The 133,796-nt window shown below is 40.0% G+C and overlaps 1 protein-coding gene across 4 annotated transcripts; it reads left to right on the forward strand.

Moving 5' to 3' along the window:
* The first annotated feature begins 21,128 nt into the window (after positions 1-21,128).
* Positions 21,129-121,611, forward strand: slc6a1l (solute carrier family 6 member 1, like). Of its 4 annotated transcripts, XR_012402141.1 has the most exons (17): positions 21,134-21,862; positions 41,889-42,114; positions 51,858-51,989; positions 56,641-56,741; positions 58,296-58,405; positions 63,143-63,275; positions 67,668-67,802; positions 81,571-81,674; positions 93,251-93,335; positions 93,610-93,709; positions 94,328-94,462; positions 97,742-97,854; positions 98,193-98,324; positions 112,443-112,545; positions 112,639-112,739; positions 112,832-112,999; positions 121,126-121,611. XR_012402141.1 is itself a non-coding variant. In XM_068220787.2 (16 exons), the coding sequence occupies exons 2-16, from the start codon at positions 41,928-41,930 to the stop codon at positions 121,216-121,218; spliced, it is 1,836 nt and encodes a 611-aa protein (XP_068076888.1). In that variant the 5' UTR covers positions 21,134-21,862; positions 41,889-41,927; the 3' UTR covers positions 121,219-121,611. The 4 variants fall into 4 exon arrangements, 3 of the variants coding, with proteins under 3 accessions (XP_021330952.1, XP_068076888.1, XP_073803331.1); XM_068220787.2 differs by lacking the exons at positions 93,251-93,335; positions 93,610-93,709; positions 94,328-94,462 and adding exons at positions 56,281-56,379; positions 81,774-81,898; XM_073947230.1 differs by lacking the exon at positions 94,328-94,462.
* The last annotated feature ends 12,185 nt before the right edge of the window (positions 121,612-133,796 follow it).

Genomic DNA, 133,796 nt, shown 5'->3' on the forward strand with positions numbered 1-133,796 from the left:
AGTAACTGTACATTCGTTTTGCCAAAGCAGTGCGCGTCTCACAAACAAGACAGTGCAAAAAGGGCAGTAGTGCAAACAAATATGAAAATAACATATAATAAAAAAAATGATTAATAAAAATAAAAATAGAATAAAAAATAAAAATAGAATAATAAAAATAAAAATAGATTTTTGATAACATTAAACAGGATAAAGGTAATAATAGTAGCCTATTATCAAAAGTAAGTCCACATAAAGAGTTCCAGTATTTGTGTGTTGGAGACAGGAGCGGGTATTGTTGGGTGAACACACAGCAGCACACACACTCCCCCAGTAAGATGGGTTCTGTTCGACAGGGACTCAAAGTTGTTTTGTATGTGTTGGATTATCGGGTAGAATTTCTCCCGGATCTCGGAGTATTTAGTGCACTCAGGATATGCAGCTCCGTCTCAATCAGCTGCTGAGGGCACAGCCGCTTCTCCACCGGCAGCCATGTTTTTTTTTTTGTGCCGGCCCGTCTTTACGGCTAGCTGATGCCCGCTGCCCGCTTCTAACATGTTAGAAAATACTGCAAATCAAGCTGTCGGTATCTCCCCGCGGTTGAAATTGTTCGTTGTTCGGAAAAAAAAGAAGAATAAATATCAGCGCGCAGTAGTTGCTTTCTAGATTATTTAGGCCTATATTCAGCTGTTTTAATCTTGCAATTCTGATAATTAGAGATAATGTCTGTTTTTATCAACTTGTCTGTCATTTGCTACTTATTTTATTAATTTGTTGATGTTAATATACTACATAGTCTTGTATATGCATATCTAAAATCCTTTGGCATTCAAATTTGCTTTGAACTTGAAAGAGAGAAAGAATCGGATTTTACATTGCATATGCTTTTTTTGAAATAACATTTATTTAACAAATATTTTAGCACATCGAAAGTAATTAAATTACCTGTCTTTTGATTAAAACCTTTATGCAAAAAGATCAGAAAAAAGGCAATAGGCGACACATGACATGCATCGCTCTCATGCCACGTTTTGAGGATAAATTCGCTTTTAGGTGCTGCTTTGAATAAAATAAAATTATTAAAAAGCACATTAAAGACTACTTATAAAATAAAACATTCATAAAGTAGTATCTTATAAAAAAACACCAATTGACGGGCTCTGCTTTCGGTTTTAAAAGAATCAAGCAGCTTTAAAAATATAATTTGCTGAAGAGAAATGACAGGGAAAAAAAGATTGAACATATCGGGACTGTCAAAAGAACATTCCTCTTTAATATATTCTTTCGACTCCGACACATCAGCTAAGATTATGAATGACGGAGTGTCTCTCCTGCTTCAGTGGCGTGTCCAGCTGGTTATAAACGAGGAGGCGGAGAGAATGCGCTGCTTAGTTTCGGCTCAATATATTTAAATAAAAACTAACAACGAGTTGCTTATAACGCTCAAAAAGTTAAACTCAAATGCACAACCCTTGTTGGTTGCACCTGCGGGATGCACAATGAACCTAACGCGCCATAATTTTAATTCTATATTCGTGAAGAATGAGCCAACCGCATATGCTTAGTCCTGTTGGTCGGGACTCTGCTTTATAACTTATTAGTTTATTACAATAATCACACTTAGCTTTGCCATTTTTCTTCACCACATAGCCACTCAACACATCTTGCGGTCCATCTTTAATGTTTAGATTATTGAAGGTGCTATTGACGTTTTGAGAAAAAAATTAATAGTACTGAAACTAAATTATTAAAAATAAGCTTGCGGGACTTCATTTATGTCCTGCGGCAACATTATTTTTATTACACTTTAAGTGATCTGCTTGAGGTAGGTCACGTTTATCAATGGTAAGTTTTAGCCTAAGTTTACATCAATAACATAATGTGCATTGTCCTTTACCATACAAAAAAAAAAAAACATTATTAAACACCAGTTGCCTGTAGCCTATAAAAAGGCCGCAAATATTTTTAAATGCATTAAAAGGCAAGCACATATCTTAGCCGTTTGTTCACACTCTGCCTGTATTAACATAAATGCTGTATTTTAATATAGCCAATTTTGATTAATTAGCTTTAACTGACAGCCTTTTCTTCTTTTTCCGCGGTTATGCGACATTATATTTCACATGCATATGCAAGGTGACTGAATATGAAATTAAAATACAAAACATACTGAGCCATTAAGTAAAAAAAACAAAACAAAACAACAGTTATACTTTAAAGCAGAACATTGACGTTTTGAAACAAAAAAACGGAACTGAAACTAAATTATTAAAAATAAACCTGCCAGACTTAATTTATGTAATATTTTCATTATTCATTTATTTTCATTATTCGTTTATTATTATGTAGGCTACTTTAATTGAAACATAAAATGAGATCGTAAATATAATCAACAACGAAAATGTAAATAAAAACGTAAATTAAAAATATAAATGAACATGTCTACACTGTTAACCCTTACTGTAGATTATGCAGTAAATAACTGTAAAATTGCCAGTGTTTAGCTGTAATGAAAATAAACAGTATTTTACTGTAAAAGGAGCAGGATTTGTATGAAATTCTGTAGTGCAAAGAATAAATTACAGTAATTTACTCCATGTACCATTACAGATATTTACTGTGATAATAAATGGTAAATTACTGTTCAACCATTACTGCCCCATCTACTCTGATGCTTTATGTTGCTATTTTATATTTATTTTATCTCTGTGTTTTCTTTGGTTCCTTTTATGTTTTTAACATTGAGTATCAGGAGTCAACCAATGCCACAGAGCTTATTAAAAGGTAAGTGTAAGATATGGACGAAATGCATTTAAAGGCAAAAATATTCACACAGAGCAAAGAAATTGTCACAATAATTTTTATAACTTTGTTTACTTTTTCTATAATTAATCTAATTTAATTGTCTAGTTTGACCTATAGTTAAGATTTTAAATTGCACTTTCAACTGAATATTAGTATTTTGCTAAATAACTAGTAAAAATGTGTTATAAAAAAAAAATATATATATATATATATATATATATCTTAAACAACACGCACATACATTTTTTGCAGAGACTCAATGAATTTGTCTGGAAAACTGGCAAGTAAAAGTGCCATTAACAGTATAAAGGCTTTCCTTAATAAATATATAAATCATGATTTTTGTTGTGTTTTTTATTATTTTTACTACAGATTTGGAACGACATGAGAATCAGATTATTTATTTATTTATTTTTTTCTATGGATGAAGTTTATATTATAGTGTATTTTTATTGTTTTTATTAAACGATATGTGCATAACTGTGATAAATGTAGGCAGTTGCTTTGAAAATATGCTATGTACCAGGGGTGTCAAACTCCTGGAAGGCCACAGCCTAGTAGAATTTAGTTCCAGCCCTGCTTCAACACACTACCTTTAGATTTAGTTTGATCAGGTGTGTTTAATTAGTATAACTGCACTGTTACTCTGTAGATTGTGCAGTAAATAACTGTAAAAAACAATGATTTAGGCATCACCACACACTCCCACAGGCCGTCCGTCTTAGTCTAAACACAAAGGTGTTAGAAAGAGTTTTCAGAAAATGCTGGCCCTTTAAGAGAGCCAGGTGTTTGATTTGTTTACTGCTGAGTGTGCTCTATTCTCTGTCCATCAATTCAGATGTTGAGTCTGATATGTTTTAGGCTTTAAATAAGAATCTTAAATGAGTAAGTAAAATGTGTTCAAATGTTTTTGAGGGTTTATAAAATAAGGCTGTGTACTTGAAAGCTACATTGTTAGCTAGTTAGCCTCTCCTCATATAACTTTTTACATTACTTTTGTTTAAGTATATGTATTTATTGGATATTGCATACTGCCATAATATACAGATGCTAAAAGTTGTATGTATCTTTCTGGCAACTAAGCCAAAATTAAATTCCATCATCTCTGTAAGGTAACATTTGCACATCATCACAGGGAATCACAAAAACATGATACACATAGCCATCCACACACAAAAGCTCCCCTGTCCGGTCCCAGGTTGTGAGTTTGTTGCTAAGTATTTTTCAGAGCTGTGTTTCCACCTATGAATTTATATTTGAAACAATAAAAAAGTTTGTTGTGATGAGATAATTATAACAATAAAAGATTGGATCCTTTGGTTTTTCGGTGTTGCCAACTTTATTTGTTTTCTATAATTATTTTTAACTTTTTTGAGATTTGACAGAGCTTTTAATTATTTAAAACTTTAAAATTTAAAATAATTATTTTGTTTTTTGCTGTTCAGTTTTTTTTTTTTTGTTTTTTTTTGCATGGTAAGCATTGAGGAGAGAGTAACACATTTCACTGCAGCACTTTGTGTGTGTGTGTTTGTGTGTTTATTGGATATGTGATTGTGATAAATGTTAGCAGTTGCTTTAAAAGTATGCTATATACCAGGCGTGCTTAATCCTGTTCCTGGAGATCTACCTTCCTGCAGATTTCAGTTGCTATCCATATCAAACACACCTAAACCAATTAATTAGGACTTGAACACCACGTGATAATTACAGGCAGGTGTGTTTGATATGGGTAGCAACTGAAATCTGCAGGAACGTAGATCTCCAGGAACAGGATTAAGCACCCCTGCTATATACCATGGGGGTCAAACTCCAAGTTACTAGAGAACTGCAGGGCAGCAGAGTTTAGTTCCCACCCTTCTTTAACATTACCTGTAGATTTCTAACGAGCCTTAATTAGTTTTATCAGGTGTGTTTAATTAGAGTTACAGCTTAAAGTCCCGGTCACACTGCACTTTTCTCCCTTTAGACTTCCATTCATACGCATGTGAATGCTGCAGACCTGGTATGCATGCTCATGCAACAAATTTTACAGTTTGCAGCATTGGAAAGTTCAAGCTTGGAGAACTCTGAACTGCGAAATCACATCATGTGATTGCTTGAGACTAATCAAAGATTAAACCATGACCTCTCTGAACAAAAATTATGGACCAGTTGCTTGCTTTTTCAATCTCTAAATATTTTGTTTAATCCCACTCCTTTTCGCAGAGCCATATGACAGAATTTTGCATGCTTAAACGTTAGTTTGACTGCAGCCTTGCTGTGCAGACCTGTGGCTCTCAGTAATATGCAAGATGATATTTATATCTGCTGATTTCTTAGTTTTGTTATACATTTTCTGTTTTATATTTGTTTGCTGCCAAAACAATAAAATAAATTTGTCAATTTACAACTTAATTTATTTAAAGAATTAATAACAGGTAAGAATACTAATTAATTTTAGTAACACCTTGACATACTATTGTGTATGCAGTATAATGCTGTGAGTTGTAACACTACAGTACAGTAATTAACTGTACACAGTTTCCAGTTAGTTACCACTACTGCTCTATTACAGTGATTAACTGGCAACACTGTTGCCAGCTACTCACTGCAATGGTTCAGTTACAGTAGACAACTGGCAACACTGTTGCCAGCCACTCACTGTAATGGTTCAGTTTCAGTAATTAACTGGCAACACTGTTGCCAGTTACTTACTGTAACCAAACTTTTACAGTGAGTAGCTGGCAACAGTGTTGCCAGTGTTCTTCTGTAAAAAAGCCTGGTAAGGTCTAACAGTGTAGTCTTAGTTCTATAAAAATAGCCAACACTACATCTCTCTATATTTAGACTAAAAGACTGCTTTATTTATTTATTTATTTATTTATTTATTTAAGACTAATTATTTGTACTGAATGTTTGTGCTTTCATTTTAGTTGTCTTTCATTTCTTCAATTCTATTTTCCAAAACGAATCCTCTTTGCACTTAATAAGTTTACAATAAACCAGGTAAAAAAAAATTAAATGTAAGTTGAGGTGATCGCAAGTTCACAACTGTGAGGTGATGTGCTCTACCGGCAGGATAATCTATATTATTTTGCTGTTTTTCATATGCGCACGTTTAAGATTTGAGATTATAACATTGCCATGATAGTCAAAGAAATCAAAACATTATTTTCATCCCAACGCAATTTAGTCGGGCACTGAAGGCTAATAACTTAATTCTTATATTTGCTTTTTGACTTCTCACCATGTATCTTTTCTACAGCATAGTATAGTGTAAGAGCATGTCTATTACCAGAAAAACTAAATTAAAATTATATTTTAATTGAACACATCACATCACATACAGTAAGCTACGCCTACAGAACAGTCTGTTTAGCATTGTGAAAAGGCAAAGCTGAATATCTGTGATTAAAGTGCCACCCAGCGGTCAAATGCTGCTGGCGCATCAAGTACCGCCGTCGCCGCGGCATGAATGTCGGCACAAGGAACACATTGAAGTAGTAACATCTGTATGTATAGCATGTGTGTGTATGTGGGTATGTGTTTGTGTATGTATGTGTGCATGCATGCCTCACTCTCTATGTGTGGCCACCACACTGGCCATCACAAAAGGCTAGCCGTGATCTTTACTGCGCAACAGTCATGGCATCGCAATGACGACATGAACTGCCCGCGAGCAGTGCATTAACATGCTGGAGCATGTAACGCAGAGCCCCTGCCCATCATCCGAGGACAGAAAACCCCCGGATCCAGAAACGCACAGTCGGAGCGCCGTTATGAAAAAGGCGTGCTGCACGACTGTGTTGCTCTCTTTGTAAAGTTGCAACTTTATACGCACCGCTCTGGAGGACCGGACCCAAAGAACGCCAGGCAAGGGAGAAAACCCAGCTCGACCGTCTGCCACTGCGTGTACACACTCTGGACCGGGAGAATGCTCTCGTTCGCTCGGCATCGCTGGATCACAGCAGGAGGAACCCTCATAGACTCGATCAGAAAGTCTCTGAAGCGAAAAGTATGGCGTCTGCTCGCTCCACGTGTGCTTATATGCTGGGATAATTGGCAATGAAGCACACCTGCGCAAGCTTACGCTGCCAATTCATTGGCATTAATTGGCCCGTTCAATACTCTTTCAGACAAGCGGCTTCTGAACCGAAACCTCCCATTCGTGGATTTTTCTAAAATCAAATCCACTTATAGCATTGGAGTTCCCCACCCCAAGGGGAACCAAGATCAACCAACCAAATATTTACAGGGATGGTTTGTGCATGACGTATACAAGCAAACTTATTTTTGGGAATAGTAGCATAAGGATGTGGTATACGTAGTGGTAGTATGTTAAATATTCCTCCAGTGTGAACCACTGTGCTAACTTCATAAATTCATTGTGTGGTCAATATCTACCAAGCAAGTTCAGTGTTGGGTATAATTAGCCTCTATTGATTTGAGTGCAACAACAACGAGTGATGAAAACCAACTCTGACAACTCCAATTGATTGCCTGTCGCTTAATGATTGCAGTCAATAACAAACCTAAGCCTGTAACCTCTGATATGCTGTTGACTTTGTGGATTTGTAAAAGCTTAAATCTGGATTTTAGCCTTTTCATTCCAAAAATAAAAAACTAATAGGTGAATTAGGTACATAATAAAACACATCCTCTGATGCTTCCATTTGCCGTAAGTTGTACTATTGACAATGAAATTGTCCAGCACAGTACATAAGTCAAAATAGTTGATGTATATATTATATTGACAAGTTTTTTATTTATATTTAATAATACTTTCTATAATTAGAACTTATGTTTAAAGGCGAATAGTTTTTTTTTACATCCTCCTACTTTCTTTTTACAGAAAAATGTATATTAACCATCCTGTTACCCTACAATTTTGCTAACACCTTTTTTTCCTCTGGGGAAATTGTACAAATCAGTATGAAAACTCACTTTTTCACCTAAAATTGGAATCGTATATATATGTTGTTGTTTTATTAGTTTTGTACTTTATTGTTATGTATTTTTTAATTATTACTCGTGAAAATGATCATTTCTTTTAGCAAGGTCTGGAACACAATTTTGTATGTGGTCAATTTGACACCAAGAAAAACAAACATGGTTTGCTGGGCATGTATTGTCTAAAGGGACAGCTGCCACGGAATGGAACCAGACATTCATCCACAGTGATGTTGGGGCCTGGATTACTAAGAAATGGCAATTGCTAGACCCACTTGTCCCATACATCCAGGGCTGGACTGGGGCAAAAAATCAGCCCTGGTATTTGTAGGCCCACTACATTCAATCAAAATGCTATCTATCTGTGCATGTCCAATATGTTTATCAACTCCTATTTTATAAAACACAAAAGCCATATAAATTAAATAATTAAATAAATACAGACATTAATCTCAATTTAATATATGTATACTGTCCATAAAGATTTCTGTTAAGTTCTAAAAAATACACTATCATTCATTTATTTTCGTTCGCCTTAGTCCCTTATTTATCAGGGGTTGCCAAAGCAGAATGAACTGCCGACTATTCCAGCATGTTTTATGCGGCAGATGCCCTTCCAGCCACAACCCTGTATCGGAAATCACCCAGACACACTCATTCACACACACACACACACACACTCATACACTACAGCCAAATTAGCTTATTCAATACACTATTCACTCAGCCTATATTAAACAATGAACATAAGAAAAACTGCCTGCTGACGCATGAGTAATTCTTCAAAGGGAACAGTGTACTTTATAATCTCATTTATCTCATCCTGCTTGCTGTTTCTCCATCTTAACAAGGAAAACATAATATAAAGAAATTTGTTTCATTTTGATATTATGATTAACAGACACCAAACAGCTTTGTGTAGCTACACATTTATAAGACCGTCATCTTCAATCTGCATTCTTATAACAAAACAGGGTTTAAATATAACTGCCTCCTTTCATTTTCATTGAAAAGAACGAACTTTACCCCGTCTCTTTTGCAGAATATCAGTTTTAATAATCAATAATGGCCATTATAAAATTATAACGTGCAATAAATTTATACAATAAAGGTAAGCAATCAGTTAATGTGCAGAATTAGTGTACGTGGTTACATAAATTATGTATAAGCATATTTTTTCACTCAGCCAAAACAGAGTTACCTGTGATTCAAAAGACAGAAGAGTCGTTAGATAGAGACAACAAGATGAATTCAATATCACGTTTAACAACTATAGTGAGATGAGATTCAGCAGAGAGTTGATGACCTGTTCGACATGCACTATACTCTCACCTATGGTTTATGCTCAAAGCACCCGCACTGAACTACTGGCTGCAGCTCTAGACAGAGTGTGTGTGGTCACGTGATTTGCGTTTTTAGCCGTGTGCTAGAATGAACAGAGAAATTTCCAGAACCGCTAAATAAAACACCGGTGTGTTTCCCGCAATTTCTTTGCGTCTCCTTTCCGTTTCTTCTCTGACTCTCGACTCGAATTTTGACAAATACACACAGACAATGCACGCTCACACAGAGCCCAAAATACTAGGAGTTTGTGATTGGGCCAGCCAGATGTCAATAAGGAAAATAACCAATGGGCTGCAGAGTGTCACATGGGCCAGCCCGGTCTGTCTATCTGGAAAAAAAAGCATCTGGGCTGGGCTGAAAATATTGACCTTCCTGTTTCAGCATTCCAAAGGCTTGCTTTTGCATCTCCTTTGGACTTGTACACTCCTGCCAAAATGAGCAACACAATGTAGGCTTGCAAATCAGTCACATAAAAGTGTTCCCAGCTGTCCCCATAGACCAGGGGAGTCCGGGCCGTATGCGGCCCACAAAAAAACATTTGATCAGGTCCCATCAGTTAATTCAAAATCCCCCCTCAGAAAAGAAGAAAATAATAAATCTCTGTTAGTGACGGTAAATATATATATATATATATATATATATATATATACATATATATATATATATATATATATATATATATATATATATATATATATTGTAGCGAGGCAGAGGGAAAACACAAACACCGTAGATAATGTTACAAACAATGCCCCGGAGGGTGCCTTTATTTACAAGTGATACTGAGGTGAATGAGTGCTCTTCTTAAGGGTGCGTGCTCAAGTGCTCCGGGGAGATGGTGAAGGCTGGTGAGAAGTAGAGTGTTGGATCGGTCACGAGCTGGATTCGGCTGTGGGAGAGACAGAGAGAGACAAGCGTTAGCGCAGGGAGTCATGTCAAATGAAGCTCAGTCACTTCCTGTGTGGGGCTGGCTTATATCTCTCCCTGGCTGATGAGGTCCAGCTGTGAGCGATCCGAGGTTGATGAGAAATCCAGCTGGTGTGGATTTGTGCCCAGGGCGACGTGGTATTACTTGACTCGCTACATTCCCCCCCCCTTAGCGTCGTCCTGGTCCTGGGTGTCCTGCGAAGAAAGAGCAGTGTATTGAGAGGGGGGGTAGAATGTTTTGACAGACCTGCCCATCCTGACCAGAGCCGTGAGAGTCCGTCTGCGTTTCCGTGGGAGGCCCCGGCTCGATGTTGGACGTCAAAGTTGAAATCCTGGAGCGACAGGAACCATCTGGTGACCCGAGCGTTGCTGTTCTTCGCTGTAGCCATCCACTGTAGCGGGGCGTGGTCGGTCACCAGAGTGAATTTCCTGCCAAGGAGATAGTACCTTAGCTCCAGGATTGCCCACTTGATCGCCAGGGCCTCCTTCTCCACCGTTGCGTAGCGGGTCTCTGCGGGGGTCAGCTTCCGACTCACGTACATGATGGGGTGTTCTTCATCGCCGTGGACCTGGGAGAGGACCGCGCCCAGGCCCGAGTCGGAAGCATCCGTCTGTAGAATGAAGGGGCAGCCGAAGTCAGGTGCGTGCAGTACCGGTGAGGACGTGAGGGACTTCTTTAGGGCTCGGAACGCATCGTCGGCTTCCTTGGTCCATCTTATCCTTTCCGGCTGCCCCTTTCTGGTCAGGTCTGTCAGAGGGCTGGCTATGGATGAGAAGTTAGGTATAAAACATCTATAGTAGCCCGCTAACCCCAGAAATGCACGTACCTGGGTCTTTGTGGTGGGTTGTGGAGTTTCTTGTAGTGCCTTGACCTTGTTTTGCTGTGGCTGTATGAGACCTCGTCCAATGTGGAAGCCGAGGTATCTGGCTTCGGCTAGACCCAGGTGGCATTTCTTGGGATTAGCTGTGAGCCCAGCCCGTCGAAGATCTAAGAGCACCCTCCGTAACCGGGATAGGTGTTCTTCCCATGACTCAGAGTGGACGATGAGGTCGTCCAGGTAGGCTGCTGCATATGGCTGGTGGGGCCTCAGCAGGATGTCCATCATTCTTTGGAATGTGGCTGGGGCCCCGTGGAGCCCGAAGGGAAGAACCCGGTATTGCCAGTGCCCACCGGGTGTGGAGAAGGCGGTTTTCTCCTTGGCGTCTTCACTGAGTGGTAACTGCCAGTAGCCTTTGGTGAGGTCGATGGTGGAGATAAATCGGGCTCCACCCAGCCTATCCAGCAGCTCGTCCACCCGAGGCATGGGGTATCCGTCGAACTTGGAGATCTCGTTGAGTTTCCTAAAGTCGTTGCAGAAACGGAGGGTGCCATCGGGTTTGGGGACCATAACTATTGGGATGGACCACGGGCTACGGGATGGTTCGATGATGCCTAACCTTCTCATCTTCTGGATCTCTTCGTCGATAGCCAGCCTGCGAGCCTCTGGAACTCGATAAGGCCTTTGCCGGACGATGGTGCCAGGAGGAGTGATAATGTTGTGTTGGATGATGGAGGTTCGGCCCGGTTTCTCCGAGAACACATCCTTGAACTGACCAACCAAGGCTTGCAGCTCCGCCTTCTGGTTTGGTGAGAGTTGCTCACCAATGTGGACAACGGGAAGAGTTTCTTCAGCGAAGGCAACGAGATGACCTGGAGCTGCAACCCACTTCTTCATAAGATTAATGTGGTAAAGTTGTTCTTCCCGTCTTCGTCCCGGCTGACGGACTCGATAATTTACCGGCCCTACCCTTTCTACCACGGTGTATGGTCCCTTCCAGGATGCGAGGAACTTCGACGTTGTGGTAGGTATGAGTATCATCACCTTGTCCCCTGGGTGGAACTCTCTGGGTTGGGCGGGCCGGTTATACAATCTCTGCTGGGCGCGCTGGGCTTCGGTCAGGTGTTGTTTGACGATGGGCATGATTTTGTCGATGCGTTCTCTCATGTCCCGTACGTGTTCAATCACCGACCGCTGGGGGGCTGGTTCCTGTTCCCAGGCTTGACGAGCCACATCCAATAGGCCTCGGGGTTGGCGGCCAAACAGCAGTTCGAAGGGGGTAAATCCTGTGGAGGCCTGGGGGACTTCCCTGATACCGAATAACACGTACGGGATCATGAGGTCCCAGTCGCGCCCGTCCTCTGCCACCACCCGTCGGAGCATCTGCTTCAGAGTCTTGTTAAAGCGCTCGACAAGGCCGTCCGTCTGTGGATGATATACAGAGGTTTTTAGCTGTTTTACCTTGAGTAGGTGACAGAGGTCTGCCATCAACCGGGACATGAAGGGGGTGCCCTGGTCGGTCAGTATCTCCGTTGGGATTCCCACTCGACTGCATAGCAGAAACAGCTCCTTCGCGATGGCCGATGACGTGGCTTTCCTCAGGGGAATCGCTTCAGGGTATCTGGTGGCATAATCGAGGATAACAAGGATGTGCTCATGTCCCCGGGCCGACTTCGGCAAAGGCCCTACCAAGTCCATACCAATTCGGGTGAAGGGCACATCGATGATGGGTAGTGGTATTAGAGGGCTGGGGGGTGGTCGTTGGGGAGACGTTCTCTGGCAGATGTCACATGCCTGGCAATACCTCTTTACTTCCCCGTCTAGCCCCGGCCAATGGAAACGATCGCGGATCCTTTTCACCGTGTTGGCCGCTCCCAGATGTCCAGCCATCGGGTGGGTATGTGCCAGTTCTAAGACCGTCTCCCTCTTGGTCCTCGGAACGACCAGTAGTGTCTTCTTTTCCCCCCGCCTCTCTGCGACACAGTACAGCAGACCATTTTCCACAATAAAATGTGGGAGGGGGTGAGGGCTGGGAAGTCGCTCATTACCTTCGATGATTCGTACTTGCGGCCAGCAGTGTTTGAGCGTCTCATCTTCCCTTTGTGCTCTACCAAAATCGCCTCCTGCGGTTATCTGTTGAAACAGATCAAAGTATAGATTAGCAGATATAGATGACTCACCCCCTCTGTCGCTCTCGGTGGTCATCAGCGCTGGTTTGCGGTCCCGATGAGCCCGTGGCTTGTTCCTCTTCTTTGAACGAGCCGATGGAGCGTGGTGGTGAGTTAGGAGTTCGTCGAACCCCGGCCAGTCTCTGCCCAGTAGGAGGGACACAGGAAGATCTGGAACTACCCCGACTTCGATTCGCCAGCTACCTGGTTTCGCCGCGATGGTCACTCTTCGGGTGGGTACGTGGCGGGTATCACCATGCACACACGTGATCGGAATTCGCCCTTTGCTTTCATGATGGTATTTTAAAGTTTTCGGGTGAACCAGAGTGATGGCGCTTCCTGTGTCTAAGGTGGCCGTTTGTGTTTTTCCCTCTAGCTGGACTTTATGGGTGGGAGCTTCGGGAGGGATATTGCGGTGAACCGCGCACCCTGCTGTCCAGGCCGGGGTCGAGTGCGTCGTCGGCTCGGTGGGCATCGGCTCGTCCATCGGGCTGGGGACCGCTGGTCTGCCGCCTGGTCGCGCTGTGCCCTCCACCGGTCGCCAAGGTGCACTTACCCTCCGGGGTGGCAGAGCCGCTCTCTCCCCATTATCTCTGGCGATGTGAGCTTCAGCCAGCTCGATCGCTTCCACCAGGGTGGCCAGTGACTCAGGATTTCGCATGCTGGTGAGTGTTCGCAAACGTCGGGGTAACGCACGCATCATCTTCTCGATGATCACCTTCTCAGCGACCTGGACCGCCGATGGATCTCCTCCCAATAACCATAGCCTCCCCAGGCGAGAAAGTTGAGCTGCTTGAGTTCTCACTGGTTGTTTCTCGTCATAAGACCATTGGGAAAACTGTTGTGCTGCGCTGATTGTGGATAGCCCCATTCTGGCTAATATCTCCTTTTTTAACGCTTTGTAATCTTCATTTTTAGGTGTCTCTAGTGAAAAATATGCTCGTTGCGCTTCTCCTGTGAGAAACGGAGCCAACATTCTCGCCCAGTTTTCTTTTGGCCATCCTTCTCTCTCGGCAATGACTTCAAATGTATGTAAATATGCATCAATATCATCCAGGTCGCTGAGTTTAGTGAGGTGATGATGCGCACTCACTTCGGGAGTCGAATGGTGTCTGGCCACCTGGCGGAGCTGTTGCTCCAGTCGATCCTGTCTGGCTGTAAGTTGCTCAGAGATGGAATTCTGTTTGCTGGAGATCTCCGCTAGGTGGAGCAGTACCTCTTCCACCGACATGGCGACGGGATGTTGACAGCCGAGTAAGAGGAAGCGTGGGAGAGAGAGAGAGCGGATGCCTGTCTGTAACAAACACAGAGAAAAATTCAGCGGTTATTTTCTACTTAATGGTGAGTGTTTCTTCTGAATTTTTCCCTCTGCAATGCCCGCATTCTCCACCAGTTGTAGCGAGGCAGAGGGAAAACACAAACACCGTAGATAATGTTACAAACAATGCCCCGGAGGGTGCCTTTATTTACAAGTGATACTGAGGTGAATGAGTGCTCTTCTTAAGGGTGCGTGCTCAAGTGCTCCGGGGAGATGGTGAAGGCTGGTGAGAAGTAGAGTGTTGGATCGGTCACGAGCTGGATTCAGCTGTGGGAGAGACAGAGAGAGACAAGCGTTAGCGCAGGGAGTCATGTCAAATGAAGCTCAGTCACTTCCTGTGTGGGGCTGGCTTATATCTCTCCCTGGCTGATGAGGTCCAGCTGTGAGCGATCCGAGGTTGATGAGAAATCCAGCTGGTGTGGATTTGTGCCCAGGGCGACGTGGTATTACTTGACTCGCTACAATATATATATATATATATATATATATATATATATATATATATATATATATATAATAAAATAGAAATATGCTATTATAGATACTGTATAATAATACAAAATATTTACGTCCCTACGTCAGAGTAACTGGTCGTCAATATGCACATAAAGTTTACACCTTTGCGGTTCTGATCACTGAAGATCATGGTGTAGAGAGTCAACGGATCATTCCAGAACCAAACAAGCCATAGACCATGTTATCCTTAAAAGATTGGTTGGTGCCTATATGTCTGAGCTTTGATTTCATTTTCAAAGCAATCCACAGGCACCCAGCAAAAGACAATCCACAGGATAACTAGCCAGTCAACATCACAGTTGCGTGTTAATTAACTTTACACCTTAAAACAATAAGAGGCTCTACAATCAAAAACCCACCAAACCGGTTTTTGAGAAGTACCTTTTGTTTCGCGTGCCCTTTGGCGTCTGCAAGGAATACACATTCTCAGGCAGACACAGAAGCGATCAGAAACGCTTCCAAAGATTAATGGACATTTAAGTAAAACAGTTTATTTGAGTAATGTACGTTTGCTTTATGTTTCTGTAGGTTTTTGTGTGTACATGTTCCATGTGTTTAACAAAACTGTTATGGATAGTTATTGAGTAATAGCCCTCAGTGACAAATGAAATCTACAGAATGTTTGTGAAATACTTCATGTTTGGTATCGATTGAAAGCTAGGAACATTTCAAATGCATTGGTTTATATAAAGAAACCATACTATGAAAAGTGTCGATGTTATAAGACTTTATTTTAACCACTATGCTATCAAAGCAGCACCCACACCAGGTGTCAACCCGGCCTCCTAGAGGGCAGAATTGGGGTGTGACTCCACCCCGCACCTTATCTGATTGGACAAGCATTGTGTAGACCCAGCCTCTACCAAAGCCTATAAAACTTTGAACAAAAGAATTTCATTGTCGTCTTTTGCCGGTCATCTTTGCCAGTCGTCACCGCCGTCGCTGCCCGGACGTCGCTCTTCTCGTGCTGTGGCCGTTACATCGCCTCGCCGGAAGCCTCGTTACATCACGGAGCAGACCGCGACCTTCACTTGCTGCCGGCTCGACCCCCGATCTGCTTGTGCAACCGCTTCAACAACAAGCCATCGGGTCAACACATCCAAACTCTGAAACTCATCATAACTACAGGAACCCAGGAAGGACTTCGAACGCCGCCTTGTCCAACATCCGTATCCCTAGCAACCGACTAAGAAACCCCTCTTCACCGACAAGGGAATTCCATCACGTCACTGAAGTTGCTACGCTGACCAATCAGCTTCGCCGGGATTTCCCTTTGGACCAGTCAAGGAAACCAAAATTACATCAGAACGCAAGTAGCACAAACAAGGTTTCTACCCATTACTGAATCTGGTGTGAATTATGTTTAAGTAGTAAAGAATAGCAAAATTCTCTGCTTTTATGGTTTCTCTCAGGTTGCAATGCTAAGAACTTAGCAAAGGCTAGAAGTTAAATCCACTCAGTCATAACTCTCCTCAAACTGCTTGTGCGTGTGTGTATGTATGTGCATTTGTTTGTTTTACGTAGATTAGTACTTTGTGTTATAGAGTAGCAATAAACTTTTGTTTCGTTTTAAGATCCGTGTTGGTGTGTTGTGTGCTTTATAAGTTAATGCCTCAGCTTCAGATACTGCTACCTTGCTTATTAAATAATTAGATACTGTTTTTATATTGTTATTGTTGGCCACGTAATAATATAATACAGGATTGCTTTACCCTAAACGTTCTATTTGCTGGACAAATACTTAAGTTAAGTGTAAGCTTTAAATAATTCTATGTGAATCATGTTCGAATCTTTGATTCGAATCCCCAAAGTTTAAACATGATTTAAACCAAAGAGCTGATTCTTACAATGGCAACAGGCAAGAACAGAAAACTCGATGCAGAATGTCGTGCTTTTTAAGAAAAATGGACCAACAATTATGGTTTTGTTGAAGTCAAAGGCAAGCTGGTATGCTCAGTCTGTGGGGATGCGCTTGTAGTGATGAAAAAAGACAATCTCGAGGGTCATTACAACTCAAAGCATGCTAAACTCAATGAGCTGCAAGGACAAATGCACTTGGATAAAGTAAACACTCTTCGACCAAGTTTGGGTGCCCAAAATGGAAGCTTTCACAAAACCACAGTCTGATAGAGAAAATGTAGCATACAAGTTTTGCAGTAAGTGAGCTAATAGCTAAAAAACTCAGACCTCATTCAGAAGGAGAGTTTGAGAAAGAGTGCCTTGTTGCCACTGCGGAGCTGATCGTGACAGATAAAGTAATTTTTTTTTTCTTTTTGGTCAAAAAAGAAATGAGTAGTCTCAGTCTTGATCCAAGTGCTTTAGTTGTTTGCCACTGTATTATTCATCAAGAAAGTCTGTGTGCACATTCCCTGACGCTGCACAGTGTAATAACAACTAGCATGATAAATTTAAGCAAAAGCAGAGGGATAAATAGCCATCAGTTTAAAGAGTCCCTGGATGATGTCTGTGTATGGAGATTTGGTTTACCATTGTGAGGTGCAATGGTTGAGTTGTTTAGATATGCTGAAGTGGTTTTACAATTTGAGAGAAGTAAAACAATTCATGGAGATTAAGGTAAGACCTGTGGTGGAACTCTGTAATGACAAGCGGCATTTGTCATGTGATTTGGCATTTATGGTAGATATAACCAAGCAACTGTCAGAGCTGAATGTCAATCTCCAAGGTCCAAACCAGCTTCTCAGCTCTCTTTTTTTCAAATGTGAAATCATTTGAGGCGAAATCAAATTTGTGGATATTGCAACTGGAAAAGGGAAACACTTTGCATTTTCCTACTCTACAAGAACACAAGCCTGCTAACACAGTGGAGTATGCCAGTGAGTGTGCAAAACTGCTTTATGCATTTGATGAGGGATTTCAAGACATGCAAACAAAATTAACAGAATATATTTGCTACGCCATTTAATGTGGAACTATCTGAAATACCTGACAACCTACAACACAAAATAATTGAGCTGCGAAGCAATGATGAGCTCAAAGCAAAGTACAACAACCTCCCCTGCTTGAGTTCTACAAACTGTATGTACTTTCTGAGGAGACATGCACTGAAGTTTTCCGCTCTGTTTGGGAACCTATTGCTGTGAGGATTTTTTTTTAATACTGACTCTTGCAAAGATTCATTTCTGCTCAAGACTGACTAACCAAAACTTGGAAAACCAGCTGAGAGTAGCATCATCTTCAGTGACATCTGGTATTAGACGCCTTGCCAAAGAGAAGCAGTTCCAACCATCGCATAGGAGAGCTTAGTGATGTATACAGTATGTTAAATAATTTAGTATGGCCCCTAAACGATGTTACAAAAATGTAAATGGCCCTTGATAAAAAAAAAAAAAAAAAACGTTCCCAAGCATCCTGTCATTCATTAGCATTTTGTTGCAGTGATGGGGAACTGAGCAGCTGTCCAGACGCTGAGTTGTGCTCCATTCTGTGTTTAGTCTTTGTTCTGTTGTGTTTCCTCCCCATACTTTAATTATTTTGTTAGTTTATCTTAATAAATCCCCTAGACTGATCAATTTGTGTTTTCCCCTAGTTGATGTTATGACCATGGTTGTAACAGACCTTAATATCACCCAAAACAAATATGTGCAATTTTTTCATTTTTCTTATATTTTATACAGCTAAAAGACCCTGGGGTCAAACTGACCCCAAGGAACACCTATGTGAAAAAATGTGTACAGGGCATTAGAAAATGGTAACACTTTATATTAACTACACACCATGAACTATTTATTAAGCATTTGCAAATAGTGAATTTATTATCTGTTAAGCATTAACCCTACATTAATAAACATTAATAAGCAGTTTATAACTGCAGCTACAAATTTATAATGTGCTTAAAAATGCATGGTAATGATTCATTTTTCATTACTAAATTAAGGATTGCATTCTATATAAAACAGTTATTTAAGAATAGTTGGATGTTTTTAAAGATCCTTCAGAACGAGTTAGAAAATGATTAATAAACTATACAAATTAACATTTATTATTCTTATTATTCAGGCATTTACTAATAATTAAGTTGTATGTTAATAAATGCTTTATTAACTCAACTCCATCCAGTTTTGTGACCTAATCTAAAATGAGGACTATTTGTGCTTTATAAATCCCTTATACTGTAAATGACTATTAAAGGCTCAGTTTAATACAGGAAAAAAAGAACAAACTACATTATTCCTATTAGTTTGAAAATCCACAAATGAAACTGGATCAAATAAAAATGAATTTTTGCAATCTTATATAAAATTCATTCATTCATTCATTTTCTTGCCGGCTTAATCCCTTTATTAATCCGAGGTTGCCACAGCGGAATGAGCCGCCAACTTATCCAGCAAGTTTTTACTCAACGTATGCCCATCCAGCCGCAACGCATCTCTGGGAAACATCCACACACACATTCACACACACTCATACACTACGGACAGTTTAGCCTACCCAATTCACCTGTACCCTATGTCTTAGGACTGTGGGGGAGCCCGGAGCACCCGGAGGAAACCCACGTAAAGGCAGGGAGAACATGCAAACTCCACACAGAAACACCAACTGAGCCGAGGTTCGAACCAGCAACCCAGCAACCTTCTTGCTGCGAGGTGACAGCACTACCAACTGCGCCACTGCCTCGCCCCTTATATAAAATTACTGTGCAGTTTGCACATTGCATTCTATTATATTGTTAAATTATAATATTGTTGTTTTATCCAATTTTATGTTATATTTTGACACTCCTGTTATTCAGCAATGTTTATACTTTACAGTAATTTTACCTTTTGGATAATATTGCAAAGATTATTGTTCATTTGATCCTAAGCATAATATAATAAAGCAATTAAATATATATATATATATATATATATATATATATATATATATATATATATATATATATATATATATATATATATAATAACCATCACTATATGCCTGAATAATAAGGTATGTAATTGTTAATTTCAACAGTTTATTAATCATTTACAAACTCATGCAGAAGGATCTTGAGTCAAGATTACAGCATTTGTAGCTACCTACTAACGTTTTATTTATGTAGAGTTAATGCTTAACAAACAATGAATTCACTAGATGCTAATGCCTAATAAATGATTTATAGTGTGTAGTTATTAAAAAGTGTTACCGTAAAATATTATTAATACAGTACTAATAAAGGCAATTTGACCTCTTTTTTCTAAAGTGAAAGTTGTCCACATTAATTTTGGCACTTAATGGGGGATATTCAAGTCTACTGGAACAAGCTAATAATTAAGTCTAAAATGCCATTAATACACTACTAGTAAAGGCAATTTGAACCCCTATTCTAAAGTGAAAGTGATATCCACATTAATTATGGTACTTATTGAAACATATTTCATTAGGCATTTCTGTGTGGAGTCTGCATGTTCTCCCCGTGTTGGCGTAGGTTTCCCCTTCAGGCCAAAGACATGCGTATAGGTGAGTTGGATAAACTAAAATGTCCATAGCTTATGAATGTGTGTGTATGTGTGTGTGTGTGTGTAAATGTGAGAATGTATGGGTATTTCCCAGTGCTGGGCTGTGGCAGGAAGGGCATCCGCCGTGTAAAACATTACAAAATAGTTGGCAGTTCATTCTGCAATGGCAATCCCTGATAATCAGGGACTAAGCCGACGAAGGAAAATGAATTATTATAATCTTTTGGTAAAACCAGGATTTGCAATCGAAGTAATAGATGCAATAGTTCCTCTGTCCAGCTATCTGGCTGCAAACACACTCAAAAAAGTCAAAAGACAAAATGAACAGTTAACTAGCAAAAATAAAGGTACAACAGCTGTCACTGGGATACTATTTCATATTTGTACATAACACATGCCCTTTCATCCGGTTTCTCTCACACACATATGCATCAAAATGCACATGTTTCATGCAAAAACACACCTTTTAAACATGATAAAAACTTTCTACAACTGAAAGTTACTGCGTAACTTGCGTTATTTAAACATCAAAAAGGACACAGCAAAGAAATATCACTTATTAAATTTAAACTACTTTTTTATTTTATGCAACAGCCTTAAATTTAAAAGAAAAACATAAGAGCGATCTTAAGCAAAATACTCCAAGCCTATAAGATGTTTTATGCAATATCTTAAACTGACAGATATGTTGTTTCTTTCCCTTATTTCTTTTTTATTATTATTTTTTATTTTTTATTTTTGCCACATGTACTTATGCGTGGTGGGAAAACTAGTATAATGACATCGGCACAAAACTCCACCTCTGCTTTCACTCCGCCCCAAAGCCCAAGCTGGTAGGTATTCAGTGGGCTGAAAAAGGCCAGCCGCTGGCCCAGAGAAAGCCCCGCTTTGGCCCAATCAGGTCCTGGAAGCGACTATGCCCTGTCAACAAATTTCATTTCTGTTGGAGAGCACATGATATTTGCCCCCCATTAAAGATAGAACTGGATTTCTGATTGACATGCCCTTTAATGTTACTATTTTCTAAATAAGCAAGCATTTCAAATATAGGATTTGAAACATAATTAATGAACAAGTAAATGTTTGAGTCATAAATGAGAATCCTTAACTGATAAAGTCATGCCACAGGGGTAATATTTGGGAGATGACCTGCTGCCTGCAACGTATGCACTGTGTCAGCTTCATTTTTAAATACAATCCACCTCATTTAATGGTAAAATAGAGAACTCGTCTAGGGGGATATTACCCACGAAAAAGTGGAGCACAAGAATTGACTCCTGTATTGTGGCCTCGGGCTCTCAGAGTGGTAAAGTAATCATCCTATCACAAAACAGTTCGAAGTTTATTATCTGCAGCTCAATACCAGCGACAGGAATAACAGAGGACCCCTCCGGATACATAGACAGAGTGAGAGGAAAAGTAATATGTTTTGCCTAAACTGGGATATCTGGTCAGTCTCTTTTGGCTCTGTCGTGAATCAAGGCACTGGAAAGTTGGAAAAATCCTGCAGTTAAGATTTGTTAAGTCACTTGTGGAGACGCATGAGTTCACCTCTAGTTCCTGGCATCTTGACCGTCTGTTTGCTGAATAAATATCTCAGAGGTAAAGGTTTTTGTTTGTTTGTTTTTTCTGTAAATGTACAGCAGCTACTATACAAATTCAATGATGGGGAGCTCTATTGTCTTTTGATGTAAACCTTATTTTTTTGTTTCTTGTAACTACATTTATCTTCTGAGTAATTTTAATTTATTTAATCTACTTACACTTAAGGTTAGGTTTATGGTTAGTTACATGTAATTATGCAGTATTTTTCATTATTACTATAGAAAGTACATCAGAACATAATTAACTGGCATCTTAAAGTGCTACTCTACCTGCAAGTCTGTTTTTTATTTATTTATTTTTTTCTAAAATGCTATAGTAAAATTTACTTACACTGAATTGTTTACTGTGAATTAGTATGGTTTATGACACTACAAATTTAAAATGACTGCTGTCAATAAAATCAATTAGGTATCTGAGGGTGTTTTTTATGCATTGGCATGCAGGTTGGAGATGAAAGGCAATTGAATTACTGAGGCAGTAAAGTTGATGACATTCATCACCTTAGTACAACAAAGATCTGAGTTATCATCTTCATCTTTCAGAAAAGAATGACTTATTGATTGCCTTTGTCTTGCTTTGAAGAAAGCAAGTGATTTAAAGTGAAATGACATGGGTGAGTAGAACAAGGGCATTTTACAGAGATGCAAAGAAACTAAATTAAATTGATACCAAAATGTGGTTTGCTAATATATGGAACTGTAAGTATTAACACAATTAAATCTATGCTATGGGTGAATTAAATAAACAAAATTAGCCATAGTAAATGTGAGAGTGTATGGGTGTTTCCCAGTACTTGGTTGCAGCTGGAAGTGCATCCACTGTGTAAAACAAATGCTGGATATGTTGTTCTCTCATTTAGACCTGCAACACATTTCAAAAAGGTTGGCACAAGAGAAATTTGGGGCTAGTAATCAGGTGAACTGGGTAAATGATGTGATTTGAAACAGGTAATGTCAACAGGGGATGGTGATGAGGATTTGGTACCAAAAGCAGCAGCTAAGAAAAGTCTAGTTCTTTAGGAGCAAAGATGGACCAAGGAAACGCCAGTTAACCAACAAAAATGTGAAAGAATTATAAAAATAATAAGGAACACAATAAATAGTGTTTGTTGTATTGTCTAAAATACAATGAAATTCAAGTCAAAATATATTTAGAAATCATCACTTTTTTTATTATTTGTTTTCCATACTGTCCCAACTTTTTTCTGATTTGAAGTTGAATGTATAATATAGTGTATATAAAAAAATCGTGTATGTATATATATATATATATATATATATATATATATATATATATATATATATATATATATATATATATATATATAGTGCTGTGGTGAGCAACAATTACTTTTTTAATCATAAATATTAATATAAATTTAATAAATCATAAATATAAATTTATATGATTATGATAATCATATATTGATATGATAATTATGATAATATGATTGATGATTATTCATTGTTATTGTCACGATTGCCCCCGGGTTACACACACACACACACACACAGAAACTAGGAATATAAAGACACTTCATTCACAGAAACTCTTTGTTAAATCTTGTAAACTGTGAGTGAGCATTTCTAAGCATTTTCATGTCTTACCTTTTCTTGTTTTGACCTTTGCTTTGTTTTACTTTTTACAGTATTTTGTCGCCTGAATATTCGCTGTACTCTGACTTCTCGTTTGGATTATCTGCATGCTCCTGTCTGTTCTTATTTTGACCTTTTGCCTGCATGATGACTCTGTTAATAATCTGCATTTGGATCCTCAACTCTGTTGTCCTTGACCGCTGTATTACAGAAGACTTAGCTACACATGGATCCAGCAAGCGAGATGTTTGAAAACAGCCCTTTTTCTGAAAACAGAAAAAGTCTCCCTTAGACCATCTGAATTGTATGTGTACATGGTCCTGCTTTTATACATATTTTCTTTTTCCTATCTCTGTGCACCTGTGACCATCTAGGGAAGTCTTTACTGAAAGGACAAGTATATGTTTAGGTGCTCATATTTTTTTTCTGGACCTTGTCTACATCATAGATATTTACATTGGATGTCGCCTACCCTGCTGTTGTCTATTGGAAGGAATGCATTAATAGAGCTGCCATTTTAGTACAAGGTGTGCTGCTTTTAAATAAATGCGGCACTATGGTGCAGTGGAGGACTGTGGCCAGAGATATACACACATATATCTATAATTGGGAGTTTTGCCGGTGGACAGAGCGCAAATATTTATTTTTAATTGCAAAAATATAATTACAATCTTACATAACTTTTCTACATAACTGGATAAGTGACTGCACGGACATTGCTGACAAAGAGTGTGTGTTTGTGTGCATAGAAATGTATCATCCTCCCTCCCTGTTTAATTTGATCTAATGCATGTCCTCAAAAAACACCCCCTCTCCTGCTTCAACTTCAAATTCTAATGGAGGGAATGATTCGTTTGTGAATAAATCTTCGTTATGAACGACTCATTCACTTGGCTGACAATAATACATTTATTGATGCTTTTATTCGTTCAAAACCAGAATAAGCCCAGTATTTAACGTGAGTTGATGCTACTTTCCTTATTGTGAATGGAGTAAGTGACTGTATTATTACGAATAACATTACTTGTTGAGAACGCTCTGGTTACTAAAGTAACCCTCATTCCCCGAGGAGAGGAACGGAATTGCTATCAGTGTATTTATTAATTAATCCACGAATAAGGATTTCGTTTCAGAAAGCCAATCGTCTGAATGAGTATATAACGGGCCAATGAAATGCCAAATGATTTGGCAGCGCAAGCTTGTACTCCTGGAGCTTATTGCCAATTAGCTCCGCATATAAGCACAGGGAAAGCTGAAGAGACTAACACTTACAGCTAAGGAACAGTCATTATGGCGATGCTATATAGCATTTCCAAGGGTTACTTTGGTAACCAGAGCGTTCCCCTTCGGATGGGGAACTTCAACGCTATCAGTGGATTTATTTATTAATCCACGAATGGGGAAATGTCTGGAAAACGCCATAATGACTGCACCTTACCTTCGCCTTCGATGAGAGGATAGCCAGGTAGTAGCGTTAGCGTAAGCGCTCCTGCATCAAAGAGAGGTGCAGTCTTCCAACGTGATCCCTGGCCCTTATCCCACTTCGAAAGAAGTTTTACGGATTTAGATATATTTTTTGGCAGTCGCAAGCGTCTAGATAATTCTAGAAAAATACGACATTACGTTGGGAAAGCATGCAGTCCCGATAGAGAGGACGCTGCGGAGGCCACCTGCTACCCAATGGGGAGATATGATGGAAAAAATATATAGACTAGCCCTGAGAAGGGGGAGTACGCATATAATAAGATGGTTAGCGGAGAGGGAAGACACGAGTCCGCCCATGAGGGGGGACTGCACCGTGGCTGAATAAGCATATGGAATCGCCTTGTGGGGATCACGCATAGTGGGCACCTATACCCAAAACGTGGGCTGACCAGCGGGCAGACCTACAACGTAGTGGGCCAGCAAGTGACTCCTCCGCTGAGTCAGTGCTGGGGGCCTCGGAGGAATCTGTAGGGCTCACCTAACGGGGAACTTTACTGACAGATAAAAAAGTGCACGTATCTCCATGTTGGGGAGAATGGCGCAGCAAGTGTGTTTCAACACCTTAACCGAGTTTTTTCCTCAATCACCAAGGGTTACCTAATACCCTTGAAGAAACCGGCTCCACTCGCAGATTGTAAAACCTTGCAAATGTATTAGGTGTCGCCCAGCCCACAGCTCTACAGATGTCTGTTAGAGAGGCACCGCGTGTACGCGCCCAAGAGGATGCGATGCTCCGTAGTGGAGTGCGCACGCACTCTCGGGGGACACGGCTCGCCCTGGCTCAAATAAGCGAGGGAGATGGCATCCACTATCCAGTGGGCCAACCTCTGTTTCGATACGGCACTTCCCTGCTGCTGACCGCCATAACAGACGAAGAGCTGCTCAGATGATCTAAAGCTCTGAGTGCGGTCCAGATAAATTCGCGAACTGGAAAAAGTAAGAAAAGGGCTGGGTCTGCCTCCTCTGGGGACAGCGCTTGCAGGCTCACTACCTGGTCTTAAAATGGTGTGGTAGGAACCTTGGGCACATATCCCGGATGGGGTCTCAGGAACATGAGAGTAAGCCAGCCCAAATTACAGGCACGAGTCACTGACCGAAAAATGCCTCCAGGTCCCCGACCCAGTGCATCGGTGTCGAGAGAGCCCTCGGTCAGGGAAAAGAACAACTGGCAATGAGCGATCTCGGGGGAAGCAAACAGATCGATCTGGTGGAGTCTCCATTCTCCAGGACGTAAAGGCTGCCGTGAGTGCGCATCGGCTGCATGGTTGAGCTTGCCTGAAATGTGAACGGCGCGCAGCAATTTCAGCCGCGGATGACGCCAGAGGAGCAGACGGCGGCGAGCTGAGGCATGCGGCTCGAGCAAATACCCTCCATGCGGTTGATATACACCACCGCCGCCGTGCTGTCCGTCCTGACCAGCACGTGCTGCTGCTCCAGCACCGGAAAAAAATGGTGGAGACCGAGGAACACTGCCAACAGCTCCAGGCGATTGATATGCCAATGCAACTGGGTTTCTTTCCACAGGGCTGCAGCTGCATGACCGCAGCACACAGCCCCCCAGCCCATGCTGGAAGCATTTGTTGAGACCACAACATGACTGGACGTCTGTCCTAGAGGAACTCCGGCCTGTAGGAACGAGGGTCATTTCAAAGGCTGAGGACATGTCGACACATCGCAGTAACAGTGACTCGAAGTGCGCGCGTGTGCCATGCGCGTATGGGGACTCGATCGTGAAGCAAGTGCTGGAGTGGTCTCATATGAAGTAATCAGAGCGGCATGACAGCGACTGCGGATGCCATATGCCCCAGGAGCCTCTGAAAGTATTTCAGTGGGGCCACTATTTTGCTGTCGAGCTCTCTCAGACAGTTCAGCATCAGCTGAGCACGCTCTCCGGAGAGGCGCGCTGTCATGGTGACCGAGTCCAGCTCCAGCCCAAGAAAAGAGATCCTCTGCACGGGGGCAAGTTTGCTCTTTTCCCGGTTGACCTGAAACCCCAATAGGTGGAAGTGCCGGAGCACCTTGTCTCTGTGCATAATCAATTGCTCCGAGAGTGGGCTAAATCAGCCAGTCATCACGATAATTGAGTATGTGGATGCCCGTGAGCCGAAGGGGTGCTAAGGCACCCATTGCGAGCTTGGTGAGGACCCGCGGAGACAGAGAGAGCTCAAAGGGGAGGACTTTGTTTTGCCAAGCTCGACCTTAAAACGCAAATCGCAGAAACTGACAATGGCGAGAAAGAATGGATATATGGGAATATGCGTCCTTCAGGTCTATTGCTGCAAACCAATCCAGAGGACGAACGCACCGGAGGATGCGATTCAGCGTGAGCATTCTGAACGGCAGCTTATGCAGACAGCGGTTTCAAACGTGCAGATCTAGGATTAGCCGTGACCCACCGCTCTTTTTGGCAAAAAATCCACTCTCCATCTCGGCTGGAAGGACCGGCTCGATTGCATCCTTCGCCAGGAGGACAGCAATTGTCTTGTTTTTCGGTTTTCCTCTCAATGAATCAAACTCAGTCTGGAGGTTATGAATATCAGAAGAGTATACTTTATTGTTGACAACAAAGGAGATTTTTCAGGAGACCCCCAGTAGCATCTCTGCCTGAAAATTCTCTCACTGATGTTCTGGCCTGCTTATATACTCTTTTGCAGCTGTTTTTCACATTGTTCTACATTTTTCACACAAAATCCCACCTAGTTTTAACCCCTGACCCCAAATCCCACCTAGTTTTAACCCCTGACCCAAACCTGGTAACCATATATCTTATCCAACTATACTTATCTTTTTCCACATGTGTTGCTACCCCTTAGTTGTTTTCTCAGGCCATCTCTCCTTTCTAACTCAGATCCCACCTAGATTTAACCCCTTGACCCAAACCTTTTAACCCCTGACCCAAATCTGGTAACCATATATCTTAACCATTTCTTGTGACACCTTAATTGGTGTCAATTACCCTAATAATATGTAAGTCTACAAGCAGATTATACACATACAATTTAAATATATAGATTAACTTCACACTTTAAAGAGTATAAAATCCACTTCACAATCTCCTCTCGCAAGACAGGGGGGACAGGGGGCTGACCCTGGTGAATACATACCCGTGAACTTGGGGGGCCGTTTCGCGAACTGAATCGCATAGCCGAGTCTGATTGTGCCCAGGCAGGCAGAGCTCTCGCTAATGGACTCATCGCTACAATCGCTCACCTATCAGCAGTGGGGCCGTGCGGAGTGGGTGTGCTGATCCGGAAAGCGTGAGGGTCCCGCGGAAGAGCTAGAGGCAAGACATTTGCTCTCACTCCGCACCCAAACTCAGGAGGGGAGGCTCGAGAGGTGGGAGAAAGGAGACCATCCTCCCAGCGCTCATGAACCACTGGTGAAATGCACCGGACCTGCGAGCTAGAAGCATAGCGTCCCAGACTGGCAGTTTTCTGGCTGTCACATCCCTCTTCTCCAAATGACCTGTCCCAGGGACGCTTTGCGGTCCGTTTACCGGACTTAGCGGCGCTTTGGGCAGGGGCGCTGCCTGCTCTACACGCTCACTTCGCCAGGGGCGTGTGAGGGGGCTTATGGTCCCGCTGATAGGTGACATTACCTATCGCATCAGACTGCTCTCTCACCGCCTTGAATTCCTGGGTGAATTCACAGACGGTGTCGCCGAACAGGCCAGCTTGGGATATGGGGGAGTCAAGAAAGCGGACTTTGTCGACTTTGCGCATATCAGCCAAGTTCAGCCAGAGGTGGCGCTCCTGGAACACGTCCTCCCTAACACACACGCAGCGGACTTAGTGGTCAGAAGAGCATAGTCGGATGCGGTGCGAAGCTCACAAGCCTGGGTTGGACCCACCCTCGTGCAGCTCGGCCAGCACATGCGCTTGGTAGCGCTGGTAGGTGGCCATCGCGTGCAAGGCGGAAGCAGCCTGGCCCGCAACCTTGTAAGTTTTAGCTTTGTGGAAGGCAAATAACTTACAGGCTTTGGACGGGAGGCGAGGCGGACCCCGCCAAGAAGAGGCACCACGCGGACAAAGATTGACCGCAATCGCGCACTTGACCTGACCTGAGAATTAACATGCTGGACCCCCAGACATGCAACGCAGTGCCCGTGCCCATCATCCGGGGACAGGAAACCACCGCATCCAGAAATGCACGGTCGAAGCGCCATCCTGAAAAACACGTGCTGCACGACTAAGTTGCTCTTTTTGTGAAGTTGCAACTTTATACACACCGGGTCTGGAGGACCAGACCCAAAGAACGCCAGGCAAGGAAGAAACCCAGCACGACCGTCTGCCGCTGCGTGTACACACTCTGGACCGGGAGAATGCTCTCGTTCGCTCGAAAACGCTGGATCACAGCAGGAGGAATCCTCATCAACTCTCTCAGAAGGCTGTAATAGTCTCTGAAACGAAAAGGATGGCGTTTCCTTGCTTTCCCTGTGCGTATATGCGGAGCTAATTGGCAATAAGCTCCAGGTGCACAAGCTTACGCTGCCAATTCATTTGGCATTTCATTGACCCGTTATATACTCTTTCAGACGATTGGATTTCTGAAACGAAATCCCCATTCGTGGATTAATAAATAAATCCACTGATAGCATTGAAGTTCCCCATCCGAAGGGGAACAAAATTTGTAACATACAAAAATGTAAAAAACAAAATCATACCAATGAAATGTTATGCCTTTGTTTTTTTTACTTGTTACTATACCCGTACACAGCGTTAAAGTCCAGCCTCCTCATGTTGCCACACTGTCTTGTCTCGTCCGGTTGAATGACTTTTGTCCAGGGAGCACTGTACAAATGTGGTGGTGCTATTGACGCATGGTCAGGGTCCGTATGTGATAGTGTATATATCTATGTGTCTACATAAGCAACTGTTTTCACACCAGAGATGTCACTTTATAGATGCAACTTCTTCTAAGTGTTTACATACATTGTCATGATGGTACATTAACTCTATAATATTTCACTCACTCTCCTGAATTCCTTTCACATATATAGCATCATATGAGATTTTATCATATTTAATCAGTGATTTACATATTCAGTTATTGCACAGCATAGCTTCTTGTACTGTAGCAGCCTCCACCACCTCGGTGGGCTCATTTTACACACACAAACATACCGCAGCATCTATAGTTTACATGCTTGCATTTTTGCTGGACAATATTAGAGAATACAAACAGATGCCCACTTTTAGAGAATAAAAATCTTCTTCATATCCCTCCTCTTAAGACTTTAAGTTTTAATGTTGCTGTCTTTTACCCATAGTATAATTTCATAACCCAGTTCCCTTAATTACCTCTATCTAGTGTCTGATATGAGCCACATAGTAGGTATCAATTGACTAGATATTGCCACCATTCTGTGGCAGAAAAAAACCCAAACCTCTACTCTCAATTTTGACCTGAGAATAGGAAAAGATTTACCCTCTGTTTTTCTTAATATTTCAAAGACAATAGTGTTTTCAAGCTGCTAGTTGCTGGTTTTCACTCTTATGTAGAATATACTGAAGTGATAATATATATATTCAATGTCATCGCAATGAAATCAATATGTGAAAGAAAGAAATATTCAAATGTAATAAGCATGAAATGTTGAACTTGATCTTTGCTCACCCTTGTTTCTCCCGGATGTTTCTCCTTCTCCTCTTCTTTTGAGCTATCAGCATCTTCATTATACTTTGAAAAGATGTTGTGTGATTGAGAGTCTAAGTTCTGAAATTCTAAGCTGTGGTATTCATCCTTGTTTGACTTGTGGAACGTTCTGTATATGGTACTCATATTGTCAATTCAATTCACATTTATTTGTATAGCGCTTTTACAATGTAGATTGTGTCAAAGCAGCTTCACATAGAAGATCATAGTAAATGGAAACAGTGTCAGTCCAGTTTTCAGTGTTTAAGTTCAATTCAGTTTGGCTCAATTCAGTCAAATTCAGTCAATTCAGCCAGTGGCAACAGCAGCAATTGGTGAAAGTGAACAATTAAAAAATCTCAAGAGAAACCAGGCTCAGATGGGCTTGACCATTTCTTCTATGGCCAAAGGTCTTGTGCAGAGCTGCAATCTAGGCGCTGGAGAAGCTGGACATCAGTGAGACTCATCACAGCGTCACAGAAATTAGTCTCAGACCCTCAGACATTATCAGAAAGGCTATTCCAGAGTTTAAGAGCCATAAATGACAAGGCTCGACCCCCTTTACTCGAATTTGCTGTTCGAGGTAAATCACAGTTAGAATCTCTCTTTTTTTCTCCTGCCACACTTTGTAATCCATTGTTTAGAGCTTTGGAATTGTTTTGCTCCGCTGTGTCCGGTCAGCTTTCTCTTGCTGGAGTTTTTTCCTTTGGCTCTCTTGTGCAGTGGTTTACATGGTATCCAGTCAATGGCATCCACTTTGACAGCTTTTGGATTTGTCCTAACTTCCAGATATGGTCCTTTCCTCCCAAGCTCACTCCACTTTCTCCAGAGCATCCTCAGATACGCTCGATCACCTGGACCTAGCATCTCTGCTTTCTCACATGGCTCCTTTTCTGGTTTCCTGCACAGATGTTGAGTTTCACATGTCTATTAAATGTTTCTTCATAAAATACCAAAATTCTTAGATGTGATGCATTAGACATCTTTGCAAATCGTTCCAAGAGATTATATGCAAGGTCATACTGTATGTGAGGTTGTATGTGAGGTTTATATGTGAGGGTCGAACCAATAACACTTCCTGCGGTGATAGATGCCTGTTTCTGTCAGTTTCCATGCCATAACTTATCAAAGTACTTGTTAAGACACACTGTAAAATGCAAAATGTTAAGGTAGCTCAAACCATTTGAGAAAACCAATTGCAACAAACCATTTAAGTTCAAAACTAATCCTAATGAGTACTGTGAACTTAATCAGTTTGAGTAAATGAAGAAATTTGAGCACAATAAAACCCAATAAATGAAGAGAACTCAAACCAACTGAGTACTATAAAACCCAAAAAATGAAGAGAACTTCATTCAAACCAAATAATTTAAGGCAACTCAAACCGTTTGAGAAAACTGATTGCTACAAACCATTTAAGTAAAAAAAAAAAAAAAAAAAAAAAAAAAACATCTATATGTTGTACTGTGAACTTACTCCATTTAAGTTGAAGTGACAAGGCATTTAATGAACTCATTTCCTTCATCACTGAGTTCAAAACTATTTTCAAATAAGTAGAATTAACTTTCAGATCATTAGATAAAGTTGACTGTTGGGTTTTACAGTGCAGTCATCCTTTTTTTTTTTCCACTGTTTGGAGCAATGGTCATTTACTCAGGTCTTTGAGCTTTCTGTGGGGCTGCATAAAATTCAATCAACCACATATTTTGACAGTGTCCATCTTCTTCTAACTAATTTTAACCTTTTATGCAGTCTGGTGTATACTGCATTTGCTATCCATCAGCCTATGTAGGTACACACAAGTTTCTACCCTCCTCTGGTAATTGCCCAAAATAAGCTCAACAGAAACTAAACACATTAAAGTATTCAAAGAAACATATTTCAGCATACAGTATGAATCTTAGCTGGAAAATCTCCTCTCATTAATTGCTCTTATATCATAAACTAAACATAATAATTTTGGTCTGTCTTGATAACCCTCACATTTTAATTATTACCTTTAAATTCAATTAAATATTATTAGTTACTTATACATTTTTAACTAAATTAAAACTGAATTGAGATAGAAACGATTAGGACAGATTACAGTATCTAGATGTTTCTATAAATTTTTCTTTTTATTACACAAACTTTTCATGAGTGCTGTTATTCCTATTTCAGCATCTACTGTTTTTTTCTGGGCAGAACTGCATCTAGTTTAAGTTACCCCAATTTATAAGATTTTATCTGCATCTAAGTCCTGTAATGATAATCCTTCATTTGGAATTTGACACCTCTTTCTTTACTAATTCACTTTCTGAAATATTTTTTTTAAATCCCCATGTTGTATTGTTTGTGTCATTTTCTTTTGGTTAATAATTATTTCCTAGGGCATTCGCCTCAAACTCGCACGTACAATTTAGAATTTTGCACTTTTTATAAGCTGACTAAAAACTTACTGTATGTTTTGTAGGTTCCTTTCTGCTCTGTTTTGACGGATTTATTTTCAGTCCTCAATATTTTATTTTAATTATTTCTTCTCATGTGGTTATACTGTATGTGACAAATTTTTTGACAAAAGTTTTTTTAAACACTTTTATGGTAATTTTTATTGTAGTACATTTAGAACTGTTACTTTGTGACCTATTATGTACTGAGAGTTCATTTCAAATTTTGTGTTTTTATCCTTTCTATGAGTTTAAATAATTTTTAGTAGATTTGAATCACAATTATATTTTTAATCACAGATCTTGAATTGGGTCATTCAAAATAAGATTATGCTAAGATATTGCCTTTACTTAATTTTTTACTTAAATACTTCATTGGTTCTGCACCTGTTAGAAGCCCACAATCATCCTTATCTTTAAACCAAATTAGATGACTCTTTAAGAAGTCATCCTTGGGAGTGATTGTGTATTGTGTATTAGTAGAAAATTGTACTGAATGCTCAAATTCAAATTTGGGCCAAATTGTACCTCTATGGGTGGGGTCTCAAACAAAAAAAAAGAATCTTAACTTATTACACCAGTTAAAGAAAGTTTCGTTTTCTTGTACAGGGTGTAGCAAATTTCATAGGAATTATTGTAATTTCTGCACCTGTATCAAACAAAAAGTTAGTGTTAGTCATTGTAATGGATTACAGGGGAAAGGTAGCTACTCACAGTTCTAATAATTAGCTTTTTTCCTGTTTTTGTTGTGCTTTTAGAAGTCTGGGCAAGCTGTCCTAAAGCTGCTATAGACACTGGTGGTTGTAGGTTGTAGGCAGGCTGAGAAGGAGCATAATAGTAGTAGTACTCTCACTTCTGCTTTAAATAGTCCATATTGCGAGTTTTTGAAAATGAACTTCCATGTAGTGTGTAACACAGCTCTAAGTGAAGTTAAATATCCAGCTAAGGCTTAAATCTGACAGTGGACAGTTTTTAAAACTATTGATTCATAGAATGAATCGTTTTCATAACGAGTCCCTGAATTTAGAAAGAGTTTTGAAACAGGGTTTCCCTATCCATGAGAGCGAAAGTGAAACTAGATTATGAGATGCATTATCTCTCATTCTCATGCTGTAGATGCTGTTTAACTGTTTTCTTGCAAGTGAAATGATCAGTTTTTTCCACGTACACTTACTTTACGTCATGTAAATAGCAAATGTGTCATGGCGTGACGCAACTGGCTCTTAAAGGGAATGGGAGATGAGACTCTGGTTTATTGTCATAACACACCTATAACTCATTAAGAAAATAAACTCAACCCAAAGGTCTCAAAACAACTCTTGCGGCAAGCTAAAACTAGCAAACAAGTGTTGCGTCGCGCCTTGCACCAGATTGCTCCGGTGTATGATAGGGCCCTTAATCTTTTCTGGGAATACAGAGAACAAACACAAACTACTAGCACTTCAACACTACTAGCACAAAAATGCTAAACTTCCCTCCCTGACAACAGAGGATAACAGATCCCTCACAAAATAAAACTGCAGTTTTTTAAGAATACTGCAGTTTTTAAAGCAATACTGCAATTTTTTTATTTTTTTTATTTTGAAAAGTGCATGATTTTTTTGGGATGTGAAAAAAACTGCATTTAAGTATATTGCAGTGTTACTGCAGTTCAATTAAAGTGCTACAATACAACCAACTGCAGTACATCTACTGCAGTACAACTGAAGTACTACTACAGTACAAATGCAGAACAACTACAAGACTTCCAGTAGAGTGAACGCTGCCGCTGCTTTCTGAGTATCTTATGTTGTTTTATTTATTTTAACTGTCTTAAGTCAATTTCAGTATATTCTTTTAAAATTTTATATTTTAAGATTTCACCTGCGAGCTCTGCAATATTGGCTGTGGGGTGGACCTGTAATCATAATCTTTGACAACCTGTGACAACTATGTGGATTAACAGTGTGTGGCTTGTGCTTGTCTGAACTGTCTTAAGTGTCTATCAACCATCGACATTGCTGCTTCAGTGTACTGCAGCTGAACTTCTGAAATTCCCACCATATCCACACAATCCACCATTTAATCTTCGATTCACCCTTTCATACATGTTAATAATGTCACCTGGTCCACGTATTTCCACCTTCGAAATATAAACTGTTTACATCCTTCCCTCAAACCTCATTCAGCTGCCATTCTTGTTTATAGTTTAGTCACTGTAACGTTTCAAAGAGAGTCAGAAAAGATCCAATTGCAAGTGTACAAGTTTATTGTGATTATTGTGGTTAATGGCCGTATGAAAAACGGGCTTTAATTTGGAAACATGAAACACGGGATGTATTCTCCTGTACGCTGGAGGAAGTTTGAGGCAGACTGCCACCGGACTAATGATCTTGATGACAGTGAATGGGCCAATAAATTTAGGTGCAAGTTTATTACATACAGAACGCAAGGGAATATTCTTAGTTGAAAGCCACACTTTTTGACCGACGACGTAAACGGGAGGCTTCGACCGGTGGCGATCGGCTTTAGCCTTGGTGCGCGCACCCACTTGGAGGAGGGTCTGTCTGGCTCTGCTCTAAGTGCGTCGGCACCTCTGGACAAAGGCGTGGGCAGAGGGGGCCGCGATTTCGGATTCCAGACTGGGAAAAGCTGGTGGCTGGTATCCTAAGCTACACTGAAACGGAGAGAGGCCCGTAGCCGACACTGGTAATGAATTGTGTGCGTACTCCACCCATGGGAGCTGCTGACTCCAAGAGGAGGGATTTGGGAAACCAAACAACGTAACATACGCTCGAGATCTTGATTGGCCCTCTCTGTTTGTCCGTTACTCTGAGGATGGAAACCAGAAGAAAGACTTACAGTCGTTTCCAATAAATGACAGAATTCTCTCCAAAATTTAGAGACAAACTGGGGTCCCCTGTCAGAAACCACGTCCGTCAAGAGGCCATGAATGCGAAAGATGTGATTAATGACAGCATCCGCTGTCTCTCTGGCTGAGGGTAATTTAGGCAGAGGAATGAAATGAGTAGCCTTCGAGAACCGGTCCACAACAGTCAAAACAGCCGTATTGCCACCAGATGGCGGGAGACCGGTGACGAAATCTAGCGAAATGTGCGACCAGGGTCTCGAAGGCACTGACAGCGGCTGAAGGAGTCCAGCAGGGGGGCGATTAGAAGTCTTAGAAACAGCACAAACAGAACAGGCCAAAACAAACTCGCGTATGTCCCGTGCCATAGCTGGCCACCAAAATCGCTGTTTAACCAAAAATAATGTACGACTCACCCCAGGATGACAAGCCACTTTGGAGGAATGTCCCCACCGAATGACGTTAGACCGAATCTCCTCCGGCACAAACAAACGACTGGGTGGGCATCCAACCGGGGGCGTTACCCCATCCAGGGCTGTGCGGACCCTGCTCTCGATCTCCCATGTTACTGCAGAAATACAAATCCTCTGGGGAACGATGGGCTCAAGAGACGTATTGCGCTCGGAAGAATCAAAAAGACGGGATAAAGCGTCGGGTTTGATGTATTTAGAACCCGGTCGATATGAGATAGTAAAGTCAAAACGTCCGAAAAATAATGCCCACCGAGCCTGCCTGGAGTTAAGTCGTTTGGCGGACCTGATGTATTCGAGGTTCTTATGATCGGTCCAAACGATAAAGGGAACCCCTGAACCCTCCAACCAATGACGCCACTCCTCCAAAGCAAGTTTGACAGCCAACAACTCCCTATTACCAATGTCGTAATTTCATTCAGCGGGAGATAATCGGTGAGAGAAAAACGCGCACGGATGAATTCTGTCATCCGAGGCTGTGCGCTAGGACAGGATCGCGCCCACGCCCACCTCTGACGCGTCAACCTCCACCACGAACTGCCAGGAGGGATCAGGTGTCACCAGAATAGGAGCTGAAACAAAGCGGCTCTTTAGTTTAGTGAATGCAACCTGTGCTGCACTCGACCACCTGAAGGGCGTCTTGGCGGAGGTTAAGGACGTCAGAGGGGCGGCGAGCTGGCTGAAATTGCGAATAAAACGGCGGTAAAAATTAGCGAAGCCCAGAAATCTCTGCAGGGCCTTACGAGACTCGGGGATTGGCCAATTCACTACAGCCTGAACTTTCTCTGGATCCATGCGCACCCCCTCGACTGACAAAATGTGTCCTAGAAAGGGAACAGACTGTGCATGGAACACGCATTTCTCCGCCTTGACAAAAAGCCCATTCTCTAGCAGCCGCTGAAGCACTCGCCTGACGTGCTGCACATGTTCCTGGAGAGAACGAGAAAAAATCAGAATGTCATCCAGGTAGACATAAATAAACTGATCTATCATGTCTCGCAACACGTCATTTACGAGTGCTTGGAAAACCGCAGGAGCATTAGAAAGCCCAAAAGGAAGAACACAATATTCAAAATGCCCCCTGGGGGTCAAAAACGCGGTTTTCCACTCATGACCCTGCTTCATGCGAACCAAATGATATGCGTTGCGGAGATCTAATTTCGTGAAAAACGAAGCCCCTTGCAGACGCTCGAACGCTCAAGACATCAGCGGCAAAGGATACGTATTCTTCACCGTGATGCTGTTCAGCCCTCGATAGTCTATACAAGGTCTATGAGACCCATCCTTCTTTTTTTTTACGAAAAAGAACCCCGCCCCCGCCGGAGAAGAAGAGGGCCGTATGATCTTGGCCACTAGAGAATCAGAAATATATTTCTCCATGGCCTTCTTCTCAGGAATGGAAAGAGAGTATAACTTGCCTTTAGGCGGAGAAGTACCTGGCAATAAGTCTATTGCACAGTCATAGGGACGATGAGGAGGCAGAGAAGCAGCTCGAGACTTACTGAACACTCTCTTCAGGTCGAGGTACTCACTGGGCACGTTTGACAGGTCCATGCGCTCCTCCTGAAACACAGAACAAGAAACAGCAGAACGAGCAGACGAAAGACAAGACTCATGACATTTCTCACTCCACAAAAATATGGAATTAAGACCGCAATTAATGTGAGGTTTATGAACAATTAACCATGGATGTCCTAAAACCACCGGTGAGTTGGAACAGTCTGTTAAAAAAAATGAAATGTGTTCAACATGATTTCCAGACGTGATAAGTTTTATGGGTTTGGTGGAGTGAGTGATAGTGGGAAGGGAAAGCCCACTGAGGGCGCGTACTGCAATGGGTTGTGAGAGTGCAATAACCGGAAGTTTAGAACTGAAAGCGAAACTGGAGTCAATGAAATTTCCCTCCGCCCCGGAATCGATGAGGGCATGGGTGTCATGACTTCCGGAACCCCATGATACAGTGACGGGCAATAAAGTGGCAGCCGTAGAGGATTTGTCCAAATTAATTTCACCCATCAGTAACCCCTTACCTACTGATGGGTGTCGTCTTTTACGGGACAGGAAGCCACCCGATGACCCGCCCCTCCGCAGTAGAGGCAGAGTCCCTCCGTTCTCCATCGGCGCTTTTCTTGCACGGACAAGCGGGATCTCCCCAGCTGCATGGGTTCCGGGTCAGCGCTTACCGCTTCCGGTGCCGCAGTTAATGCCGGAAAGTCAGGAACGGAATCCGAAAATCTGCTCTGCTGCAGGCGAGTCTCACGCCGAAGCAGTCTGGTGTCCACATTGATGGCCAAATCCACCAGCTCGTCCAGAGTCTTAGAAAGATCTAAGGAATAGATCGCATCTTGCAGACGATCAGACAATCCGTGCAGAAACATGTCCCATTGTGCCTCCGCGTTCCGGCCGCATTCAGCGGCTAGTGTTCGGAACTCAATCGAGTACTCCACTACGCTCCGATTCCCCTGGCGGAGTTCAGCGAGGACTAGGGCAGCCTCTCTCCCTGAAGCGGCTCGATCAAAGACCTTCTTAAGTTCTTTTGAGAACAGGTCAAACGTAGAGCAGCATGGTAGCTTTTGTTCCCAAGCTGTTGTTCCCCACTGAGCCGCCTTTCCCGAAAGGAGGGTGATGACAAATGCCACCTTAGATTGTTCGGAGGAAAATAATGACGGCTGCAGCGAGATGTAAAGGGAACACTTAGACAGGAAGGATCGGCACAAGAGAGGCTCTCCAGAGTAGCTGGTCGAAGGTGGAAGACGCGGCTCAACAGAGCGACCAGGAACCGCAGGCGCTGGTGACACTTCCAGGGTCGGTGCAGTCTCGGGGGCAGGTGCAGTATCAGCCTGTGCAGCACGAGTAACCAGTTGTTGGACCTGGGATGTGAGCAATGAAACTTTGCCAACCAGGGCCTGGATCGCCTGAGCCGTGGTGGCCAGGGCCTCATCCTGACGATCGATCCGAGCGTTGCTGTGGGAGACGAACTCGGAGATCTGGGAAACACTCACTGGATCCATGTAAAGGTCAGTTCGTTCTGTAACGTTTCAAAGAGAGTCAGAGAAGATCCAATTGCAAGTGTACAAGTTTATTGTGATGACAAAGACAAATAGTGCCAGGCTAGAAGGACGCAGAACGCAGGGCAGGAAACAAACGGGGAAACCAGATCCAGATAACTCCGCAGGGCCTGAGCACAGACACACAAACATGAGTGATAATAACGAACTGACACAGACACACAAAAGCGTCGCCCAGATATAGGCACCATGATGAGCCTCAGCTGGCGAACTAATCAGACCAACTGAATGTCGTCATAACACGTGAGCCTAACAAATCCACATGGATAACCAAAACAAAACAAACCCACGTGATCAAACATACACTCCGGAGAAGCGCACAAACCTGCAACCGTGACAGTCACATCCCATTTAGACTACTGTAATTCCCTTCTGTTTAGCCTCCGTAATATAACTCTTCATAAATTACAATGGGTACAAAATGCTGCAGCCCGTATCACAAAACTCCCCTCTATCTGTCACATCACACCCATTCTACAACAGCTTCACTGGCTTCCCATGTCTTTCAGAATTAATTATAAAATACTTCTCACTTTTAAAGCCATCCACAATCTTGCTCCTCCATACCGTACTGATCTTATTCATATCGCCACACCTTCTCGAACACTCAGGTCTTCTTCTTCCATTGTTTATCTATCTGCACACTACTGATTATTAATAGCAACCTGCACATATATTCATATATTGTAAATCTGTTCATAGCTTATCCAACCTGTATATAATGTTCATAGTACATCCATCTGTAAATATCACCATAGTTTTCTATAACTGCACTTATTCCTGTATCCTGCACTTGCTGCTATTGCACTGCTGGTTAGACCTAAACTGCATTTTGTTGCATTGTACTTGTACATGTGTAATGACAATAAAGTTGAATCTAATCTAATCTAATTCCCCTCACTTTTCTTGTTCCTCCTGTCCGCCTTGTCACGATGGAAAGCAGATCCTTCAGCCACTCTGCTCCTCAGCTTTGGAATTCACTTTCTCAGGATCTCACTAATTTAGACTCTCTTTCACAATTTAAATCCAAATTCAAAACACATCTGTTTAGAAAAGCTTATTCTCTTTAACCTGACTGCAATTTTAAAATTTATATTGTATTCTATTGACTTTTATTGTGTTTTTATTTGAACTGATTGTTCTAGCTGTGCTGTACAGCGACATTGAGTGTCAAGAACGGCACCTTTAAATAAAATTAACCAATATTATTATTATTATTATTATTATCATTATTATTATTATTATTATTATTATTATTATTATTATTATTAACTACTGAAATTCAACTGGATTACTACTACAGTACAGCTGCAGTACAACTACTGCAATGGTACTGAAGTACTACAGCCACTGTGTTGCTACGGCAATACAGCTGAAGTACTACTCCAACTGCCATACCGCTCTTGCAATACAACTGAAGTATTTCTGCAATACAACTACAATTTTTCCTGCTCAGTGGACAATGGTTTCCAAATGAGGTTTTAGCACTTCAGTTCCCACAATATATTGTATGGCACTTTTCATAAGTGTAATTAACTACAGAAATACATCTACAATACGGCAATACATAATAAAATTAAAGTGCACTTTTATTACTTATATACCTAAGTACAATACATTATATAACATATCACTAAATTGCCCCTCTCAGTTTTTTAATGTTACTTCTGTGTACTGCAGATGTTGATGCTTTTGAACTTTATTGCATTGTAGTTGAACTGTGTTTATACCTCATTATACTGCAGTTTTGCAGTTGCATTAAATTGTGTTACCCTAAGCTCTTAAATTAAATTTTTAATTAGAAAATTACTTGTATCCAAAAAACATCCCTGAAAAAAGGGCTAAATATTTGTTAAAGACGTTGAAGAACAAACCCCTTTGGAACACAAGTGAAGTACAGTTCTTACCACACCGTCGGCATATTAGACTACAGCAGCACAAGCAGGGATGGGCTGAATTTATGATATATGTATTTCAAATATGTATTTTAAATACAAAATAGAATTTTGTAATTTGTACATAATGGGTTAAATATAGTAATATATTATACTGCATAGTGTACAATTCAGCATCAGCATCGTTGCTTAAGAAGTTAGTTGGAATAATTTCCCAAAAAGCTTAGTGTTTGGGTTCTCTGGTTTCATTAATCTTTGCCCAGTTATCTGTCTTGGTCTTGCTTCCTGAGGTGGGTTCCAGCATTCTCCCACAACTTTCCAGTCTATATTCTTATGTCTAGTTGCAACTACTGTCAATAAATGATTAACTATCATTCTGCTTCTGGGTCTTGCATTGGATTGTCCTCAATGTCTTCTTTGAGGAAATGTTTTTGTTTGTGACTGCAATATGAGTACATCTAGTATCTGTATTTGCAATGACATATAACCAACTGAAAAAAGTATATATTTTTCCAAAAAATAAAAAAATCCTCAAATATACACAACATGATGTAATTAAGTCTTAATTCAATGATAAAAATTAATGTTTATCCCTTTCCTAGAAGTCCCACAGGCGACCTAAACTTCCTAAACCCTCAGACATGAAGCAGGCTATCCCGTTTGAGGATCTGGATCACAACAGCATTCCTGTAGAAGAGAAGGAGAATAAAATACCAGATAGAGGAAGCTGGAAAGGAAAATTTGACTTCCTTCTGTCCTGCGTTGGATATGCTATTGGTCTTGGAAATGTGTGGAGGTTCCCATATCTGTGTGGAAAGAATGGTGGAGGTAAGAGAAGACAGGTGAATTTGTTAGACTGATAGTTGGATCAAACAATTTCTATACAACAGTTGAAGTCAGAATTATTTGCCCCCGTTTAATTTTTAGATGTATATATATATTTTTAAAATATTTCCCAAATGATGTTTAACAGAGTGAGGAACTTTTCACATTATGTCTGAAAATATTTTTTTTCTTTTGGAGAAAGTCTTATTTGTTTTATAATAAGAGGCTATAATAAGAGCAGTTTTTAGTTAAAAAAAAAAAAAAAAAAGCTTTAAGGACAAAATTATAAGCCCCTTTGAGTTATTTTTGTTTCAATAGTCTACAGAACAAACCATCCTTATAGAATGACTTGCCTAATTACCCTAAGTTGCCTAGTTAATCTAATTAAACTAGTTAAGCCTTTAAATGTCATTTTAGCTGTTTAGAAGTGTCTTGAAAAATATCTAGTAAAATATTATGTACTGTCATCATAAAAAAGATAAGAGTAATCATTTGTTAGAAATGAGTTATTAAAACTATCATGTGTAGAAATGTCTTTTCTCCGTTGAACAGAAATTGGGAGAAAAAATAAACAGAGGGGCTATTAATTTAGGGGGTCTGAAAATTCTCACTTCAACTCTATATATATATATATATATATATATATATATATATATATATATATATATATATATATATATATATATATATTTATATATATATATATATATATATATATATATATATATATATATATATATATATATAAATTGATTAATGAGGTGTTTTTAAAAAGGCCATATCGCCCAGACATAAGAAGTATGGTCAGAATTATTAATCCCTCTTAATTAGCCCCCCTGTATATCTTTTCTTAATTTATGTTTAACGAAGAAAATATTTTTTCAACATATTTCTAAACATAATAGTTTTAATAACTAATTTCTAATAATTAATTTCTTTTATATTTGCATAATATTTACAAAATATTACAGTGCGTAATATTTTACTACATATTTTCAAGACACTAGTATTCACTTTTTTAAAGGGCAATTTTAAAGGGCAATTTATTAGGCAAGTCAGGTTAATTATGCAAGTCATTATATAACAGTGGTTTGTTCTGTAGGCAATTGAAAAAATCTATAGCTTATGGGGGCTAATAATATTTACCCTAAAATGTTTTTATTTAGGCAACCCAGTGGTGCAGTAGGTAGTGCTGTCGCCTCACAGCAAGATGGTCACTGGTTTGAGCCTTGGCTGGATGAGTTGGTGTTTCTGTGTGGAGTTTGCATGTTCTCCCTGCATTCACATGGGTTTTCTCCGCAAGCTCCGGTTTCCTCCACAGTCCGAAGACATGCAGTACAGGTGAATTGGGTTGGCTAAATTGTCCACAGTGTATGAGTGTGTGTGGATGTTTCCCAGAGATTGGGGCTGGAAGGGCATCCGCTGCGTAAAATAAAGTGCTAGATAAGTTGGCGGTTTATTCCATTGTGGTGACCCCGGATTAATAAAGGGACTAAGCCGAAAAGAAAATGAATGAATATATGTTTTTATTGATTGATTGATTGATTGATTGATTGATTGATTGATTGATTGATTTGATTTATTTATTTATCAAAAACTGCTTTTATTCTAGCTGAAATAAAACAAAAAAGACTTTTTCCAAAAGAAAAAATATTATTGTAAACAATGTGAAAAAAAAATCCTTACTCTGTTAAATATCGTTTTATGATGAAATATTGAATGGGAAAAATAATTTAAAGGGGGGCTAAAAATTCTGACTTTAACTGTATATATATATATATATATATATATATATATATATATATATATATATATATATATATATATATATATATATATATATGGCGAGGCAGTGGCACAGTAGGTAGTGCTAGAAGGTCGCTGGTTCGAACCTCGGCTCAGTTGGTATTTCTGTGTGGAGTTTGCATGTTCTCCCTGCCTTCGCGTGGGTTTCCTCCACAGTCCAAGGATGTGGTACAGGTGAATTGGGTAATCTAAATTGTCCGTAGTGTATGTGTGTGTGTGTGTGTGTGTGTGTGTGTGTGTGTGTGTGTGTGTGTGTGTGATTGTGTGTGTGGATGATTCCCAGAGATGGGTTGTGGCTGGAAGGGCAATTGCTGTGTAAAAACTTGCTGGATAAGTTAGTGGTTCATTCCGCTGTGGCAACCCCGGATTATTAAAAGGGACTAAGCCGACAAGAAAATGAATATATATAAACTACACACAGAAATACCAACTGGCCCACCAAGGTTTCGAACCAGTGACGTTCTTTGACAGTGATTACCACTTAGCCACTGTACCACTCACTAGCATTTATTTATTAAGAACTATTACCTATGCTGGGAACAAACATGTATAATTCAAAAATGGCCAGTATGTCAGGTGAAGAAGAGCTGAAATCAGAGATTTGATCAAAAAAAGTTTATTGAAGATTTGCAGTTTCATCAAGCAGAAACCATCTTTGACACAATAGGTTTGTAGGCCTCTCTGCTTACAATCTCAAATGATCAACACGGAAATATCAACAAAAAATAATATAGTATTTAGACACTTTGTGATCTAATGCTAATAAACATTATCGGCATTACATTTCTGAACAGAAGTAGCCTCAGAGATTATGTCATAGGGGCTCACTTCACAAATTCAGGAGTTACCAAAAGAACACATATTTATTAACAAAAAACATTCACAACAGGCACTGGACCATCAACTTCAGGAATGGCAAGGAGATTAAAATAAATGACAAAACAATACCAGACAAAGAACTAAACCAATAGAGTGGGTATAAATACAAAGGACAAGATTGAACAGATTACAAAAAGGGATGAGACAACAGGTGGAACTAAAGAACATTAACACACAACAAAACAGAACAAAGTAGTCACATGACAAAAACACATGCACATGGAACACAGCATAAGGGACATTTCATGACACAGAACACAGACACACCAGGGGGTATTCCAGAAAGATGGGTTAATTTACCATCTGCTAAACCCTGAACTCTCGATTGATTAATCGAAAATCTGCTTACTGTGAAAATGTCGATTCCAAAACAGCTGATAATGGTTAGTTATATCAACCTCCTGAATATAACCGCGAGTTAATGTGCATGCATGGGGCATAATTGGAGACATTTTAAGTGGACAAATTCACGAATCACCATAAAAATTCCACGGTGAGAAAAAAGTTCAATAAGAACAGTCATTCTAACCGCGAAGGTATTTTGGCGGTCACTCTCGTATTTCTGTGGAGCGCTAAACACCAAACAGCAATGTATGTACAGCAAGCTGACAGGGAAGATGACAAGGCCACTCGCTGTATTGAAATCCCTGTCATGGAAAATGAAGTGGATGTTCTTGGCTGGTAGAAGATGAACAAACAATCCTACCCAAAATTTGCAAAATTAGCCAGATAAGAACTATGCATCTCGGCCTGTAGCAACAGCAGTGAATGGGTGTTTGGCGCTGATGGACGTACCATCCTGAGTGCAGGACTGCGCTAAAGAAATTCACAGTGGATTCAATAATGTTCCCTCACAACAACACAGCTTAATCTTGGTGAGTAAAGAGTTTTTAAAATGATAAATAATTGTTAATTAAACCATAAAATCGTAAAGTAGACAGAGTATACAAGTTAATTTTGGCATAGGCTATTCTTTTAATATTCAGCTTCACCGTTGCCAAATTGTGAAGAAAAGTGGCTAAACAAATCTCGCAGAGCGTTTATCTTAATTTCGTTATTGCCAAAAGCCCATCGTAATTTACAATTTATTTTAATTTGATTTGTCAAGAAAGACTTGGTGTGTTGGCCAATTTAAAGGCTGAGTGTATGTACTTAGGCCTATTTAGAGTGCTGAGACGTTACGATGTTACAGAGGACTTATTTTATTTCTTTGTTCCAACTTCCAAGTGCCCTATAGCCTATGTTACTAATAAATAATGTTAAAACACATATAAATGATCTTGAAAAAAGGCAAAAGAACTGTGTGCCTGTGCACATTCGAATAATGTCGGGCTATAAACGGGTTCGGGCTTTATAGAGCTGTCAATCAAAATGTACCTGTCGGACTCGGGCCGAATTCTGTCAGGCTCGGGCCCTATCGGGCCTGATTTTGATGGCCCAATTACAGCTCTAGTACCAATCTCTGTTTAAAGAGCTGCTCAGAGGATCTAAAAGCTCTGAGTACAGTCTGTATAATGCGCAAAGCGCAAACAGGACACATAAAGGGACTAGGTCTGCCTCCTCCATGGGCAGCTCTTGCAGTTTCACTATGTAGTCTAAAAAGAGTGCTGTTAGAACCTAGGGCACCTAGGTGGGCGGGGGTCTCAGGAAAAAAAGGAGAGTGGGCAGGCTCAAAACACTGGCACATTTCGCTGACCAGATATGCCTCCAGATACCCACCCTTTTGACTGATGCCAACGCAACCAGCAGAGCTGTCTAACTGGTCAGAAATGTTAAAGATACTGAGTCAAATGATCGAGCAGATTTCTCCTCAGAGAGATCTCCAAGTCAGTATGAAAGGGGAACAGGATAGAATTAATATACACTTCTCGCGCCTCTAGTAATTAGATGATGAGGCAATGCTTCCCCAGTGTATCCTCAGAGTGGGGATTATCATAACGCCATCCTCTCAGTGCAAAGGGGACAGCCTTAGCTTCAGTAAACTGAAGGAGGATAACATCACACTGATCTGGCATGTTCGGGGTCCTTCTAGATAAAGTATACCACTGTCAGTATAGCCTGAGTGATGGTGTTAAACACCTAATCGGTAGATCAACTAAGTCCTCCGCGCTCTATCTATGGACCATACAAGAGGCATAGATCTGGGTAAGGATACCAAACGATGTCTGTCCCAAAGAAGGTTCTTCCAGGGGATGTGCCAGGGAGGGGTGATCACTAGGAGAGTTGATACTCAGGTCCAACTGAACCAGAGAGGGGCAATAAACAGACCTATTTCTTGTCCTCCCTGACTTTGCACAGTATTTGTGCAAGTAGGCTCACTGAAGAAATGTGGGCCAGCTGTGTAGCCAGTGCATTAAACGCACCCTTGGTGAGAAGCAGTGGATGTGGATGGTTCGGCAGGGGGAGCGGTCTTATATCCCCACCAATAGATAACTCTGCCTATCGCATCCGACTGCACCGCTGTGAATTCCTGGGTGAATTCACCAATGGTGTCGTCGTAGGTGGCCATAGCTTGCAGGGTGGAAGAAGCCTGGCCCGTGGACATGTAGGCTCTGCTCCAAAGGAGGCAGACAATCCACATGCCTTGGACAGGAAACAAGGCTGACTACACCAGGAAGAGGCACCACGCAGGCCCGCAATGGCACTCTCAATCTGGGGAATCGACTCATGCCTGGCTGTTCCATTTTCAAGGATGATGAGGGCGGAGGTGCATGCAGATCAGGCAGAGAAAGGTGCTCTCCAAGACTGCATGAGCCTACTGTGCACTTCGGGAAGAAAGGGATGGAGGCTTAGAAGGTCTTGCTTTCTTTACATCCTTTACATACACCCATCTAGTCGGTTCGGCCTCGGGGCTGTCGTATAAACCATCTTCAGGCCCACAACTGAAGCAACCCAGGAAAGTTCAGTTATCGTGTCTGCTTCTAGATTCAATGTCGCGCTCACTACCCCTGAGGGAGGGAGCCGGTTCGAATCCTCATCAGACAATGACAACCTGTCCTCCAATACAGCAATGGACATCTGAGCCTCAGTGTCATCAGGTGAGAGGGCGGCCATCCGAGGACGGAGCATTTCTCTCACTCGAAGCTTAGATGGAGCGTGTGGATGAGCGAGAGGCAGTGGATTTACTCCCACTGTAGTCCTCAGATCTACACGAGTGCCCAACGCGGAGCAGAAGACAACTGGGGTGGGTGGCCCTTTTGCAAGATTCCACCGCAGTGATGGCATGCACTGCCTGCAAGCACCTCATCAACATGCTGGACCTCCGGACATGAAATGCAGTGCTTGTGCCCATCATCCAGGGAGAGGAAACATCTAGAACATCTAGAAACGCACTTTCAGCGACGTCTTGAAAAAGATGTGCTACATGACTGTGTTGCTCTTTTAGGAAATTCGCAGCAATACAGACTATACATACATACATACATTTACATACATACATTTTAGCGTGAAAATAGTGTGCAAATAATGTTCTATAAACAGAAACCATCCGACCAGTTGACCATTTGTTAGACCACAGACACAGCTGTGCTGTAAAACTGACAATTTGCATTACTTTGGAGACAGTCAGGGCTCAGGAAACCAAGACATTTTAAGGTCTGTCACACAGGGGCGTTGCTATAGAGTCAAAAGGGATAAGGGGTTTAGCCCCAAAGAAATTTCTAAATTCAATACCTCATAAAATATTGATATTCAATAGCTACTATTTTTGATATAATAACAATTGTATCAAAATAGTACAAATAATAAAAATAAAGATTTATATGCTAGAAATATATTTACTACAAATTTCTTTAGAGAGCGATTTTATTTAGTTTTCCTCAAAATAGGTTAATGAGGGCATTGTAGTTTGTATTAATATGTTTGTAGTTTGTTTGTATTTGCACTGTATTTAAATGCATGTAATGCCTGTTTCATTCATACTTGAGCAGAAATTGCCTCACAAAAGTAGCAGAACATTCCAGGAAATCCCTAATATAGACTACGAAATCCATCCATTGCTGTAGTTAAACGAAAATAAGCTCTGAATAAACATAAAAAGGCTTTCACTGATAATTTACAAGACTGCTTCAATAACTGTTTTCATCTGTGAAAACATCATGTGAAAAATGTTTCATCATATAACATCTGATAATATTTTTTCTTCTGAAGAAAGTCTCATTTGTTTTATTTCGTATAGAATAAAAGCAATTTTAATTTTTTTTTTAAAAAACATTTAAGGGTCACAATTATTACCCTGTTTAAGCTATATTTTTTCTGATAGTCTACAAAACAAACCATCATTATACAATGACTTGCTTAATTACCTTAACCTGCCTTTAAAACCTTTAAATGTCACTTTAAGCTGTATAGAAGTGTCTTTAAAAAATTCTAGTTAAGTATTACTTACTGTCATTAGGCAAAGATAAAATAAATCAGTTATTAGAGATGAGTTATTAAAACTATTATGTTTAGAAATGTGATAAAAAAATAAACAGGGGGGCTGTTAATTCAGGGTCGCTAATAATTCTGACTTTAACTGTATGTGTTCTTTCAGCCATCTTGGGTGTTTTCATAAGAAAGTCGATTTATAATCTGTTGCATGTTACAGTAGAATATAGCTATAAAATAATATGCTAGATACATGAACTCACTGATTTAACTATTACAGAAACAGATGGCTATATCATATCTAGATAAAGATGTCTAGATATCTATATCATATCTAGAAAGCAAGTACAATTTAAATTTTTCTGACTAATTCACATGTTCTTACATTAATACGATGCACATTTTATTGATTACCTACAGTTATTTTATTTCACCAAAACTACACACATTTTATACAGTGAAAACAAATATTAAGCTTCATCAGTAGTTAGAACTATTCAGTTTCGCGAAACAGTTGTATTATTACCTCATCAGCATCAGCTCCTCAAAATAATGAATGAAGAGCAGTGACGGAATTTTTTTTAAACCATGTGACAACAGAGCCACTCCCACCTGCCAGTAGAAACAGGTGACTGTTTAATTACCTGACACATATGCTGCATTAAGTGGACCGCATGATGTATGTGCTAATTTTAAGGACTTCGATAACAAAAAAAAATGTTATACAACCTATTTTTATTTAAGTGCAACATATTCCAAAAGATCAGGGGCTTTTGACAATACATCAGGGGCTTAAGCCCCCAAAGCCCCACCCCCGCCCCCCTCGCAATGCCACTGCTGTCTCACCCTAAAAACCAAAGAATATAACTTTTTTAGTTATATATAGATTATAACAATTTATATTCCCACATTACTTAGCATACCCCAAAAGTTACCTCAGTTTTTGGAACTAAAAGCTGAGGTTATCCATTTACTTACTCTTAGGGCCTACTCACACTATGCCATCCGTACCGTGCCCCCCGCCCGTTTCCCGGATCGTTTGAGAAGTGTGAGTGCGCTGAATCGGGCTCAAGCATGGTTCACTTGGCCGGCCCTGGCCCGGTTGGAAGAGGTGTGCCTGAGCGCGGTTCACTTGGGCTTTGGCACGGTACGCTTGTGTGTGAGTGCAAAATGCGTCAAAGCCCGAAATTGAAAGCACATTTGAGTGACTTGACTTTTAGGGGCTGTTTCATATAGATTCATTAATCATTCTTACTGTTCAGTGAACGCAAACTGCCGTAGTTTATTAAAACGCAAACTCCTCACTGCATGAGAGCTGCGCACCTTCAGCAAACCTCCTCATTCCTGCAGGATGAGAGCTTTATGATTGTTTATGAGCGCCAAAAGTGGCGGATCTGTTCGGCGAAATATCTGACCGTGTCACCGTATCCCTAAGGACTGTTTGGCGAAATATTTTACTGCATGTCACTGCATAACAAACGACTGAAATTATATAACTAGAGAAATCTCCACTGTGCTGCTGAGTGAGAGAGCGCTTCTCACTGAACAGCGCAGCAGCGTTGACGTAAGCGTGCCAAGGCCCGTTTGTGGTGTGAGTGCGGATCGTTGGGGGAGACGGGAGGGGGGAAAAGCGTGCTTTGGCCCGGTTCGAGGCAACTGTACCTAGTGTGAGTACGGCCTTAAACTTATGGGTATGTCACATAACCTGCTTTCTGGAATACCCCCAGCGATGTAACAGATTCACTGAAGTTTTTTTTCACTGAAGTCTCTCCTCTATTGACTTCCAATAACCATTCACAAGAATATATTTGTTTTGTTTAGTTTAGCTTACACAAATCAGTTCTTCTGTAAGCAGTTTTAGAATATAAAACCATCTCAAAGCTTGTTTAGATTTTAATGTAGAGGGTTAACATGATTTTACCAAGTAAACTAAAAAGGGACCTAAAAGATTTACTTGATAAACATCTTGTAACGATTTACATGAGTAAAATAAGTAACAAAAATATACATTTTATTTCCCAATGATGGGTTCCGTCTGAAGGGGCATTCGCTGAGTAAAAATGTGCTGGATAAATTGGCGGTTCATTCCGCTATGGCAACCCCAGATTAATAAAGGGACTAATCTAAAATGAAAATGAATGAATAAAAGTTCCTTTTTTCTAATCTTATATCAAGTACAACTAACTTTTCAGTTTCATGTAAAATATATGTAATATTTAATTTATTGCTCCTAAATAATTTAAGTAAAATTAATCAGTTATCTTTAATTTAAAGTTTTAATCTTTTATCAATTTTTATCAACATTTGTACACTCAAAAATTTGATTATTGGTGTAACCTAAATTAGGATACACTTTTTAATCATTTAAATTGTGGTATTTTCTGGTATTTTTAAATATTATTTAGGCAATACATTTTTTTTTTTGCCTTCTACTGGCTATTACTAAAAAAAGGAAGGAGATTGTTCAAAAACACAAGAGAAATCATAAAAATGAGCAGGCTCCATGAAATTATGTTATGATTTGTAGTATTTTTAAAGTTTTATTCAGTAGAAACTATTATTTCTTCTGCGAATGGTTTCTGATTTTCTCAACAGGGTTAGCAAAATCATATCCACCCAATGCATATATTTACATTTATACATAAACTACAGTTTATGTCTGAAATTTAAATGTGACTTTCTTTGTGTTTTAGGAGCTTTTTTGATCCCATACTTCACTACTCTGGTGTTTGCTGGGATCCCACTGTTTCTGTTGGAGACAGCATTAGGACAATACACATCTGTGGGAGGACTGGGAGTATGGAAATTAATACCCATGATGAAAGGTGAGAAACATACAAATACATAAAGTTATTTTAGACATCTATTATTATTGCTTCACTGTAAGTTTTACATCCCCATCAAAAGCAAACTGAAATACTGTACATAACATTAAACCAATAGCTTCAGTTTGATGTTTTAGCAAATGACTGATTAATCAAGAGATTTTTTAAAAAATCTTTAAATAAAACTTTTAGGATTGTTTGGTAGGCTATAAATATTTTTTTGGATAAAACTGGCATTTAAATTTTAACGATTGATTGATTGATTGATTGATTGATTGATTGATTGATTGATTGATTGATTCATTGATTCATTGATTCATTAATTCATACATTTTCTTTTCGGCTTAGTCCCTTTATTAATCTGGGGTCGCCATAGCGGAATGAACCACCAACTTATTCAGCCTATGTTTTCCTAAGCGGATGCCCAGCTGCAACCCATCACTGGGAAACCTCCATACACACTTATTCACTACAGACAATTTAGCTTACCCAATTCACCTATAGTGCATGTCTATGGACATCTGGTGGAAACCGGAGCATCCGGAGGAAACCCTAACAACACTGGGAGAACATGCAAACTCCACACAGAAACGTCAATTGACCAACCCAGGGCTTGTGCCAATGACCTTATTGCAGTGAGATGATTGTGCTACCCACTGCACCACTTTGCTGCCTCAACATTTCAGCGGAGCATTCTTTATTCTTATTTTAATAAGTTTGGCTGCCGGTTATTTTGCAAATAAATAAAAAATAAATATATAAATATAAAGATCTGTATGCATTTCCTCATTTTGTAAATGTACAATGACTTTTCTGGAAAGGTCCTAAAGGTTGGACAGGTGCACAACCATAATCTCCTTCAAAATCATCCATACACAGTACTGTGTATCATCATCCATGGACCTGTATGCTCTACAAGCAAACTGAAAGGGGTCTATTAAGGGTCCAGTAATGTCCTTGAGGTGGGTCAGCACAAGTCTCTCAAATGACTTCATGAGCACATATGTTAAAGCAAATGGTCTGTAGTCATTTAGTAATGTGATTTGTGGTTACATGTGTACAGATGGTTGAACCTTAAGCAGGCAGGGACTTTGCTTAGCTTTAGTTATTTGTGGTTTCCTGGGTAAAGAGATGATGGTGGAATCGTAAAGGCTTTGGATCAGGAAGCACTAAAGGATTACACAACTTTGGTGGCTTTGGGAAGTCACACAGCTCTTGCGGGTCAGGGAAGTCACACGGCTCTGGCAGCCATTTGTGGAACTCAAGTGGCGGCTTTGACCTTACGTGGGACTCAGGCGGCGGCTCCGGCCTTTTGTGGTACTCGAGAGTCTGATGCACCTAGACATTTGAGAAATTTTGGAGGATGTGGTGCACCTGGCCATTCAGGGAATTCGGGAGGATGTGGCGCCCCTGGGGCCTCATGTATCAACGCTGCGTACGCACAAAAACTTTGCGTACTCCAGGTTTCACGCTCAGAATCGCTCACGTTTGGATTTACTAACGATGAACTGAACGTGGGAATGTGTGCTGTATTCGAACCGAGTTCATGCTCGAACGTGTCAAAACATGTTGACATGCATCTTACGAGCTGCGCCACTGAGACTGTTATGGGAACTGCAACATCTTACACCTATAAATCACACTATTTCTTTTTTAATTCACTCAGTGCGATGTTCAGACCCAATTGTGTTAACCACATCAGCTAAACTCTCCCACTCTATTTTTTTCTTTTGTTGTTAATTCCGGAGAACAAACTTGCAAATAACACTGCTTTTCTCCGGTCTACCTCCGAAAGCAGCACCTCCAATTCACATTCTGTTCAAAGTTTTTCTTTTTGCTTGCTTTTGCCATTGTTTTTTCGTTGGGTTTTGCAAAAGTAGAGTCATTAGCATATTCATACGGAGGAGGAGGCAGGGAGGGGTTTTGTACTTGTGCATGTTGCGCTCAGTTTCACGTTCATTTGGATGTACAAAAGAATATGCGTGAGATTCGGCGTACGCAATGTTTCATACATCTAATTTTTTTTTCTGCGTACGCACATTTACAGCCTATTATTTGTGCCTACGTAATGTTTTAGTGAGATTTCCACGCAAGTCTTAGTACATGAGGCCCCTGGACATTTGGGTAATTCTGGAGTGTCTGGTGTGAGCCATTCGAGGGATTCAGAGGTGTTTTTGCCCAAAGTTTGCGAGTGGGGATTTTAACGGTTAATTTTGTCTATTTTAAAAGAAATGAAAAAGGAAGATTTCCGGAAGATCTGAATTGTTAGCTATGTCCAAAAATTAATGTAGTCCTTGAGTGTGTTAGCTTCTTGGATGAGCTGGCTGACCTGTTCTGCTGAGTTCATGTATGGCTGAGTCTTCTGTGATGTGAAGAGACGCTGACAACGGAGGTGAGGATCCAATAGCAGAGTCTTTATTAACAGGAATGGTCAGGCAGGCAAGGGTCGATCACAGAAGCAAACAGTATAATGTGGACAATCTAAAAAAGAAGTCAAAAACAGGCAAAGAGGTTGGTCCAGCCAGCATCAGAAAACAATAAACAGTGTGTGAGCGGTGCATGACTGGAACTTGTAGTCTATTATGACAGATTTGTAGTCTGTTAGCGAACTGTGTGTTTATCAGTGATCTGCCAGAATTAGAGCGCTGGTGATTGTGACAAATAGAAATAGTACAAAACTACATTCTTTCCACCACATTCGATTTGTATGTACTGTACAACTAACCATTAAATTTTCACATCATAACCCCCCGTCCAATCATTAGGGACAACCAATTGCCTGCCTTGATGCCCTGACTCCTACAACAGCAAATTTCCACACAGATCACAATTCTAATGTACAAAAAAAAAAAAGAAAGAAAACACAGGAACTCAAAATATCCTTTATAATCTGAAAAATTGGTTAATGAAAAATGAAATAATAAAATAAATTCTTAAGGCCAATAATCAGTATGGATATAAACTGCAAACAAACAAATAAACAAAAACAATAAAGTCAACTGCACAGCAAACCAAATATTCTTACATAAAAACAAAAGAAAAAAGGAACAAAAAAAAGGAAAACAAATTAAAGTTCACAGAAAACAGAGCATGCATCATTGCTGATACATCTAATGCAAAGTTTGGAATATAGCAGTGAATAACAGCAGTGATTAGCAGCAAATTTAATGGGACTTCCAATCCCATAGCATAAGAAAGCAAAACAAAATAAAATTAAAATTTCTGAATTTCAGACTACAAAGCAGCGGCATCATGGATGTTGCTCCACAGCACTCTTCAACAGTCAGTCAACTCTTGGTTTTCCTTACTAAAAGATAGCAACCCTTATTAGACATACCCTTATAAGCTCAATGCAATAAATACTAAATCACATACTTTCAGGTTCTCATAGCGATATTCAAAAAGCAGTGCAACCATGCACTCATGGACGCATTATTCATTCAATAAGCAAGGAATTTAAAACAATTTTGCTGGCGTTAAAGTAAATAGCAATTGCTGACCAACCATTCTGTAGCAAATTAATCTCATAAAATTCTGATTATTAATAATTAATAATAACAAGTTATAATTTAATTATGAATAGTTGGGTTGACTTTATTATTAATGGTAGCCAAATTAAAATTATATTAAATTGAACTGTTCGTCTATTGGAGCCTACAATTTATTTGTCTATAAAATCAAAGATCAAGTAATTTCCTGGTCAGGAAATATAATTGATCTTACTACAATAACGGATTAGTACAAACTGTTTTCTTTATCTTTGAATTCAATTAGTTTGTTTTGTGTGTAAAAACAAGTGATGTGCGCAGTATCAAAGCCTGGCCTCAGCTTGGGTAAGGCCAAAGGGCCTAGGTCACATTTTGGCTGGTGACGATTGAAGAGCCAGTACAGGATGAAGAGTGAATAGGAGTTGGAGAGAGGGTTCAGGAGGAGTAAAAGTAAGAGGGTGTCAACTGGCCCTGCCTTCCTTAAATAGGATTGCTGAAGTCGTTAACTCAGGGGCTGAGCTAGCCAATAAAAATTTGCCTTCTAGCACGTTTTATGGCTCTTTGTTCATGCCTGATGATTTGCATATGCTTGTTGAAAAGTGGTCATGCAACAGAACTCTTTTACCGTGTATTACTAGTATACAGGAGACATGCAACTATTTTAGAGTAGCGCAGGTGAAGGATCTACTGAGAGCATGCACCCCATACGGATATCGTAAGGGCCAAAAAGCGTTACACTTGATACCACAGTACACAAACCTCCATCTATTGCAATTCATTTATTCATTTTCTTGTCGGCTTAGTCTCTTTATTAATCCGGGGTCGCTACAGCGGAATGAACCGCCAACTTATCCAGCAAGTTTTTACGCAGCCGATGCCCTTCCAGCCGCAACCCATCTCTGGTAAATCTATTACAATTGTTGGTAGATTATTCCAACAATACCTATTTGACTTAAATTGACTTATATTTACCCAGAAATTATGTAATTGGATAAAGTATATATTATTTCCATTACATACATAAACATTTTATTGCTTTATTTCCAGTGCACATGCTACATTTATATTATCCTTGGTGGACTAGCTCTAAGACATGTTGTGCAACTATGTTTACCTTGCAACAGTCATCAATCTGTTTCTCTCTTGAACTCCTCCTATATTAGGTGTGGGTCTGGCTGCTGTGGTTCTGTCTTTCTGGCTCAACATTTATTACATCATTATCATTGCCTGGGCACTCTACTACCTCTTCAGCTCTTTAAAAGCAGTGAGTGTTTCATCCTTTACACTCTTTATTTGGTCCCTAGTTTGTATGACAATAAAATTGGAGGAAGAGAGTGGATGAAAAAGAGGGTTGAAAAAAGTTGTTAACACTAATACTATAATCTTAACATTGAAATTATGAAAACATTTAGTTTACATTTTAGTTGCAAATATGTACACGTTAGGTACCAAGATGTACCTTTAACTTGAGACAAAGGGGTTTTGTTAAAAAAAAAAGATAAATTCAGATTAATATGTTTATTCTTAGCCATTTTTTTGTTAGCTAATCATATTTAATTTTTCAAACACAATTTAAATCATTACAACATAAGAGGTGTATAAAAAAGGTTTTGTTGTCGATAAAGTACAGGGAAAGTCACTTGAGTTATCAGCATGAACATAATGTTTGTTTATGTGACCAGAATGCGCAGCTCCTCTCCTACAAAAATGACCTGTGATTGTGCTTCCCACACGGATCACGCAACAGACACATGCACTAACTCCAGTGGAGGTTTCATTTTATGTAAAAACAAACAAAAAAATCACTTTTTTTTTTTTGCAATAGATAAGTGTTTAGAATAAATTATTATGAAAGCAAAACAGTGCCATTTTCAAGCACTTTATCTAAAATCTACCATTATATTAAAATAAACTATAATCAAACATTGTCACAGATTTCCAGCACCCGTTTTTATTTTCAGAACCCTACATATGACTTTAAAAGATGTGATATTCATAATAACTAAATTTGCCATTGTTGAGAAGTTTGAAAAGAAACTTTGTTGTGCTCCTAACTGTAGTCAAATTTTACTTTACTTTTAGGCTGTTTTAATATGAAAAAAAAATATATATATATATATATATATTTTGCAAGAAAAGTGTCTTTTGAACACTTACAGTAGGCATTTCTGTCGGTAGCTAGATCTGCTGGTGTTCAGAGTCTAGTTTCAGACCACAGACTGTATATTTTCTGCATAATGAGACAATCATGGTGTGATCATGGATTGACAATGGTAAGAACCATAATTTTTTTATTATAGATTGTTATTTAAGACACATTTAAGTGAAAATTATCCCCCCTGTACTTCAATGGGGGATCAAAAGTTAATTGGGGGTGGGAGGGGGGGGGGGGCAACTGGGTTATCTAAACCTTATTATTTAATTTTATCAATGTTTTGAATGCTTCAGCAAACTTTCAAAGATTTCAGTCACTTAAGACTTATTTAATTTTATGTCACGAGTTATAGGGTTATTGATAGAAGGGATGCAGCTCCAGCTAAAAATTAACATTAATAATTAAAATTATTTCCTAAATTATCTATTACATTGTGTTTTATTGATGTCTATTCCTACCTCAACCCTATACCTACCAATAACATTGATGTAAAAATAGAGACTATTATTGCATAGTGTTACAAAAATTATGCCCTGTGTTAGTGTGCATGCCCAAGTATCCACAGCTGTACCTCTGCTATAATTTACCAATTATAGGAAATATGCTTGTGTAGATAATTAAAACAATAAGGTGGTCCAAATCACCTTTTAAAATTCTCTTTAGGAATTGCCATGGCAAACCTGTGATAACCCTTGGAACACTGATCGCTGCTTTTCCAACTACAGCCTGCTGGACACCACCAACCTGTCCAGTGCTGTCACTGAGTTCTGGGAGTAAGTGACCTTTAATTTAATTTTATCTGATGTTAAGATTTCCTCACAAAATGTGGACAATTATTGCCATTTTTTAAAATATTTTTCAGTGCTTTTCACATTTAGTTAGTGATGCTCCTAGTAAAAAAAAAATGTTTATTGAATATTATTGATTGTGCACACTGTAATGCTTTTCTTTGGAAAATAATCCGAAGCCGTTGGGCGTTTTTCGAGGAAATCCCCGCGGCTCGCGCTCCTCATGGTTCGAGTCCTGCTCGTGCTGAGGGCACAGCGGCGTCTCAGATCATGGGGTTCGCAAGTAGATCTGGCAGATGAGATGGAGACGGACGCCGTCCTTTCTCTGTCTCTCTCTGGCAGATCTAATCCTCCCCTGGTCACGTCAGATGCAGGTGTGGGAAAACTTGATCCTGGAAGGCCAGTGTCCTGCATAGTTTAGCTCTAACCCTATTCAAACAGACCTCCCTATAGAGTTCAAGTGATTTTGAAGACACTGATTAGTTTGTTCAGGTGTGTTTGACTAGTGTTGGAACAATACTCTGCAGGGACACTGGCCCTTGAGGATCAAGTTTGCCCATCCCTGATCTAGATGTATAACTCCTAGAACACAAATTTACTCATCAGTGCAAGAGCTGAATGAAAGAGCATGCAAGATAATGCCCTAAGTTGAAGAGGAACTGGTACGCCATCTGCAGCCAGTTATTCAGAATGCAGTGCCTCCTTTAGCCACCAAACCATTACGTATAACATCTAGTTTGGTTGGTAAGGCTTTTTCGACGGCTGGGCAGTCAGTTAGATGCCTTTCAAGCTGATTTAATAAAACAATTTATGGATGGGGTGAGGCAGTGGCGCAGTAGGTAGTGCAGTCGCCTCACAGCAAAAAGGTCGCTGGGTTGCTGGTTCGAACCTCGGCTCAGTTGGTGTTTCTGTGTGGAGTTTGCATGTTCTCCCTGCCTTCGCATGGGTTTCCTCCGGGTGCTCCGGTTTCCCCCACAGTCCACAGACATGTGGGACAGGTGAATTGGGTAGGCTAAATTGTCCATAGTGTATGAGTGTGTGTGTGGATGTTTCCCAGAGATGGGTTGTGGCTGGAAGGGTATCTGCTGCGTAAAAACTTGCTGGATAAGTTGGTGGTTCATTCCGCTGTGGCGACCCCGGAGCCGACAAGAAAATAAATTAATTAATTAAAGCGTTGCCTCTCGAGCTCCCCCTCAAAAGAAAAGAGCATGGGGCTTGAAATGGCAATCACAATCTGACCTTTCCACAAAGCCAGCTAGTCTGAGAACTTCAGCGGTGTTACACCTACTGTGGTAAAGCCAGAACAGACTCTAGAAAGAGGATGGGGGCTGTGTTCAATTTTAGATTTTAAAAATCTAAGTTAGTAGTGTCCCATATATCAATCCTTCCCCCAACACAGGAGGTACTTGAGATTTGCTTTCGGGGGCAAATCGTTTCCAGTATCGGGTTCTTCCATTCGGCGTAGCTCTGTCACCTCAAACCTTCGTCCACTTTGTATACAGGATATTCGTATCCCAAATTATTTAGACAGTTGGCTGATTCTAGCTCAGTCTTATGATATGGAGGATCGACATCGAGTTGTCGTTCTCACCCATATCAGAAGGTTGAGGTTTCGGCTGAACACATCAAAAGGTGTGCTTCCAACTTGTTAGGTGTGCCATGGAACTACTTTAATGCAAACACGTCTGTCCCTGCCATGAATCATTTTGATTCAGTAAGCCGTACACAGAGTCGAACAAGGCCAATCCATCACTGTAAAACAGTTTCGGAAACTGTTAGGTCCCATGGCAGCAGCAGCATCCAGTGCGATTCCATTTGGGCTGCTGATCATGAGACCCCTGCAGTAGTGGCTTTAATCGAGGGATTTGTTTTCCTTCAACTGGAATTCTTCCACATGTACAAGGTCTCGCGGCACGCTGCCTTAAGTTTGTGGGAAAAACCCTGGTTCCTGTCCATGTACATGAGACCCTTACAAAGGTTGCTCAATCCAGGGTTTGTTCCCCTGAGGGGAAACATTTCCACATTATCAAGTTCTCGCGGCGCTGCCTACGAGCCTTAAGTATGTGAAAAAGAGCCCTGGTTCCTATCTTAGGACCCAGTCTTAGAAGCTGTCTGTCATCGCGTCATGCTTATGATAGACTCTTTTTCTTATGGGTTTGGTAGTGACCTTGAGAGGTCTACCCAAAGTGGGACAATAGGGAGAATATCATCTCCTATGGCACATTTAATGCCTGCAGATGAAATCTGTGTTCTAGCCAGCTCTCTGGCCTTGAAACACTTTCTCCCAGACATAAGAGGCCTTCATTCCCTTGTCCGCAAAGACAATATATTGTTGGCCGCTTAACAGGGGGTCTAAATTCCCAACTGCTTTGCACATTGGCACATTGGATCCTCCTGTGGAGCCCCATGTTAACAGTTGCATAGACTGTTGAGTCTTATGACATTAGCAGCCAACACCATTATGTTCAGCCCTATGTGCATAAGATCCCTGCAGAGGTTGCTCAATCCAGGGTTTGTACCCCTGAGGGAAACCCTTTCCACATGATCAAGTTCTTGCGGCACTAACTACAAGCCTTAATTATGTGAAAAAGAGCCCTGGTTCCTGTCCCAGGACCCAGTCTTAGAAGCTGTCTGTCATCACGTCATGCTTATGATAGACTCTTTTCTTATGGGTTTGGTAGGGACCTTGAGAGGCCTTTCCAAAGTGGGACAATAGGGAGAAAATCATCTCCTATGGCACATCTAATGCCTGCAGATAATATCATTGTTCTAGCCAGTTATCTGGCCCTAATACATATCTCCCAGCCATAAGGGGCCATCATGTTTCCGTCTGCAGCAGTGGTGGCACAATCCAGAGTTTGTTCCCCTGGGGAGAATCTTTTCTGCATGATCTAGGTCTCACGGTGCTGCCTTCGAGCCTTAAGTATGTGGAAAAACTCTGGTTTTTGGCATGGGAGCACACCTCCTGTTGAGGTGAGAGCTGGAAAAATGCAGGAGACCATGCATTTCATGCTACGATTTGTCTCTCTCGTATCCAACACCAAGCAGACTGGACGTGGCCGAGGTCGTCTGTACAGTTTTTCCCTTGGTTGCTCTGCTCCCAGAAGTCCTGGACGGTTGTGGCCCCCGAGGGGGCCAATTCCCTAAAGTATGAATGTCAACCGAGGTTGCGCGACCACACTGAGTTCCAGGACACCACTCAAAAGGAAGCTCTACTCTCTTGAATGGGCACTTCTCTAAGCTTGGTGCACTAAACACCAACTGAACCCAAAAAGCTACCAGGAGACTGTCTGTCAGTAGGGCTAGCTGCCTTTACACCAATGTGTACGTAGCAGCAGTACCAACTTAACTTCTCCCATAGATGTTGAGTCTCTGGGCAGAGACCAATTCAAAACTTCCTCTGAGTAGCCGTAAGGCTAAGACCTCTTAGCACAAATGGGACATTGTCTTGGGTTTTAACAGTAGGGCTCAAACGCATCTCTGTCTTCCCACTTAAGCCTAGCAGGAGGTTTCAGATAGTTATCTGGTCCTTAAACAGCTTCTTGCTGAATATATACTGTATGCTGACCGGGGAAAGACTTGCAGACTAGCTAATGCTATCTGAATAACATTAAAAACAGATTGTTGGCATCATTAACCTTAGAGCTTTTTCTCTAGTGGTTCTTCTCATGGCTCCCAGAGCCTTTATCGGGCACTGCCCTCTCTGACATTGTATGGTGGTAGGCTGGTCAACTCCACATACTTCTGTGCATCACGACCAGCTGGACTTTTCAGTCTCACTTCTTGAGTGTGCATTCTTCATGGTCAGAGTGAGTCTGGCCTAGTGGGTATTGCGTTCCCCTATCGTTCTGGTTAGACGCAGTGTAGAAGTTCCCTAGATGGGGAACGTCTCGGGTTACGTATGTAACCATAGTTCCCCGAGAGGGAACGAGACACTGCGTCTTCCGCCATACTCTCTGCTTCACATGTGCTTCAAGACGCGTATAAAAGAGGTGTTCCTCCTAGCGTTCTGGTTAGACGCAGTGTCTCGTTCCCTCTGGGGAAACTATGGTTACATACATAACCCCAGACGATTTCTGCTGTGGGGGGTTAGTCAGACACTCATAACAGCCACTTTGGCTGGTTGGAAATAATTTATAGGGCTATATATTGTTATGAAGTAGATGCTGGACAACAGACATGCAGATCCACATGCAGTTTATAAATGGTAGTTGTGCTGTCAAAGCTCAAAAACAGGCGAAAGGCTAGACAGCAAAGAATCAAAATGCTCAACTAGACAAGGATCAAAACAAACAGGGAAAAACAGTTCATAGGAATCTCATATTCAAATTCATAGGAAAAACAAGACTCAGCCAAGTGTCCATGAAAGTGTGTGGTAAATATTGTCCATGTAATCAGTGAAGATGAGCTACAGCTGTGTCTGTGTGTCCGAATTTTTGTCAGCTGTTGCAGAAGTTGAGGGGTGAAAAGAGTTCTGGGAGTTTGTTCTGGGAGTTTGTTATATATATATATATATATATATATATATATATATATATATATATATATATATATATATATATATATATTTWTATATATATATATATATATATATATATATATATATATATATATATATATATATTTATATATATATATATATATATATATATATATATATATATATATATATATATATATATATATATATATATACTTTACCTATCACATTCATCTTTACAGGAGGAACATGCACCAGTTAACAAATGGTTTGGAAGAACCTGGTGAATTGCGATGGCCATTGGTTGGAACTTTGGCATTGTCCTGGATTCTTGTCTATTTCTCAATCTGGAAAGGGGTGGAGTGGACAGGAAAGGTATGCATGCCAACATTTGTATTTTCAACCTTTCATTGTTCCCAATTTTACAAAGTTACAGTATATTGTGATGGCCCTCTTTAGACATCCTGTTGAATATACATAACTATGCAGCTTGTCAATTAGTCACATATGGCCAGATACTTACACTGTGACAGCAACATTAAGGATGATATAGATTTGTAGAGTGTTTATCAACACAGATATTTCCAATAAAAACACATGGCAACTTGTTATGACAGGACACGCTAACAATAGAGGTAGTTCCAAATGCAGCTTTGTTATAAAATGGGATTGTCGAACAGGCAAGGGTAAACAGGAGCACAGAGAACAACAAAGAAAATCCAGAGAGTAATCCAGATAACAGGCTAGGGTCAGGGCAGGCAGAAAACGATCAAAAACTGGAAACACAGTCTAGGGATCAAGCTCCGACAGACCAACAGGTAAACACTTAGAAAAGCGCATAAACAGTAACAAGTGTAACGGGTATTAAACCTTAAAGGACCAAACAATTAAAATCAGAAGATTACTAAGAACGGGAAAGGAGGTAGTGGTGATGCTGAGTAACTCACAGAGACGAAAGGGTAAGTTGCACAACGTTGTTCTGTATTATATACACACACAAAAGAAATAACAATAATATAAACACTAAGTAAAAATATACCCCGGGTGCACCCTTTATATGACGTTGTAAATTTGGTTAAATTCACAATTAAAACAAATAGATGAGAGTTCAAATAAATCAACAATTTCCAAATTGTTTTGTTACATGTAACCAAATAAAATTTTTCCAAATATATCAAGTTTCAAATCCAGGAAGATCAAAATAAAATAAATGAATTATTTACTTTCAACTGTCTTTTGGGTACTCACAAAATGTCCTCTTGGAAAAAAAAAGAGAACCAGTCTTAAGGATCAAATCCTCTTACTTGAGTGAAGGGAAATAGTAGAAAAAGCAAGTGTCCTTTTTCCCTAGAAATCAGTCCTTTCCTGTAGGTCCACTGAAACTGCACTTGGGAGGCTCGCCATCAACCGAGAATTGCAAGAATTCCAAAATCCAGCAACGAAAAATAACCTGGCCTGTTTTCACAGACCAGAGCAAATATTCAGTATCACAATATGATAAAAAAATATATACATAAAGAATAAAATAGCATCAAAACATATACAAAAAATATTGTCATAACAAATAACATTAATTTCAGTTACCTGTTCTTCTAATGTATTCTTTTTTTAATTCCTATCAGGTACATGTGACCACAGTGATGTCTGTGAGCTGTAGTAAATAATAAAACACCATGCAGTTTTATAACCTTGTGATAATGGATAATTCTTCCATTAAACAGAAAGATACAACTTCCTATCACTTCTTAAACATGAAACTAGTAAAGTATTATCACATTCAACATGTTGTCACTCAATATGTTTCTATTAGTGATGTGACGTTGTGCGCCGAGGCTTCGAAGCATGTATCAAAAAAACGATACATCTCGCAGTGAAGCAGTGTACCGGAGCTTGATTCGTTTTGCCATCATCACGTGATCAGTGATGTCCGAAGCTTCATTTTCGCCTTTACCCACGTGACTGCTTCGAACTTTGATTCAAAGGTTTAAACACCCTCATAGTAAAGTGTATAGCGAGAGAATTGGCGTCTATTACATACATTTGTTTCAAAGCACTGCACCAGTCCCACACAGCAGTAATTAAACTAAACTACAATAGTATTTTTAGTAAAAAAGTTTTGAACAATACTAAAGTGTATTAGCGTATTTTTTATGACTATCTTTAAAGAAAACCACCGCATATCGTAGTATTGTGTTTAACAGAGACCATCTGGTGAATGCGATCCTAAAGCATCGTTCACATAGTGTCCTCCTAGAGCACTCGCCTCCCAATCAGGAATTGCTGGGTCGATCCCTGCTTGGAGCGGGACTAATTGTATTATGATAAACTTTTGAATACCTTGGATTTTACAACAATCATCAGTTGTGTAATGTAATATATCTTGTGTAAAAACTACAGTAATTGAGTAATTTGTTTATATTGCTGTTGTTGTATTACTACATGAATGAGTTGGTCAGTTGTGAACATTTGACATTATGGCAACACAGTGCTTTCCCACACTTTCACCAGAAGAGGTCATCATCGAGCTCTGATTTAGCAAGCTTCCAGTAACGAACCTTTTTCCGATACAATTGAGTCGAGCGCTTCACTGGTTCAGAAAGCTTAATTTCACCATCACTAGTTTCTATTATTTTAGCAGTAAGCTAATGATGAACTCACCGAGTCAAAATGCATCCATCACGCTCAAATCAGCATATATCTACTCAATCCCTCGCCATCCTCGTGCTATAGACTTATATTTTTAACATTATATTGGTTTTAAAAGTTTTAACTAATGTATTTTCGCTATATTTACTTTATAATCACTCGGTTTTCCTTTCTGTCACGCTGTGTGTCTCTTCCGATTTTTTTGCAATATCCGCAACCACAAGGGGGCGGAGATGAGCATCCAGCGCTCTCATTTGCTGACTTAAGACTGCTGACAGCCTGACACCCAATCAGAGAATTATAACTCACATATACATGTTTTAACATTTTTTATACATTTTATTTTAATACTTATTTTAGCATCAACACTTTAACACTTTAATAATGATGATGAGGTGTATATTTATTTATTATTTTATCTGTTTTATCTAATTTTATTTGTCTTATCTATTTTTTCTATCTTATCTGTTTTATCTACTCCCATTCATTATTTTATGGGGGTTACACAAGACTTAGCAATGGATACATATGAAAAATGGAGTTAATATAGAGAGTATAATAAGTACAAATAACATTCAGCTGTGTGTGAGTTTGTCAGTTCAGATTGTTTAAAGTTATAGTGGGTATTGATGGTAGTTGTGGTCCATGTGAATAGCAGATAAGATACAGATAGCTGGAGTGCTCGCTCATGATCTGACAATGATAATCGTAACACAAGTAAATAAAGAATACCTTTGCTCATCATTGTACAATGGTTTTCACAATATATGTGCATGCATCTTTGGGTTAGGGAGCATAGTGCAGCAAGCACTCAAAAACTCCACTCAAAGACCACAGAACTTTGTAAATGTCTTGCAAAATGGTGTTGCCCAGCTTACTGCTCTACATATGTCTGAGGAGCACTAACGTCCAGGAGGAGGCATCATTTCTTTTAGAGTGCACTCTCACTCCCAGGTGTACAGCTTGTCTTAAGATTAATAATCAAAAGCAATTGCATCCACAAACCAGTGGAAAGTATTTGCTCTCTAGGTGGTTAATCTTAAAGACATTTAACAGTCCATTTACAGCAATTAACTGCCCCCCTGGGATGGAGATGTTTCTTACGTATAGTAAGATTGATGCAACCTCCATCCCGATTTGGAGGGTTGTGGTGGCAGAGTGGTGATTTTAATTGTGTTCTAAGTAAAAGCAACAGCATGTAATAGAAAAAAATATATTTTCCATATTAAAAGGAGATTTGTCCTAACTAACACCTGAAATTTATATTTTAGAAAATTATTTCTTGCAGCCGAATAACAGAAAAATATGACAATGATCACCTCAGGTATGCCTTGTGTGCTTTATTTAGTGTTAAATACTAATAATGTGAGTTTAAATGGCATTTTACTTAATATTTATTGCAATGCTACTAAAAAGACTGTAACTCAGTGGAAGCCAACAACTTTTTTATAATATTAAAGAGGTTTAATATGTATTAATTACATTAGAAACCTTACCAATTTGATGGAGGGCAGTGAGTGCATATACATTCTGTGCTACTGAATGGCTGTATTTAAATTTCTGTCATGTTGTGTCTGATGCAAAAAAAATCAATATAACCAACTCATGGGGAACTCTGAATCAACGTCTAATTTCAGTGGCTGTTCCTGTCCACCAAAGGTTGCATTTTCAATTGCAGACACATACTGGACTCATACTTTGAGAGCCTCCCTGACTGAATGAATCAAATATGCAGTTTTCCACAAGGGTAACACAAGGGGTACTAAAATTTAATTGGGTTAATTGAGTTTAAAAAAAAATTAATTGAGTTAAAAATTAATTGAGTTAATGAGACCAAAACAAACTGTTCTAGTTTTCGTTCCTGTGCTTTCCATTTTCAAAGCAGAATGAATGATTTCAGCAATGTTTTTCAGATAAACAAGTATGTTTACTTAAGCAAGTTTCCTAAATATCTGCAAACATAGTATGTTATTTTTATGTTTAGAAGAGTCAAACTTATATACAGCACCTTTATCAACAAGGAGAAATCAGTGAAATCACTCTACTAACAAGTAAATAATTTAATTGTCTCTGCATATTTTAAATTAACTTTTTTCTTTGTTTATCTTTTGTTCTTTTCAGGTGGTCTATTTCTCTGCCACATATCCCTACTTCATGCTGTTTATTCTGTTTTTTCGTGGAGTCACTCTCCCTGGAGCAATAGATGGAGTTCTCTTTTATATCACTCCAAATTTCAACAAGCTTCTGAAATCTGAGGTAAGGTTAAAACAGTGACATTTAAAAATTGTATACATATCAAATTGTAAAATTATGTATTTGACAATATATTAACGTTATTTAAGAACATTCACACAGTATTTTTAAAAGTCTGGAAATATCTTTTTAATGCAACTGACATTGCACTGTTGAAGAAATAAAGAACATGTATTTGTTAAAAAAAAAAATTATGTAATTTCATTGTTCTATTTTAGTTTTTGAAATATGTTAAAAACATGATGCCAGTGTACTGACCAATATTTATTTTCAAATAAAATGTTATTACATAAATTTGATCTTTTTATAATTAATTAATTAAGGCGGCATGGAGGCTCAGTAGTGAGCACTTTTGCGTCACAGCAAGAAATTTGATGATTTAAGTCCCGGCTGGGTCAGTAGGCATTTCTGTGTGAAGCTTGCATGTTCTCTCCATGTTCACATGGGTTTCCTCCAAGTGCTCTGGTTTCCCCCACAGTCCAAAGACATGCCGTATAAGTAAATTGTGTGGCTGTGCACTGTTTTTGCTCTCACATTTGCATGTCACGACCATGCGCTCTGTGTACATTATAAATAAAGCCAGGACGCACATTTGTTATTATGCTCTGCAAGTCGTCTGTCCTTATGTCTTCAATTATTCAGTGCTACAGCCTAGCACCTGAATGTAATACCTGAAAGTTTAGTAAGTTAAGATATTACCAATTTATAAATAATATATTTTGTAATTAATTAAAACTATTAAAATGCAGGGACCCAGCAATGTATGATTTTTAGGGTGGAATGTTAAAGAAATTATTATTTTTACAGTTTTAATTATTGTCTAATTAGTAGATTATTCATTATGCCTAATAAAGAGTCTACTAGATAATGAGAAAATTCTGTTGACACAACTAACCAAGTTAGAGGCGTCATCTAGTGAGGATGTGTAGATCTGACATTGAAGTATAAACCTTTTAAATATTACTTTGGTGACTATTACACTGCTAAATATTTAAACTGATAAAAAAAAATGTAGCTAAAATTGTGTAACCTTAAATTGTGTGGTCCTCGGCTGATTGCATGCCTGTACTGGATTGCTGGAAGGACATCCGCTGCGACCCCTGATAAATAAAGGATTAAGTCAACGGAAAATGAATGAAGAATTAATTAATTTATTATGAAATATTTAAAAAATATTATTTAAATGTTTTACATTTTCATTTTAAAAACTGTAAAAATGTTAAATCTTAAAAATAATAATAATAATAATAATAATAATAATTCATTTTATTTGTAAATGGCGCCTTTCTAGACACCCAAGGTCGCCTTATAATAAGCATCAGCAGACATGCAAAACAAATTAAACTATACTAAAAACAATCATTGACCAAACAAGTTAAAACGCATAAGTGAATACAAAAGAACATAATAAAAACATGATAAAAAAATTGTTAATTAAAAGCCTGCTTAAAAAGATGGGTCTTTATACGTGATTTAAAATTGTGAAGACTATCATTGCTCCTAAGATGTACTGAAAGTGAGTTCCTTAGCCTAGGAGCCATAGAGCTAAAAGATCTGTCTCCCATTGTGCTCAATCGAGTGCGAGGTGGTGCCAGGGTGAAGTTGTTGGCTGATCTAAGGGTACGAGAAGGGGTGTAGATATGGAGAAGTTCAGTGAGATATTGAGAAGCGAAATTATGAAGTGCCTTAAAAGTTGGAAGTAATATTTTAAAATCAATTCGATACTTTACTGGAAGCCAATGAATCTGATAGAGGAGTGGGGTGACGTGCTCGTGAGATGGGGTCCTAGAAATGAAACGAGCTGCATGGTTCTGAACCAGTTGGAGTTTATGGAGAAGTTTGGACGGAAGTCCAGAAAGAAGTGCATTACAGTAGTCAAGACGTGAAGTAACTAATGCGTGGATAAGAATGGCTGTGTTATTAGTGAGAGAAGGGCGGAGACGAGTGATATTAGGCAGGTGGAAATATGCAGTACGTGTAATATTATTAATGTGACCTTCAAATGAGAGTGTGCTATCCAAGATGACACCCAAACTCTTTACCTGCATGGAGGGAACAATTGTACTGTTATCAATGTCTATAGTGAAATTATCAGCTTTATCCAAAACACTTTTAGTGCCGATGAGAAGGGCTTCAGTTTTGTCGCTGTTTAATTTTAAAAAGTTAGCTGAAAGCCAGATTTTTATTTCAGCTAAACATCTGCTCAAAGCAGGAGGAGGAAAAGAACAGGAGGGCTTGGTGGACAGGTAGAGTTGAGTGTCGTCAGCATAACAGTGAAATTATATGTTGTATTTTCTGAAAATGTGACCAAGAGGCAGTAGAACAGGAGTGAACCAAGTACAGAACCCTGTGGGACACCATTAGTGACAATCTGCGATCTTGACTTAAAATCTTTAATTTGAACAAACTGAGTATGATCTGCAAGATATGACTTAAACCATAAAAGAGGGGTGCCAGAGATCCCTAGTGAGACAAGCCTATACAAAAGAACCTTGTGCGAAACCGTGTCAAAGGCTGCACTCAGGTCCAGGAGAATAAGAATTGACAGTAAACCAGAGTCTGCTGCCAGTAGTAGATCAGTCTTGTCAGGATTAGTAATCCTGACAAGAGCAGTCTCAGTGCTGTAGTTGGGACGAAAACCAGACTGGAAGAGCTCAAACAAATTGTTATTAGCAAGATATTTATGGAGTTGAGACGTAACACATTTTTCCAATATTTTTGAGACAAATGGCAAATTGGAAATTGGTCTATAGTTGGCCAAATTGGATGAATCAGCTCCAGGTTTTTTAAGTACTGGGGTGATTACAGCAGTTTTAAGTAAAGATGGGACAGATCCAGAATCCAGTGATATGTGAATAATGTAAGTAATCAGTGTGGACAATGATGGAAGACAGGTCTTAACTAAGCATGTAGGAAGTGGATCAAGCAGGCAGTTGGTTGTAAAACTGCCGTTAATGTTGTCACAAACAAAGAATGTCCAGATGGATCCAAGTGCAAGTGAAAGAATATTTATTGACAGAGTCAAGATAACTTGTAACAAGAGAGTGCGGTGCTAGGGCTAGAAGAAATCAGAGCAGGGATCAGACGGGAAAACAGGGTCTGGTGGTAACTCCGCACGGTCCTAAGCACAGACAAATAAACACATAAGCACACGTAACGAACTGACAAGGAAACACAGAAAACGTCGCACATATATAGGCACGATAATGAGCATCAGCTGGTGAACTAATCAAACTAATTGAGTGCCGTCAAAACATGTGACCAAAACAAATACGCGTGGGCAACAAAAACAAAACAAACCCACATGATCAAACAGACACTCCGGAAGAGCGCACAAACCTGCAACCGTGACAAATGTAATATGTACTTTACAATGTGGATTTATTTTAATACCTGACAAAATATTATTCAAAATTCTGAAAGTAAACTTTAACTAGTTTGTACCTTAAAACTTGTACTTTCTTTATTACATGTACAAGGCCTTTTTTAAAATTAGCATAATAAAATACCAATTAAATAAATGATCACTTGTCATAAAGTGTACTATTTGTAAAACACATATTACTTAAAGTTTACTTTTTTATCATTTTTAATAATACTTAGAGGTTTAAGCCATTTAGCGCTAAAAGCCTATTTGTTGTGATAAGTCAGAAGCTATGCTTTATTAATTGTACAGATGACAGTAATCAGTAAACAGAAGGAAAATCTAAAAGCAGGTTGATAAACAGGCAAGGTTCAGGGCAGGTAGAGAACAATCACAGATGAAATAATTTTTTCAGAAACCGAGGCTGATGTGGATGAATACAAATTGGATGAACTTGCCATCACAATCAGTCCCAGGCAGGAAGGCTAATGGGGATTTGATTTCAAATTGTGCTGACTAGAAATCGGGTGATAGTTCCCTCTGGTGGTGCGCAAGGTGCAAGGGAGAAGACCGGAGCTTCACTTATAACATTATTGTATTTGTTTTTATTAATATTTTTTAAGCTGTAATGAGGGATGGTCAGACCAAACCATAAGGCCTAAAAACTTACAACTTGGTAAAATGGCCAGTAGAGGTAACCCCTACTCAGATACCATGACTCATCCAAATCGTCAAATTTCAGACATTTAAAACCATAGCACTTACAAATACATAGACTTAAATATTTTACATCGTTATGATCATTGGGTCAGTCCCAACAAAAGTGTATGTGTGCAGATATTCTCTGATACACCATTTTTCCACTAATTTAAGTTATGTCTGAAACCTACTTTGGAAACTAGTCCTAGAGTTTTCACCCAATTATAACCAATCCAGTGCAGAAACATTCTCTGGGCACTGAATATGAATAATTATTGAAAAAAGGTAAAATTTTGATTTCTGCACAAAACAGTACACAAAAAGTTTCATGCTAACTTTAGCCAAAAGTTTATTGAAGCTAACCTTTGAACGGAATGAGATATCATCACCAAAGTTAGTACATGGATGTATAGGTCAATTTGAGATCACAGTAAAAAAAAAACTTGCAAACTTTGACCCCATGGTGGTGCTATATTGTAAAAAAAAAAAAAAACTATAGTCTGATCGGTTTGGTTTTGAAACGCTGTGTCTTTTTCCAAGGAGACATTACATTATTGTACCCATTAGTCAAATAAAATTTAAGGACCCAATAAACAAAGTTAACAATGGCCAATCAGAACAAAACTAGGTGGGCATGTATGACACATGGTCTTAGAGGTCAAATCAGTTTTGAAAGAATTTGGCCACTAGACTAGGGGGATTTTATGTGTTTCTAGTGTTCAATCAGTTTTAATTATTTTGCAAAGGCACACATAATACTAAAAATGTTGACACTAAAGCTGTTGTTACTCAAAACCACAAAACCAGGATTGTAATCTCTGGACTGCCTAGATCAACAATCACCAAAAAAGTTTAATTTTCCACATTTAATAGCTGTAACAGGCTCATTTACAAAAGGTGTGGCTCGGAGATGGGTGGTACTTCGTTATTGTACTTAAGTAGATTTTTCTGTATAATATGTATACTTTGTACTCCTTACATTTTTAAATTGTTAAAAATTAATTTCCTTATTTCATTTTGAAATGGTTACTTTCATTATTCGTTTTGTGGCATGATCTTATATATATATATATATATATATATATATATATATATATATATATATATATATATATATATATATATATATATATATATATACACAGTTGAAGTCAGAATTATTAGCCCCCTTTGCATTTTTTTCTTCTTTTTAAAATATTTTCCAAATGCTGTTGGACAGATTCAGCATGTCTGAAAATATTTTTTCTTCTTGAGAAATTCTTATTAGTTTTATTTTGGCAACAGTAAAAGCATTTTTAAATTTTTTAAACACCATTTTAGAGACAAAATTATTAACCCCTTTAAGCTATATTTTTTCTCGATAATTTACAGAACAAACTATCATGTTTAGAAATGTGTTGAAAACATCTTCTCTCCGTTAAAAAGAAATTTGGGAAAAAATAAAAAAATAGTCTAATAATTCAGGGGGGGCTGGGGGGGCTAATAATTCTGACCTCAACTGTATATATATATATATATATATATATATATATATATATATATAATTTTATTATTGCATGCCTCCGTGTTGCAGTGAGCGGCTTTTTCAACCTCTGATAAGCGCAGGGTAAGGGGCCGATCACATCGAATGCACTTTTTGCATTGAGAGGCAACTTTTTTAAATGATTCACTAACAGCCACGAGCGTTTTGCGTGCTGTATATATGCCCTAGTGTTTTAATCACCTGCTGCGCCTCACAATTTTGCGGATTGATGTCATGTCTATATTGGGTAATAAGATGCATTTTGTTCCTTCTGATCACAGGTAAACAAGAGACGCATTCCTGTTCAAATATGGCATTTAAATGGGGTTTATTTTGTTTTTTTCTACGTTAGAGAATCTTGAAAGCTGTAAACCTTTTCTCTGCTTTCTCCCGCTTTCTCTCAGGAGTAATATTTAAATTTTGCTATAAATGCTCATGCTGTCGTGTGTGCATTCTTCACTTTTGTTTGATACATTCAAAAAGAGTGCTTTCCTTAAACAGGTAACATTAATGGTACAGTTTATATATCTGACTGCTTGTATTGAAGGACAAAGTTGTATTACAAATAATGTAAAAATATAAATATATTTATAATTTTTAATACAAGAATTCTTGTGTAAAATAAAAAAGTAAAAAAAAGTAAAATATAAAGTAAAATATAAATTTGTGTATAGAAAGCATCTTCAATGCACTGTGATGCATGGTAATCTTAACTAAATCAAACCTTGAGACTAGTGTAGGTTCACAACAACCTAGGGCTGGACAATAATTCGATATCAATATATATTGCAATATTTTTTTTTCAATAACGGTGATATGATTTTTAAACCAATTTCCAGAAATTCAATATCAATTTGCATATGTATGTTTTATTATATATATATATATATATATAGGGAAAACACACACTCCAAAGTTAGTGTTACAAACAATTCCCTGGAGGGGGATTTATTTACAATGTGAAGACATGCATAAGATGGATACGGTGCTCTTCAAACGTGTAGGTGCACTGGTGCTCCGGGGAGAAAGTGAGATTAAGTGAGAGTTCTGGTTAGGGATCGGTCAGCTCCAAGAACACCCTCCATAACCGGGATAGATGTTCTTCCGATGACTCGGAGTGGACGATCAGATCGTCCAAGTACGCTGCTGCATATGGCTGGTGGGGCCGCAGCAGGATGTCCATCATTCTTTGGAATGTGGCTGGGGCCTCGTGGAGCCCGAAGGGAAGAACCAGGTTTTGCCAGTGCCCACCAGGTGTGGAGAATGCCGTTTTATCCTTGGCATCTGGACTGAGTGGTAACTGCCAGTAGCCCTTTGTGAAGATGATGGTCGAGATGAATCGGGCTCCACCCAGCCTATCCAGCAGCTCGTCCACCTGAGGCATGGGGTACCCGTCAAACTTGAACACTTCCTTCAGCTTCCTAAAGTCATTGCAGAACCAGAGGGTGCCATCAGGTTTAGGAACCATCACCACTGGGCTGGACCACGGGCTACAGGAGGGTTCGATTATCCTTAACTTCTGCATTTTTTCGATCTCTTTGTTGATAGCCAGCCGGCGAGCTTCTGGTACTTGATAAGGCCTTTGCCGGATGATGGTACCAGGTGGAGTGATGATGTCATGATGGATGTTCGACAAGGTTTCTCACAAAACACATCCTTGAACTGACCAACCAGGGCCTGGAGTTCCATCTTCTGGGTTGCTGAATGTTGCTCACCTATGTGGACGACTGGAGGACTTTTGTCTGTGAAGGCCACTAGGTGGCAAGGAGCTGCTACCCATCGCTTTATCAGATTTATATGGTACAGCTGTTCTTCATGCCTGCGTCCCGGCTGACGGACTCAATTTACCGGCCCTACCCTTTCAACCACCATATATGGTCCCTTCCATGATGCGAAAAACTTCGATGTCATGGTGGGTATGAGCATCATAACTTTATCACCAGGTTGAAATTCTCTGGGTTGGCAGGTTATACAATCGTTGTTGGGCGCAATGGGCTTTGGTCAGATGTTCTTTGACGATGTTCATGACCTTGTCGATGCGTTCCCTCATGTCCTGTACGTGTTCTATCACTGACCGTTGAGGTGCTGGTTCCTGCTCCCAGGCTTGACGTGCCACATCCAACAGCCCGCGAGGTTGATAGCCAAATAACAGTTTAAACGGTGTGAAGCCTGTGGACGTCTGGGGCACTTCTCTTATGACAAACAACACGTAGGGGATCATGATGCCCCAGTCGCGCCCATCCTCTGCCACCACCTGGTGGAGCATCTGCTTCAGGGTTTGATTGAACCTTTCCACCAAGCCGTCAGTTTGCGGATGGTACACCGACGTATTCAGTTGCTTGACTTTTAATAGGTGGCAGAGGTCTGCCATCAGCCAGGACATGAAGGGGGTGCCCTGGTCGGTCAGTATCTACGTTGGGATTCCCACTCGACTGCACAGTAGAAACAGCTCCTTTGCGATTGCTGCTGATGTGGCTTTTCTTAGAGAAATTGCTTCAGGATATCTGGTGGCGTAATCTAGGATAACAAGGATGTGCTCGTGACCCCTGGCCGAGTTCGGCAAAGGTCCTATCAAGTCCATACCGATGCGGGTGAAGGGCACATCAATGATGGGTAACTGTATTAGAGGGCTGGGGGCTGATAATAATAATAATAATAATAATTCCTTACATTTATATATAGCGCTTTTCTGGGCACTCAAAGCGCTTTACACAATGGGGGGGATCTCCTCATCCACCACCAGTATGCAGCATCCACCTGGATGCCGCGACCGCAGCCATTTTGCGCCAGACCGCACACCACACACCAGCTGATTGATGGAGAGGAGACAGTGATGCAGTCAATTGAATATGGGGATGGTTAGAAAGCCATGATGGACAGAGGCCAGTGGGCAGATTTGGCCAGGATGTCGGGGTTGAACCCCTACTCTTTTCGAAGGACATCCTGGGATTTTTAATGACCACAGAGAGACGGGAGCTCGGTTTAACGTCTCATCTGAAAGACGGCCCTCACTGAGCAGTATAGCATCCCCGTCACTATACTGGGGCATTAGGACCCACACAGACCGCAGGTTGGGCGCCCCCTGCTGGCCTCACTAACACCACTTCCGACAGCAACCTAGCTTTCCCATGTGGTCTTCCGTCATTGGGGTGGTCATTGGGGAAATGTTTGCTGGCATGTGTTTCACGCTTGACTATACCTTTTGACTTCTCCATCCAGACCGGGCCAGTGAAATCGATCTCGGATCCTCTTTATCGTGTTTCCAGCTCCTAGATGTCCTGCCATCGGGTGAGTATGTGCCAGCTCTAGTATCGTCTCCCTCTTGTTCTTCAGAACAACCAGTAGGGTTTTCTTTTCCCCCCGCCTCTCTGCGACACAGTACAGCAGACCATATTGCAATATAAAATGAGGGAGGTGGTGAGGGCTGGGTAAAAATTCTTTACTGTCAATTATTCTAACTTGGGCCAGCAATGTTTGAGAGTTTGATCTTCCCATTGTGCTCTCCCAAAATCGCCTCCTGTGGTTATCTGTTGGAAAAGCTCAAAGTACAAATTAGCTAAACCTGTAGACTCACCCCCTTTTTCGCTCTAGGTGACCAATAATGCTGGCTGGCGGTCCCGATGAATCCATGCTTTGGTCTTCTTCCTAGGACGAGCCGATGGAGCATGATGGTGTGAGAGGAGTTCTTCGAACCCCGTCCAGTCTCTGCCCAGGAGGAGGGCACTGGAAGATCAGGAACCACCCAGACTTCCATGGGCCAGCTACCTGGTTTAGCCGCAATGTTTACTCTCTGTGCAGGTACATAGCGGGTATCTGCGTGTACACACGTGATCGGGATTCGGGCTTTGTTTTCACGTCGGTGTTCTAACACTTTAGGATGTACTACAGTAATGGCGTTTCCCGCATCTAACGTGGCTGTTAGTGTTTTTCCATCCAGAGAGACTTTTCAGGCGCATGCTTCAGAAGGGAAGTTGCAGCGGACCAAACAACCTGCTATCCAAGCCGGGGTCGAGTGCATCGTCGGCTCTGTGGGCATCGGCTCGTCCATCTGGCTGGGTACCGCTGGCCTGCTGCCAGGCTGCACTGTACCCTCCACCAGTCTCCATGGTGCATTCACCCTGCGGGTTGGCAGAGCCGCTCTCTCCCCAGCATCCCTGGCTACATGAGCTTCAGCCAACTCCACCGCTTCCACTAGGGTGGCCACCATTCCAGGATTTCTCATGCTGATGAGGCTGCATAATCGTTGAGGTAAGGCTCGTAACAATTTTTCCACCACCACCTTTTCAGCAAACTGGACCGTAGAGGGGTCTTCCCCACTCGGCCGAGACGAGTAAGTTGAACTGCTTGGTTGCGTACCACCTTCTTCTCATCATAGGTCCACACTGAGAACTGCTGCACTGCGCTGATAGCCGAGAGCCCCATTCGGGCTAATATCTCATTCTTTAGCGCTATATAATCTTTATTTGTAGGTGCCTCTAGCGAAAAATAAGCTTGTTGAGCTTACCTTGTGAGGAACGGAGCCAACAGTCCAACCCAGTTCTCCTTCGGCCAGTTTTCTCTCTCGGCAATAACTTCAAAGGTATGCAAATAAGCATCTATATCGTCCAGGTCACTGAGTTTGGTAATGTGGTGATGTGCACTCACTTCAGGAAGCAGTATGCGTCCGGTCGCCTGGCGGAGCTGTTGCTCCATTTGGTCTTGTCTGGCTGTGAGTTGCTCAGTAATCTTCTGTTGCCTAGCGGAGATCTCCGCAAGGTGGCATATCACCTCTTCCATCAACATGGTTCACCGGGCGATCGCAGACGAGCAAGAGAGAGTGTGTGGGAGGGACAGAGCGGATGCCTTGTCTGTAACACAACTAAGAAAATTCAGAGGTTATCTTCTTCTTAAAGGTAAGAGTTCTTCTTGAATTTTCCCACTAAATTGCCTGCATTCTCTACCAGTTGTGGCGAGATAAAGGGAAAACACACACTCCAAAGTTAGTGTTGCAAACAATTCCCCAGAGGGTGATTTATTTACAATCTGAAGACAGTGCATAAGACGGATACGGTGCTCTTCAAACGTGTAGATGGGCTGGTGCTCCGGGGAGAAGGTGAGGTTAAGTGAGAGTTCTGGTAAGGAATCGGTCAGCTGCTTGAGTCCGCTAGAAAATAGACAGAAAGAGATACAGATGTTAGCGCAGGGGGGTCATTGGTCAAATGAAGCTCGTCTTCCTAATGTTTGGTGGTGGCTTATATCTGTGCCTCTTGATGAGCGCCAGCTGTGGCCGATCCGCTGTGATGAGGTGACAGCTGGGTTGAATCCGGGAACAAGGCGACGTGGCATCATTATACTCGCCACTATATATTTATATTAGGGATGTAACGGTATCAGAATTTCACGGTACGGTAATACCTCGGTATGAATGTCACGGTACGGTATTTATTGAATCATTTACAGGAAAAAACAAAACTTATGAAAATACTCCAAAAAAGTGCCAAAAGTGTCAATGACATACAAATTAGTCATCTATATGTAAGCTTTGAAACAGGAACTTCAATTTTAATAACAAAAAAATATTAAACCATGTAAAAAAATTAAGTTTCAATTTAGTAGTGTTGAAAACTCATCACATTCAACATTTAATCACTTACTCACTTAGATAGAGATGGGTTTAAAGGAAAATTATCATATAAATATAATCTGGTAAAAGCTGGTATCTCTGGGTATTTACAATGTCTCCTGCAACAGAAAAAAACCCTCTCATTTGGGACTGAGGTTTCTGGGACAAGAGAGATATGACTTGGCCCAGGTTGACAGCAGTGGGTAACGTTGTGCATTGTCTTTCCCCCACTTGAGAGGACAAACCATGAGTGAGATAGAGATCTCATGTCTGCATCAATCTGAACAGTGTGCTGTGTTTCTGCAGTCCCCATGACTGATTATTAGTTGTATTCCCCAACTTGCTGGCACGTGCACATACAGTGCTCAACCTGTGCAGTGCACATGCCCTTTTTAGTCTTGGATAGAAAGTTCCCTTCCAAAATTATCAAAAGTGCCCCCGCGACGCGACATACCCTCCATCCCGCTTTACAGTACGCGCGCGACAACACAGCTGATAAGAACTCGCGCGACAACACAGCTGATAAGAACTCGCGCGACAACATCGCTATTCAGTACGCACGCGACAACACAGCTGATAAGAACTCACGCGACAACACCACTAATCAGTACGCGCGCGGCGACAACACCCGCTTTAGGGTTTTCCAGCTCTTTTTGATCCCCGCTTCTAGCAGCACACTCCATTTCCGCATTACTGGATCTGTAGCGACAACAGACCGCAAGGGATTATGGCCAAGCCTGGGCTGATGGGAATTGTAGTTTCCGGTACCTCCCGTTCGCTTCATTCGCCTGAGCAAATTTTCTCAGAAGACCTATAGTTTTACCGAGTCATGCGACTACGGTAATATCGAAAAAAATTATATTGCGGTATGACGGTATTTACAATACCGTTACATCCCTAATATATATATATATATATATATATATATATATATATATATATATATATATATATATATATATATATATATATATATATATAAGATCTTATACATTGTATCAATTTTCACTGAATGACTTTCAGTGCTCAGCCGTCAGAAAGAGCGTGATGTCACTTGCATGATGTTAAGTTGGTTAAGCTGCTCCTTCACAGAAAGTTTTTGCTACAAAACAAGTGCCCTGAATACAGATATGGAGGAACAAGCTTCCACAAGTAAAAATGCAGACGAAGTAGTTTATGAGAGAGTAAAGACTAATGCAGTGGTTCAGCTTTTTAAGTTCTGATAAACTTGTAGTTTCATTACTCTGCAAAATGTGCAGGAGAGTGGTGCCGATTAGCAGCGGGAACACATCAAATTTGTTCTGCCCGATAGAACATACTAAGAGTTAGAAGATGAGGTAACATAAAAGTTTAAATTATTCTGTCGCCTCACCATCCCCACCATCCACCTCCCTGACACCGAAAGAAGCCGTGTAGGATTTAAATCAAACTTCGCTTATCAACTCATGCAAATACACCTATAAATTACTCATATAAACCTCTATGTTCAAAACATGTAAGAAGCTTGCATATAATCCCACATTAACACACGCACATACATATAAACTCGATCCTTGCATTTACTTGGTCCTCGCATAAACATTCAAATTTACACACACACACACACACACACACACACACACACACACACACACACACACACACACACACACAAAACATACAAACTTGCTGCATGCTGGTATAGCACGAGCAAACTTACAAAATAAAATTCACAAACATATTTAATAGGAATCAGGTTATTGCAAAGCTTATGAAATGTGATTAATAGAGGTATTAATTCTGTTAAATAATGAAAGTTTTTTAGATATAATATTAGTCTATGTAAATAAACTATATAAAATATATAAGAACTATTTTATGGTAAACCTTTTAATTTAATTGGGTAAATATACCCAAATATAAATAGGCAGATAGAACGCTTAAAGGATGTTCAAGATGAAAAGCAATCAGAACTATGAATATACTCAAACTCTTTTCTATTGCAAATATTAATGTAGCCTATACTCTTTTTCATTTATTTTATTATTATATTTATTATTATTCTTTTTCTGTTTTTTTTTTTTTTTTTTTTTTTTTACAATGTGGATGTCATAATTGTAAAATTTTGGCATTGTTTTGATTGTAAAATTTTCAGCATATACAAAAAAAAAAAAAAGGAAAAAAACTGATAATATTTTCCCCATGAACTGTCTATAAATAAATTAATTTCTAATATAGAATATATCTGTTTGTAAAGACTAAATACAAATAAAAAGTTAACATTCATTTTTTTTTTGTTTTTTATAAAAAAAAAGGTATCAAAAGCTTGGAGGTATTATAGACTATGCAAATTCAGTTTTCAGACATTTGTAGGTACAGACATCTATTGTGTGCATTCTTGGCAGTTTTTTCTTGTCTTTTTATTATTGTCCATATCGATATCAGAATTATATCGTATCGACTAAAATTAAGAAATATAGCATGATATAAATCATGATATAAATTTTTGCCATATCGTCCAGCCCTACAACAACTCCCACCCCCACCCAATCCTCCTATTAACTGACATTAATGCTGGTTTTCACACTTTGCTTTTTTTTCTCAGGTGTGGTTGGATGCTGCCACTCAGATCTTCTTCTCTTATGGTCTGGGATTAGGTTCTCTTATTGCTTTGGGCAGCTACAACTCCTTCAACAATAATGTCTACAGGTAAGTCTTTGTCCAAATGTATAACATTCTGTACAATATCTGCACAATTTTGTAAAGTTTACATTGTGTCCCATTTTTACATTTTTGTTTCTTCTGTAGAGATTCTGTCATTGTGTGCTGTATAAATTCCTGCACCAGTATGTTTGCTGGGATTGTCATATTTTCCATTGTGGGCTTTATGTCCTACATCACAAAGAGACCCATCGAAGAACTGGCTGCTTCAGGTCATTGTGTATCTGTAACACTTTAAAATTATGTTATTGTAAAGTACTTAACAGTTATGGTGAACTAATATCTTTTCTGTTGAAAATTGTATGCTGTTAAATTTAACAGGGGTGCAGCAATGACATCAATAATAATTTCCCATGGGTTCCCTTAAAATTAATAAGGGAAGCATAACTTAACAATATTTGAACACTTCTAATGCATAAACTCCACACACGTCACACCCTAAATCAAATGCTTTATTAAGTATACCCAACAGTTTCAGAGATAACATGTTTAGTATGGCAAGGTCTAATATATATTGTAGAGCAGAAAATAAATTTAGCCCTTATTGTGTTTTTTTTAATTGCCTTTCATGCAGCTTTAAGCGAATGAAAACATCCAGATGGGAATTTCATTTAAAAGTGCTCTGTAAAAAACATTGTCTGTCAAAAACAAGTCCACGTTTAAATAATTCACCAAGCATTTAGACTTTAGCTGTTTCATTATGATTTCTGAACAAATAATTGCCCTACTCGTGTGTTGCAAGTGCAAACAAGGAAAACTTGTTGAAAACAGCAGCTGATAATGCTAAAAGTCTCTATAAGAATGTGGAGCAACTAAAACGAGACCATCTTCGATTCTGCTTTTGGTGATGCTATAAGGTTTTAAACAAGGTAACACTTAAAATGTATGTAATAAATACAATTTAGTCTTATGCAAAAGTGTGGCCACCCCTGATAATTTTCAGAATTGCAAGCCATAGCCTGCTGACCTTTAAAATCAGCAATTTCATTTGGATGTAATTTATACCATAGGGAAAAAGCAACATTTCAGTTCTGACATAACATTTATTTAATCAACAGATGCAATGCAATTTGGGTCATAACAAAAACAGACAGGTGCAAACATTTGGACACCCCAACACAATAATGACATCAATCTTTTGTACAACCACCTTTTGCTAAAATTACAGCCTGTAGACAATTCTTATAGCTGTCACACCCTTGGCGCATTCCTGCAGCCCCATTCATCGCTCTCCCCCACCATCCACCACACATGTAAACACTTGATTACTGATCACCCGCACATGCACCTGCAATCACCCATGCACGATAAAGACTCACCTTATTCATTCACTCTCCGGCTGTAATCAAAGTAAGATGGTTCTCCTCATCTGCTCTAACTCTTCCTGTGCTTTTCCGTGGATGTCCTCTTTCTCCTGCGGATGAAAATACACCTGCATAAGGGAAGTGACTAAAGTTATGTTGGTGTATTACCGAAGATCTGAAACTTACCATTTGAAATGTATATGAGATCGCTCTCCCTGTGCTACACCACTTACCTGCTTTATCTCTCAGCTATTGCTGCCATGCACAAATAAATACCCTTAAAGATTTTTACATCATGGTCTTTCTTGTGTGATTGTGACAATAGCCAAGGATAAGTCTCTGAATTCTTGAAGGCATTTTGGGTCATTCCTTCTTGCACAATTTCTTCAGTTCAGTCAGGTTTGATAGGTGCCAAGCATGAACGGCTCTTTTCAAATCAATCCATAGATTTTTGATCATGTTCAAGTCTGGGGACTGAGATGGCCATTCTAAAACATTGTATCATGTCATGTCTAAGCATGAATTTCTTGGTAGATCTGGAACTGTGCTTTAAGTCATTGTCCTGCAGGAACATCCAACCTTGCTGTAACTTAAACGTCTTGATTGATTTCTGAGCATTGTTCTTTAGATTCTGCTGATACTGGGTGGAATCCATGCAACCTTCAATACTGACAAGGTTTTCCAGTGCTTACCATCGTTCTCCTGGAAACCTGTGTTCCTTTTATATCGTGCAAAACGCCTATGATTGTGGCATCTGTTCACAGTATATTTTTCCAAAATGATTCAGGATTGTCGCAGATTAGCCTTTGCATACCTCAAATGACTCTTCTCAGAATGCAGAAAAGCCTTCTTCTGCATCACCTTTTATTGAGCAGTTCTTTGTGAAAAGTGCACTGGACTGTAGAACAATATACAATTACATTATTAGCAGCAAAAAGTTCCTGGAACTCTTTGGAGGTGGTGTGTGGTTTGTCTTTAGCCATTCTAACAGATATTTTTCTTGGTTTAGCCCATCTTTCCTTCACAAGAACTGTTCCTGTGGCCTTGCGTTTTCTTACTATATTTCTGACTGTGGATGTAGAGACTTTACACCTCTGTGATTCTTCTAATTAATGTTTATGAATTATTCTTGTTTTTAGGTAATTAGGAAGTTCTTTTTAGGATTCCCATGTTGATACTTTCATGTTCACAATTAGAAGCACAACTACCAATCAGCTTAACCTGTGTTAGGATTGTTAAAGTTAAAAAAAATAGTAAATAGCAATCTGTCAAAAACTATACATTCTAATGTCATTTATCAGGCCACTATCAAACCAATGTGTTTATGTGTATTACGTTTATGTTTATAGGTACAAGTATTTATATGCAAAATATACATATAATTATTAAACTTGGAGTGACCTCAGCATTCAGTGAAGCGTGGTGTCATTTAGCTTGTGAGTGCCATTTATAGTAAGCATGTGTTTGTTTTGCCTGGATTAATATTCTGCTTGTTGGGACAATAATTCCAGCTGTCACCTAGGCCAAGCAATAGGGTTTTGCATTGATAAGGTTTACATTTATAGATACTAATTGTAAAAAGTTATTTCTTATGTGTCTTGGATTTAAAGGTTTGCATTTGATTACTCAGTCATTCAATTTTAATAAGTTTTGCATTCAGAGATTAGTCATTCATTCAGTCATTCTGTCAGGGCCAGTAAATAAAAAAAAACCCAAATGCAGATGAAGACAATGATTTATTGTAGAAAATTCTCACAGATCAGTCCATAAGCAAGAATGCAAAATTGAAAAAGAAAAAAAAAATCGTCTACAGGCAATGTCTCAGTTTCAGGGAAAAAGACACAAAAACTCGACAGATGGAACAAAAATGCTCTTCAGCAAGCAGTCTTCTTAATCTAATAGAAAGAACAAGAAACTATTAGTCAAAAAAAAAAAAAAGAAATATATGGCAAAAGAAAAAAAACTTGCAGACTTTATTGGAGTAGTTGAGGGGGAGAGAATGACCGAAATTAACCAGGGAAAAAAAAAAAAAAAAGACTGGCCAGTAGAAACAGAGGCAGGTGTAATTGTCAGAACCAGGCCAGTGTCCAAGACATCCTAAATTCAGGCAGCACAAGAGCAAAGACTTCAGGCAAGCCAGGTACTACAAAGAAAGGCTGGGAAGGTAGGGAGAGAGTCCTGGGGTCCGTTCTTCGTACCTCGCTTAAATGATCTAAGATGATTTGGCAGATCCTGGATCTTTTCATCATGATAACTGATCTCTCGCTAATTTGGTTCTTTATTAGAATGTCTGGATAAACTGATCTGATATCGCTGCGTGTGTTGTGAAGGACAGATCTATCGATCCTCGAAATCATGATTAGCTATGCAGCGATTGGCTGACGGCACAGCAGCGTAATGACATCATCTGATTAATATTCAATTATCCATGCGAGCAAAATTACATCAAATTAGCAGTAAACGGCTTGTTAAATATGACACGCAAAACCTTCCACATTTGTTGTGAGCTGCAGGCTTTACACTTTCATGTGTCAAGAGTATTCATCATGTATATAAATGCAAATCAGTGTATTTAGTTCTACATTTAGAAAATATTGTCTATATTATAGTAGCCGTTTTTTAATCTGTGTAAAGAATAACTGGTTGTTTACAAAAGCATTTTGATATTGGTAAAGGCGTCTGCAACTTTTGTGAAGCATCAAATCACTATTAACTGTCAAAACATGTTTATGACTGCATAAATGTATTATTGCTTTTAAAAAAAAAGTCACATATTCTGCATTTCTATCATACACAATTTGTACTAAAGCGATCTAAAGCGTTCATATCAATAAGTTTTCTCTTTGCACCACTAGGTGGCAGTCTTTGAACTTTCATTTCGAGGGTGCAGATTGCATAAGTTTTATTAATATGTATAACTTTATTTTATTAATGACTATAACTATATATATATATATATATATATAAATAAATAAATAAATAAATAAATAAATATATATATATATATATATATATATATATATATATATATATATATATATATAAATAAAAAATATGTACCATATTCCCAAGTGTATACAACCACTACTGTAAGAAAATATCAGAATTCAGAACATACTTTCTCTATTATCTTTGCTTGAACTGAGCCGATCTAATCCTGTTTATATGAACTGAACCTGCTCCCGATCAGGTTTGACCTAGCAGAACTGTTGCTATGACAACAACTCTCGGATCAGCTTTGAAGAACGAAACGATCCTGGATCGTGTCAAATCGTCAATATCCAAATCCAGCTAATTGAGTAATCCACGTACGAAGAACGGACCTCGAAGTCAAACAGAAAAAGGTTAACTAAAAACATTCAGTTTACCTATATTTGATATTGCACAGTCAGAAGCAAACAACAATCTGGCACAGAACAGCACAAACCAAGAAAATAAATAGGGGAGCTAATGAGGAGAAAATAAGCAAAGACAGGTGAAGCAAATAAACTAAAAGTATGAGAACGAGGGGGTGGAGAGAAACAATCAGGAGAACAAACAAAGGAACATGTGGCTAATACAAACAAACAGCTTAGTCGCTGACATTCAGCTTAGTCCCTGATTTGTCAGGGGCCATCAAAATAAACCTCCAACTTGTCCAGCATATGTTTTGTGCAGTGGATGCCCTACCAGCCGTAGCCCAGTACTGGGAAACACCAAAACACTGTCACATTGACACTCCACTCATACACTATGGCCAATTTAGTTCATCCAATTCACTTACAGTGCATGTCTTTGGACTGTGGGGGAAACCAGAGCACAGAGAGGAAACCCATGTGAACAAGGAGAGAACATGCAAACGCCACACAGAAATGTCACCTGATCGACCCAGGACTTGAACAAGTGACCTTCTTGCTGTGGGGCGACAGTGCTAACCACTGAGCCACTGTGCTGCCTCAGATTATTAGTCATAAAGTGTTAATTTCTTTCTTGGGGAAAAAGTATTTTGCATTGAAAGTTTTACAGTTACATATTTCTAATCATTGGTATAAATTCATAAGTGTAAGGGGTCTTCCAGTCTGAAAGCAGTATTTCCTAAGTGAAACAGTTTTTGGATTTTAATTTAATTGTCGGGATGAATTATTTGTAAAAGGTTCAAGAAACCTTTAAGTTCTTTTTTAAAGATTTTAACAGATTTGTGTGTTTTGAGCATTAATCAAGACTTTATCAGAATCAAGACTTTTTGAGCATTAATCAAGACTTAATCAGTTTTTTACACCCGCCATATTTAGTTTGGTTAAATTGCACTAGAAATCGTTTTCCCTCTTGGTGCGGTTCATTTAGGCAGGTGTAAATGCAGCAATTGCACGAGAAGAGGTGGTATGCTTTCAAACAAACCCTGGAGCGGTTTGTTTGTGTTGAGAACATGATCCAAACTAGAATAGGCCGCAAACCGAACTTTCCCTTTTTGTAACAATCCAGTTGCCGTAATCTGATGTGCTGTGCATTGTTGGATGTGCAGGAAAAAATATTTGTTAACAGCACTTTACCAACAGTTAAAAAAAAATGTTGGTGAAAGAAAAAAACATTACCGGATGCATTGTTGGTATTATTTCCAGAAGATGACCATGTCGCAGTTTAGTTAAAATAAGTTCCTCCTCCTGAAGTAATTTGTGATGCACCTTTGCCATTTGCAGTGCAATAAAACATTGTTTTCCAGCCACAGCTGCTTTATTCTCATAATGTATAGTTTGTATAAAGTAATGTATAAAAACTATATAATACACTATGACCAGGTATACAATCAGCCTGTGCAGTTGTCCCATAGTAAAAAGCAACATTTTGTGTCTGCCAGGTTGATTAATTATGCTCTATTGTTAATTAGTTTCATTGGTATTTTCCTGCCTGTTAATTCTGACTGTACGTTCAATAACATCTGGCCAATGAGTGACATGGATTTTGTCACACATTTCTTTTCAGCGGGTTTGGACCAAAGCAATCAGTGTAGTGTGAAAAGGAACCAAAAGTGGCTGAAAATGCTACAAATGCTGTTGCCCTTGGTCGGGACCAAATGAAATGAACCACAGATGTGAAAGCACCCTAGGACAACATTAGCACTTGTTGGCTTTAATTATGGATAAACCTGGATAATTTTGAGCTTTTGTCAGCTAATTTCATCTTCCGGGTTTAAAATCATTTTTGGGGCAGGATCAAAATAAGTGAAGTAGTGCTTGACTAGCCTGTCATATATTATTTATAGCTGAGTTTTTTTATCCTATGAGAAGACCCTGCTTCTTAATTATTCATGAGAGCATGTGCTTTCCGATGACAGAGCTACCAGACTATGCACGGCACACAGTATTTAGCCGCTCATGAAGGGTCGTATGTGTTTGTTTCCATGATCTGCTGGGTTTGTTGCATAGCTTTCCCCGCAATGCTGTCCGGGCTACTGATACAGTAAAGCTGTTTGTGGGTAGCAAACATTTTTGTGGAGAGAGCTGTACAAAAATTGAAAAATGGCAGACTTTGTCTTTTATCAATTGAGTTTGTTACCATTCATACACATCCCTTATATTTGTGCTGCTGTGTACTCCTATGTTTAAAATCATACAGATTACCAGTAGGGTTTATGGTTGAAATAGACATGGCAAGAGACCTGCTGCATTTCTATCCACGGTGTCTCATTTTTTACAAAAAAAAAAAAAAAAAAACACTCATCAGCATTCAAATCTGTTTTCCAACACATCCCATTCCTCCATCAAATAACACCCTCTGCTGAGAATTCGTTCTTATCCTTCTCACTCCTTATGGAGGATAGAGATCTAAAATTCTCCATTACGCCCATCCCACAAGTTGCCCACTTGACCGAATCCCTTCACACATCCTGCTGAACAAATCTCCAATCCTTGTGCCGACTCTAACACACATCATTAACACTTCACTCCACACTGGCACTGCAACTACATTTAAGCAGGCCTGTGTAACCCCACTGCTCAAAAAAACATCACTCAACACCTCACTGGTTGAAGATTCCAGACCAGTCTCTCTCCTTCATTTCATTGGCAAAACACTAAAAAGCGTTGTTTTCAACTAGATATTCACATTTTATCTCACAATAACCTGATGTATGCAAACCAATTCAAATGTGGACATTTTTAAAGTCTTTAAGTCACTGAAGCCCTGTGGATTGCCAAAGCAGGTTGTACATCATTCATTCTACTTTAACTCGACCTGTCTGCTGCTTTTGATGCAATGAATCACCATATTCTACTGTCCATCCTCAATGAACATCACTGGAACCCCACTCTGCTGGTTGCAGTCTTACTTCACAAGCAGATCATTGAGCACACAGCAGAGAGTTACTTTGAGAGGAGAGGTATCCAAAACCTCATCAGCTGGCCACTGGTGTGCCACAGGGATCAGTTCCATATCCCCTACTATTTTCTGTTTACATCACATCACTGGGAACCATCATCAAATCATGAGGTTTCTCTTATCATTGCTGTGCTGATGACACACAGCTCTATCTTTCATTTAATACAGATGACCTCATGGTAGCTGCAAGAATCTCACACAGCCTTGAGGATATCACGGCTTGGATGAAAAACCACCACCTACTGCTTAACCTGGCAAAAACTGAACTTCTTGTCCTCGTTGTCAATCCAGCTGGGATCATCCACCATTTCCCCATGTAGTTCGGTAAGGAATCTTGGTGTAATCATGAATGATCAGTTGTCCTTCAAGGACACATTGCTAACACCTCTTGATTTTGCAGGTTTGCACTCTTCAACAACCAATAAATTTGACTCTTTTTAACAGATCATGTTGCACAACTTTTAGCCCAAGCTCTTGTCATTTCAAGGCTAGACTACTGCAATTCTCTTCTTGCTGGTCTCTCATCCTGCACTGTCATGCCTCTACAGAGGATCTAGAATGCTGCAGCTTGTCTGGTCTTCAGTGAGCCAAAGGGAGCCCATGTTAGAGGTCTGCATAAAGTTTTGAATAAAAGGCGGTAGCGGTCAGTAACTCTGGTGTAATTTGAATGAAAGCGTATAACAATATAGCGTTCAAGCAGTATAACAATAAAGCGTTTCAAAAAGATAAAGAGCACATGCATCTGCCATGGTGCTGTGTGTATATGTGAATAAGAGAGAGCACACACATCTGCCGTGGTGCTGTGTATCACTTGTTATAGGCTGTCTGGATTCTGTAACATCCAGAAAGAAATATTGCAGACAATCAAAATAAACCATTAAAAAGGTATGAGCTGTAAGAAATGAACACGACTAGCATTAAATTGCTGTTCGTACATACAGCAGTATATGTACAAATATACTCATCCTTAAAAAGTCATCAAAATAATCAAAATGAAAAGAAATAAACACTTGAAATATATTGCTCTGCGTGAAATGAATGTATACATTATACAAATTTCACTTCTCGAATGGAATTAGTAAAAATAAATCAACTTTTTGAAGATATTCTAATTTTATGACCAGCACCTGTAAAAAAAGGTGTAAAAAGTTGGGACAGTATGGAACAGACAAATTAAAAAAGTAGTGATTTTCAAAATTACTTTGACTTGTGTATCATTGCAGACAATATGAATACAAAATATTTAATGTTTTGTCAGGTCAACGTCACTTAATTTGTAAATATAAATCCTTTCCTGTCATTCAGACCTGCAACACATTTCCAAAAAGTTGAAACGGGCAGTTTGGGGATAGTAATCTGATTGATTGGTTAAATACTGATGTGATTTGAAACAGGTAATGTCAGCAGGTGATTATTATTATGTAATTATCGGTTTGCCAACAAATATGTGAGAGAATTATTTAAATGTTTAAAAATAATGTTCTTCAAAGAAAGATAGGAAGCCATTGAGATTTTTCACCTTTAACAGTACATAACATATAATACATATAATATTTAATGCTTCGTTTATTCTCCACCAATAAACAATGTAGCAAATTAATTATAATGTACATTAACTTTGCACGCATATCTACATTATTAATCTGTAACAAATTATAATGTAGATTAGAGTGCTCGCATATCTATACCATTATTACTGTAATAAATTAGCTCAAGGTTATTCTTCCTGTGCCTTTTCTACCGTTATAATGTTGCGAGTTATGATTTAGATTACAGTGCTCGCGTATCTTCTGGACCATTATACATATCAGACTAGCTTAACGGGAGGAAGATTCAGTTGAACGGTGCTTCAAATGAATCGACTCTTTAGATCCGAACAAATTAATCGTTCAGTGACGCTATTAAAATAAAACCCATTAAGTTTGAGATGGGTAACAAGATCAAAGTTTAAGACATTAGATTCATGAATATACACAGGCACCTTTCTTTATACAAAATTAAACTTTATTGACTAATCTAACAGAAACTAACAGCTAAAACAAAGACAAATTCACACAAGGAGAGTAAAGAAGGTAAAGTAAGAGTTTGAGAGGATGTAATGATGGGAGAACCTCGAAGTTTGTAAGAGCAAACCAAGCGAACCAAACATAATTAAATTCACTCTCGATAGAAAAATAACAAAAAGAAGGTATCGGGGATGTGAAATGTCCGAGCTGTGCAATTAACCCTTTCCGTCTGGGTCTCCGCCTGCTTTCTTGGAGATTTCTCTGCTTAGGTCTCGTTCTTGTAGATGAAGAGGTTTCAGGGAAAGGAGTTGAGAAAAGAGTTCTTTCTGAAGAAGTTGCAGAGAGTTTGAAGAGGTTGAAGAGCTTGAAAACCTTGCAGGAAGCTTGAAAAAAAGTTCAGAGCAGAGAGAGAGGCGTAGCTTTGGTCCCAAGCTTATATAGGGCGGGTTCGGATCCACCCTCCATGGAAAGTTGACCAATTAGAAACTAACTTCTCTGCATCATGGGTTTATGGGTCGTTGTCCGAGGCAGAAGAATTTGCATAGGCAAATTTTATGCAAGTCGGGACAGAAATGTTAAAGTTTCTTAAAATGTTAACATGTTGTACTCGTATTAACATAAAATGTCAACGATTAATTAGTACAGCAAGTAAGCTTTATGACAAGTCTAAACTTGAACCGTTTATGAGTTTGTTTGGCTTTGGTCGAGTTTAACTTTGTATACAGAATTATTAAAAATACTCTTAATACAGAAGCAAGGGAAATGTTACAAAACACATGATTACACATAAAGAGAGTAAAGTTTACATTAAAATACCAGTCTTAAGCAAGGAACTTAAAAAGTCCTGAACCATTCTTTGTTCAGTGCTGCATGGCACATTCCTTTTGGGTCATAAATACCTTGGAATCAGGTTTCGAGTCTTCCCTGGGCAAAAGTTGGCTCAGTTGTTGAATAAAGCAAAATAATTATGTGTCTGGTCAGCCATATTTGTTACATACAAGTCAAGGAATCTGGGGGAATTTCAGTGCGTGAAGCTGAACAACCCTAATCTCCGATCCCTAGATACTAAGGCGGCACTGCATCAAGAATCCTCATTCATCTATAAGCAATATCACCACATAGGATCAGGACTACTTTGGCAAACTTAGCCAAATACCACAAAACATCCACAAATGGCAGTTAAAATTGCTCTGATCCAAAAGGAAGCCCTATGTTAACAGTGTTCAGGAGCATTGTAGACTTCTATGGGCTTGCACGCATTTGGGATGGACCATCCCACAGTGGAAGTGTGTACTGTGGTCTGTTACTGTTCCAACTTAATGTTGCAAGAACCAAAATTGGAATATGTATATATTAAAAAAAAAAATACAAATAATGAAGAACACATTAAATAATAGTAGGTGTATTGTGTGCAATGAAATACATGTCAAAATTAATTTTGACATCACTAAATTTTAATTTTAGTTTAATGTTTTTTAAATTATTATAATTTTCAATACTGTGCCAAATTTTTTTTTGATTTGGGGTTGGGGATATACAGGGGTTGGACAATAAAACTGAAACCCTCAAAGCTCTTTCTGTTTACATTGTATTTGTCTATATTTATTTTGTGTCTGAGCACATGGCTCAACCTATGCTTGTGTCTGCCATGTGCTTCTCTGTTTCTCCCTCGTTTTCAGCTGCCACATCCTCTTGTTTAGCTCATCTACTGTACTTCTTGTTAGTCTCAGTAGCCTCACTTCCTACCTTTATATTTCAGCAAGTTAACTTATCTTCTCTTTGCATTTTATTTCCTACAGTTTAATATTTACTTTTGGTTTTATTTTATTTTGTTGTTTTATTTCTTAGTTTAGATGCCCCTGTCAGTTTTTGTGTTTTTTGTGCTTGTCTATTGCCTCAGTCTAGCCCTGGCCACTGTGAGTCCTTGGCTGCTGGTGTCCTCTATCAGGCTGCCACTGGGGAGACAACTACACTCAGTATCACTGGTATACATGGCCCATTTCAAGGCCTTGACCTCATCCTACCTGGCCTGACCTTCTCTGCTCTGTCTGCTAGCCTCCCAGCACTTTTGACTGCTCCTTCCAAGGCACTCTAGCACTTCCCCTTTCATCTGTTTGCTCCTTCCAGGACTCACCAGCACTAACCCATGCATCACCTATTTAACTGTTCCCTAATTAACCCCTATTTCATATCACTTTGTCAATGAATACCCCCTGCACTCATTCTGCATTTGGGTCATCCTTCCTTATCCTGTGACAGGCCAAAACCTGGACCCAGCAGCCTCACTGCTCTATTTTCCATTGCTCTGGAGAGACTGGCAGCATTGTGACAGCAGTGGTGGGAAATGCCTTGAACCCTGGTAAGCTACTTACCCTGCTACCTGCTACCAACCCACCCTCCCTTCCCAGTCTAGTTAAGTCCAAGACTATGTTTCCTTTCCCACATTGAAGCCATGGGCTTTCAGAGAGCCGGTGGTTCAGCTAGCTGCATCGCTGTGTGACCACATCATCTCTGTGAAAGCTCTATTTAGGAAAGTTTCCCCTAAGCCAGTCAAGTCCACCACACTCAAATCTGAAACATATGAATGTCTGTATTATTACCCTCAAGACTGTTAAATCTATCACTGCTTTTCAGTTTATTAACCCTGATCCTACGTTACAGCTTACTGTGATTGTTCCTGTCTCTGAGTTGATGTGTTTCTGGCCACTTCACCTAAATCCTCCAAGTTTGCTGTACGATACTACAGAGGCCAAGTGTGCAGTTTCCACCCATCTTAAGTGAAGGAAAAGGAAGCATGCCCCATAGTCAGCTGCTTCTCAACTCCGTAGTCTTTGTGTCCCCACTGATCCAAGTGTTATCAACCCTTCCTTATAATATGTTCTTGTTGTGTCCACTGATATCTGTTATGTTAAGATTAACAGTCATATTTCGTCCACAGAGGCCATCTCTGAGTAACCTGCTGTATCTGACTTCCCAGAATCTGTTTTTAAGCAGTCTGCTCACAGTGTTCTGGTCATGCAAGCCATGCCTGGGGCTCTTAGTCTGCCCGGTATGGCCACTGGCCACAGAGGGAAGCACAGAGTACCCTGTTCTCCCTATCACAGCTGATGAGGTCAGTCCCGAGCAGTCCTTTGACTTTGCAGCAGTTATATGCCAGTCTTGCCAAGTCTGTTGATGAGTTCCTGGCACTCCTCACCAATGCTATTAAGAGTGAATTTCCTGTATCCAATCCAGAAAGGGTTCCCCCAGAGGCTGCTTGTAGAGTACCTACAGGGCCTGCTCCTACTCTAGAGAGAGTAGCTCTTGAGCACAGCATAGTGCCACTGATAGTGCCACTGCCACATTATCCACTGAGTGTATTCAGAAAATTCCCCAGTCCCCAAGCACTGTGAGATGAAGACTTAAGCCCAAGAGTCTGCTCATGCCCCTACGAGAGACTTCTCAAGGTTGACTTCAGCCCCTATCGAGAATCAGGAGAGGGCTCCAATCTTCAAATCAAAACTTCAACTCCTGAACACAGTGCAGTGCCGACTTTAACCCCTGAGTGTTTTCCAGAGATAGTTTCAGTCAACAAGTTATTTCTCATGAACTCTGTCCGGTGCCTGTTCCAGTCCTTAAACCAGTGCTTGTTACCCCTGAACATAGTCTAGTTTCCACTCTGGTCAATAAATCTGTTTCTGCTGCCTCTGATCACAGTCTTGTCTCCACTCCTGTACCTGAGCACAGTCTAGTCTCAACTTCTTCCCCAGAGTCAGTTCCAGCAGCCCTGGAGGGCTCCTCATATTCAAACCCTGAGTCAGTTCCTGCAGCCCCGGAGGGCCCCCCTAGATGTGTTCCATACTTCAAGCCTTGGTTCAAGTCTCCATCTATCATCTCTTTCCCTAGATAACTCGTTGTTCCCCCCTTCATGTTGTCTAGACCTTCCAGTTTACCCGATCTGTCACCCCTAAACCATCCTAGTTTTTACGTCCTTGTTCCAGCCCTTCTGAGCTTAGGCTACCTGAATCCTCCCATTCTTGCTTTCCACCCTTGCCCCTAGTTTGTTTCCCCTGGCTTTTCTGTTACACCATGTCTTCCCTTGTGTCTTTGCATGTTCATTGTTACATGTTGGTGGTTGTTGGTTCTCTGAGTCTGTGCTGTCTGATCGTGAGTCTGTTCCGTATGTGTTCCTGAGCCTTTCGGGTCTTCCTAATAGTATTTATCCTTTTTTATTTAAGTATTTATGTCCCTTGTCTTGTTTATTTATTATTGTAGCTTTAATGTTTAGTTTATTGGTTTTATATTATCCCCCCTTTTTGTTTCAGTAAGTTAACCTATTTTTTCTTTGCATTTTATTTCCTACAGTTTAATGTTTCCTTTTTGTTTTGTTATTTTAGCTTATTGATTTATTTCTTAGTGTAGTTCTCCCTTGTTGAGTAAGTGAAAAGCGGGGGTTGGGAGGGATAGGGATGCTGTAGGTAAAGGCTGGTATTGCAGGTGATACTTTAGACCTCAGAGGGTTAACTGGCTGTGGTGTCGTACACAACACAAAACGTATGGAAAACACAACACATGCTACTTCCTTTACCAATTTAAACAGGATTCTGATCTTGCACTCCTGTGGCTTCTGTCATTGATGGCCACTATCAGCTTTTCTTGTACACCAGACATAGAAGGCACTGTATTTGTTTTTATTTCAGTGGTTTAAGCCATGTCAACAAAACCGCAACTCCTACAAGCTTGTGCAGATGGCACACCATTGTCAATGTTCAAAATAGTACAATTAAAACTGAAGGCATGTTGTTGTCATAGTTTGTAGTTATGGTTAAGAATAGAGCAATGTGATCTCCATTGATTTAATAGTTTTCAGCACTGGGTCCACTCTGTACCATAGCAGCCTGTGCGTCAACTTTGTCTTGATAAGCCATGATGGGTGTTTAATTTTCAACTCGCACTGCATGCAGTAGACCAGTCACAACAATCACTGCAGATTAACATCACAGAAAGGAGGGTTTAGGAAAAAAAACAATCCTTAAACAAATTATATTAGAGTTTTGGGATAATTAGGTCTATTATCATGTAATGTATTATGTTTGTTGCAGGTGTTGTACTCTTTTACTGAAATAAAAATTAATCAAAAAAACTTTAGAAAGTTGTATTTTAAAATCATGAGGGAACACATGGCAAATTATTTTTCTGGACTTTAAAATAATTCCTGCACTACTCTATACTTTTTAAACATCTGAACTTTAAGTGTTATGAACATTTTACAATAAGGTTCCATTAATTAATGTGTTTCATACATGAACAATGAACAAAACTTTTATTGATTATTACTCATATTTTAATAAAACATAGTAGTTCATTGTTAGTTCTTGTTGATACATTACAGTAAATAAAGTTGACAAGCACATTTTTTTAAAATTGCATAGGGTTTCATAAAGTACTTGAAAGCCATAATTAATTAAAACTAAAAATATCTTACTATGTAATCACTTTGACAATGTTAAAGTCGCTGTTTAGATTTTTACATGAGTAAAACCTCTAAAAGTATCTGAAATAATTGTATCTAAAATAATATTAATAATAAATTTCCCAGAGATGGATGCTGGAAGGGCATCCGCTGCCTAAAAACGTGCTGGATAAGTTCATTCTGCTGTGGCGACCCCAGATTAATAAAGGGACTAAGCCGAAAAAAAATGAATAAATTAATAATAATAATAATAAAGGTTTATTTGAAAAATAAAGTTTTACATAAAAAAAAAAGATTTTAAATGTAAAATACTTTTAGACACCCTCGACTGCTGAATTTGCACTTTATTTCAATACATTTCTTGACATGAGAGGGTGAGTTTTTAAACATCAATATTTCTGTATATTTCTCAAAAATATGGCCAGGGTTGTTCTAGGGGCCCCACTGCTGTTGTTTGTAGCAGGAGTAACAGTTGCCACCATCAAGTATTATCAATTACTTGCTAGATGAATGGGCTTGTTTGGAAAATGAAATGAATTGTAGAAGTTGTGATCACTCAATTGCACAAGTGCAAGCAAATTTAAATAATGCAGCAGAGAAAAGTTTCGGAGTAAAAGTATAGAATTTTAAAAATAATTGTAGTTGATTAAAACTGAAAGTTGTCAGGAAAAAAGTACACATATACATATATACTCTCAAAAATACAAACAGTATTTTCATTCTTAGTTTATTTTACCATATAGGTTAACTTACATTAAACAATATAACCTTATTGTAAACTGTGACATTTTTTTTTACAATTTCAAATAGGGATTTTTGTAATAATAATAAAAGTCATGGCACATGAGTGCCCTTTTATTTGATTTTGTTGCTGTAAATTTTAAAACTGTAAAAATGTATTTTTTGACACTTCTGATGTTTGTGGTGGTTGAATATCAGGTCCTGGTTTGGCATTTTTGGCCTATCCTCAAGCTGTCACACAGCTTCCCATGTCTTCACTCTGGGCTATTCTCTTCTTCTCAATGCTCATGATGCTGGGGTTGGACAGTCAGGTATTATACACACATACAAATTCAGCGCATACAAATTAGTAGCTTTAAAAACAGCAATATCCATTTTATCCATCATGTAAGAAAATATAAAATATTTATAAACTTTTTAAATATCTGATTTATATTAAGGTTTATACTATTATACCAGGAACACAAATCATATATTTTTAAAAATAACTGACTAATGAATTTGCAAAAAATAAATGTTTTTTTTTTTTTTTTTTTGGGGGGGGTGGGGGGGGGGGTTGTCCAATAAGATTTTTTTTTTAAGTCTCTAAACCACAAAATCACTGCATGACTTTTTTTGTGTTTTTGTGAATTTTGTGTTGTTGTGACAGTTTTGTACAGTGGAAGGCTTCATCACTGCTTTAATGGATGAATATCCTACAGTCCTAAGGAAGAGAAAAAAAATCTTCATCCTAATTGTCTGCCTTGTGTCATTCATCATTGGATTCTCCAACATTACCCAGGTAAATATAACTACAGTAGCTGAAAACACCAGTTTAAAGAATGAGACAGCAATGCATGTGTCAGTGTTATGTTCAGTTTTGGTATACTTTTTATGAGTACTGTGTTAAATTTTGAATTTGGTAGTAAATTAGTTCCCTCTCAGTTGGTCAGCCTGAGTTATGAAAGAACGGCAGATTGGGCAAATCACTCTGAAATGTATGCTAAAGGGCCAATGAAATGCCTATAGAATTGTGAGTGCAATCTTACAAGTGCACTCTCTCCGCATTTAGGAGTTTATAAGGAGCACATGTGAGACAGCACTTCAGACTTGTCTTCAGAGCCATTCACACCTCTGAAAAGATCCTAACTATTACTGAGCTCCTGACTTCCAGAGTTCCAAAGTTCTTCAGTTTGCAAGGGTGTGTAATGGTGCAACAGTGGTCAAGCTGGGATCTTTTTCCTCTCCCTGTGTGCTTCTTTGGCAACTATAAAAAGCAGTTTTCACAAAGAGAGCAACATGGTCTGCAAACACACTTTTCTAATCATGTCAAACTGATTGTGTGTTTCTGGATGCAGTAGTTTCCAGTTGGATAACAGTCAAGGTTTCTGTATTTCATGTATGGCAGTCTAGCATGTAGACACTGCTCTTGTGAGAAGTTTATCCCCACACTCACTGTTGCATCTTGGTGAGCACTCCCACTACTAGAGCACACAATGTATAGGCTTCATTATCTATCAGGATGGCCATCACTTTCTTAGAAGGGTGAGCTGTCATTTTCTTGAGGAGAGTCTTGGTTTGCACCCTACAGGGTGCCTGTGACCTAGAACCTTAAATAAGATATGATAGCTGTGTCTTACTAGGTGGCCTCAGTTGTTGTGATTGGAGGATCCTGACTGAGTAGATGGGTACTATGTGGAGGATAAAAGGAGAGATGTAGAACACTCTCGGTTTCCTAGATATCCCCTGTATCCTGGAGAAGGATGAAGTGCTCCCAGTCTTCAAGCTCTTCCACCCTCACTGTCCGCAAGCTGCCACCACCTGGAGAGGTAAGCTCCTGGACAAAGCTTTTCTGCATCCCTCACTACCATAGCCTACACTGCTGCCATCACTGCCATGGCCACATACCATCAGTACAAGCCCTGGCCAAGCTGCGCTATCACGGTCCCTCCCCAGTCATCATGTGTGACCTCTGCACAGATCTTGACCATGTTCTCTGCACCGCCATGTCATCCACTATTGTCAGATGACACAAGTTTCCCTGAGGCATGCCAACAAGAGATGAGTGGAGTTACTCCTGCTTTAAAAACATTGCAGTGCAATAAAAGAGCATTTTAAATAAAGCATTTTGTTCTCTCTTTGGGTGTGAACTCTTGAGTGTTGCCAGTATGGGACAGGCTGCCTTCCAGTTCACAACCACAACACAGTTCACTATGGCTCTGAATAGGTCAGAGGACAGGTTAATTTCCCTCATGCCTCCAGCTTCTCCACAGGATTCTGGAAGTATGGTAGGAGCTGCAGTCTCTTCTTCTACTTTTCCTTGAGATGCACTGCATGCTTCCATTTTGCAACAAGCATGCAGCTGCTGGTTCGTAGACTGAACCATGGCTACATTGCTATTGCCTGGAACTGTTGGCATTGTTTCATGCTGTCCGCCGGTCCCCCTCCAGTGCAGGAAGCAATATGCATACTGGTCTGGATGAACAGTATGTTGGTGGTTACTTATTTAAACCACCCGGAGGGCATAGACTTTAGCTGCATTTATTATTTTATAATGTTATACAATTGCATACTGTCCACATCCTTGCCCAGCTTAACCATGCAGCAGACAGGTTCTTGTGGCATCTTACATTCCTAGGAGAATGGTGACTCTACCCTTGCAGAGTCCAGCTAATTTTAGAGAAGCCCAGGCCAACCTGTTTACCTCTATGGATTTCACCCATTGCAAATGTCTCATTTCCTGAATAAGGTTTCCGTCCACACAGATGTGATGGCACATAGTTGGCTGCAGGGCATGTGCATATACAGTGGGTATGGAAAGTATTCAGAACATCTTAAATGTTTTACTCTGTGCCATTGCAGCCATATTGCATATTGCAGCCATTAGCTAAAATCATTACCCCATATTGACAGAAAAACACAGAATTTTTTATGTTTTTGCAGATTTATTAAAAAAGAATAACTGAAACATCACATGGTTTGAAGTATACAGACTCTTTGCTCAGTATTTAGTAGAAGCACCTCTTTTATCTAATACAGCCATGAGTCTTTTTGAGAAAGATGCAAGTTTTTTACCCCTGAATTTGGGCACCTGCTGCCATTCCTCCTTGCAGATCCAGTTCTGTGAAGTTGTATGGTAAACGTTTGTGGACAGCCATTTTTGGGTTGCTCCATAGATACTCAATTGGGTTTTAGTAAGGGATCTAGCTGGCCATTCAAGAACAGTCACGAAGTTGTTGTGAAGCCACTCCTTTGTTATTTTAGCTGCATGCTTAGAATCATTAACTGTTCGGAAGGTTAATCTTTGACCAAGTATGAGGTCCTGAGCACTCTGGAGAAGGTTTTCATCCAGATTATACCTGTACTTGGCCACATTCATCTTTCCCTCGATTCATTCTGTCCCTGCAGCTGAAAAATACACTATAACATGACGCTGCCACTTCACTGTTGGGAGTGTATTAGACAGGTGATGAGCAGTGCCTGGTTTTCTCCTCGCATACAACTTAGAAATAAAGACATGAAGTTCTATCTTGGTCTCACCAGACTGTATTTCCAATATAAAAAGTAATTTTGGACTGGATTTTTTAACCTTATATCACAGTCTTGGACATGTGAAAGATTAGTAAGAACATTGCCCTTGATGCATTGTTAGTTTTTGTGCAGCAAAAGATTTTCAGTTTTGCTCCCTAACTGTTGGCTGTTTTTGGCCCATTGACTTCCATTATAACCACTTTTTGTTATTACAAAACCCTGACACCATATAATCATGCATTTTTTTATTGTTGCTGGATGTTCCTGTAGGGAAGAGGTCAAATTTGTCATTTTTACTGTTGATCATCAATTGGCATTAATGACCCTTCAGATAGGCCTGTACCAAAAAAAAAAGCTTAGATTCTCAATTTTATATGGAGTACAACAGCAAATTAAAGTGTGTGTATTGGTGTCTGTAAATGTGTGAGAGTGACCTTTGCACACTTATTGACCTTTTCAGACTTATTGTGTGTAATGTGTTTGAAAAACCAAATATGCATATCAGTTATCAGAACTACATGGAGTACACAAGATCAAAAAGAAGTCATTCATTCATTCATTTTCTTGTTGGTTTAGTCTTTATTAAGCCGACAAGAGCCTATTAAGCCTTTATTAATCCAGAATCGCCACAGCGGAATGAACCTCCAACTTATCCAGCAAGTTTTTACGCAGCGGATGCCCTTCCAGCCGCAACCCATCTCTGGGAATCATCCACACACACACTCATACACTAAGGACAATTTAGCCTACCCAATTCACCTGTATCGCATGTCTTTGGACTGTGGGGGAAACCGGAGTACCCGGAGGAAACCCAAGCAAAGGCAGGGAGAACATGCAAACTCCACACAGAAACGCCAACTGAGGCGAGGTTCGAACCAGCGACCTTCTTGCTGTGAGGCGACAGCACTACCTACTGCGTCACTGCCTCGCTACAAAGAGAAGTACAAACTAAAAAAAAAAAAAACGAGGTAAGTGGATTTGCATGCCATTCGGCTGGTTATTTGCTGGTGTGAAGAGCAGCAAGCAACAGGATAAAGGGATTTCACTTGTACCAAAGTTTAAAAAATGGTTATGGAGCCTGACCCCTCCAGCGAGCTGAAGGATATATTGTCTTCTCCCTCTGACACTACAGACTCAGAAGGGTCAGATCCTGATTTTGTTGTCAGCATGACCAACCTTCATGGACGTTGCACGATGAGAAACTGGACAAGGGTGTCATCCACAGATCTTCCTGCCTACATGGGACTACTGATTTTTTTTTATCCAGCATTAAAACAGGTCCAAAGTGGAGTCTACGTTATTTTTTTTCTTGACAAGTAAGAAATCAATACTAGATTAATTAATCTAGTTAATTAATCTCTGGGTGGCGAGGCAGTGGCGCAGTAGGTAGTGCTGTCGCCTCACAGCAAGAAGGTCGGTGGTTCGAACCTTGGCTCATTTGGTGTTTCTGTGTGGAGTTTGCATGTTCTCCCTCCCTTCGTGTGGGATTCTTCCGGGTGCTCCGGTTTCCCCCACAGTCCAAAGATATGCGGTACAGGTGAATTGAGTAGGCTAAATTGTCCGTAGTGTTTGAGTGTGTGTGTGAATGTGTGTGTGGATGTTTCCCAGAAATGGGTTGCAGCTGGAAGGGCATCTGCTGCGTAAAAACTGGCTGGAGAAGTTGGCGGTTCGTTCCGCTGTTGCGACCCCAGATTAATAATGGGACTAAGCCGACAAGAAAATGAATGAATGAATAAATGAATCTCTGCAGCGGCCGCAACCCATCTCTATGAAACATCCACACACACTCATCCACTACGGACAATTAAGCCTACCCAATTCACCTGTACCACATGTCTTTGGACTGTGGGGGAAACCGGAGCACTCGGAGGACACCCACGCAAAGGCTGTGAGAACATGCAAACTCCACACAGAAACGCCAACTGAGCCGAGGTTTGAACCAGCAACCCAGCAACTTTCTTGCTGTGAGGCGACAGCACTACCTACTGCGCCCCTGCCTCGCCCTTAAACATGTTTATTGAATTATTAATTACTTGTTTTTTTTGGCATTGTGTTTATCAAGGCCAGGTTTTTCATGTGCGTGTGTGTGTGTGTCTTGTGTTTCCCTTCGTTATTTCTGCTTTGAAATCCTGATCTGTTCCTGCCATGGATGCTTTCTCAGTGACATGGCGAGCCACCCTCTCTAAAAAGATTGCACCTGGAAGTAAACTGATCCGTTGTTCAATGAACTGGTATAATAAAACATAATCTGCATCCATTATTACTTATTTTTGTTTTTATTCATTTTTTGGACTTGGACTTTTATTCTTTTTTTTTTTTTTGGAGCTCGTTCTGGACTGAATTTTTTGCATCGAACTGGAACTGAAAGAACTGAGAGTTCAACATTGAACTCTGAACCACATTTTTATTTTTATTTTATTTACATTCATTACAAATACAAAACGTGATTTGTGAAACTGAATTTGTTGAGATCTGAAATTATAAATTATAATTTGAAGTGTTGGTGACTTCAGTCTATTTTTTGAATTTTCTCCTTTTTTATTTTAGCTTTCGTAAAACTGAACTGTTTTTGACAGTTTATTTGTTTTATTTTATTTTCCCCATTTAATTTGGTAAAAAAAAATACTTTCCTCATTTATTTAGCTTTGTCTTTGAGCCTAAAATCTGTTATAATTTCTATGCACTTTTGTGAGGGAACAAAAATATTCTAATATCTCGTCCGAAAGAAAAAAAAATAGCAAATACTGCAGTAACGCATAGCTACGGGTGACACATTACATTGTCTGGTATGACTGTTTGGTTAACTCGCTTTCTGGGTTCACTACTTACTAGTTGTAGCAGCCCCATGGCATCAAAGAAGGAGGCAGAGAGTTCTCACTGATGCTTGCACGGTGATTTATTTCAATAGCATGAAACACTGCAAAGCTTCACTTGTCACCGTGTTGACAAGAACACCGTAAAACTACACAAACGAAAAAAAAACATTGTAAACAAATCACAAGAACATAAAGCATAATATAAACAGACATTCACAATACAAACAAACACAGTGCACCATTTAAACACAGTGCACAATTCAATAAACAACATCAAAGTAGCTGCAAACAATTATACAAACATACCTCGTTCCGCTTTGCCATAAAAGGGGAGCTAAACGGTTCTCATTCGTTAAGCTGCTGGAGTATGCTGCTCATATTTATTTTCAGCACGAGACAACAAACACCTGTTACACACCGGCCAATGCTGATTATAAGGTGCTGGATGGGGAGCTGCTAAGCCCAAATTACAGGCCGTTGCGCTCTAGTGGTGACTTAAGGATAGGGAGGATGGAGGTCATTACACTCCCACCAAATCATGTTATTGTGAATAAACAACCTAACACAAACATATCATACAGTACATGATTTCAACTTGAATGACCACCTATTAACATAAAATGCATTGCACCTACACTTTAGATTATGTAAAGAAATGGTCTGATGCAAGAAGGTCACTTTGTATAAACACTCACTCGCTCTCAAGCAGGACCACTAATTTTTGTACTGGTCTTTCAAGAATTGTAGGATTTGAGCACCGTTCTTGCTTTTTGTATGGTCTTCGATCCCCTATTTGAACTTTAACTCGTCGAACTAAACCATCATTTCCCTGAATTACTTCAACAACTCTACCTAATTGCCACTGATTTCTGGGCATCATTTCCTCTTTGATGATGATTATGTCATTGACTTTGAGATTGCGGCGAGGTACATGCCATTTCTGTCGTGTAGAAAGGTTGAGAAGGTACTCCATTTTCCAACGACACCAGAACTGCTCTATCAAATACTGAACTTGACGCCATCTTTTTGTGGCATACATGTCCTCTCTCTGAAAGTTCCGAGGAGGTGGAAGAGCAATCTTTGATTTCATTTGAATTAGATGATTTGGCGTTAGAGGTTCTAGAGATGAGGGGTCATTCAAACTGTTTACAGTCAACGGACGACTATTCATAATTGCCATTGCTTCATAAAACATAGTTCTCAAGGATGAATCATCAAGTCTGCCCGGACACTGAGCCAGGTTGGCATTTAGCACATTGCAAACGGTCCTTATTTGCCGCTCCCAGACTCCACTGGCATGACTTGCTGAGGGGGCATTAAAGACAAATTCACATTGGGCCTCATTAAGAAATAGTTCCAATGCCTTTACATCACATTCATTGAGAGCCTCTTTAAGCTCATTCCTGGCTCCCACAAAATTCGTGCCATGGTCACAACGTAACTGACGCACGGCACCACGAAGGCTGATGAAGCATCTCAGGGCATTGATGAAAGTGTCCCCAGCATCTCCACCATGTCTGTAGACGGATCCTCCAGCATTTCAATATGAACTGCTCGAGAGCAGAGACAAGTAAAGATAAGGCCATACCTCTTGTATTCTTTTCGACCCCTTTTTATAATGAACGGGCCAAAGCAGTCCATGCCAGAGTAAGAAAAGGGGGCAGAGACTTCAATACGCTCTCTAGGAAGCTCAGCCATCTGTTGTTCTTCTATTGGTCGCCGGAGCTTTCTGCACTGAACACATTTGTGAATTAATTTAGCCACCAATTTACTGCCACCGATTATCCAAAATTAATTTGCTCGAAGTTCCATGAGAGTTTGATACCTCCCTTGATGACAAACCTTTTTGTGATAGTGTGTCACAATAAGTTCTGTTATGTGACTATCCTTTGGCAGGATAACTGGATGCTTTAGCTCCTCACTCAAGGATGCCCCTTTCAACCTTCCTCCAACACAAAGAAGGCCTCTTCTCAATATTGGATTAAGTTGAAAGAGCATGCTCGAGTTTTGAAGAATTTTGTCTCCCTGAATCATCTTCATCTCACGAGAGAATGCCTTTTCTTGGACAAGCTTGATCAGGACCTCAGAAGCTTTTACCTGTTCTTCCACTGTGACAATGTCATTGGGTAATTTCTGACTTGAGGCCAGTCTTCTAATTCTAACGATCAGCTTAATAAGAGTTCTCCATGAAAAAAATCAATTGAATTGGTTGAGAAAGTCTGAACTATCACAGCAGCTAGTTGCAAGAGTATGAACAGCTCTGACCTCAGGATCACCTACCAACAAAGTATTGGAAGGGTTAGGTGGTGGGCACAATTCTTGTTCCCAAAGAAATTTAGGTCCTGAGATCCAAGATGACATGCATGTATCCGTTATGTCAAGGCCTCTCGAGCAGTGATCAGCTGGATTTTCAGATGTCCTAATATAATGCCATTGACTTACATCTGTGATGTCTCTGATTGCCTGAACACGATTCGCAACAAACACATGAAATCGCCTGACATATGCCAACACAACTTGAGAATCGGACAGTTCCAGTCTCGGGATGCTTTTGATTTTTGTTGGTGCTACTTTAGCTTTAGACATTACAAGACTGCAGTGGACTTCATTTCTATTATTTTTGAGCCTAAGGTAAGAACATGCACGTATCCTAGATTGCTTGCGTCTAAAAAAATTTGCAGTTCTGTCCTAACAATAGTGCCAAAGGATGGTGGATAATAACATCTTGAAATGCTGAAATACTTAAAATCTATAAGACTATCTTTCCATTCCTCCCACCGTGGGAGTAAGTCCCTGGGAGAAATGTCATCCCATTTGATGTTTCTACGACACAATTTTTGCAGGATGAGTTTTTCTTTCAGGAGAAAGGGTGAGACAAACCCAAGAGGATCGTACAAGGAGGCGACAACTGAAAGAATCCCCCTGCGTGTTGATGGCTGCTCCTTCAACTTGACATCAAAGGTAAACGTATCATTATCCATAGACCACTGGATGCCCAGAACATGTGCTGTTGTGTAGGGATTCAGATTTAATGCTTCGTTGGTATGTGCCCATTCTGAAGGATTCACACAGTTTAGGACTTCCCTTTTATTTGAATTGAATTTGTGAAGGTGTAGACCCCCACGCTTGCACAGGTCTTGGGCTTCAACTATTAACTCTTTAGCTTTGTGAATTGATGGAACAGAAATCAGCCAGTCATCAACATAGAAGTTTTTATTGATGAAGGAAGAGGCAGACGGATATTCAGACTTGTGTTGTTCTGCCAAAAATTTAAGACCAAAATTAGCGCAACCAGGAGATGAAGCTGCGCCAAATAGATGTACAGCCATCCTGTATTCTTGGGGCTCTCCCTCCATGTCTTCATTATCCCACCAAAGGAATCTTAAGAAGTCTCTTTCTTCAGGAGGAACAACAAACGGATGGAACATTTTTTCTATATCACATGTTACTGCGACAGTCTCCTTCCTGAATCTACACAAAACTCCAATTAAGGAATTAATTAAGTTTGGGCCAGTGAGAAGCATATCATTAAGAGAGACACCATGAAACTTTGCAGAGCAGTCAAAGACCACTCCTAATTTGCCTGGTTTATGGGCATGATAAATGCCATGGTGAGGTATATACCACACCGTTTCTCCATCAGGTATTGTAGGGGCTGGTTCTGCATGCCCCACCTCAAACATCTCTTTCATGAAACCTCTGTAACTAGCATAATACTGTGGATTAATTTTCAGCTTCCTTTTCAGATGTTGCAATCGTGCAAGGGCAAGTTTCTTGTTGTTAGGTAGTAAAGGAGGGTCATTACTCTTGAAGGGAAGAGGCAGCTGATAATGTCCATCATCATTCTGCTTGACATTTTCACTAAGAATTTGTATGAATTGGAAATCTTCTTGGGATACATGTTTTTCATCCGGACATCTCTCATTAAAATCAGACTCCAATATCCTCAAGATCTTGTTTGCCGATGGAACCAATAACTCCTTCACTGAAACTCTGTGAACAAACCTTTGGCTACCTGGTCTATCCAAATGGGGATTACAAAGGCCTATGATGCTCCATCCCAGTTCTGTTTTTTAGAGCAAAAGGCTCATTATCCTTACCAATAATTACTTCTGTTGGAGCTAAAGCAGTGGGGCAATCGTAACCTATCAATAATCCTATGTCACAGCTCTGTAATGGAGGCAACTCATGAGCTATATGCTTAAGATGAGGCCATTGTGTTGCGGTCTTTCTAGTTGGAATATAAGCCTTGTCCACAGGAATAAAGTCACAAGTATAGGCTTGCTGCACTTGAATACATTTTCCTCCCTGGAGTCCACGAACTTGAAGTCCACTAACCTTATAACTAAAAGTGACTGTATCTGTAGCTGTCATGGTGCTTAGTTTTAGCTTCACTGCTTGGCTGTTTACACGCAGCTCCTCCAGGAAATCCTTTAGGATAAAGGTTGAATCACTCTGTGTGTCGAGCAGGGCATATGTAAGAATTTCATTGTGGGGCTCTTCTACTGTTGAGAGGAACACAGGAATGATGCTAGACGTGGCAAAAGAACTTTGTGTTATTGCATGAGAATTAATTCTTTGAACTTCTTGACTTGTTTGCGCATCTGTAGGAACTGCTTCTGGTCTTTGTGCTTTGACAAGCCATTTGTCTCTATCTACATGTAGGCAAGTTGGATTGTGCAGGCCACATGTACCACAGATGTGTCTTCGTTTACAATTTTTTGTGATATGTCCTTTTCTTAAACACCCAAAACAGAGATGGTTCTCACGAATAAAAGATGTTTTCATATCTGTGGACTTTTCTGCAAAGATGGGGCATTTTGCTATATTGTGCGCTTCATTATTGCAAACAGAGCATGGTGACTTTAACTGGAAGTCCGATTTCTTTGGTGCTGAACCCTTAACCTGAGCCATCGTGTTCAAGGCCTTGGCTCTTTTGGGAAATTTCACAAATGGGGCCTTCAAACTCATCAGTAGTGAAGAGGTGACAGGGTTGCATGCTATCTTTATTCCCCTTTTAAAACCTCTACAAACCGTTTAAAGCTTGGGTAGTCACCAGACTTGTCTAACTCATCTACCACAATTTTGTTCCATTTGCGTACAATCCACTCAGGTAACTTTTTAAGTAATTTGTAATTTTCCTCACAGTCATTCAAAATGTCCAACCCTTTACATGAGGAACAGCTTCCACACATCCTTGTAGAAAGTCTGTAAATTCTCTTAACGCCAGAGGATCGTTAGCTCCAATCTTAGGCCACTTCATGAGTCTGTCTCTAAAAGCTCTCAGAACAATGAACGAGTTACCATATCTCTCTTCCAGAACCTTCTAGGCGCCTTGATATGCATCTTCAGAGTTTCTATAAAAGAAACCCTCAACAGCCTTGCGGGCTTCTCCAGCAAGATAGGCCTTTAAGTAGAACATTTTCTCACTCGCAGAAATTGACTTGCAATCAATAAGTGCAATAAAGGAAATTTTCCAGTCAATGAATTTTAGTGGATTGCCAGTAAAGGTTGTTGGTTCTGGTGTAGGTAGTCGACTTATGCTCAGAGAGTTTATAAATGCTTGAGTTAGGTTTGCTACCTCTTCAGTTTTCTGCACCTCCTGAAATGCCTGATGTGAATGAAAAGACGGTGCCTCAGGATTTAGCTGGAACTTGCTATCAGCTTCTAGAAGACTGGGTCTAGTAACACTGCTCCTTTCATCCTCACAGTCTTCAAATTCATTATATGCCCTTACACGAGCTGCAGCTACCTTGACTTCCTTATCAACCTTTAGCATCTGCAGCCTCATTCTCTCCTTCTCAAGTCTTTCACTCATTTCTGCTTCCATTTGTTTTATTTCAGCAAACATCTTTGCTTCACTTCGCTTCCAGTCATTTTGTATTTTCTGTAGTTTCGCTTGTTGATCATAAATTTCTTTCATTGCATTAGCTTGCTCTACCTTGGCTGCTAGCTCAGCCTCTGCATCAGCTCGCTTACTGGAAGTTTTGGAAGAACTTTTTGACTGGCTTTCCAAGCTTGGACATGATTCTGAAATTACAGTTTCAGTATTTGTGCAACCAAAGACAGATGCATGCTCATCCTTGTTGAATATTTGTCTTGTTTTCTCTTTAACAACCACTTCATTATGAATCTCATCACAAGTTTCAATTCGGTTGCTAACTAAATCACAAATTTCTGCAGTTAAGGTGGTGCAAGCGTCTACTTTTCTGACAATTTCTGTGGTTGTAGTACGATTGCGCAGCAAAGGAGCATAACACTGATTAACTAAATCTTGTTTGCTTTGAATATTTCTTTGAATTAGATCAAGATTTTCACAAGTGCATAAAGACTTTAATTTTGACCTACTTTCTTTAGCCATTAGCTTCCAGCAGTCATAAGCTTTGTTAAATGCTTTATGATGCTTCTTTGCTTCCTCATTATGCATCTCCAGGCCCTTTTCTGTTAGACTACCCTTTCGTGAACTGCGCCTGATTTGCTGATTTTCTGTGGGAACAACTGATAATTCTGCTGGGAGTGACATTTGACTTGCTTGCTCAGCTGTTTGCTTTATTGTGTCTTCCATTTTAGTTTGTCTTTAATTGCAAAGAGCGGCAGTAACCTTCTTGCATCAGACCATCTTTATAATCAGACACTCCAAATAGAAGCGAACAGATATAAAAGGCAAATGTCTAACAACTCTACAGATTAAACATTCAGAAATTTGACAGAATTAGACTTTAAATTGTATAAATGCATATAAAATGTAATGCAAATAACATCTTAGTGTATATTTTGAGAAAAACATTAATATTGTCAGCCTTTTAGTGATTAATCACAAACTAATTCACTTTTAAATACCTTGAAATGATTTACATACCTTAAATAATTTTAAATACTTTAAATACCTTTTAATACTTTAAATACCTTCAAATACTTTAAATACAATCAAATACTTTAAATACCTTCAAATATCTTTAACAGTTACCTTTAAAACCCACAATTACACATCTTCAATAACTTTAGAAAATTTTAAAGATGCATTAAAGTCTCATTTGTTATAAGAGTTTCAACCTATAAAAGTTAAATCACTCAATATTTAAGAGTTCAATTTGTGATTAATGTCACTTCTCTTGCTTTAATCCGGAGCCCAAGTCTGTAACTGTAGAAATGACTTTATCTGCTGTCTTCTGGCTTTTATTGCGTGCACAGCACCCAGCGTTGCCCGTCCGATATGCCGACCAGTCTGTTGCACGCGTGATGAAACAGCAGCGTTCTGCGTTGAAAGCCTCCGACGCCACGTCACACACACATGATGAAACAGCAGCGCCTCACAATGAAAGCCTCCGATGCAGCGTCAAACACGCGATGAAGCAGCAGCGCGAAGCGATGAAAGCCTCAAATGACGGCGAGTTTTACTGTAGCAGCCCCATGGCATCAAAGAAGGAGGCAGAGAGTTCTCACATGCTTGCACAGTGATTTATTTTAACAGCATGAAACACTGCAAAGCTTCACTTGTCACCGTGTTGACAAGAACACCGTAAAACTACACAAACCGAAAAAAAAAACATTGTAAACAAATCACAAGAACATAAAGCATAATATAAGCAGACATTCACAATACAAACAGACACAGTGCACCATTTAAACACGGTGCACAATTCAATAAACAACATCAAAGTAGCTGCAAACCATTATACAAACATACCTCGTTCCGCTTTGCCATAAAAGGGGAGCTAAATGGTTCTGATTCGTTTAGCTGCTGGAGTATGCTGCTCATATTTATTTTCAGCGCCAGACAACAAACACCTGTTGTTACACACCAGCCAATGCTGATTATGAGGTGCTGGATGGGGAGCTGCTAAGCCCAAATTACAGGCCGTTGCCCTCTAGTGGTGACTTAAGGATAGGGAGGATGGAGGTCATTACACTAGTGATCCCATATGCTAATATTAGCCTCAGTTACTATAACATATTCAGCTGCTGTGGTGCTTTACATACATTTTCTTAATATGTAGTTCAGTTATACCTCAGAGTGATCGAATGAAAGGGATCTTCATGGTTACAAATGTGACCAACATTCCTTGAAGGAAATAATAAGAGGGAATGGAGATGTTATATCTCATTGCCACAGTAGCTGAATCCCCAGTTGAATGCTAAGCCACACTTGACTCCACATTGATACCCTGAAGTGATGTCGCACATGAGGTTCTTACATATATACTTAAATGTCTGCACCTGTGAGATTGCGTTTGCCAATTCCAAAGGCATTTCATTGGCTGTTTCTCTTGTGGTTTGCTTAGTCTGTCATTCCAACATAATATCTACATTCAAGGGTTACCTCCATAAATGAGAATTTTTCTTACAAGTGCCAATTTGTTACAATGGCTACCTATTCTGTTTGCCTGTCATTTGTTTTGTGTAGTTCACTGTTAATTATCTTAATTTATAAGTTTGGTTTGTGCCTGCATTCTGCTTAAAGTGTATTTATGTTTGCTAAATAAAGACCCTTTTTTATTTAATTAATTAAAGTCAATTGTGTTGAATTGCTATCACAACTGAGACTGATTGTGTTTTTGTTGTTGTTTTTTTAGGGTGGCTTATATGTGTTTAAACTGTTCGACTACTACTCAGCCAGTGGAATGTGTCTTCTTTTCCTGGTCTTCTTTGAGACAATCTCCATTGCTTGGTTTTATGGTACTTTTGTTCAATGTTGTCACTGTTTTTGATCTCTAGCTTGGGTGAAAAGGTTGGATTTTTAAAGTTGGATATATTTTCTTTTTTCTTCAGGTGCAGAGAAGTTTTATAAAAATATTGAAGAGATGATTGGTTATAGGCCTTGTGGCTTTTGGAAACAATGCTGGATTTACTTTACTCCAACCATTTGTTTGGTAAGCACTTTATCACACAAACTATATTGATGTCATTTTTTAAACTAAATTAATGATACATTTTTAATCATTCTGGCTTTTCTGTTTTGCAGGGTGTTTTTACGTTCAGTGCCATAGAAATGACTCCGCTGACACTGGGGAAGTATGTGTACCCAGCCTGGGGTCAGGGAGTTGGCTGGCTAATGTCCCTTTCTTCAATGGTACTGATACCCGGTTATATAATCTACATGTTCTTCTCTACCAAAGGCAACATCCGACAGGCAAGGTTTTTCATGGATTTAATTTATACAACCCTAAATCAGAAAAAAAGTTGGGACAGAATGGAAAACGCAAAAAAAAAAAAAAAAAAAAAAGCAGTGATTTCTAAATTTTCTTTGATTTGTATTTCATTGCAGACAATAAAACAAATAGTAATTAATGTGAATCAATGTGTTCTTAACAATTTGTATTGTTTTGTTTAGTTTTTTTAAACACATTTTCCAATTTTGGTTCTTGCAACACATTTCAAAAAAAGTTGGAACAGTAAAACATTTGCCACTTTGTAATGTTGAAACTTTTTTAACAACACATAAAAGACATTTACGGATGGAAGACACCAAATGATAGTGTAATTTGGTCCCATTCTTCCAGCAAACAAGTTTAAGTTGGGAAACATTACAGGGTCTTCAATTTTTCAATTTTGTACTTCAAAACGTGTCACACATTCTCTGTTGGAGACAGGCCTTTCAAGTATCTGTTATGCTCTTTAATCCACACTCAGGACTTTGTAATTTGTTCATGATGTGGTTTTGCATTGTCTTGTTGAATTATGCATGGGTGTCCCTGGAATCGAAGCCAGCATATTGTGCTCCATAATCTCTATGTACGTTTTAGCATTAACGGTGCCATCACAGAGGTGCAATTTACCTTTTCTCTGACACAACCCCATACAATGACAGACCCAGGCTTTTGAACTTATTGCTTAAACACTTTTTTTAAAATGTGTTACAAGAACCAAAATTGGAATTGAAAAAGTGTTTGAGAAGAAAATAAATACATAAATAACGTTCGAGGTTACAGATGTAACCCTTCGTTCCCCGAGGAGGGGAACGGAAGTGCTATAAGTGGATTTGATTTGAAAATCCACGTATGGGAGGTTTCGGTTCAGAAGCCGCTTGTCTGAAGGAGTATTGAACAGGCCAATGAATGCAATGAATTGGCAGCGTAAGCTTGCACAGGTGTGCTTCATTGCCAATTATCCCAGCATATAAGCACACCTGGAGCGAGCAGACGCCATCCTTTTAAGCTGAAGAGACTTTCAAACAGCTAAGGGACAGACATTATGGCGACGGAGTATAGCACTGAAGTTCCCCAACCGAAGGGGAACGTTCGAGGTTACAGAAGTAACCCTTCGTTCCCCGAGGATTTGAGTGGATTTGATTTGAAAATCCACGTATGGGAGAACTATGGAAAGCGCCATAATGACTGCACCTTACCAATGCCCCCGATGAGGGGATAGTCAAGCAAACGTGACGCACCCACATCATGGGAGGCGCGGTGTCCCTGGCCCTAATTTATCCTACTTTAACAGAAGTTTTACGGATTCAGATATATTTTTGGGAAGTCGTGAGCGTCTAGATAATTCTAGGAAAATACGACAGTACATTGGGAAGCATGCAATCCCGATAGGGAGGACGCTGCAGAGGCCATCCGCTACCCAAGAGGGGAATAGATGGCAGAATTTACATATGGACTAGCCCTAAGAAGGAGGAGTACGCATAGAAAAAAAAAAGTGGTTAGCGAAGAGGGAAGACATGGGTCAACCAAGGGGGGGGGGGGGGTTGTTTGGGGGGGACTTAACCGTGGCGGAATAAGCATATGGGGTTGCCTAGTGGGGATCACGCATAGCAGGCACCTAAACCCAAAACGCAGGCTGACCAGTTGGCAGACCAACAATGTAGTGGGCCAGCAGGTGACTCCACCGCTGAGTCAGTGCTGGGGGCCACGGAGGAATATGCAGGGCTCACCTGACGGGGAACTTTACTGACAGATAAAAAGGCGTATGTACCTCCGTGTTAGGGAGAATGGCGCAGCAAGCGTGTTTCAACACCCTACCGAGTTGTTTCCTCAATCACCAAAGGGTTACCGAATACCCTTGAGGAAACCAGCTCCACTCGCAGATTGTGAAACCTTGCAAATGTGTTGGGTGTCGCCCAGCCCGCAGCTCTACAAATGTTTGTTAGAGAGGCGGCGCATGCGTGCGCCTGAGAGGATGCGAAGCTCCGAGTGGAGTGCGCACGCACTCTCGGGGGACGCGGCTCACCTTGGCTCTGATAAGTGAGAGAATTATGGAACAAAATCAATGCCGAACGTCTTGAATTAAAAAGCTTGTTAAATATCACAAACTGAAACTGAAAAAAAAAAAATACACCGTATTAACAAGTTCTTGCATTTTAATGACTTGAATTCCAGGGTTTGTATTTTTAGGTCCTGAAATTTAACATATCTGTTTATTTAAGCTGTGAATTTTTCAACGAAAAATATTTCAAACACGTTTTCATACTTAAAAATTTATGAATGAATGGAAGCGAATTTATGGAAGCGAATATTTGAACTGAAATAAAATTAACTGAAAATGACCTTTTGAATATTATACATCGTATTTTTAAAGGGTATTGAATATTTTGTAATTAAAATCTGAAAATTGAATATGAATTATAGAATTTTTAAGAATGGCATCCACAATCCAGTGGGAAAACTTATTTCGGTACGGCACTTCCCTGCTGCCGACCGCCATAACAGACGAAGAGCTGCTCAGATGATCTAAACTCTGAGTGCGGTTCGGGTAATACGCAAGACGCGAACTGGACAATAAAGAAAGGGCTGGGTCTGCCTCCTCCGAGGGCAGCGCTTGCAGGCTCACTACCTGGTATTAAAACGGAGTGGTAGGAACCTTGGGCACATATCGCAGGCGGGGTCTCAGGACGTGGGAGAAAGCCAGCCCAATTACAGGCACGAGTCACTGACCGAAAAAATGCCTCCGGGTCCCCGACCCTCTAATCAATATCAACGCGACCAGCAGAGCTGTCTTTAGGGACAGAAAGATACTGAGTCAAGGATCGAAGGGATCTGACGCGGCTCGTGTAACGAGGGCGAGATCCTAACAGGGCATGAGAGGGGGCGGGGTGGATTAATTCACTGATGATGAGGTTGTCCGTTCCCACGGTGCTGCCAGCCACCGCGTCATGAGAGCAGAGATGGCAGCCACGTAACCTTGAGTGTGGAGGGCGACAGCCTGCTCTCCAGCTTCTCTCGGCGTAAAGAAAGCACAACGCTGATCTGGCAAATTACGGGGGTCTTTTCTGCGAGAGACGCACCATTCAGTAAATAGACTCCACTTCAGGGCATAGGCGCGCTCGTGGAGGGGGCTCTAGCCCGAGTGACTGTAATAGCCACCGCAATTGGAGGTTACCTAAGTCTTCCTTGCGTCTTAAGGACCTCCAAAGATCGGCGAGGGTGCCAAATGGTGCCCTGTCCCTGAGAGAGTAGGTGCTCTCTCGAAGGGAACTGCCAGGGGAGGGAGGAGGAGGGAGAGCCAGCAACCTGTTCCTCGTCCTCCCTGACCTTGCACAGTAACTGCGCGAGCAGGCTCACTGGGGGAAACGTGTATTTGCGCATGCCCCGAGGCCAGCTGTAAGCCAGTGCATCCGTGCCGAGAGCACACGGTCAGGGAAAAAACATCTGGCAACGAGCGATCTCGGGGGAAGCAACAGATTGATCTGGGCTTCCCCGAATCGCGCCCATATCAGCTGAACAGACTCGGGGTGGAATCTCCATTCTCCAGGACGTAAGGCTGCCGTGAGAGCGCATCAGCTGCACGGTTGAGCTTGCCTGAAAATGAATGGCGTGCCGCGATTTCAGCCGCGGATGACTCCAGAGGAGCAGACGGCGGGCGAGCTGAGACATGCGGCGAGAGCGCATACCCCCCATACGGTTGATAAACGCCGCCGCCGTACTGTTCGTCCTGACCAACACGTGTTGCTGCTCCAGCACCGGAAAAAAAAAACGGTGGAGAGCGAGGAACACTGCCAACAGCTTCAGGCGATATGCCAATGCAACTGGGTACCTTTCCACAGGTCCGCAGCCGCATGCCCGCAACGCACAGCCCCCAGCCCGTGTTGGAAGCGTCTGTTGAAACGACAACAAGACTGGACACCTGTCCTAGAGGCACTCAGGCCTGTACGAACGAGGGGTCGCTCCAAGGGCTGAGGGCGCGGCGACACAGCGCAGTAACAAAGACTCGGTGTGCCATGCACGTCTGGGGACTTAATCATGAAGCCAGTGCTGAAGTGGTCTCATATAGAGTAATCCGAGCGGCGTGAAGCGGCTGCGAATGCCATATGCCCCAGGAGCCTCTGAAATAGTTTCAGTGGGACCACTATTTTTCTGTCGAGCTCTCTCAGCACAGAGACAGCACAGCATCAGCTGAGCGCGCTCTCCGGAGAGGCGCGCTGCCATGGTGACCGAGTCCAGCTCCAGCCCGAGAGAAGAGATCCTCTGCATGGGGCGAGTTTGCTCTTTTCTCGGTTGACCTGAAACCCCAGCAGGTGGAAGTGCCGGAGCACTTTGTCTCTGTGCATAATCAATTGGTCCGAGAGTGGGAAAAAATCAGCCAGTCGTCAAGAAAATTGAGTATACGGATGCCCACGAGCTGAAGGGGCGCTAAGGCACCCTCCGCGGGGTTGGTGAGGACCCGCGGAGACAGAGAGAGCCCGAAGGGGAGGGCTTTGTATTGCCAAGCTCGACCTTCAAACGCAAACCGCAGAAACTGATGGTGGCGAGGAAGAGTGGAGACATGGAAATACGCTTCCATCAGGTCTAATGCTGCAGCCCAACCAAAAGGACAAACGCACCGGAGGATGCGCTTCCGCGTGAGCCCTCTGACCGGCAGCTTGTGCAGACAGTGGTTCAACACGCGCAGATCTAGGATTGGCCGTGACCCACCGCTCTATTTGGGCACGATGAAGTGTGGGCTGTAAAACCCGCTCTCCATCTCGGTTGGAGGGAGCGGCTCGATTGCATCCCTCGCCAGGAGGACAGCAATCTCCTCTTGCAAGACAGGGGCGGACAGGGGGCTGACCCTGGTGAATACACACCCGTGACTTGGGGGGCCGTTTTGCGAACTGGATCGCATTACCGAGTCTGATTGTGCGTATGAGCCACCGCGAAGAGCTGGCCCGCGCTAACCAGGCAGGCAGAGCTCTCGCTAATGGACTCATCGCTACAATCGCTGACGTACCAGCAGCGGGGCAGCGCGGAGTGGGTGTGCTGATCCGGAAGCGCGCGGGTCCCACGGAAGAGCTGGAGGTGAGAGATTTGCTCTCACTCCACACCCGAGCTCTGGAGGGGAGACTTGAGGGGTGGGAGAAAGGAGACCGTCCTCCCAGTGCTCGTGAGCCACTGGCGAAACGCACCGAATCTGCAAGCTAGAAAGCATAGCGATCCAGACTGGCAGATTTCGGGCTGTCACATTCGGGGAAGTGGAAAAGTGCTCTTTCATAATGTTTACATGGTAGTAAAAAGTGTCGTTGGAAATGGGGCCCCGCCCTACAGCGGGAAAAGAGCAAGTTCTCTCTTCTCCAGATGGCCTGTCCCAGGGACGCTTCGCGGTCCGTTGCCAGAGTTAGCGGCGTTCTGGCCAGGGGGGCTGCCTGCTTCTGAGGTGCTCGACGCGCTCGCTTCGCCAGAGGCGTGTGCGGGGGGCGGTGCAGCTCTCGTAGGCGGGCGCCTTCGGCGATGAGCAGGAATGAATGGCACGGCGGGCGGAGTGGCTACAGACCGCCGATAAGACAATACCCATCAACTGCTCTCTCACCGCCTTGAATTCCTGGGGGAATTCACAGACGGTGTCGCCGAACATGGCTTGGGATTTGGGAAAGTCAAGAAAGCGGACTTTGTCGACTTCGCGCATATCAGCCAGGGGTGGCGTTCTTGGATCACTAATGTGGACATCATCCTCCCCAACGCACACGCAGCGGACTCAGTAGTCCGAAGAGCTAAGTCGGCGACGGTGCGAAGCTCGTAAGCCTGGGTTGGACCCACCCTCGTGCAGCTTGGCCAGCGCCTGCCTTGTAAGCTCTAGCTCCGAGGGAGGCAGATAACTTATAGGCTTTGGATGGGAGACGAGGCGGACCCCGCCAAGGAGAGGCACCGTGCGGATTGACCGCCATCGCGCACTCAACCTGAGGAATCGCCACATACCCCCTGGCCGTTCCACCATCGAGAGTGGTGAGGGTGGAGGGACACGCAGCACGAGCAGAAAAAAGTGCCCTTCAAGACCGCGTGAGCCTACTGTGCACCTCCGGGAAGAAGGGAATGCCCCTCTAGTCGGTCCGGCCGCAGAGCTTGGGGATAAACCATCTCCAACCCACGGCCGAAGCAGCCCGGGAAAGCACGGCTAACATGTCCGTTTCAGGATCCGTTGTGACAGCGCTCACCTGCCCGGAGGGGGCGAGCGGGTCTGGATCATCATCGGACAATGAAAGCCCACCCTCCGATGCCGCGGTGGACGTCTGGTCTCCGGTGTCATCGGGCGTAAGGGCTACCATCTGTTAGAAGGATCGCTTTCCCCGTCCGAAGATTGGATAGAGCGCTTAGAGGAGCGGAAGGTCCGCGGGCCCGTGGACGATGGATTATCTCTCATTGAACCCTCAGATCTGCCCGAGTGCCCGCTGCAATGCAGGGGACAACTGGGGTGGTTTGCCCTTTTGCAAAGGCTAGCGGCGATCTTCACTACGCAACAGTCATGGCATCGCAATGATGACATGAACTGCCTGCGAGCAGCGCATTAACTTGCTGGACCCCCCAGGCATGCAACGCAGTGCCCGTGCCCATCATCCGAGGACAGGAAACTACCACATCCAGAAACGCACAGTCGGAGCGCCGTCCTGAAAAGGACGTGTTGCACGACTGTGTTGCTCTCTTTGTGAAATTGCAACTTTATACGCACCGCTCTGGAGGACCGACCCAAAGAACGCCAGGCAAGGGAGAAACCCAGCTCGACCGTCTGCCGCTGCGTATACACACCCTGGACCAGGAGAATGCACTCGTTCGCTCGGAATCGCTGGATCACAGCAGGAGGAACCCTCATCGACTCGATCAGAAAGTCTCTGAAGCGAAAAGGATGGCGTTTGCTCGCTCCAGGTGTGCTTATATGCTTGGATAATTGGCAATGAAGCACACCTTTGCAAGCTTACGCTGCCAATTCATTGCATTCATTGGCCCGTTCAATACTCTTTCAGACAAGCGGCTTCTGAACCGAAACCTCCCATATGTGGATTTTCAAATCAAATCCACTTATAGCACTGAAGTTCCCCAACCGAAGGGGAACAACTTATACATTACATAGTGTTTGTTGTAATGTCTACAATGAAGTACACGTAAGTTAAAGTAAATTTGAAAATTACAACTACTTTCTTTTTTTATTTGTATATTCCATACTGTCCCAACATGTACTGAGTTGTTTTACATTTGAGGTTGTATGTTTAAACAATGAGCACTTTTGTTTCATACCTTCATCTTTTCAAATTTGCAAACAGCTTCCAAATGTGCTTTCCTGAATGTTAACCTCTAACCATCCCTTCTTCATTCACATTTTCATAATTGGAAGCTAGTGTGGACTTCCTTCTCATCTGCATTCCTTCCATCTTCCATCCCTTCAAAAGTCCTTCGTTGAACTAGCAATGTTCTGTCTGAAGGTCTTTCTTCTTAAACGTTTATGTTTTATTTGTTTCTTTTACTTTTGAATTTATTTATTTATCTTTTAACCGCCTCCCTTCCAAATCCTAATATTTTCTTCTTAATTTCTAAAAAAAAAACAAAAACATTTAAAGTAACTTAAACAACTTGCATAGTTCCTTTAATTACTTTTTCCAAACAAACATTTAAATTTTCAAATGTGCTTAATTCATTAGATCAGATTAGATTACATTCAACTTTATTGTTATTACACATGTACAAGTACAATGCAACGGAATGCAGTTTAGGTCTAACAAGCAGTGCAATAGCACCAAGTGCAGGATACAGGTATAAGTTATAAAGTGCAGTTATAGAAAAACTATGGTGACATTTATAGATGGATGTACTATCAACATTATATGCAGGTTGTAAACTCCAATGCCACTTGATTTATTCCAAACAGACTTGCAAACTGCTGAATATTTAAATGCAATTCCTTTCCTTCTTTCTAACTTCTAAATGACCTTTGGAATGCTTTCATTTTGAAGTTGCAGTTAATTTGAAATTATAAATATATAATATAAAACTTGCTACAATTTATCTAACTTTATAATTCATTGGTAAATTACATTAATTATACTGGTTTCTGTTTTTTTTTTTTTCTTTTCAGCGGTGGCACAAGATGACTAAACCTACAGAGCTCACAACCTCAGATGTCAATGATCTCACACATACAGGGATTATGGATGAAGCTTCTGTCTGACATCACTCTCTTTCCTGTCAAATGACCTTTAAATACCAATTGCAAAACAATACCCCTCTATTTATTTTCTATTTATTTAAATCAAAAAATACACTGAAATGGGCTATGTGTTTGTAAGTCTGTTTTCCTAATTTCTTTCTGCACATTCATTCCTGTAATAAGAGGGGGCTGCAGTATATTTGTGGATAAATTAATTGCATCTAAACAAATTGTTACATTCTTGTGTTATTTTCACAGAAATTCTTTTTCTCACAGAATTTAGACCAGGATGAGGAATGAATGCTTTTCTTTAGACTATTACTCTCAGTTTGAGCAAATGTGATATTGCAGTGGCTTATTTGAAGGCCACACATGTTTATTCTTTGTAGAACATATAAAACTAAATGAAACCCATTATCCATCTAATTTTTGAAAAAAAAAAAAAAAAAAAAAGCTGGAAATAAGACTGAAAATTAGTTTTCTCTGATTTATGGGCAAAGTTATAATATTTTAGGAAGCTTGGGTGCTTTTTTTGCAAATTAACAGTACTTGGGTTAGTTTTTTTTTTCAAATTACATTAAGATGCTGTTATGTAGCAGGTTGTAACGAGGAGACTGACACGGAGGGATCCATTATGCAGTATTTATTGCTCAAGCACTTATTCACACACACAATATGCACTAACGTGCAGACACACAACAACAGTCTATGATGAATAAAGACTGGCGATGAATAGACACGGGGAGTATTACCAGGCATAGATCGAGGGCAGGCTGCTAGTATCAGAGTCCGTGAACCAGGCGTGGGTCATGGGCAGGTAGCGAGTATCATAGTCCGTATACAAGGCGTGGGTCGTGGGCAGGCAGAAGGCGAAGCAGAGTCAAGAAACAGGCTGGAGTAATACACAAGGAGTCCGGCAGGAATAACGCTCAGAAATGCTGGCCGGGGCTAAACAAGATTTCACACTGAATGAGCGTTTGGTGCTGGCTTATAAAGGGTACGTGGGTTATTAGCGGGATTCAGTTCAGGTGTGCATGATCAGGGTAAATGGATGATGTAATGCTTAGAAGTCCGGAGATGGTGGCCTCTGCTGGCCAACGAGGGGAATGACTGGGACCGAGTCGGTGACAGGTTATCTGCATAAGGTTAAGGGTGGATTTAAGGTTAGGAATTAGGTTTTTGTTTCTATTACTTTACTGTTCTTTTTGTTTTTTGGCCTCATTCTTTTTGGTTTAAATACATTTTTTTCTCTTATCTTCTTGTGCACTGCTCAGTTATAAATTTATCCTAGGACATACTGAAAATGGCCAAGCCTAAAGAAAGTTCCAGCACTTGTGTCATATCATGGAACATTAAAGAGTCGAATAATAGTTAAAACATTTTTGTTGTCTAACCTCCAATAGATGATGTTTTTTTTTCTTTTTAAGAGAAAAAGTGATATTCAGAGACATAAAAGAGTATAAGTGTCCCATCTGTATCACTCCAAGGCTGGGTTTGAAACCACGTACTACCCTACAATTAGGTATGCAAAAAGCAGTAGGCCAGCGATTAAGTACTGTATGTTTGAATCCCCAACATTACAAAGAAAAGAGTGGATGAGAATTACCTGTATCTTTGCAAGATTCAACCATATGTATAATTAATTTGCATAGATGTGTGCATACTTACCTACAACATAATAGGAGAAAACAGCATATGGAGAAAGAAATACGTTTGAAACTTCAGTAATCATTTAAAAGTAAGCAGGATCTTCCCAGATGCCCTGCTGGAAGTGTTCTCAAACTTAATAATGGAGGTCGGGTGTCCTGCAGATTTTAGCTCTAACTTGCCTCAACATACCTGCAAGGATTATTTCTAGAAAGCTTAGTAAGAGCTTGATTAGCTATTAAGGTTGGCCTAACCACCCAACCTAGATTGAGAAACCATGCTTTACTGCTTCTGCTTCTTAAATGTCCATCAGATGGATACATATCTATCCCAGGAGGCCACAGGAAAGCATTTAGCTCAAAGAAGAAGGAGAAGAGGATAATTCACTATTACTATGTAAGTTATTAGAAACCAAAAAGACAGTTCCTTGAGTTAAAATAGAATTTTGTCATCCTACAATAATAAGGTTGTATCTGACATTTTTGTTAAAATTGAGTTATTGACATGTTCTTATTAGGGTTGGGCGGGTAGACGATGACATCGTTCATTGCCAATGGCCAATAGATAACACGATGCTGAGCCGGCATCGCCAATCATCTGCCCTACCCCCGTCGCAAACCCGCTCATGAAAAATAAACACTTAGGCCCCATTTACACTAATACGTCTTAGTTTAAAAATGGCATTTTAGAATGACAATGACCCACATTCACACTGGCGTTTCATCTAACATTTCTGAACAGCCCTACATCTAGCTGAAAACGCACATCACGTGACCACACACAGACACAGACCCACACTGTCATGTGCTCGTCTGAGCTCCAGAGAGCGGTGCATGTCAAGATGTACTGCTGGATCGCTTCTCACTATAGTTGTTAAACATGGTATTTAATTAATCTTGTCTCTATCTAATGACTCTTCTGTGTTTTGAATCTATCAGGGAACATGTCAAAGTGTCAGTACACTGCTTGAATCTTTCACTATCAGTACTTAGCCTTTTTAGTGACAACCTTAGGTACACTTGGTTGGGCACCTTTTTACCAACCAAGTTTGTGGACGCTATTATTATGAAGACACAGATCACTCTGCCTATTCATGCCAGAGTCCCACGGAAAAAGTCATCGACGGGTGGTAATTTGTGTGTAACTTATTTTTATTTATTTATGTTTTGTTTATGGGTTAAAACAAAGACCATGTGGGTCAAGTAGTTGAAACAGTAGGCTACAAATAATTAATTCGTTATGAATTAATTAATTTTTAATAAATAATTAATTTACCTCAGCCTATGATGACGATGCCATTGTCCATTGCAATGTTTCAGATTAGACATCATCCAACCCTAATTCTTATTAAATAACATCTTATTTACATTGTGGGTTGTTTTTTTATATATATAAATAGCATGCTATGTAGTAGCATATTTGGTTTATTTTGCTTTAAAGCAGTTATGTGTGAACGTCAGTACATGCACAACATTACATTTTAAGCTTATATAAACAAAGAGATTATTATTAAAGGTCTGACATATATATGAGAAGGGTTGCATATCAGCAAATTACATTGAGTGAGTGATGTATTTGTGCTTAAGTAGAATGCAGAAAAACAATTAATTTGAGGAATATTTTATTTTAAATACACAAATTACATTGTGCTGTTAACATGACTTCTTTATTGTGTTTTGTATGATCTGAAATGTCAGTGCAGTGAGGATGACGAAACACAACAATGTGCTAGAGATTTGCCTTGGACAGGATTCTGAATCCCTCCACTTGGCAGTGTGATTTTATATTCATTCATTCATTTTACTTAGACTTAGTCCCTTTATTCATCAGGGGTTGCCACAGCGGAATGAACCGGCAACTTATCTAGCATATGTTTTACACAGCGGATGCCTTTACAGTTGCAACCCAGTACTTAAAAACATCCATACATATTCATTCACACACGGCCAATTTAGTTTATTCAATTCACCTATAGCGCATGTCTTTGAACTGGGGGGAAAACCGGAGGACCTGGAGGAAATCAACGCAAACACGAGTAGAACATGCTAACTCCTCACAGAAATGCCAACTGACCCAGCCTGGACTCAAACAAACGACCATCCTGCTGTTTCACCATTGAGGCACCGTGTTGCCCATGTTAGGAATAGTAAAGCATACAGGGTTTTTCTCAAATAACAGTTAAAGCTCTAAATAATTTAAATTGCACATATAAATGTAATACATATTTAGATTAAGCACTTAAGCAGCAATATGTATAATAGTGAATCTTGGTGTCTTAAACAAATAATTTGCCAAAATTAACACAAAAACAATAATATTGATTAATACTTCAGTATCAAAGATTTAAACATTTATAGTGGCATATAAAGCATTTACCACTATCTAAAATAGCATCAAGAGTTCGCCCTTAGCTGATGATTGATTATAGAGCTTGTTTTGCATGCTGTCCCGGGAGAGAGCCCCAAACTCATGAGATCCTCGAGCCCGGGGCCTCCCCCATTGAAGGGCGAGAGGGAAGTCCGAGTTCAGGTAGGTCTCGAGTACTCCCCTGCTTGATCATGTTGGAAGTAGATTAAAATGCTATGAAGTGTCTATGCTGTCAATTTACTTATGTTATATGTTTTTGGTCTGTCGGAGGAAAACCAGAGAGACCGGTGAAAACCCACACAGACACGAGGAGAACATGCAAACTCCGCACAGAAATGCCGACCCGGCAAGGTAGAGTTTGAGCTGCTGGCATTCTTGATGTGCGGCCGTGGTGCTAACCACTTGGCCTCCGTGCTGCCCTGACAAGGAAATGGGAGGAGTTGGGGTGGAAGGAGGGATTCTTCAAGACGAAGATGGTTGAGGTAAGATACACTGGTTATTTATAGTGGTTAAGGAGTCGTCTGATTGGTAAATCAGTGTTAGCTAATGTGGACCAGGGGTCCGTTCTTCGTACCTCGCTTGAATGATCTAAGATTATTTGGCAGATCCTGGATCTTTTAATCTTGATAACTGATCTCTCGCTAATTTGGTTCTTCAAACAAGTTCGCGAATCAGATTAGAATGTCTGGATAAACTGATCTGAGATCACTGCGTGTGTTGTGAAGGACAGATCTATCGATCCTTGAAATTATGATCAGCAATGCAACGATTGGCTGACGGCACAGCAGCGTAATGACATCATCTGATTATTATTCAATTATCCATGTGAGCAAAATTACATCAAATTAGCAGTAAACGGTTTGTTAAATATGACACGCAATAACCTTCCACATTTGTTGTGAGCTGCAGGCTGTATTTCAATGCAAATCAATGTATTTAGTTCTACATTTAGAAAAGATTTTCTTTAATATAGTAGCCGTTTTTTTTAATCGGTGTAAAGAATAACTGGTTGTTTACAAAAGCATTTTGATATTGGTAAAAGCATCAAATCACGGGCATATTAACTATCAAAACATGTTTATGACTGCATAAATGTATTATTGCTTTAAAAAAAAGTCACATATTGTGCATTTCTATTGTACACAATTTGTACTAAAGCGATCTAAAAAGTTCATATCAATAAGTTTTCTCTGTGCACCACCAGGTGGCAGTCTTTGTACTTTCATTTCGAAGGGTCAGATTGCATAAGTTTTATTAATATGTATAACGTTATTTATTTTATTAATAACTATAACTTTATATATTTACCATTTTCCCAAGTGTATATTACTACTACTGTAAGAAAATATCAGAATTCGGAACATACTTTCTGTATTATCTTTGCTTGAACTAAGCCGATCTAACCCTGTTTATATGAATTGAACCTGCTCCCGATCAGGTTTGACCTAGAAGAACTGTTGCTATGACAACAACTCTCGGATCAGCTTTGAAGAACGAAACGATCCTGGATCGTGTCAAATCGTCAATATCCAAATCCAGCTAACTGAGTAATCCACGTACGAAGAACGTACCCCAGGTGCTATCAATCATAAGCACGTGCTCCTCTCGAAATTAGTTTATAAATAAACTTCACTTCAAGAGTTCGCCCTTAGCTGATGATTGATTATAAAGCTTGTTTGGCATGCTGTCCCGGGAGAGAGCCCTGAACTTGTGAGATTCTCCTGTTGCAGGGCGAGAGGAAAGTCCGAGTTTAGGTAGGTCTCGAGTACTCCCCTAAACGCCTATCGTTCATAACAGCAGCCACGGAATTGAAGAACCCCCCACAAGGCAAGAGATCGCTGCCATATCCGGCTGCTGGATATAACATAGAGAAAGATGAAATTTAAGAAGAATTATATATATATATATATATATATATATATATATATATATATATATATATATATCCCTGTTGTGGTCGACGTGTTAAACATGCAAAGAAATATGGATAGGACCAAGGAAGCACTTTTTGAAGGCAAGTTTCAGTATAAAACAATAAATGTCGCATTACCAGGCTATCCAGCGTTTCCTCCAGAGTTTCGTGCAATTTCAGGTGTTTCATTTTTAACGGTTTTAATGGAATTTGATACTGCGTGGCAACCGAAAGAAAAACCTCCGCATTTCTTGACTTGGTGGCCCTAAAAAAATTGCTGCTTATATGATAGACTCTTAATAAGAGTATTATCTCAATCATATTAAAATCAGAGTATTGGTGTCCATGTAAATGTACTCAAAAATTGCCGGATGAAGTCGCGAGCTGTCAAAGACAGCGCATTCCTCTGCCTTTCAGCATGCACCACTCTAATGTTTCATTAAGTTTAATGTGTTTCCCCCTTAAACAAAACCTTTGTAAAGCATCTGCTTCGCGTTGATGTGTGTTGTATACTTTAGAACTCTTAGTTTAAGCAAATTTGATGAATGCAATCATAAGTGTTGAATCTGAAGCGAGTCGCTCCGGCTGCACTGTCCTGAGCGTTTTGTGTGTCTGTGTGTGCGCACTTTGGTGTGACACAACGCATACCTGTGTGTGCCTTTGATGAACCGCTTGATGCTTCTTACGTCCTTGTCGCAGCACCAGTGGCATAATGTCAACAGACTGGACTGTCTTAGCAACTGGCTGAATGTAAAGGACTAAGCAAAACTGTTTCTGCTTTATAATTAATGTTCTCAACTCACAGCAATACAACATTTCAATGAGTACAATTGTTTTTAATCAATACTTTATTATTATTATTATTATTATTATTATAACTTTCTATATTTGCGATGCCTGTATTTTGTCTTTTTTTTGCAGTCCACTTAGAATCCAACATGCAAATTTTTTTTTCTTTATTGGCATTGATTGTTTTAAAATTCAAATGGCACTTACAAATTCAAATGTTTTTATTTATGTAATAAATATGGCTGTCAAACCAGGATCTTAATGATTTATTGTATGTTCTGTTAAAAAGTTAAACAAAAGTTATAATGAACAATTATTTTTTTAATTTAAATTGTTTTTTTCTTGTGTTTACATTTGAATAGCCAAAATTACAAGTTTCAGTCTTTTAAATGTGATTAATAGCAAAAAACTGTTTGATTTGTTCATTTTTTAATTGATTGACAGCACTTATATATATATAGTTGAAGTCAGAATTATTAGCCCCCTTCAAATTTTTTTTCTTCTTTTTTAAATATTTTCTAAATGATGTTTAACGTTCATTTTCTTGTCAGCTTAGTCCCTTTATTAATTCGAGGTCGCCACAGCGGAATGAACCGCCAACTTATCCAGCAAGTTTTTACGCAGCGGATGCCATTCCAGCTGATTTCTGGGAAACATCCACACATACACACTACGGACAATTTAGCCTACCCAATTAGCCTGTACCACATGTCTTTGGAGTGTGGGGGAAACCGGAGCACCTGGAGGAAACCCACGCGAAGGCAATACACAAAAAAACGAGATCAAAGAAAAAAGCGCTCTCTCCTGCTCTTCCTGACATGGTTTCAATATTCCCGCTCTACGTCGCCATATGATGATAGATCGGTCTCCTGACCAATCAGCTGTCATGAAGGCAGACCTACAGAAATGACAGGCATCAGCTGTCGTGAAAGCAGACTTACTGTACATAAATGACCAGCATGGAGGGAGCGGGAGAGAGAGAGATCGGGAGGCAAAAATACAGCCGGCTACAACCCTAACATTAGTTTCAGACACAACTGCAATGTATTTTACTTGTGAATATGTCATGTAAAAACACTTTACAAACACATTATACATATATTTTTTTATTAATTTAAACGGAAACCTATCTATCTAACTGAAACCTTAGATAATCAAAAATGAGCATCTGCTCAGAGATCAAGCCTCTCACTAGAGGACTGTCCTGCAGGCGCCGCGGGACCCGACCAGATTTCTGCGGCGCGGGTATAAATCGCAGGAGCGGTCGGTAACGGGTTTAATTTGCGACGAGAGCGTGCTGTCTAGCAATATCGCTCCCGACTCCAGAGTGAGTACGCGTATGTATGTGTGTAAATGAAATAGCGCGATGGTGTATTTAGCTTGTTTGTTGCTGTGTGTGTGTGTGCGCGCGCGCACAAATGAGAAAGCTTTGCCTGTGTGTGTGCGTATGTGTGTATTAGTGCGCACGAGCACGAATGAGAGAGAGAGAGAGAGAGAGAGAGAGAGAGATTTTACCATACTTTATTAAATCATCTTACAAAACCCAAAAACGAAAAAAAAGAATTTACCATATACATATTACAACATCAAATTGAAAATTAAATTTCCCTCCACAACAGTACATAGAACACTGTTAAAACACCACTGCAACATAAACATATCCAAATCGTTCATACCCTTGAAATATTTAAATTCAAACAGAATCCTTGATTTAACAAGAGTTTTAAAAGACAAAATGACGTCTTGACCATGTGAATTATTTATCTTACTTTTTCTTGACATATAGATTGCCATTTTCGCCTGTCCCACCACAAAGTTAATTAATTGCCATTTAAATCTTAATGACTATAATTATAACCTGCCCCCAAAATGAAGGCAGTAGGTGTAAAAGATTCTCCAAAACCTAAAAATAAGTGCTCCAACAACACAAACAGTGACTGCAATCTATTACACTCTAAAAAACAATGAAAAATAGTCTCTCTTAAACCACAAAAAGCACAACTGTCATTGATGTTAGGATTAATAACAGATACAAAAGCATTGACAGCAATAACACCTTTTAAAATTCTCCATTGTAAGTCACCTGATTTTTTAACCAATGGTGGTTTGTATAATACCCTCCACACCGGTTTAACTTCATCACCCAAATTAAGTTTTGTCCTCCAGACATTGTCAGATTTATTACATAACACTGTTCTATACATGATTTTGACAAAACATTTATACATCTTTTTCCCATTCAAATCACCAAAGTCTAAAAACTGTAACCCATCTAAATTCAATAAGAAGCCCAACTTATCTTTCAAATCAGGTGTTATCCAGTGTTTGGGATAGGGATCTCTCAGATCTGGAGTTAAGCGTCCTTCCTCAAAGTCTTTTAAAAGCACAAGTTCCTCAGTTGTTAATTTTTTCTTCCATAGTTCCATAATCATCGCAGTGTAACGGAGCGACCTCTGACCCAACATAGAGGCCACTGCAGTTATGTCTTTCAAATCAGCACCCGCAATATTTACTAAGTGTCCCAACTTTACAGTCTTAGTGATGCACAGTCTCTGAAAAAGATTTGGTACTTGATCTGTAATGTCCAGCCGAGCTCCCTTTACCAAAGGTTCTTCCAATAGCCAGAAAAGTGAGGCTGCAGAATCTGACCTTTTAATTTTAAATGAACCCCAGGCCTTAAACAGTTTTTGATAGAAAAAAGGTAATCCATTCAGGTGCAATTTGCCATGATCCATAAAAAACAAAGTCATGTCCAGTCCGAGACAGTCAACTCTTTGAAGAATAGCCTTAGTCACATTCCTCCACACCAAATCCACCGGGCCTGTTAAGAGTCTCTGAACAAACTGTAATCTAAAAGTGGCATGTCTGCTCACTAGGGATACCAGTCCTTGTCCACCCTCTTCTAAAAGGCAAATAAAGTTCACTTTGAGGCACCCAGTGCATTCTATCCCAGAAAAAATTAACTAATTTGGCTTGTAGAAATAACAGCAACCCTGAGGGAGGTTCCGTACAAAAAAGCCTATGCCACAAAGTTGAAGCTATAAGATTGTTAATAATTAGTACTCTTCCTCTGAAAGATAACTGGGGGTGAATCCATCTCCATTTTTTTAATTTTCCTTCTATTTTTTCTATTATTCCATCCCAGTTTTTTTTGTTGCATAGTGCTCTCTCCAAGATATACTCCCAGGTATTTAAGACCTCCCTTCTTCCAAATCAGCCCACCAGGTAAAATTGGAGTACCATTGTTCCATTTGCCATTAATTAAAGCATCACTTTTACCCCAATTAACTCTGGCTGCAGAAAGTTTGTCAAATTCACTAATAATGGACACTAAAGTATTTACATCCTTTTGACCATTAACAAAAACTATAACATCATCCGCATAAGCTGATAATTGATGTTGAACACTTTTATTGGCAAGCATAAAACCTTCAATTCTAGATCGTAGCTTTCTTAACATTGGCTCAATGGCCAAGGAATATAACATTCCAGACAGGGCACAGCCTTGCCTTATACCTCTATTTATTTTAAAAGGGGCACTCAAACCACCATTGATTTTCAATACGCTTTCAATGTCTTGATACAACACTTTAATCATTCCAATAAAACCTGATCCAAAACCAAAAGCCTCAAGAGTATTCCAAAGGTACTGATGCTCCACACGATCAAATGCTTTTTCCTGATCAATTGAAATTAAACCCAAATCAAGATTAAAATAACTAGACAGATCTAGAATGTCTCTAACAAGACTAATATTATCCATAATAGACCTGCCAGGCACACAATAAGTTTGGTCAGGATGGATAATATGCCCTATCACATCTTTTAATCTATTGGCCAATGTTTTAGAGAGAATTTTAAAATCTGAACAAAGTAGACTCACTGGTCGCCAGTTCTTTATTTCCTGTAAATCACCTTTTTTAGGCAACAGGGTCACCACTGCCCTCCTACAACTCAGAGGGAGTGAGCCCTCAGTCAAACTCTCATTAAGAACAGCCAAAAAATCTTCTCCCAATACGTCCCAAAAGATTTTATAAAACTCGATAGGGAGGCCATCAATACCTGGAGCCTTACCAGGTTGCATGGCTTTTAAAGCTGTTAAAAGTTCAGAGAGAGGCCTTTCAATCTTTTCCTTATACTCCTGTGATATGTTAGGCAAGTTCTCATAAAAACTGGCAGACAGATTTTCATCCTCTTTATATTCACTCCTGTACAAATCCACATAGAATTGTACAGCCCTTCTCCTTATCTCAGCAGGATCTATCAGTACCTGCCCACTTTCAGCACGTAAAGAATGAATGAGACGACTTTGGCTATTTTTTCTTTCTAGACCAAAAAAGAATTTAGATGGGGCATCCATTTGCGTAAGCACCTGAAACCGAGACCTAACCAAAGCTCCTTGTGTTTTTATAGCCAGCAGGTCTGAGAAAGCAGACTTTTTTCTTTTAAGAGCATCAATACATTTTTTATCTCCAGTGGTTTCAACCAAATACTGTAAATTAATAATTTCAGATTCAAATGTTTTCATTGAATGTGCAATGTCTCGAGAAACATTGAATGCGTATTGTTGACATAACATTTTTATTTCTACTTTTCCACAATCCCACCACTGTCGTAGATTTTTAAAATAACTCTCTTAATTTAAAATTCTCCCAGAATTTACAAAACACATCTTTAAAGTTAGCATCACCCAACAAAGAAGTATTAAATTGCCAATATGCACTCATTACTTTAATATTTGCTATTAGACATGTACATAAAACAATAGAATGATCCGAAAAACCAACTGGAGCAATTGAGCAGTCTCTTATAATATTTAACTGATAACTAAAACAATAAAACCTATCAAGCCTGGCTAATGAAAGAACGTTATCTCTAACATGTGTCCATGTATACTGTTTATTAGAGCCATTCATCTCTCTCCATACATCACATAAGCTATGAGCTTCAATCAGTTCACGCATAGTACGCCCAGAAGTGGTATGAGGTTCCAAGTGGTTTCTATCTAATACATCATTTTCCGTACAGTTAAAATCACCCCCTAAAAAAAGATAATCATCTGAGCTACAGTTTTGTAAAAACCCAAAAACATTGTTAAGAAAAAGGACTCTTTCAGTGCCAATAACAGGAGCATATAAATTCAAAAAGACAAAATTAAATTTTTCAAATTTTGCCTGTATAGCTAAAAACCGACCAGGAATTTCTTGTTTAATATCACATGAAACAGGCAAAAAATTCCTTGAAAAAAGAATGGCTACTCCACCTTGAACATTGTTTAGGTGTGAAAAATATATTTCCCCCTGCCATTCTCTCCTCCAATCAATCTCATTCAAACTATCACTATGTGTTTCTTGAACGAGCATTACATCAATATTCTTTTGACTTATTAAATCAAATAGCAATGCTCTTTTCTGAATAGACCTAGCACCATTCAGATTGAGAGTTCCTATTCTTATTGCACTCATTAAATTATTTATTTCGAAAAGACACACAAAGAAAAAACATAAATAAAGAAAAAAAGATTTAAGTAGTCTCAAAACCATCTTTGCTTCTTAGTTCCAGCTTCACTTTAGAAACAAATTTCTTCAATCTATACACCTCCTGTGCAGTGAATTGCTTGTCATCCTTACTTCTCATTAAACTAACGACTGAGTCAACAAATTCTCTTTGGTCAGGAAAATAATCTACCACCTGAACATTCTTCATATTCTTTGTTTTCTGCAAAAAAAGTCTCACTCTCTCAAATGTATACACATTTCTCCATTTAGTAGGGCTCACAGCTTCCCCATCAGAATCCTCCTGAGTGCTACAATCAAAGTCATCATTTCTACTGTCCTGTTGCTCTGTTCTTTCCTCGTTTGCTTTTCTTAATTTACTGGATCGC

The sequence above is a fragment of the Danio rerio genome, chromosome 4 (assembly GCF_049306965.1).
Source record: "Danio rerio strain Tuebingen ecotype United States chromosome 4, GRCz12tu, whole genome shotgun sequence".
Classification (NCBI taxonomy): Eukaryota; Metazoa; Chordata; class Actinopteri; order Cypriniformes; family Danionidae; genus Danio; species Danio rerio.

Coding starts and splice junctions, on each gene's coding strand:
- slc6a1l (XM_068220787.2), top strand. CDS start 41,928: ATGAAGCAGGCTATCCCGTTTGAGGATCTGGATCACAACAGCATTCCT. Junction 58,406..63,142: donor GCTGTCACTGAGTTCTGGGA/GTAAGTGACCTT, acceptor TCATCTTTACAG/GAGGAACATGCACCAGTTAA. Junction 112,546..112,638: donor CTCCATTGCTTGGTTTTATG/GTACTTTTGTTC, acceptor TTTTTTCTTCAG/GTGCAGAGAAGTTTTATAAA.